This window comes from Bos mutus, chromosome 12 (assembly GCF_027580195.1).
Source record: "Bos mutus isolate GX-2022 chromosome 12, NWIPB_WYAK_1.1, whole genome shotgun sequence".
NCBI lineage: Eukaryota > Metazoa > Chordata > Mammalia > Artiodactyla > Bovidae > Bos > Bos mutus.
In genome coordinates this window covers 78,150,286-78,274,147 of record NC_091628.1, presented here as the reverse complement: position 1 = coordinate 78,274,147, position 123,862 = coordinate 78,150,286, and the positions used below count along the sequence as shown (strand labels likewise).

At 42.7% G+C, this 123,862-nt stretch overlaps 4 protein-coding genes and 1 pseudogene across 8 annotated transcripts; 3 read left to right on the top strand and 2 right to left on the bottom strand.

Annotated features, from left to right (window-relative positions):
• Positions 1-3,698: 3,698 nt before the first annotated feature.
• Positions 3,699-12,103, bottom strand: TEX30 (testis expressed 30). Of its 2 annotated transcripts, XM_014483012.2 has the most exons (7): positions 10,473-12,103; positions 7,907-8,064; positions 7,238-7,311; positions 6,528-6,758; positions 5,712-5,760; positions 5,007-5,212; positions 3,699-4,355 (listed from the first exon to the last, which is right to left on the bottom strand). In XM_014483012.2, the coding sequence occupies exons 2-7, from the start codon at positions 8,031-8,033 to the stop codon at positions 4,182-4,184; spliced, it is 861 nt and encodes a 286-aa protein (XP_014338498.1). In that variant the 5' UTR covers positions 8,034-8,064; positions 10,473-12,103; the 3' UTR covers positions 3,699-4,181. The 2 variants fall into 2 exon arrangements, with proteins under 2 accessions (XP_014338498.1, XP_005909986.1); XM_005909924.2 differs by lacking the exon at positions 7,907-8,064 and having other exon boundaries at positions 3,700-4,355.
• Positions 12,104-12,218: 115 nt separating this feature from the next.
• Positions 12,219-25,456, bottom strand: POGLUT2 (protein O-glucosyltransferase 2). Its single transcript, XM_005909925.3, has 10 exons — positions 24,991-25,456; positions 23,208-23,413; positions 21,210-21,415; positions 20,962-21,039; positions 20,434-20,606; positions 20,077-20,314; positions 17,472-17,681; positions 16,702-16,791; positions 15,194-15,301; positions 12,219-12,451 (listed from the first exon to the last, which is right to left on the bottom strand). The coding sequence occupies exons 1-10, from the start codon at positions 25,170-25,172 to the stop codon at positions 12,434-12,436; spliced, it is 1,509 nt and encodes a 502-aa protein (XP_005909987.2). The 5' UTR covers positions 25,173-25,456; the 3' UTR covers positions 12,219-12,433.
• Positions 25,457-25,713: 257 nt separating this feature from the next.
• On the top strand, positions 25,714-95,500 carry BIVM (basic, immunoglobulin-like variable motif containing). Of its 2 annotated transcripts, XM_070380763.1 has the most exons (24): positions 25,714-26,051; positions 35,677-36,274; positions 40,025-40,151; positions 43,836-43,931; positions 44,429-44,533; positions 44,747-44,841; positions 58,932-59,064; positions 59,683-59,769; positions 60,716-60,812; positions 62,277-62,508; positions 73,376-73,551; positions 74,470-74,585; positions 74,974-75,060; positions 76,110-76,170; positions 79,778-79,921; positions 82,286-82,493; positions 82,820-83,938; positions 86,052-86,299; positions 86,650-86,769; positions 87,097-87,310; positions 88,963-89,107; positions 91,568-91,768; positions 92,880-92,964; positions 94,825-95,500. In XM_070380763.1, exons 2-24 carry the CDS (start codon positions 35,800-35,802, stop codon positions 95,416-95,418), a joined length of 4,965 nt encoding a protein of 1,654 aa, XP_070236864.1. In that variant the 5' UTR covers positions 25,714-26,051; positions 35,677-35,799; the 3' UTR covers positions 95,419-95,500. The 2 variants fall into 2 exon arrangements, with proteins under 2 accessions (XP_070236864.1, XP_070236863.1); XM_070380762.1 differs by lacking the exons at positions 35,677-36,274; positions 73,376-73,551; positions 74,470-74,585; ... (10 more) ...; positions 92,880-92,964; positions 94,825-95,500 and having other exon boundaries at positions 62,277-64,214.
• On the top strand, positions 55,998-58,479 carry LOC102288109 (serine/threonine-protein kinase 24 pseudogene; annotated as a pseudogene).
• A 5,383-nt stretch (positions 95,501-100,883) lies between the features above and the next one.
• LOC102287829 (protein-lysine methyltransferase METTL21E) lies at positions 100,884-117,014 on the top strand. Of its 3 annotated transcripts, none has more exons than XM_005901392.3 (5): positions 100,884-101,210; positions 102,193-102,272; positions 111,694-111,860; positions 113,028-113,145; positions 116,165-117,014. In XM_005901392.3, the coding sequence occupies exons 1-5, from the start codon at positions 101,164-101,166 to the stop codon at positions 116,623-116,625; spliced, it is 873 nt and encodes a 290-aa protein (XP_005901454.2). In that variant the 5' UTR covers positions 100,884-101,163; the 3' UTR covers positions 116,626-117,014. The 3 variants fall into 3 exon arrangements, with proteins under 3 accessions (XP_005901454.2, XP_070236862.1, XP_070236861.1); XM_070380761.1 differs by lacking the exons at positions 100,884-101,210; positions 102,193-102,272 and adding exons at positions 105,893-109,703; positions 110,386-110,591; XM_070380760.1 differs by lacking the exons at positions 100,884-101,210; positions 102,193-102,272 and adding an exon at positions 105,893-110,591.
• The last annotated feature ends 6,848 nt before the right edge of the window (positions 117,015-123,862 follow it).

The following is a 123,862-nucleotide window of genomic DNA, read 5'->3' as shown; positions in this document are numbered from 1 at the left end:
GGGTTTGTCTTTGCAAAGTATGTCTCACTGGGATGCATGGTATAGGAATTCCTTAGTTCTAGAACAAACAATTCCTCTAGGCATTTCTAGGGTAAAATACACCGTCCTCTCTGACTCCCCTTCCATATATACAAACGGTGATTTTATTCTGCTGGGTTTTTCCATATTTAATGCAGCTAATGAAATACTCATTCTTTTGACCAATGGCAAGAGAAATTAAATTCATTTAATGTTTACTACCTTAAAGGGGATTCAACATTTTAACATGAAGAAACTCTCTAGTTCGTTCCTAAGATCTTTTAAGTGATGACACTGAACCCATTAATTAGTATACCGCTAATATCTACCACTCCTATTAATGCTTAAGTTTGCATAGAGGTAAAGAAGAGTCTCTGCTTTCAGGGCTTTGTTGTTCAGTTCAGTTCAGTTCAGTTGCTCAGTCGTGTCTGACTCTTTGTGTCCATCATGAACTCCCGGAGTCCACCCAAACCATGTCCATTGAGTCGGTGATGCCATCCAACCATCTCATCCTCTGTCATCCCCTTCTCCTCCTGCCTTCAACCTTTCCCAGCATCAGGGTCTTTTCCAGTGAGTCAGTTCTTCGCATCAGGTGGCCGAAGTATTGGAGTTTCAGTTTCAGCATCAGTCCTTCCAATGAATATTCAGGACTGATTTCCTTTAGGATTGACTGGTTGGATCTCCTGGGAGTCCAAGGGACTCTCAAGAGTCTTCTCCAACAACACAGTTCAAAAGCATCAATTCTTCAGCACTCAGCTTTCCTTATAGTCCAATTCTCACATCCATACATGACTATTGGAAAAACCATAGCTTTGACTAGACAGACTTTGTTGGCAAAGTAATGTCTCTGCTTTTTAATATGCTCTCTAGGTTGATCACAGCTTTTCTTCCAAGGAGCAAGCATTTTTTAATTTCATGGCTGCAGTCACCATCTGCAGTGATTTTGGAGCCCCCAAAATAAAGTCTGCCACTGTTTCCATTGTTTCCCCATCTATTTGCCATGAAGTGATTGGACCAGATGCCATGATCTTAATTTTCTGAATGTTGAGTTTTAAGCCAACTTTTTTCCTCTCCTCTTTCACTTTCAGCAAGAGGCTCTTTAGTTCTTCTTCGCTTTCTGCTGTAAGGGTGGTGTCATCTGTATATCAGAGGTTATTAATATTTCTCCCAGCAATCTTGATTCCAGCTTGTGCTTCATCCAGCCCAGCATTTTGCATGATGTACTCTGCATATAAGCTAACTAAACAGGGTGACAATATACAGCCTTGACATACTCCTTTCCCTGTTTGGAACCAGTCTGTTGTTCCATTTCCGGTTTTAACTGTTGCTTCTTGCCCTGTATACAGACTTTTCAGGAGGCCGATCAGGTGATCTGGTATTCCCGTCTCTTTAAGATTTTTCCACAGTTTGTTGTGATCCACACAAAGGCTTTGGTGTAGTCAATAAAGCAGATGTTTTTCTGGAACTCTCTTGCTTTTTCAATTATCCAATAGATGTTGGCAATTTGATCTCTGGTTCCTCTGCCTTTTCTAAATCCAGTTTGAGCATCTGGAAGTTCATGGTTCATGTACTGTTGAAGCCTTGCTTGGAGAATTTTGAGCATTACTTCTTGAGAGAAGATATGTGGCTTTCAAGGAGATACTTGGTTGGGGTAATTCAAGAAAAGCTGTGAAGTGGTAAAGAGAACTTAAGGGCCTTAAAGGATGAGAATGATTGGTAGCAGACAAAGACTAACAAAAGTTTCAGGAAGAAAAGGCAGACAGACTTTGTTCCAAAACTTTGTGCAGTGAATTTAGCTGGAGTACTACGTATAGGTTGTGAGTATGGGGGGAAGAAAATAAGGTTAAAATGTTGGTACAGCCTATTGTGGAGGACCTTGAACTAAGGTCTTTAACCTTAACAATCACCTTTGGAGATCCACCAACAGTTTCTGAGTTAAAGGTGACAAATGGTTTACTAGTACAAGGAGACAATAGTAAAATGAATTAGGCTGCTGTAACTATACAGATGTGAATTGATGAGGGCCTGGCTTGTAAACCAGGCAGTGTAAACAAAATGGGGGTAGAATCAGACTTTGATACTGAAAACATAGGATTTGGTAACTAAAAGGAAAGCAAATGGATTCAGGGGTGGTGTAGAAAAGCTGACGTGAAGGAGAAAGGACTTAAAGATAAATCTCAAAGCTGGTTTGTCAAGGACAAGGTTCTCAACTTAGGAATTACTGACATTTTGGACCAGGAACTTCTTTGTAGTGGTTGGTTGTCCTGTGTATGGCAGGATGCTAGTAGATAGAATCCCTTTCTTGTGAGGTGCCAGGAGCACTCCACCCCAGTCATGACAACCAAAAATGCAGTTATGTGATCCCCACCCATGGCTTGGTACACAGTTCTCCAATGACAAGCTATTTCATCAATCAGTAGTTTCTTATGGGTAACTCAGGGAAAGCTGAGTTGTGCTGTCATGTCTGACTCATTGCGACCCTATGGACCATAATCCACCAGGCTCCTCTGTCCATGGGATTCTCCAGGCAAGAATACTGGAGTGGGTTGACATTTCCTTCTCCAGGGGATCTTCCCAACCCAGGGATCGAACATGCATCTCCTGCACTGGCAGGTGAATTCTTCACTGCTGAACCACCTGGGAAGCCCAACTCAGGTCAGGGAAAAACCAACTTTAAATGAACTTCTACGTTATCCTTATATTTGCAGTAGTATCTTTGAATGGTCATCCATATTATGCCTATAGTTTAGTGTGAAACTTGAATATTATGACTACAAAGCCTGGTTAGTAACCTTTCAAATCTATTTCTTCATTGTACTTTTATACTGTAGTCTGCATTCTAGTAAGTTTTCCTTTGTATTTTCCCTGGTTTATATTATTTGCCAATTGATTTACATGTAATAGATCATTATTATATTTGTTAGCTCTGGTTAAGTATTTTTTATGTTAATATTTTGATCAGTCTTGTTTTAAAAGTTAAGTATTAATTATACACTATTTTTAAAAATTAAGGCATCATTCAAGAAATTCAGTCAAAAAATAACTATTATACACTGAGTGACATGGAAATTTTGATTTTGTAATAGTACATTTGATTCTAATATTCACATTATATCTAGTATACACATTAGTTATCTAGATTTTTGTTCTTTATGCACTATTTAGAAAAATTAAAATCCATTGACTTCATCAGGGCAGGAGAAACAAGGGACCTGAAAACTCTGAAAGCTTCCTAGGCTGCCCTGGCTGTCGGAACAGCCTAACCTGAGGTCAGTAGGGTACTCAGGGAGTTAATTTCCTACTGTAGAGAACCACTGCTCACTACAAACTTATACTATATATCATCAGCCTCATCACATTTTTTGCATTCTTTACAGGAAATATAGAAACTAAGTTTTTCATATCTAACTCAATACCCTGAAGTCTAGTCCAAGTGATACCTGCACTTCTCAAAGCAAAATTAAGAGCCCTAACTCTGTCTAGATACAACACAGATATTAGTTCCACTATTTACTCATTTCATTCTCTCCTTAATCAGAGAGCTTTAGACATCAAGTTCCCCTACTATATTAAACTCCACGTTTAATCACTGTTGTAAACCTAATGAAGCTTTGCCTGTAACAGACCTTCAGTAAGCATTTATTCAATAAAAGTTGTTACTTTATTCTAAAAACAATGTTCAGAGTCCCCATATATGAAAATGTATCTTCATCTATCCCTTGAGATTTAATAAAACATTAGGTGACTTAGATGTACACATTCTATAAAACTGACTAAATTTACTAAAGCATTGTTCTTCCTTCATAAAGATGACACTGCTCTGCACAATTAAGAGCACTGTTTGAGTTGCACAGCAATGAGACAAAAGTTCTGTTGTAACAAAATTCAACGTTTAATTTTTCAAAACTTATTAAAGAAAATAAATTATATTTGGACCACCTTCAATATTTGTACATCATCTTTATACAACTATGACAGTACTCTCAAGAGACATTTTATAAAGAACATTAATTTCACTATTAAAATGTGTTTTAAAAACGGGGTAACATGAAAGGACATTAAATTAGTCTGAAATATATCTCATAATGCTGAGAAGTATGCTCTTCTTTAACAAATTAACTGTACTTGTATTCAAAATAACATAGCCTTTAACTTATAGACAATTATTTCTTGTCCGTTTCAGTGATTTCCTGGATCCAAAACAAAATCTGTGTATTTATTTCTTTGAAAACATCATTTGTTGATCGTCCTTTCACTGCCATGGAATGATTTGCCTTCTCAATCCAGTGTATTTTATGAGGAGCTTGCATTTTCTGTGCCACTTTCTCCAACAAGTTCTAAAAGGAAAAAAGAAGATGATACTAGACTAATACCCTATTGGTGTTTCATAAAGATTTACTCTCTCCTACCCCACCTATACTTGGCATCCATTCACTAAATATTAAAACCTACTCTAAAGATAACTTCTGAGGCAATGGATTGTGCAAGAAGTGACAATACAGACTTCTTACATATAGCAACACCACAGAACAGATCAAGCATTCATTCTTGACAAGTCAAAAAATTCTTCTAAAAAATATTTTTCCCAAGAAAATTATATATTCTGGGAAAGACACTAAAATTTAGTAATATGTACAAGTTACTTTTCTTCAAGGGTCAATTTTATAACAAATTTGAAGAATGTGATTAAATGCTGAAATGATAAAACAAATATACAGTCTAGTAATCCCAAATTCACAAGATTCAGATATTAATCCTTCATTTGCTAAGTAAGAGTTAATTCATTTATCACCTAATTACAAGGGGTTGAATATTGTCAGTATGCTCATAGTTTTTAGATTCCCCTCAGTAACAGGGTACCAAAGACATAAAAGGAGCATAGTAAAATCAGCATCTTTTTAAAGAGACTGAATGTTGCAGGTAGCATCTTGTTCCCAAGATGTTTCTTTCATTCTCTTTCATTCACACAAACAGCAAGTCATAATCACCTTTTCACACATTTCATCTGCTGAGCCTGACACAAACAGTACAGGATCTTTTATACGAAAGAGATCTTCATCTCTAAGTTTATGCTGCTGTTTTGGATGGTGCAGTGGATAGGAAATACAAATGAGACCTCGAACAAAATCATCAGCATCATCAGGCTCAATATGACACAGTACAGAAGCAGCTGCTCTTGAGCCCATTGAACGACCTAAAATCAATTAAAATCAAGTTCAGTTTGAAATACAGACATTCACATAAAGTAGTAGTGATGATAATGGCAGATTTAATTTACTATGCATCCATCATATTACTTATCTATACTTAACAGAAGGTGGCAATTAACAAGCCTCAATACCCACAGACTTGTGAAGAGCTAAAAACTGATCCTAAATCAAATCTAAAAAAAAAGAATAATTATTTACTGAAAGAATACTTGAAGAGGTAAAGACAAACCTTGTGAAGGGATCAGTTCAGAGGATGATTCAAGAATATAATAAAAGGAGACGTCTTTGGGTTGTAATACATATGTATATGGCTTAAATTCGATTTAAATATTAAAGTACCTTGATGTTATTATACCTGGACGTGACTTACCAAAACAAAACAAAAAATCCTTAACTCTATTCCTGTCATTAATTCTTTATTACCTATTCCTGTATTAATGTGAGTAGATTTTAAAACAAGTATTCACAAGTACTGCAACTTACCTCCAAGGAAAACACCTGCAAGTTTGTATTCTGAGGTCTTTAGGTAATTCTAGAAAAATCAACCAAAAAACCATCAATTCTTCTCCTATATTCCACTGGAAAAACCAACACATATTTCTCATCATTACTAGAGTGTATAAAACTTTTACAAAGACAACCACAAAATTTTAAGGGATTTTACTTGGAAGAGGTAACCAGTTCTTTGCTCTTCTGGTCATGCCTTCACTATCAAGTCATATATTGGGTAATACACGCAAATATGTGAAAAAAAACACTGTCTAAAATATTCAAGTACTAAAACATTTTTAAAGAAAAAAATTTGGAGGGGAAAAAAAGAGCCAGTTAAAAGCTTCCAACTAAGGCAAAATCTGATAATGCTACAACTAACATCTGATTTAAAGCTCTGAAAAACTTAGCACGCTTGAAGTAATTTGGATTAAAAGAAATTTCGGTTTTCATCCAGGGATTTTAGTTTCCAACATGGAAATCATGCTATTTGTACACTCACAGCATATGAGGCTAACTGTCTAGAACTGTATATGCTTAAGTTATATAATTCCAAGAAGGAAATTACATCATAAGTAGATGCCTTGGCAGTATCATGGAGAAACATCTATGATGTGAGCACTCATCCCTATAGAAACTGATGGCAAAAAAGAGCAATCTGACCACTACCCAGCCTTCACACACTGTTGAGTTTCTAAGAATATTCATTAGGGTTTTTAAAATTAAACCAAATGACTAATAAAATTTGTCAATTTACTGTGCATTTAAAAAATAGAATTATTGTAAGTAAATATAAAGAAATTTTCTTACCAAAACTGATTTATATGCCTTAATTCTATGTACAATATTAAGGCCTTTACAGGTAAATCTCAGGCAAAAAAACCCATGAGAGGCAAGATGGGATGCCAGTGATGTCAAATGAGGGAGATTCATATCTCCTGATGCTCCATGTGTAAGAATGACTCCATATGTTAAGCTCTTGTTAGGTACCAAACAAACAGCATCTAGCAATTTATTTCCAAAAGGTACTTTTAACTTTACCTGGAATTCAAGAGAATAAAGGGATCAAAAATTAACTTCCCTGACTATTTAGACAAATGAATAACTATATAGGTTTGTTCTGTAATACAAATGACTCAAATCACAGCCTCAAAATAAAAAGCAATATTAATAATAATTTATATTTAAGTACTTATTGTGTCAGGTACTATCATAACTGCTCTTTATGTATTAACTCATTTAAACTTTCTAAGAATTCTGTGGTAAGTACTGTTACAATTTCCATTTTAGAGATGAGAAAACTGAGGCACAGTACGTTATATCATGTGCCCAAGGTTATATATCCACTAGCCAAGATGCAAATTCAGGCAGTCTGCTCCAAAGTTCTCACTCCTAACCACTAATGCTATACTGTCTCTCACAGTACAAGCTGAAAATAAGAAAATTATTCTGGAGCCATATGACTACAAAAAAAAAAAAAGGAACCCTGAAGATGCAGAATATATGAAAATATGTATTACCTCTGTATGACTCATTTTCACTGTTGAATAACAATCTTTAAGTGCCTTACATCTGAGAAGCAAAGGACATCTCCCTGAAAAGAAGATTCTATTGTGAAAGGTAGGTTGGTAGACATGGATATGATACAAGAACTATGAATGAATACATTTAGTAGCTAAAATAAAGACATTTATATATAACTACTTTAGGAACTGATATCTTTACATCTACATTATTTTCATTCCAATGGTCATTCAGAATTGGTTATAGGGCCGGCCAGGTGTGGGGCTGGCAGATGTTATCTAAGTCAATGTGATACCATAATACGCATTCTGTAAGAAAACTCATATCAAAGTAGGATGCTATATCTTGGTACATATAAATATGTATTTTTCCTAAGCATCTTTGTTCTCAACCAACTATCTTCAACCTAATTTCACAGCATCTTTCTATTAACCCATTTCCTTCGTCTTTACTGGTCCCAACTCTTCCTTCTACCCTGCAGTGGAAGCAGACATCCACATCCTTTGTCCTGAGACTGCAGAAACCTCCCACTAGACAGAATGTAAATCTCCACACTATTGCCTTTGGGCTTGACTATGTGACTTGCTTTAACCAAAAGATGTTTCAGTGTGCCACTTCTGAGCTGAAGCATGGCAAATTTTCCAGAAGGGCTCTTAAACTCTCACCTTCAGCCCCAAGAAAAGTACGCTCCACGTATTTTTGCTTTTTCAGCCCGGGTTCCACAATGAAGATACATGGAGCAGATCTGAACTCAAAACTGAAGTCTGGAGTCCAGCCTAGTCCAATCAACATCTAAACCACTGAAGAACCATGAAATGTCTACCTGAAGAATCAAGGGCATGAAATGCTGTGAGCCACTAAGATTTCAGGGTTGTTACACAGTATTCTTTCCCGTAGTGTAAGAGATCTTTTATTGTTCAGGATATGCTTAACATCAGGATCATTAATTTTTTTCCTATTAACATTTACTAATTTATTCACTGAATAACATGTTCAAAATGTACAAAAGTATACAGTGAAAAGTCTCTCCCTAATTCCACTTTTGCTTTACCATCCAGATCTCCTCTTCAAAGGCAATCAGTATTCTGCTTATCTTTCAGGTATTTTATATACATATATACATACATACATCTTTTTATAAAACTAGTGATATATTTTTTCTGAACCCCCTCCCCAACATATATCTTTGTGATTACTTTTTTATACAATGAGCTTATTTCATTGTTTTTTTATGACTACAAAATATTCCAAAGGAGGGTTGTACAAAATTTATTTTACCAACCATCTATTAATGAAAATTGAGACTGTTTCCAATCTTTTGCTAAAGCAATATTGCAATGAGTGGCAATATTGCAATGGTTTACCAATCTATTAATGAAAATTGAGACTGTTTCCAATCTTTTGCTAAAGCAATATTGCAATGAGTGGCAATACATGTGTGTAGACATATCTATAAATTCCTGTGTCAAAGGGTGTATTCATTTGCATTTAAGAAATACATTTCATTTTTGAATAGGCAATATATGCACATGGTACACTATTTTAAAAGAATAAAAATGTCTGAATAGTGAAGTCTCTTCACATTTTTCCCCCAGCCACAAAGTTTCTTTCCCTTCCAAGAAGCCATCACTGTGACTAATTTATTGTACAGATCCTTCCCTTTACATGTTATGTGTGTGTAGAATTCTCATACAGAGCCTGAAAGGTATTAGACCGGCTGCAAAAAGTTCTGGGATTTAAACTGGAGGAGGAGGATGAAGGGCTTCAGCCTTCACTGTCTGTTTTCATAAATGTAGACTCATAATTGTGCCTGGGGTCCCCAGCTTCAAAGATCCCATTTTATGTTCTCAAGAGAAGAGCCTCCAGTCTCCTGGTGGGAGAGAAGCAGTATCCTACCAGTATGAAACGGGGAAGGAGAGCTTGCTATCTAATTACTTCTCAGACAGACCTCACCTAAGTGGTCTTTATTTGAGCCATGCACATCCATCCCCAGCACCATTCCTTTCATTGCCAGCTCCCAAAGTGTCCCGTGCTGCCAGTTTCTGCACATTTTGAAGATTTTGTTTCTTATATATATATATATAATTGTACGACACTTGCTTTCTGGAGCCCAGTATTTTACTGCTATTGTTTCTTTCCCATTTTCTTCATCTCTGTGGGTTTGTGTCTTTTTGAAAATCCCTTTACTGTACTTTCAGTGAGATTTCAGGGAGTAAAATTAGATACACGTCCTCAACCCACTCTCTTAACCTAGAATGCTCTATTCCTCAACAAGTGGGGTGCTCGTGGTTCTTTTTTTCTGGCAAACGCCACTCTTGCGTGATGGACAGTCCGTCCTTGCCAACAGTGCACACACCTGCTGTTTTTTTTTTTTTTTTTTCTGGCAAACGCCACACTCTTGCGTGATGGACAGCCTGTCCTTGCCAACAGTGCAACACGTGTTGGACTTATAAGGGCAATAGTGAGCCGGCTCTAGCTAATAAATCTCGGGTTTAGCGGGTCAGAAGGGGCGGCGGGGTTGGAGCCTGGCTCCGCCTCGGTGTCTTCAAAGGCAGCAAACGCCACCAACTTCGGAGAGAGGCTGCGACGGTTCACCGTCTGGACCCGCGTGCCCACGCTTGTGGGCGTTTTCAAGAGTGATTTGTGTGACTACTGTCGTCAGGATGCGACAGAGACCACATCCGAAGCCGGATGATCGGATGCCACCACCCCTTAACTTTCAGTTGGAAAAAAAAAATTCTTGCGTCATCCGCCTCGTCCGGGCGGAACGTTGGAAATCGCGAGGAAAACGCAACGGCAACTGTCAGACTTCAAGTCCTTGAGGGGAGTCGCGGGTCCGGGCCGCCTCGACAACAAGCGGAACAAGGCAGAAACTCGAGGTCAGGCTTCCCGGGGTTGGGGACCCAAAGGCGCCCGAGGACCGTCCGATTCCGCCCGTCGGGGCTGCACGGTGGCCGGCGCGCGGGAGATTCTCCTCGCTCGGAGGCCGGCTCGCCCCGCTCTCACCGTCCCTTCTAGGAGCCTCCCGACCGGCCGGCCGAAGCCCCAGCTGCCGCGGCCCGCGGGACCTAACCGACGCCTCACGCCTCACGGAGCCGCCCAACAGCCCCTGAGGGACGACGGCCACGAGGCCGAAACGCCGCTGGAGGGACCGCGGAAAGCCCTCGGAAGCCGTTCCCAAGTAGCAGCCCCGACCACTGCCGCCGCCGCCGCCACAGCCGCCGCACTTACCAGGGACGGGAAAGTGACCGGCAGCACCTAACCGTCCTCACTCCCTTCAGGGAGCGAACTACCACACTCGAAGGGACCGCCTCGCCGCGCCCGCCAGCGCGTCCCGCTACAGCGCAGGCGCGCGCAGGCCCCGCCCCCCAGGCGCGCGAGCTGGCGCGCGGAGCACGCTGGGAGCGGGAGTTTTCCCGCCCCTGCCGCCGGTGCTGTGGCGGTGTCTGCTGCCCAGCCCGAGGGGGCGCTGTCGGGCCGCCTCCCCTCGCTGCCTCACCCCCGACTTCCTCTTTCAGGATCCTTCGGAGTCCCAGCCATTCCCTTCCAGCAGGTGCACCGGCCATAAGGCTAAGACACCGCTTGCTGCCTCAGAAAAAGAAGATTCCATCCATATTGTATCATATCTAATAGTACTTTGTTCCTTATAACTCGTTTCTTTTCATTGCTGAGTAGTATTCAGTTTTACGGATAAACCACATTTTGTTTATCCATTCACTGGTGGATGGCTATTTGGATGGTTTCCACTGTTTGACTTCTTATAAATAACAGTGCTGCAACATTCAGAGAGAGAAGGCAGTGTGATGACAAACAGATTTGAAGATGCTGAGCTGCTGGCTGGGAAAATGAAGGGGCCACAAGACAAGAACCACAAGAAACACACCCCTAGGAGCCAGAAAAGGCATTCTGCCCTCAGAGCCTCAGGAAGAAACCAGCCCTCCAAATACATCGCCATTGTCCCAGAAACACTGATTCCTGACTCTCAAATCCAGAACCCTAAGAGATTGAATTCCTCTTGTTTGGTATTAATACTTTGTCATAGCAGCCATAGGAAACTAATACAAAACTATGGACACCAAAACTTCAATTTCAGATAAATTTTACATGTTATTACTATTCTTTTCTTGATTTTTTTCAACCATTTAAAAATTTTAAAATCATCCTTAACTTTCAGGCTGTCCAAAAATAAGTGGTGGGCCAGATTTAGCTAAATATTAGCATGATTACATCCATGCATTAAAATAATACATAATTGGATGTACTAGAGTTTTTATAATGGAGGTTCTATAATGTTTCGAAATGAGAATAGTATTAATGTAGTTCATCATGGATTAATGGAACAGAATAAATCACCATTAAACATGAATATGTAAATAGATGCCTGAAAAGCATTTAATAAAATTTTAATGTGCTTCCTTTTTAATAATTGGAAATTTCATATTTTAGTAGTCGTTGTTTATCATTAACCATAACAAATATTTTGCTTAACAGTGAGAAGTCAGTAGCATCTTTGATCTCTAGCCACCACCACTAAGCCCACTTTCTCTCTGTAATAACTGTTTTAATCAATCCATAATTGCCCTGCTTATTTATTTTTACTTGTTTATTTCACTCTTCTTTCAGAAGAGATAGTGGCTGTTCACTATTGTATCTGTAGAACCTAATACAATGCCTGGCACATATTAGGTGCTTAATAAATACTTGTTAAATAAAATACATTTGTGATGGATACAGGAAGAGGCCAGATTACAAAAAACCTTGGAAGGTGTATTAATTAGTATTAAGGGAGTGACTGATTATCTAAAATAATAGTGTAAACAAGTCAGAAGTTTACTGCTTTGTCATGTAAACTGTATCTAGGTAGGTGATGGCTTTTGACATGCTTCAGACTGAGTTCAGGACTCAGACACCCATTTTTTTTTTTTTTTTTACTGCTCCATGGTCCAAACACAGCTAATGATGAGCACAACACAGGCCTTTAAAATAAAAGTGATTTTATTATAAAATTCTAAAAATGTACTTCCAATGACTGTCGTGGGAATACTGCATAAGAAGAAACAGATCTTCATAATTCAGACAATCATAGAGCAGATTTTATACTGTCCATGGAATTAGTATTTAGAAGACATTCTTCTTTTCACTTAAGAAGAGTCTTCAGAGCACCACTATTTGAAGGAAAGGTATTTTGCATATCACAGTTCATCTTTGGTCTGCAATTAAGAAACAAATATTTAGAGCCATCAAGAAGTTTTCCATGAATAAGAAGGCTTACATTTAGTCTATTAATTACTTTCCCCTAAAGACAAAGAGGTTTCCCTGGTGGCTCAGATTGCCTGCCAATGCAGGAGATGCGGGTTTGATCCCTGGGTGGGGAAGATGCCCTGGAGGAGGAAATGGCAACCCATTCCAGTATTCTTGCTTGGAAAATCCCATGGACAGAGGAGCCTGGTGGGCTACAGTCCACAGGGTCACAAAGAGTCGGACACAATTTAGCGACTGAGCACACAAGCACACAAAGATGAAAAAAGGGATAAACAAAGCCGAGTCATCACTAGAGGATTTTAGGACTTTATTATTTGAATTTTAGGATTCAAATAAAATTTTAGGATTTTATTATTTGAAATCATTGTTTATTATTTGAAATCATCTAAGGGTAAAGTCTGGAGAAGGCAATGGCACCCCACTCCAGCACTCCTGCCTGGAAAATCCCATGGATGGAGGAGCCTGGTGGGCTGCAGTCCATGGGGTCGCTAGGAGTCGGACACGACTGAGCGACTTCACTTTCACTTTTCACTCTCATGCATTGGAGAAGGAAATGGCGACCCACTCCAGTGTTCTTGCCTGGAGAATCCCAGGGACGGGGAGCCTGGTGGGCTGCTGTCTATGGGGTCGCACAGAGTTGGACACGACTGAAGTGACTCAGCAGCAGCAGCAGCAAGGGTAAAGTCTCATTGGTGGGAACCTGAACATCTAGGGGTCTGTATTATGGTAAAGGCTTGTGTTCTGAACGGTATCAGTGAATGGCCAGAGTAGACACTGCGGGTGGGAAAATCAATAAAGCTATCATTCTAGCCATAAGTTCTACCAATCAGGGGAATCATTTGGCACTCCTCAAATTCACTTATGAGATAAAAATAAATTTAAAAAAAGAGGAGTGGAGTAAGGCAGCCACCCAGTTTCATTTGGAGCCAACAGACTCATTCTGATACCAAATCAAACTCCATGTGGGAGTACCTTCCAATTTTGGCCATTTCTGTTTTGAAACTGGTTTTCAGTGATTCTGTGGCCTTGCAGCACTTGAGAGGGGTGACCACTGATGCTGTACCACTTCTGAAGGCTAGCTAGAGGCAAATCCAAAACAAAAGCAAATGAAGCAAAATAAAACTAATTTCAGCAGGTGCTGTTTTCATGGTGTAAATACTGCAACCAGGTGTATTCCAAGCTACCAAAGGTTAACCGCTGTGCAGAATTCCTAAATATTTAACAATCAGTGAGCTTGTATGTGACTTGTCTGGTGGCTCAGCGGTAAAGAATCCACCTGCAATGCAGGAGACACAGGAGATGCAGGTCTGAACCCTGGGTTGGGAAGATGCCCTGGAGGAGGGCATGGCAACCCACTCCAGTATTCTTGCCTGGAGAATCCCATGGACTGGACCTGGGCCATAGGGTCACAAAGAGTTGGACATGACTAAAGCAACTGATCACGCACACATGAGCCTGTATGAGCTGGTTCCATCACACCACCAGAGCTGGCAGTCACCTTATTCTTTTTTATACCCCCTTGGGAGGCAGAAATGGTTAACTGCAAAATCTGCTTCTCAACTCTGGTTCCAACGCACAATGTTGAGTCTGTCCATTCACAGACATGGTGATGTTGTTTAAAAGAATGCCAAGCCATTATATAATAATTTTCATACAATATACATTCCTTTAGATGGAAAACAACTAAAATTGCAACAACCCTCCCCTGCCACAGTGTCTTTACACACAAACACGCACACAGTTTGAAGAAGGCACACTGGTTTTTCGTGCTTGTTTTGCTATAATCCAGATAGATGGTTCTGAGCTAAATTCCTCTCTAGGCTTGGTTTTGTTACCTATAAAATGCCTAAATTCCTCTCTGGGCTTGGTTTTGTCAACTATAAAATGAAGGCATTTACTGGGTGACGGCTAAGGTCCTCTTTAGCCTGCCAAGTCCATATCCTCTTTAGCCTGCCAAGTCCATACTCGAGCCTGCCTTTTATAAACGAAATGAGTGAAAGTGAGAAAGTGAAGTCGCTCAGTCGTGTCTGACTCTTTGTGACTCCATGGACTGTAGCCTACCAGGCTCCTCCATCCATGGAATCTTCCAGGCAAGAGTACTGGAGTGGGTTGCCATTTCCTTCTCCAGGGGATCTTCCCGACCCAAGGATCGAACCCGGGTCTCCCGCATTAGAGGCAGACGCTTTACCATCTGAGCCACCAGGGAAGCCCAGTAATGTAGTGGTATTAACAGAGATCACTTTTAAATGAATAATCCGTTAACATGAATAATCATGGTTATATATTTTTCCATCTCTAAACTGGGATGATAAACTTTGCAGAAACTATCTCATAGGGAGATGAGGCTATTAGATGATACATGTGAAAATGCTTTGCAAACCGCAAATATCTATTCAAATGCTACATGATCTGTAATTCTCACAATAAAAAAGGCCTCCCTCCACTTTGCTGGGAGCTCCTATGTCTCTTCACTTCACTGCATCTTAGCACCTGTTTTTTGTTTTTTTTTTTTTCCTTTTTTGCCTTTTGTTGGTAACTGTTTTTTCTGCCTCTGCTAAAGTGAGTTGCTTAGAGGCTCCAGGAGGAATTTGGGTAGTTGCTGCCTGACTGGATGAGTAAAGGGGAGAATGAGGACTCGGATCATAGTTAGTTCTTCCTGTGACATTGGATAGGAAGTCAGTTCCGGTTACCTTCTTCCTGTGGCACGTGCAGGGAAAGAGGTCATCCTCAGTCTCTGGTTCTACCCTCATCATGCCCTCTCGGATCTGGGGCTCACTCACTTGTAAACTGGCATATTCCTGTATAGGCAACAATACAAAGGCATGTTTTATTTAGCACTTAATATGCTGAAGCAGAAGCTCCAATACTCTGGCCACCTGATGCAAAAAGCTGACTCACTGCAAAAGACCCTGATGCTGGGAAAGATTGAGGGCAGGAGGGAAAGGGGGTGACAGGGGATGAGATGGTTGGATGGCACCACTGACTCAATGGACGTGAGTTTGAGCAAACTCTGGGAGACAGTGAAGGACAGGGAAGCCTGGCATGCTGCGTTCACGGGGTCGCAAAGAGTCAGACACGATTCAGTGACTGAACAACAACATAAGGTGCACTTACCAAATGAGATACACTGGAGTGTGCTAGAACTCGGTCCATTTAAGTCACGTGTGTCAAGTTATGAAGTGCAAGGCCCTCCTTAAAACCCCACGACAGAGCTTCTGAGAGGTGACTGTCCCCACTCCTAAGTCTACTCTTCATTTATATGACTCTTTCATGGTATTTCTTTTCATCTTCTGCCACATAGTGAAAATGCCTGTGTTCCCATCTTCCCTAAACTGAGAATCTGAGGACAGACTATTTCTGCCTGACCCACCACAGCTGGTACAGCCTCAGTCACGTCTTCATTCATCATGGGCTTCCCTGTCCTAAGTTCTGGGCGAGGAGCTTATGCTCTAGTACATGTGAGTTGAATGAATGAACTCTAATAACCTGTGGCTCTTTAGGAATTCAGATTAGCAAATGCCCCCAGTTCTTTCTTTAGTTTACATAATTCATCACTCTTTAGGAAAGGTTACAAAGCGGGAGCGGAACAGCAACGACCAACTTTGTTCTGTAGCAGAGCCTGAGACATTGGACTCAATATCTAGAATTCTGCAACTCTGAGATTAAAACAATCTGACTTAGATCTAGAACTATTTATTAGCAAATTACATGCTTACGACTGCATTTTTAAAAAAAGAACCTTTCAAATTGTCAGATAGGCTTTGACTACAATCCCTAAATGGGTAGGTCCATAAAGGCAAATTGCAAGAAAAGTTATGGCCCAATGGGGTCAGCACAACAGGTCCAAACATACCTTGCACTGTATAGAAAAAGAAACAGCAACAAAATAGCAGTTTTGTACAAAGAACAAATAAGAATCCATGCACAGTAACTTTGTAGGCTCAGAGGCCAATTTTCTAACCACATGCCACACAGTTCTAACATTAACACCTTTCCCTTAAGGTTGTAGCATTCTCCATTAGCTATTCTTTAGCATCCTTCATTTTCACTCTAATTTAATATTTATCCCTGACTTTCACTTACAGAGGTATATATGTATCTCCTTAATGAAAATACTTTTCGAAATTGTTCAGTGAAACATTACTTGCTACTAACATGAACAATTACAAATATTTCTATTTTCTTAGAAAATACTGACCTGGAAAAGTTTAAAATAATAACAGAATATGTCATCACCCATGAGATTATTTCTTGCAAATTCTTGTCCTGTTTTGGCTATCTTCTTTGCCTATAGGAGCAAGAATAATATCCTTTAATGAGACATATTTTTCCCCATGCAGACATGTGCTAAGTGATCTTCCAAGTACATTTTGGTGGGAAAATAGTGGCTACAGTATCTTTGAAGTCTTGTGTGTAAAGGGAACATTAGAGGATGTGTGTTCAAATCAAAGTGAGATTTTTAAGACTTGATAGTTTAAGAAGTCATATTGGGCCTTCTAGAATGGGCCTCTCCGGGACAGAAAAGGGAGACAAAATGAAGTAACAATGACTTTGCAAAGTCAATGCAAGATGAAGCTTAATGCACTGCCTGAATAATTTTTAGCAGACAATTCGTTTGAAGCTTCTCTCATGCAATCCTTCATTTTAATCCGTGGCACAGTTAGTTCTTCCCCTGCCAGGCTGACCATCTTTATCTTCATGTTGCTAGGGGAGGGGAGGCGGTGCTTGGAGCTCAGATCTAACTGAGTGAGACCAAAATCGAGGCCAAGGGTTAGGTTTTCGTGTCATGTGCAGAGTGGGCAGTTAATCCAAGCCACTGTGCCTGGCTTTACCCTGAAGGGATCTGTGCTATGCATGCGGATGTGGCTTCCCATTTACGGGAAGGGTCTCCATGTAAGCATCTTGAATGCTTTCCAGGCACAAGACATGGAAATGACCCTGTGATATCTGGAAAGAGACTGACCTTACCTCTTCATCGTGATCTTTTGCCCATTGAAGTTTCTCTAGGAGATCACTCAGGTTGCTTTTAACTGGAATGTAGTGTTTCCAGGGCTGCAGTTCATTATAAAAGTGTTCATAGTAGATGGAGTCCTGCTTCAGCACCACGCTGTCACCAACCAGCAGATACGGCAGGCGGTAGGCTGCCACGGTGCCATCCACGTTGATCTGGTATTTATGCTGCAAACCGCAGGACAGCAGAAGAACCTCCATTAAACTCCCTTTTCCCCACTCTTCTTTATTCTCCTCCTCTTTCCACACATCAAACCTCACCATCCTCAGATACAAACTGGCTAGATTTTGTCCTTGGCTCCTGCCACTTAGTAAGTGCTATTAATTATTTATATGTATACATAACACACTGACCTAGATGTAGGGCCTATTTTGATGTTCCCCCAAATTTCAAGAAGGGGCCCCAAGTCTAACGCTGGAGCAACCAATAAAATTATAAAACTGTTGTCCAAAGCCTACCAGTGAAGGAAATTAGATTTATTACGACTACTTCCCAGGTGGCAGTAGTGGTAAAGAATCCAGCTGCTAATGCAGGAGGTGTAAGAGACATGGATTTGATCCCTAGGTTGGGGAGATCTCCGGAGGAGGAAATGGCAACCCACTCCAGTATTCTTGCCTGGAGAATCCCCATAGACAGAGGAGCCTGGTGGGCTACAGTCCACAGGGTCACAGAGTGGGACACAATTAAAGTGACTTAGTACGCATGTGACTACTTTATCGATGGCATGATAGTACCTACTGATGGCACATTTTAAACTGTGTTAACCATACCTTTGAAACATCCGGTGGGCACACCCAGCTCTTAAAGAAATTAACAAGCTCTGGGGCAAGAACATCTATGAATCAAAGTATTTCTAGCACAGCAGAGGTCAATAAATATTTATCTGTTTATTTAACTGGGTCTTGGTTGAGGCACATGTGATTTTCATGCAGGCTGTCTAGTTGGGGCACATGGGCTTAGCTGCTCCACAGCATATGGGATCCCAGAGAAGGGATCGAAACTGCATCCCCTACATTGCAAGGCAGACTCTTAACCACTGGACCACCAGGGATGTCCTAGTCAATAGTTTTAAGCTGCAACAAATTCAACAGGTACAACAGAAAGAAAGCAAAGGTCTGACAGGACACTCTCGGAGGAGGAATGGCTGGAATCAGCTCTCTTTGGTTGTAACCATTTCTTTCCAAAATTTCTGTGACATGCATATGGAAGAAAAACTGATTATTCAGCTTATGGCCATCTTTCTTGTGCTCTGTGCAGTAAGTCGCTTCAGTCACATCTGCCTCTTGCGACCCTGTGGACTGTAGCCCACGAGGCTCCTCTGTGCAGAGCTCATCAATCACTGACCTTCCCACCTGCAGGAGATGGCTGACTACCCTTCACCACATGGGGCTTCAAAATCCCTTGGGGGTCTAGAGATCAGGGTGGTATACCTCACTGCTTGAGAAAGGAGAGTTGTCAGAAAAAGGATCAACCCTGGGAAAACAGGAATAGCCCACATTCTAGACAGAGAGAGAGTGTAGAATACCCAGAGTTTTTGAGCAGAACAGCTGGTTGGATTCCAAGTCATTTCCCTACCAGAAGGAAAGAGACACCTGCTTTATATTCCTTCTTTAGTCTATTGTGATTCTATGGCTCAGGGGAGAAATATTTATAAAATCACTAACACGTATTTTTTAATAAAAAAAGGGTTTGGGGTGAAAATGTGCTTCTCTTGAAGGTCAGATGGAGGAAAAATTACCCAGATCCCAAACTCCCTTGGTGCATATTTCATGTCAGGTCTAGATACTGAGTCAGGACTTCCCTGGTGGCTTAGACGGTGAAGAATCTGCCTGCATTATGGGAGACCCACATTTGATCCCTGGGTCAGGAAGATCTCCTGGAGAAGGGAATGGCAACCCATTCCAGTATTCTTGCCTGGAGAATCCCAAGGACAGAGGAGCCTGCAGGCTACGGTCCATCAGATCACAGAGAGTTGGACAGGACTGAGCAACTAACACTTTCACTTTTCTAGGTACTGAGTACAATCCAGGTTGCCTGCTAGGGGCTGGTTAGTCCCTGGCGCCCCATGCCTGGATGTTCCTAAAATTTTGTGCTCACCTCTCATCTTCTGTTGGAGAAGGAAATGGCAACCCACTCCAGTATTCCTGCCTGGAGAATTCTATAAACTGAGGAGCCTGGTGGGCTCCAGTCCATGGGGTTGCAAAGAGTCGGACATGACTGAGCAATGATTATCACTCACTCACTCACTCAATCTCCTGTAATTTAATTTCCCACCCATCAAATGCAGGTGGGACTTCCCAGGCGGCACTAGTGGTAAAGAACCCGCCTGCCAACGCAGGAGACATAAAAGACATGGGTTTGATCCCTGGGTCGGGAAGATCCCCTGGAGAAGGAAATGGCAACCCATTCCAGTATTCTTGCCTGGAGAATTCCTGTGGACAGAGGAGCCTGGTGGGTTATAGTCCATAGGGTCAGGAAGAGTCCGACACGACTGAAGTGACCTAGCACTCAAATGCAGGTATTTGGAAAATCACAAAGCATTGGCTCTGGACGATGTCATACCTTGAAGAAATCGAAAAATGAAATGTGTTTCACGATGGGACCATATAGGCTTTCGTCGTGTTTAAAGAAGAAGAAGTTGGTGAAAGCAGCGTCTATGAGCTCTGGGTGCTTCCTGCTCAGCTTAACCAGCTCGAGTCTCTCTCTCCGGCTGTCTCGCCCTCTCCAGACAGCGGTAGAGTTTTTGCTTTCCCAGGGAGGACCCGTGTTGGCCTGCACGGACATCATATCCAGACTGACTCTGGAAGACAGACAGTGCAACAGGTTTCCCCCAAACCATCGCCTCGCAAGGGGTGTCGGGCAAAAACTCATCAAGGAAAGAAAACCAAGGCTCTGGGTCATCTGCGACCCATCTCTCACCGGCCCATGGTTTCCAGGACAGAGTCTGTCAAGTCGTAGGTGGGCATCACAATATCCCTGGAGTCCGTGGAGCCACACCAGGAAAAGATCGGATGGATGTGGGGACTGGATTTCTTTTTTTCCAAAGGCCAGTCTCCCAAATTAACAAAAAACTCCACATCAGGCATCTTCACCTAGGACAAGGAAGCCAGAGTGTTAAAATGATGGTATCGTTTTTCACATCAGCCGTGTCACTATCACTCCAAACTCCACTGCTGTTGTTACTGTTTAGTTGCTCAGTCCTGTCTGACTCTTTAGCGACCCCACGGACTATAGTCCGCCAGGCTCCTCTGTCCATGGAATTCTCCGTGGCAAGAATATTGGTGTGGGTTGTCATTTCCTTCTCCGGGAGATCTTCCCAACCAAGGGATTGAACCCAGGTCTCCTGCACTGCAGGCAGATTCTTTACCACTGTGCCGGCTGGGAAGACTATGATGTAAAACCTGGATTTAAATGGTCCATTATACACAAGAGAAAAGAAATACTTACTTTTCTAGTCAAAGAAAGTAGTATGGCATCCATGAAAATTCTAAAACCTACATGTTCACCGTGAGTCTTGATATAAACCTGGAAGACAATTCCATGTTTATTCCGTTAGTCTAAAAGTACGCTTTGGCTTCACTGAGATCAAGCTTATCACAATGATCGGCAGAATGATTTTAATAAAACTATGTAGCTAAGTTGTAGCCACATGGCCAAAATAAAAATACATCACCAAGACAAACAAGCAACTGCACCTTGTTATCCTTCAAGGAGTAATGACACAAGCTCTGTCTTTGTCCAAATCTTTTTGGGATTTCCGTTGCAATCTTTTCCGGGTCAACGGTAGGGAAATGCACCAGATCTCTGTGAATCTGAGCAAAGGTTTCTGGGCAGTTCATCTCCCGCAGCCAGGCTGCACTGTCTTCCAAGGGACAGTCACAGCTCTCATGGTACACCGGCCCTGATGACACAGGGAGCAAAGGGTACAGGCACGATCTCACTCAGCGTGTGAAACGGGTAACAGATATTTGTAGAATGACTTCAGTTCCTGCCTAGTCAGATGGGGAGGGCAATTTGATGGAAAACCTATTTTAAAAAGAGAAACCTTTCTACTACACTGGGGAATAGCGAGTACATCTGTTCTGACAGCTTTTTACGGTTGGGTCTTAAGATCTTTTCACAGTAAAGTCCACTTGGCATGACTTCAAAAGAAAGCTAATGGTACTACATTTTTCTCTAAGTGGCTTCCACAGTCCCTCCATTACTCTTTTTTTTTTTTTCCCACATGGCATGTAGGGTCTTAGTTGCTCAACCAGGGATGGAAGCCATGTGAGTCTTAACCACTGGACGGCCAGGGAAGTCCCCATAGTTCATTATTCTTTTTTTTTAAATTAATTTTTATTAGAGTATAGTTGATTTACAATGTTGTGTTAGTTTCTGTTGTACCACAAAGCATTACTCTTTATGTTTTGTGTACTTAAGAATAACCAAACATTGGTAAAAGGATATCAGAGGCATATCCCTGTTTTAATGAAAGACAGAAGTGATAAGGAATTAATATTTCAATGGTCTGTTATACAAGCAAGTCCTTAAAATGTCTAAGATACTTTTCTCAATGGGTAAATCATCCTAAGGATCAATACAAGTGGGAATTCCCTGATGGTCCAGTGGTTAGGATTCCGTGCTTCTGATGCTGGGGCCTGGGTTTGATCCCTGGTGGGGAAACTAAGATACTGCAAGCCTTGAGGTGAGGCCAAAAAAAAAAAAAAAAAAATACAAGTAAATAAAGCACCCCTACTATGGTTAGTAGTTTTTTTTAAAAAAATATAAAGAAGCAAAGTAATCTTCAAACCACCCATTTCACTAATACTATGAATTAATTACATGTGTCTAGAAATAATACTAACATAACATAGAATCTGCATTGAGATTTCACTGTCATTTATTTCTATAATTCTCAGATTGTCACCTGACCCAGGCAGTAGGAGACAATGGGACATCTTTTTAAGGTTTAGCAGGTTATATGGTACCGTGTGGTCCTAGTGGAGTGAGGGGAAGGAACCTAGACACTTTCTACAAAAACATTTGCCTTTCTTGGAGCAGTGGGTCAAGAAAGATTTGTGTGTCTGTATTCTCCTTGCTTCTCTAATATTTTAGGATATATGTCTGCTGATATGGAATGATATGGCTTTAGGGAAGAAAGCTGTACACTTATCCTATATAAGAAAACATTGGAGAATTTCTCTGGAAAAATAGCATTGAAACAAAACCAAAAAAACTACAGTCAACTTTCACTATCTCTATCAAGCCCTTTCTTCCTGAAGTGATTGATCAAATTTCAGTGACACTCATCAGTTACTTAAGTCACATGTCTCTAACTAAGAAAGTGCCATCTATGACCATATAGCTTGATTGTTCTTGCTAATGTTGCATCTTCCAGAAGCAAATTCTTTATTACTAGAACTTAATACTATTAAGTTCATATTAAAGAATATATTAAGTTCTTTCCTCTTTAGTGAATTACAATTTCCATTCAAATCTTGCATTTCTTTCTTCTACCAGGATTCTCAACTTAGCTTTCAACTTCAGTCCATAGGGTCACTAAGAGTCTGACCTGATTTAGCAACTGAAAAACAATAACAAAATTTCTTTTCTTCCAGTGAAAAAATATCAGGCTAACCTGCTTTTACTGACTGAATGACAGGTAATATTGTATTCAAACACTGTTGTTTTGAAATTATATTCCACATTACCTTTTAAAATATATGGAGATTTGGCCACATGTTGACCTTGGAATTTGACTTCTATCTTCAGGTTTTTGTAGCTGGCGTACATTCTGTATCTTACTATGTAGGACCCATCTTTTCGGTCTAAAACCTGGACCCCGACTCTAGTGAATTGCTCATCTGGGGCTGAGATTTTAATCTGGAACACTTTTTCACCCGGAGAAGATGTGAATCTGCGATGGGAAGAACAGAGAAACATAAAGCTTATTTTAAGAAACAAACGTACAAAGACTATGGTCTCCAGTCTGTGAACCTGACTATTCTCTATATCCTCCCCCTAATATGTGCTTGCTTCCTTTTCCTTATGCTTTCAGTACCAGAATTAATAGGATGGATTGGAGATGAAAAGGAAAAGAGGATGACAATGGTCAAGATAAGTTAAATCAGTTTTATTACAAAATTACAAGGAGGTATTTTAAGACTACTAATCTCTGTAAACACAGAACATCCTTATGCATTTCATATATAAAAACAGTCCTATTAACCTACTATTTATTTCGTGTCCATCACATCTGGAAGTCTGTGATCAAATGATGCCTCTAATGGTTTTCTGAAACATCGCTCTCAATGATTCTTTAAAAAAAATCACTATTATAAATCGTACTCAGCCATGGAAAAAGCTAGTAGCTAGCATATTATCCAAGTGATGTTGTATAAAAGGTTTTTTTCTTTTGAGGGCATGCTCTTGGTGTTAAGATTAAGATGGTACTCAGTTTCCCAACCATACTATTTATAACCAAGCGACAAAATTTATAACGTTCCTTTTCTTTGGAAAACTTCTTATTCCCAAGATCTTTTGCCAACAAAATATACACAGACAGCTTCAATATAAAAAGACAATCATGTCAGAGGTATGTGAACTCTACAAATAAGTTTCAAGCACAAGTGGGATAGTTGAATGCAGTGGGATGAAATAAAGTTGTAACAAACACAGGAGATTCATATTTTGATACTTTCTGCCTCAACCATAAAATTATGAATAGTGTTTTATTTTTCATTTTGAGTTTCAAAACACACTTAGTGCAGAGGTCTACCTGAAAACACAGCAGCACCAGAAAAAGGTGAAGCCAACTACTTTCTAACAACTGAGTTCAAATTCCTTATAACAATTTATGCAAAAATTAGAAAAGAGTTCCTTGTGCTAGGTTTTCATTAGTTATCTATTTTATACCTACCGGTATTGGGATTGACTGTATCTATGTCAACCCCAATCTATTCAGTGCTCTGTGGTGACCTAAATGGGAAGGAAATCCAAAAAAGAGGGGATATAAGTCTATGTATAGCTGATTCACTTTGCTGTACTAGCAGAAACACACAACATCGTAAAGCAACTATACTCCAATAAAACTTAATAAAAAAGAATGTATAGATCTAACTGAACCACTTTGTTGTACAGCCGAAATGAACACATTGTAAATCTACTATACTTCCACAAAATAAATAAATAATAAATTAAATAGAAAAAAATTTAGAATACCTTAAGCAAAGTACAGGGGTTTGTTTGTTCAGCACTCACGTAGGACTCCCCTTCAAAAGGGCCAGGAGAAGAGCTAATTCGAAATGATTTCTAAAGCTACAGAGAAAAATTGAGTAGGATGGGGATAAATTCCAAAGACATGTGAATAGCCCCCAAGTGTCCTGGATTTTAAACTGCTGTGGAGAAACGAGTTCTGGGAGGACAGAACGCGAGGAGAGAAGCAGAAAGCTTGATCTGCCTTCCAAAATCGTCATGAAGCCATTGCGGACTTACTTCTTGCCGGATGTGTCCACCGCCTGAATGTAGAAATAGCGCGCGGGAAGGACCACGGCTGCCTTGAGTCCGGGACCCCATACTTCGCTTTTCTCGGGGCTCAGTCGCCTCTCTCCGCCGCTCTCGGGCAGTGCTGGAACGGTCGCCAGAAAGAAGCAGTAAAGCAGCAAAATGCTAAACATTTACAAGCTCGACTCAAGATGATCCACGGATAAATGAAGTGGAAGAGGTGGACGCAGCCAGCCGCGGCTCGGGCAGGGGCGCGTCGGCCGATCTCAACAGCAGGCGAGATTCCCTGAGGGGGTCTCTGGCTGTGCTGTTCGCGCGCGGGGGTCTCCCCCAGAAGGTCACAACCTGGACGCAAGCTTGTCCAGCTGAAGGATGCCAGCAGTTCTGCTGAAACGGACAAGAAGCACGCCGCTCCTCTTTCTTGGGACAATGACAAACCGGCGTTGCTTCTGTAACTGTAGCATCATTGGGGGCGAGCCCGTCTCAGGTTCCAGCCCAAGGTGCAGGGCGAGGGGATTGGCCCGCGCGTCGGCCGGGACTCAGTAAGGCCTCCTCCGAGTGGATGGCCGAGTGGACACGCGTCCTGGCGCCGGAGCTTCCTGGGACGTGTAGTTCGCGGCTGGGCTAGCGGAAATCCTGCCAGTTTTGTTTTTTTTTTTTTAACCTTCTCTAGCTCGTTTATTTACTTCGCGGTAGCCGCTTTCAGGGGACAGATAAACAGTAGATGCCCAATTAAGGGGCACGCGCGTCTTGGAGGAGCAGCTAAGATTAAAAAAAACAAACCCAAAACAAAAACTGCCACCATATCCTCCGCACGTGCAGAGGACAGGTGTAAAACCCGATGAAAGGAAGGTGTTGCCCATGACATCGGACGATCGGTCGCCCGGCACGGCCGTCTGGGCGCTGTCCCCGCGCGCTCCGATGGGACGCGAGACGCCGGCCCCAGGGTAACCCGAGGCGCATCGCGGGCCGCGCGCTGGAAGCTGTGATCCCGGACCCGGGCCGGGCTCCGCCGCGACCGCCGCGGCCGGATTCCGCCGGACAGGCCAGAGGTACCTCGGGCGGTGGGCGGGGGTCGAGGTGGCCGCCGACGACCTTGCGCCTTGCGCGCTGGGCCCGGGGCGGGGGGGAGGTGGGCAACTGAGCGCCGCTGGGCCAGGCCTGCCGCCTCCCACCTGCTCTCCGCGGGGCCCGGTGGTCATCCGAGTGGACGCCCCTGCATGGGGACCGGTCCTCCGGGGAAGAAGTGGGCGAAGACCCGGGCCGCAGGGTGGAGGGAAGCGTCCGGGAGAGAAAGGACGTGTCTTCTCGGGAACAAAGCCCGGTTTGGAGGCGCGGCGGGGACACCGATGGCCCCCCGGCCTGCGCGGCGCGAGCCTCCGCTCAATGCTCGGCTGGGCCCGGGCCCGGAGAGCGCGGTGGCCGGGACCCCACCCCGCACGGCCCGCGCGGTCGCCGGAGGGGTCCCGGCCAGCTCCGACCTCGTACCGGGAGCCTCCTCCTCTCCCCCTTCCGCCCTTCTCTCGGCCTTGTCGAGTGCCCCACAAACTCTGATGAGCCGGTGGCCCCGCCAGCCAAAGCCAGGGCCCGGGCAGGGGTCAAGGCGAGGGTTTTCTGTACTGTTTTCTTCGGGGGGCAGTTAACATTAGTACTCATATCAACTTGTGCATTCAGAAACGCCAATCGGGGGCTTTCTCTTAGACCGGGGACGGGACTGCCTTGCGCCCCAACCCGCCCCGCGCCCCCGGGCCCCCGCGCGGGCTGGAGGCGGAGAGCGCGCGGGTGAAGGGCGGGAGGAGGGCGCGGAGGCCCCGCTGCTCGGCCCGGGGGCGCGCGGCGCCTGGATGCGCGGGGATGTCCGGCGGCGCGGGCTGGGGTCGCCCCGCTCTATTTCCTGCGGGCTGGCGCCGCCTCCGCCTCCGCTGGCGGCGGCTGCAAGCGGTAGGCCTGCGTCACTTTCGTCTTCATCCCGGGGGCCTCCGAGCCCGGCGGCGCCGCCAGCTTCGCAGAGAAGGGCGGTGGGGCCTCCGATCGCCTGCCCCGGAGCCGGGGCTAGCCGCTGGCCGGAGCGCGCGTAGACACCCCCCCCCCACCCCGGCATCCTTCGGAGGCGGGCGCCTCTGCTCAGGTCTGAGCGAGGAAGGGGCCTGGAGGGCGTGCGGAGGGGGCTGGCGGAGGGAGGGGGGCAGACGGAGATCGGACCCCGTGGGCTTAGCGCGTCTGGCCCTCTGGCGTCTATTCATTCCATCCTTCTTAAGTCCTTCGCTGCCCTTGGTCTCAGCGGCCTTGGGCAGAATATATAGATCACAATAGTGGTCCTACGTGGAAGCCTTTATTGGAAGACTTTAAAGATACTTCGTTCTCTAAGCAAACCTAACGCTTAAAAACAAGGATTTAAAATACAACCAGAAAAAAGTGTAACTGAGGCCATGAATAGTGTATTTCCAAATGTTTATTTTACCTAGCAGTTCCTTCCAGTGACAAAAATCTTTCCTCCAGCTGTGCATTTGAAGCTGGCCATTTGATGAGATTTCTTCTACACGGAGCTAAAGAGTACTTCTGTTGCTTCTCATAGGATTTTATGACTAAATCATTAAGTCCTGAAGCTTAGGCCCTACATTCAGTCTTACTAGTAAATCATCATAGAGCATGGCCTCCTTTACTGGATGAGGGAACCTCAGTTCTCACCAATGAGAGCCTGGGAGGAGAAGGAGTCCCCTTGCCTAGAACTCCAGGTCCTGGTTGCCAAGGCCACTTCTGGTAAGCCCTCCTGGAATCTGGGCTCCTAATCCCCGGCTTACAATAATGCCTAGGATGCTGCAGGAGCTTAAATATATATCTATTGATGAGACTTTTACAAATCACCCTGGGGATAAAGTAGTCAGGAAAACCAGATTTGCAGGAGACAGACATTCATCATATAAACACACGATCTAGAATTGCACCCTGGTAAGACCTGTGAGGAGAAGGAAATGGCAACCCACTCCAGTGTTCTTGCCTGGAGAATCCCAGGGATGGGGGAGTCTTGTGGACTGCCATCTCTGGGGTCGCACAGAGCCGGACATGACTGAAGTGACTGAGCAGCAGCAGCAGCAGCAGGCAAGACCTGTGAAGTCTCAGGGTACAAATCTGCCTGCCATCGCAGGAGACTCCTGTTCCATCCCTGGGTGGGGAAGATTCCCTAGAGAAGGAAATGGCCACCCACTCCAGTATTCTTGCCTGGAAAATCCCATGGACAGAGGAGTCTCATGGGCTACAGTCCATGGGGTTGCAACTTAGCAACAAAAGACCTGTGAAGGGGAGGTACTGAGTTTGTGCAGGGTCGCCTGGTCTCACTGAAGGAAGGAAGCATCTGGCAGAAAGTGACATTTGACTGACATCCAAATGTGGCCTTCCCAGGTGGCTCTAGTGGTGAAGAACCCACCTGCTAATGCAGAGGACCTAAGAGACTCAGGTTCGGTCCCAGGCTTGGGAAGATCCCCTGGAGCAGGAAAGGGCCACCCACTCCAGTATTGCCTGAAGAACCCATGGACAGAGGAGCCTGCAGGGCTACAGTCCATGGGGTCGCAAAGCGGTGGATACCACTGAAGCAACTTAGCACCCAGCACACGAAGGATAAGGGGAATTAAGTAAATAAAGGAGAAGAGGGAGGAGAAAGCATTCAGAGAAAGGAAAAATGGTCCATGGGGAGAGGAGAGTGAGGTGGAGGTAAAGAGAGAGAGAAAGCCAGGTTGGCTCTTTGTTTTCATAGCAGAGGGTTTTAGACAGGGGAGTCACATGATCACATATGTGTACACGATTTACTTTCCATTATCTCTGCACAGGTCAGGTTAGAAATGTCAATGCATGGGCATGGGCAGGGACCTAGGAGCAGAAAGAAATGGTTTATAAAAATAAGGGCAAAAGAAGATGCGATAATATCATGAGAGGTGAAGGCCATTGAGTGGAGGGACAGCCTGCCCCTCAGTACCTAGGCATTTCCTGAGGCTGTGATTACAATCTAATATATTAATTGACCTCCGTCATGAGTCTCTAATGAGTAATAATTTGTGTTTAGTTCATGTCTAAGAAACTCCGAGGATGCAGTAACACCAGCACCCTGGGCTTTGTGGAGCTGGCACTGTCATGGGGAGAAGAGACATGGGTCAGACAGAGAAGCCGGGTGGGCTGAAGTTCATGGGGTCCCAAAGAGTCAGACGTGACTGAGTGACTAAGCACGCAAGTACAGGTAAATAATGAGGAAATCAACAGCAGCAGGGTTTTGGTCATGGGGTTTGGATAATCTTCCTCTTCGGTGTGACATCTTTTGGTAGTTTGCAACATTTTTCTCTAATTTGTTTTACTTAGGTGATAAAATTTATAAATATGACAACGTTTCAAAGAGAAATTTCTTTCTTTTTGTAAAAAATGATATTTATTTGGCTCTTCCGAGTGTTAGTTATGCCATGTGGGATCTAGTTCCCTGGCCAGGGATTGAACCTGAAACCTGGGCCTCCTGCCTTGGTAGCGTGGAGTCTTACACTGGACCGCCAGGGAAGCCCCTTAAAGAGAAATTTCCATCAATAGTGGCTCAGGTGAGAAAGTTTTCATACCACTCCCAAGTTTTACTCTTGGCTTGGTTGACAATCAATAGAAAAACATGTCCTTTTGTTGATGATCTTTGTTTTGTTTTTTTTGTTTTTTTGGGGTGAAAGTGCAACTAAAAAGATCATTCTTGTCAGTGACCATTATTTAAAAGCAAACAAACTCCAAACACAAAACAAACCAGATTGTTACACTTTTATTAATCAAGTGCTACTTTCTTTCTTGTCTTTAGCTTCCAGGAAGCTCAGCTCTACCTTTTATATACAAATGCAGTGATTTCCCTTTCTCTGTGTTTCTTGTTTTTAAATAAATTTTTATTAGAGTATGATTGCTTTACAATGTTGTGTTAGTTTCTAATGTACAGCAAAGTGAATCACCCATACATAAACATATGTGCTCAGTCGTGCCCAGCTCTTCGTCACCCCATGGACTGTAGCCCCCCAGATTCCTCTGCCTGTGGAATTTATTTTCCAGGCAATAATACTGGACTGGAATGCCATTTCCTACACCAGAAGGTCTTCCTGACCCAGGGAGAACCCAAGTCTCTTGTGTCTCCTGCATTGGCAGGTGGATTCTTTACCACTAGCACCACCTGGGAAGCCCATCAGTCAGTTCAGTTCAGTCGCTCAGTCGTGTCCGACTCTGTGACCCCATGAATCACAGCAGGCCCTCCTCCCTGTCCACCACCAACTACTGGAGTTCACCCAAACTCACGTCCATCGAGTCAGTGATGCCATCCAGCCATCTCATCCTCTGTCATCCCCTTCTCCTCCTGCCCCCAATCCCTCCCAGCATCAGGGTCTTTTCCAATGAGTTAACTCTTAGCATGAAGTGGCCAAAGTATTGGAATTTCATCTTCAGCATCAGTCCTTCTAATGAACACACAGGACTGATCTCCTTTAGGATGGACTGGTTGGATCTCCTTGCAGTCCAAGGGACTCTCAAGAGTCTTGTCCAACACCACAGTTCAAAAGCATCAATTCTTTGGCGCTCAGCTTTCTTCACAGTCCAACTCTCACATCCATACATGACCACTGGAAAAACCATAGCCTTGACTAGACGGAGTTTTGTTGGCAAAGTAATGTCTCTGCTTTTCAATATGCTATCTAGGTTGGTCATAACTTTCCTTCCAAGGAGTAAGCGTCATGGGAAGCCCATACATAGACATAAATCCCCTCCCTTTTAAACTTCATTCCCATTCATCCTGATGTTTCTGATGAGAATATTCTCCTATTCTGTTGCTGTTCAGCCGCTGTTGTGTCTGATTCTTTGTGACCTCATGGACTGCAGCACACATATATATTCTCTTATATATGTTCCAGATTAGCTTTGTTCAGACATCCCAGAGAGCTGGTCCCATAGGCAAAATTCCATTTAATCTGAGGAAGGAAGCTCTGTCAAAGCAGAAGCTAAGTCTGAGATGAAGAGATAACAGGACAAGGCCTGGAACATTTCTGTCTACCCTGACCCACCTGGCCAGCCCCCTAAACCTTTGTTCACTGACCCGCACCATGGCCGCATGCTCTGTTTCATGGCCCCCCTCCTGCAACCTCACCATGGCCGCATGCTCTGTTTCATGGCCCCCCTCCTGCAACCTCACCATGGCCGCATGCTCTGTTTCATGGCCCCCTCCTGCAACCTCACCATGGCCGCCTCTGTTTCATGGCCCCCTCCTGCAACCTCACCATGGCCGCATGCTCTGTTTCATGGCCCCCCTCCTGCAACCTCACCATGGCCGCATGCTCTGTTTCATGGCCCCCCTCCTGCAACCTCACCATGGCCGCATGCTCTGTTTCATGGCCCCCCTCCTGCAACCTCACCATGGCCGCATGCTCTGTTTCATGGCCCCCCTCCTGCAACCCACCCACCCAAGCCCAACCCAAAATAAGACCTCCTTCTATTCCCCACTGTGGCTTTTAGTGAAAGGCATGAGAAAAACAGGAAAGGAGTAGGAAGTACTTTGCTCGCAGGGAGCTATATTCAATATCTTGTGATAAACCATACTGGAAAAGGACGTGAAAAAGGATGTGAGTGTGTATATATGTGTGTGTGTGCAAACGTATATGTGTATATATATGTGTGTGTGTCTGTGTGTGTGCGAGCATAGCTGAGTCACTTTTCTGTACAGCAGAAATTAACACAAAGATGTAGATCAACTGTACTTCAACAAAACTTTTTACAAAAGAAAATGCTTTGCTAGGGCATCTGCTAAGAGAGTAGCTTAGAGTTTGGCCTGTACAACCTCAGATACACAGAGCTTCTTCTCTCTCTCTTTTTTTTTCTTTTTTTTTTCCATTAATTTTATTTATTTATTTTACTTCTGACTGTGCTGGGTCTTCATTGCTGCGTGAGCTTTTCTCTGGTTGTGGAGAGTAGGGCTGTTCTTTAGTTGCGGTGCACGGCCTTCTCGTTGCGGTGGCATCTCTTGTTGCAGAGCAACGGCTCTCAGTGTGAGGGCTCCAGGAGCTGTGGCTCGCGGGCTCTAGAGCGCAGGCTCAGTACTTGTGGCTCACAGGCTTAGTTGCTCCCCGGCCTGTGGGATCTCTCCGGTTCAGAGATCGAACCCATGTCTCCTGCAGGCAGCTTCTTTACCGCTGAGCCACCAGGGAAGCCCTACCCAGAGCTTCTTTTTGAATCTTCCTCTACTGTCACATCCGGAGAAGGCAATGGCACCCCACTCCAGTACTCTTGCCTGGAAAAATCCCATGGACGGAGGAGCCTGGTAGGCTGTAGTCCATGGGGTCACTAAGAGTCAGACTCGACTGGGCGACTTCACTTTCACTTTTCAGTTTCATGCATTGGAGAAGGAAATGGCGACCCTTTCCAGTGTTCTTGCCTGGAGAATCCCAGGGACAGGGGAGCCTGGTGGGCTGCCGTCTATGGGGTCGCACAGAGTCGGACACGACTGAAACGACTTAGCAGCAGCAGCAGCTACCATCACATCAGGAGATGAGGAAGAAGGAAAAACCGGCAAAGCTTCCTGTCGAGAGATCCGCTACTCTTAGGATTTCTTGACCAAAAAGCAAAAAACCCGTGGAGGTTCCGCCTTTGGCAATGAAGCTCCCGCCAAACCAGCCCTCCTCCTGCAAATAACTGAACTCTGCATAAAGTACTAAAAAAAATCACTGTCCGAAAGGTATGACTATGGAGGAAGCATTCCTTCAAAAGAAAGAAAATAAAATCTTCCCTAGGATATGTGGGGGCTTTCCTGGTGGCCCAGACAGTAAAGAATCCGCCTGCAATGCGGGAGACCTGGGTTCGAGCCCTGGGTTGGGAAGATCTGCTGGAGGAGGGCATGGCAACCCACTCCAGTATTCTTGCCTGGAGAATCCCGTGGACAGAGGAGCCTGGTGTGCTACAGTCCATGGAGTTGCAAAGAGCTGGACAGGACTGAGCGACTACGCACAGCACACAGGATGTGTGGGGTCCTCCTTGTGTGGAGCTCTGTTTCATAAATTCCATGAGGGACATGCAGTAGCTGTGCTGGTTTCTTCTCAGAGACTCCAGGGCTCTTGTGGGAACCATCTTCTATGATTGCTTGTCGCTTCTGTTGTTCAGTTGCTCAGTCGTGTTCGATTCTTTGCGACCCCATGGACTGCAGCACGCCAGGCTTCCCTGTCCTTCACTATCTACCAGAGTTTGCTCAAAGTCATGTCCATTGAGTCGGTGATGCCATCCAACCATCTCATCTTCTGTTGCCCCCTTCTCCTCCTGCCTTCAATCTTTCCCAGCATCAGGTCCTTTCCAATGAATAGTTTTAATTTATTTTTTAATTGAAGGATAATTGCTTTACAGACTCCAGTGTCTTAATCATCGGTTTTTGTTATTCAGTATTTGAGGATGGGTTTTATTATAATCATTTTCCTGTAACCTGGGAAAACTATTCTCATTTCTAGTTTTTCAAGTAAGTGAAGGGGCAGAGACGATAACTGGTCACATTCCAACTGGTAACCCAGGGTGGGTTTTATCTGTGACGTGGTCCCCAGGAAGGTGGGCTCACTCTGCTCCGGCACTTGCTTCAGGGCATCTCCCATACCACCTGGAATGGTTTGATTCACCAAGGTCTTCCTTTTGTTTAAATCTTCAACTTCCTCAGATAACCTCGGTTGTTATTAAAGTTTGTTTTCTTCGCCAAAGGCTAGGTGTATGCCTGAAACTCAGTTTTTCCTGAGACTGATCAGAAGTTAGTTACTACGGGCTATAATTCATTGTGGTGATGCATGTAGAGTTTTGAGATGTGACACGACTGAGTGACTGAACTGGACTGAACTGAACTGATACACCATGAGTGTGTGCGTGCTAAGTTGCTTCAGTCGTGTCTGACTCTATGTGACCCTATAGAGTGTAGCCCTCCAGGCTCCTCTGTCCATGGGATTCTCCAGGCAAGAATACTGGAGTGGGTTGCTGTGCCTTCCTCCAGGGGATCTTCCTGACCCGGGGATCCAATCCCAATCTTCTACGGCTCCTGCCTTACAGGCAGATTCTTTACCACTGAGCCACCAGGGAAGCTTATATACCATACAATTCACTTACTTATTTATATCTATCTATTTATGTTCATTTCTTTATTACTTATTTTGGGAGAGCACACAGAGAAACAGTTTAAGACAGAAACAAGGCAGTGATACACACCCAGAGAGAAAAGGGTGTGGGCGTCTTCTCTAATGAGGAGGAGCCCGGTGCACCTGTTTAAAGTGTACAATTCAGTGGCTCTTACTCCATTCACAAAGTTGTGCATTCATCATCACAATCAGGGAATATTTTCATTCCTCCAGGAAGAAACCCCATCACTGCCAATCCCCTTTCACCTCACAAGCCCTTGCTGCTGCTGCTGCTGCTAAGTTGCTTCAGTTGTGTCCAACTCTGTGCGACCCCATAGATGGCAGCCCACCAGGCTCCCCTGTCCCTGGGATTCTCCAGGGAAGAACACTGGAGTGGGTTGCCATTTCCTTCTCCAATGCATGAAAGTGAAAAGTGAAAGTGAAGTTGCTCAGTCATGCCCGACTCTTAGCGACCCCATGGACTGCAGTCCACCAGGATTTTCCAGGCAAGAGTACTGGAGTGGGTTGCCATTGCCTTCTTAGGTAATCCCTAATCTAATTTCTGTCAGTGTAGCTTTTCCCAGTCTGAGCATTTCATGTAAAAGGAGTTACACACTCTCTGGTCCTTTGTCACTGGTCTTTACTCAGCATAATGCTTTCAAGGTTCACCCATGTTGTAGCATGGATCAGTATTTGGTTTCTTCTTATTGTCCAATAGTATTTCATCATATGGATAGACTACATCTTATTTATCCAATCATCAATTGATGAGAATTGGGTAGTTTCCTTTTTTTTTTTTTTTAAGCTATTATGAGTAGTACTGCTCTGGACGTTTGTGTGGACAGACGTCTCCAGTTCTCTTAGATATATTCCGAGGAGTGAAATTGCTGGATCATATGCTAACTTCATGTATAACGTTTAAGGAGCTGTTTTCCAAAGTCATTGGAGCATTTTGCATTTCCACCAGCATTGTATGAGGGTTCCAGTTTCTCCGCTTCCTCCTCGATCCTTATGATTATCTGTCTTTTTGATTCAAGCCGCCTGGATCAGTATGAGGTAGTATCTTACTGTGGCTTTGATCTGCATTTCCATGAAGGCTAGTGATGCATATATTTTTATGTGCTTATTGATCATTGCTACATCATCTTTGGAGAAATGACTGTGCAGATATTTTGCCCATCTTTAAATGGAGTCATTGGTCTTTTTATTATCCTATTTGTTGTTCAGTCGCTAAGTCATCTCCGACTCTTTGCGACCCCATGGACTGCAACCTGCCAGGCCTCCTTGTTCCTTACTATCTCCTAGAGCTTTCCCAAGTTCATGTCCACTGAATCAGTGATACTATCCAACCATCTCATCCTTTATTATCCTAAAGCATCATTTAAAAATAATTTTTAACCAGACAGATGGTCAGTGACCACAACTTAAGTGCACAGTAGTTGTGAAATAAATATTTATCGAATGAAGGCCTGTGAAACACTTAGAATATGTGTTTGCATTTTGCAGTGTCTAGTGGGTTGTTGATCTTTCTGTCTCCTCCCTCTTTCCTTAGGAGCCCATTTTTGCAGCTCTCACGTTTTTGCAGAATGCTGTAAACAATTGTCACAGCTGTTTCTCAAGAAATAGAAAGCGTGGCACCCTCTTCCTCACAACAGAACTTTCATAGTTGCGTTCAATGCCTAACGTTGCAGAAGCAGAAGGGGCAGATGATTCTGGAAATGGTGAGCACAAATCCGAGAGAAGGTCTCCTGAAGAAAGCCTGCAAGGTGCTGTTCAATCTTTCTGCACCCGTGCCTCCGGAGAACCCCTGGGTCCCAGAGGAGATGGTCATTATCCGTGGAGCTGTCCAGTGACCCACACTCGGGAGAAGATTTATGCCATCTGCTCAGACTATGCCTTTCTCAACCAGGCCACCTCAATCTATAAAACTCCAAATCCAGCCCGTTCTTGCCAATCCGATAGTACCTCTTTATCTGTGGCAAATAATTCCTCAAGGTACATTGGCATCTCGGCCAGTACGTCGGACATCATCTACAATGAAGAAAACAGCTTGGAGAACTTATCCAACAGCCTGGGCAAGCTACCTCTCGCATGGGAAATTGATAAATCTGAATTTGATGGAGTGACCACGAATTTGAAACACAAATCAGGTGAGGAAGGAGCCTGGATGTTCCCAAGTGAAAATAAGGAGAAAACAAGCAATATCACTTGTTTAAACTTGCAATTAGGCATATTTTCTTGCAGTACAGGAGACCCAGTTCAGGAAGATCCCCTGGAGAACGGAATGGCAACCCAGATCCCCTGGAGAACAGAATGGCAACCCACTCCAGTATTCTTGCCTGGAGAATCCCCATGGACGGAGAAGCCTGGTGGGCTACAGTCTGTGGAGTCACAAAAAGATGGGCACGACTGAGTGACTAACACTTTCATTGTGTTGTTTTTCATTATCAACTCAGGTCAGTCGCTCAGTCGTGTCCAGCTTTTTGCAGCCCCGTGGACTGCAGCATGCCAGGCTTCCCTGTCCATCACCAGCTCCCGGAGCTTGTGCAAACTCATGGCCACTGAGTTGGTATTTCATTATAGTTTTTAAAAATAACCTTGGGGGTAAGACACTTAGTTCATTAATGTGTTGCCATTGGAAATTTCAAACTTAACCCTTGTGTTTTGAGAGCTTGGGCCAAATCTAAGAGTGCTGTTAAACAGAAGTATTACAGATTAAGTACGCAGTAGTTTAGAAATGGGTAATGAGGTGGCTAGAATAACATAGTATTTCTGTTTCACAGCGATGTGAATTCATATTTCCCAATTAAGCATCTAGTTTTCTTTGTGACTATATAACAGTCTGACTTTTGTGTTGTTAAAAAGTTTTGAGCACTCAGCGGGGTGTCCAGGTGCCACGGAGTAGGTTATGCACTGCACAATGTGAGGGGGTGCAGAGTAGTCTTCACTTTAGCAATGTGGTAGGTCTGGAGCACATCCTAATGCCCTTCCTGTCTTTCTTTGGAACTCACAGTAAGACTGGAATTTTTTGAGGTAGGTCCTGTTATCTTCATTTTATAGGTGAAGGAATGGAGGCATAGAGGGGATAAATTTTGGGATACACTTGCACAGCTAGAAAGAGGCAGTAGTCAAGTTCGTATTATTTCTTGGCTTTTCGGATCATTTTGTAACATCTCTGTCGATCTGCTCGTTCATTGACAAAATCAACTTGTTTCACAGAATGTTTTGTAAATTTGTAATTCTTGGGGAGTCATCAGAATTTTACTTTGTGTCTCTATTTGTGGGTGATTGGTCTATAATTTTTTTTTTTGGTGATATCTGTTCAGGTCTCCTAAGCCGTGTTGGGAAGTGCTCTTTCTTCCTGTTTTCTGAGGGGTTTTCAGAGGGCTGATTGCAATCTCTAAGCACGATTGTAGAGCTGTCTTGCGTGTGCTGTGTGTGCTAAGTCGCTTCAGTTTGTGTCTGTCTCTTTGTGAGCTTATGGACTGTAGCCCGTCAGGCTCCTCTGTCCATGGGATTCTCCAGGCAAGAATACTGGAGTGGGTTGCCATGCCCTCCTCCAGGAGACCTTCCTGACCCAGGGATCACACCCACATCTCATGTCTCCTGCATTGGCAGGCAGATTCTTTGCCACTAGTGCCATTGGGAAGTGTTCTTGCATCCTGTTTTCTGAGGGGTTTTCAGAGGGGTAATAACAATCTCTAAATACAGTTATGGAGTTGTCTTGATTCCCATAGATTCTGTCAGTTTAATCTGTGCATTTCATCTACATTGCAAAGGTGTTCACATAAAGCTGTTCTAACAGTTCCTTGTCTCCCTCTAACACCTGTCGGGTCTTCAGTGATAACTCCTTTTCCATCCCTGATGCTGGTAGTTTATGTTCTTTTTTTTTTTTTTCTAGAGGTGGGTGTATCAGCTTTGTTTGTCTTTTCAAATAACCAGCTTTTAGCTTTACTAATTTTCTGAATTGTCTGTTTTTGTTTCATCAATTTATGCTCTTTACTATTTTGTTCCTCTTATTTTGGGTTTACTTTCTTCTTTATTTTCTATCCTCTTGATGCAAAACTTTTGTGTGTAAGTATTAAATGCTCTAAAATTGCTCACCAAGTACTGTTTTGGGGCTTCCCTGGTGGCTCTGATGGAAAAGAATCTGCTTGCAATGTGGAAGACTCAGGTTCGATTACTGGGTCTGGAAGATCCTCTGGGGGAGGAAATTGCATATCACTCCAGTATCTTGCCTGGAGAATCCCATGGACAGAGGAGCCTGGTGGGCTACAGTCCCTGGGGTCACAGAGAGTCAGACACCACCGAGCAACTAACACTTTTACTTCGAGTGCTATTTTTGCTGCAGACCATAGATTTTAATACACTTTATTTTTAACTGTTATTTAATTTGAAATATTTTCCAATTTCCCTTATTATTTCTTCCTTGATAAATACCTTATTTAGAAGTACGCTATGCTATTTCCATATATTTAGGGTTTTTCTAAGTACCAATGTCTAATTTAGTTCCATTAGGGATGGAGGACATATGACCTGTCTTTTTAAATTTTATTAAAGTATAGTTGATTAACAGTGTCTTGCTGTTTCAGATGTACAGCTCAGTGGTTGGGTTATACATATACATATATATTTTTCAGATTCTTTCCCCTTACAAGTTATTACAAATTATTGAGTATAGTTCCCTGTGCTATACAGTAGGTCTTTATGGTTCCAGCTGGTTTTGGGTGCCAGATGGTTTCATTGTAGAGCATCTTGAATGAAGAAAAAGGATCTTTTTCCACGTTTGTTTTCTAAACATGTATCTCTATAATCTCTATTGTCTAATTTATGACTGACTCATGAAAATGAAATATTAGCTTTTATTTAATTTTTATAGCAGATTGATTTTGTTTAAAATGTAATACGTGTGAGAGGTTTTAAACTGCACCTAGCTAGGACTTTCCTGGTGATCCGGTGGTTAAGACTTTGCGCTTCCCATGCAGAGGGCGCGGGTTGGATACCTGGTCAGGGAACTAAGATCCCACATGCGGTGAGATTGAAAATAAAAATAAAGATATAAAGTGCACATAGCTATGTGAAATGTCCATGGTGTTTTAGTGAAACGAGGCTTGGATGTTAATTAATAATATTTTAATTTTTATTATTTTTTGACTGGGTGATCCACTAAATGGAAACAAAAAAGTATAAAAATCAAAGAGTGTAAAAATTCACTTTTGTCTCCCTTTGGTGAGGCTCCCCATTTTCCCTTCCCCTCCGTAGCTAACCACTGTGTTGTCTTTTGTGTCTTTTGGAGAATGTGTGTGGTGTCTGGGTGTCTGTCTGTGCACACATATATCTACTTGCACAGAAAGGAGACTTTGTTTCCCATTCTGGCTCCTGGTGCTAAAGTTGCATTTTAATAATGTACTTGTATGCATCATTCTTAATCCACTTTGTGGTCTCTGGAGGCCTGGAGCTATTTTTAAACATCACATCATCAGATTATTGGATCTGCTGCTTTTACTTTCTCAGCAGAGTAACGTTAATGTGGTTTTATTGTTTTATAGAAAGGATTCATTTTCTGGAAATTGGTCTCGTTAAATATTTTACCGTTGCTAATTTGGTTTTCTAAATGTGGCTAAGCATTTTGTGATTGATTCTTTTGCTAGCTAAGTGACTAGCCCAAGGATTAAAACATAACAACCTGATAGGAAATAACATTCATGGTTCTTTAAATGTATTTTTATTCTCTATCCCTTTCTTTAAGGCAGAGGGTATTCTTGAAGATACATACAGTTTTGAATATGTTTGTGAATAGCATTTTTAGACCTAGCTACTTTGATATTTGTTGCATAATTAGTTGTATTGTTTTGGGAGCTTACTTCATCTTACCTCATTTTTATACTCTTGTGTTCCAGGCAATGGAAAGAAGCAAGTTTCTAAGAAAAAAACTTCAGATAAGAAAGGAAGACATCAAAGGGAGTGGCCTCAGTATTCTCCTCTTGAAGATATTAAGCAGCGGAAAGTATTAGACCTCAGACGATGGTAACTGCTAAAAATTGACCTTTTTTGCCTAATCACAGTACCACTGTCATACCTAATGTAGTTAACAAATATTTCCTTAGTATCTCATTTTTGGGCTTCCCTGGTAAAGTGGTAAAGAATCCACGTGCCAACATAGGAGATGCGCATCAGGAAGATCCCCTGGACAAGGAAATGGTAACCCAGTCCAGAATTCTTCCCTGGAAAATACCATGGACAGAGGAGCCTGGAGGGCTCCAGTTCACGGGGTCCTAAAGAGTCGGACACGACTGAGCTACTGAGCACACACAGCGGTCCTTGTAAACTGGAAGTTAGATGTAAAGACATGATTAGATTCTGGTTGAATACTTGGGGGCAAGAACACTGTCTTGGTGACCTTGTGTCCTTCATACTGTATCCGATCAGAAAGTATGTGGAGTCTGCTCATTCGGGATTCGAGCTTCTAAGAGTGATCCCTGGAATAAGGGGGCCACAGCCTCAGCCACACTGTCAGGTCCCTTTCTTCCCTTTGCCGCCATCAGGTCATTACACTGTTGACAGTGGCTTTGAGCTAACATCTAGACAGCCATCAACTTTTCACCTAGTGGTTTTAACCAAACCCACTGATGACCCCTGCCTGAATCCTGTTATAAAATGGTGATTTTTCAAAATTCTCTCATTTCTTCTGCCTTTACTAACTGCTGCTGCTGCTAAGTCACTTCAGTCGTGTCCAACTCTGTGTGACCCCATAGACGGCATCCCACCAGGCTCCCCCGTCTCTGGGATTCTCCAGGCAAGAACACTGGAGTGGGTTGCCATTTCCTTCTCCAATGCGTGAAAGTGAAAAGGGAAAGTGAAGTCGCTCAGTCGAGTCGACTCTTAGCAACCCCATGGACGGCAGCCTACCAGGCTCCTCCGCCCATGGGATTTTCCAGGAAAGAGTACTGGAGTGGGGTGCCATTGCCTTCTCCGGCCTTTACTAACTGGCATTCCTTTAATGAGAACATCTTCCACTTAGCAGCTGGGACTATTTGGCGGCCATAACATAGAGTTCCTATTCTAAAGAAAAGGGTGTTTAAGTCATGATAGTTTTTAGGTACTGCTAACCTGTGATTTGAGGTTTTAAAAATTCTTTTGTGTGATGTTTTAGAAATATTAGATTTCTTTCTCTTATTCTATAAATATTTCTATAAATATTAGATGCTTTGCTGTGGGCTGAGTACAGAGAGGCAGAAAACAGGGCTTTATTCTCCAATCTAGTTGAGAAGAGACAAAAATGTAAAATATCTCAGGAACTTGGTCAGATGGTAGGTGGGAATAAACAACCAACCTGAGAGGAGGTGATGATCACTGAAATGCTTCACTGAGAAGCTGGGGCTTAAGAAAGGAAAACGAGGGGGTAGAGGGTCTAAAGGTCTTTGAATGGATGGTAGGAAAGTGTCTGGCAGGTTGGTAATGAGGAGTAGACTGGTCTGTCTGAAGTGAGGTTCAGAGCAGCTAAGAAACTTACCCAAGATCACATGGCAAATACATGATTGAAACTGAAGAGAATTGGACTCCAGAGTCTTTGTTCTTTCTTTATAACACCTTTCAAAGTCTATTGCCTGGATGTCAGGTTAAGGATTTCGAACTTTTTTCCGGGGTAGAGATAATCCACTGATGCTTTCTTAACAAAAGCATATTTTACAAAGCTAAACTGGTAGACTGTATTGAAGAAGTGACACAGATAAAAAACATTAATTTTAGTTTCTTTGGAGTGAGGTTTTATGCATTTTGTTCTGAATCCTTTTGACTTAGGATTTGTTATAACCACATATATGAGTAATTATTCTTAATAGTGTAACATGTAAGGCCATAAAGATTTGGATGAGGAAAGATAGATGTGAGAAATAATCTAAGGGGAAAAATTACCTGGATGACAAGTGTATTTCCTGGAGAATGTTACAAGGTTAGAGATGGAATGGAAAGACCCACAGAATGTCAGTAAAAGTTTTAAGCTGGTCATGAACAAGACTGGTAAACAAGTTTGGACTGATGAAGAAGTATGAAAAATCTTAACAGTCCCTAAGCTTGATCTTAAGGATTTAGTGTATAAGATGGAGGAGGGAGATTGAACCATGAGAGTAAGGTCTTTTTACTCCACTCCTTCCCTCAAACCCATGAAAACAATAACAAGAAAATGAAAAACAGGAAATCCTCTATCTTCCCTGAAACAAAGAAATAGCAACATCCCCAAACCATCAGCTCTAATACATAGTCATCAGATCCCATACATTCTGTATTAACAGAGAGGAGATACTGAGACCTCATAGACTACTGCTGGCCTCGAACAATGCAGGTTGCTCTACATTTCAGGTGACAGCCCCGAACCATTTGGTGACTCTGTTAAATCTAGGGTTATGAGCCGTGGATTGAGAGGGGAAGAATCTGAGTTCTTTCAGGAGGTCCAGGTCAGCACTACAGAAATGCAGGGAGGATTGCAGGGGAAGACACTGTGCTGATTACTACCTGATTATCTTACCCCCTGTATGCCAGCTGAGGACACTGCCTCTAGGGATTTACAGGAAAGGTGGTGCTTACAGGAGGGCAGCACAGGCCACACACTTCCTAATTTCAAAACTTATTACAGAGCTACAATAACCAAGATGGTGTGGTACCAGCATAAACACAGACATAGATCAATGGAACAGAATTGAGCTTAGAAATAAACATTCACACAAATAGGCAAATAATCTTCTGCAAAGGTGTCGAGACCACAAGATGGGGAAAGGACAGTCTCTTTGGAAAAGAGTGCTGTGATATCCATGTGAAAAAGAATGAAACTGGACCCTTACTTCACATCATACACAAAAATTAACTCAAAATTGGTTAAAGACCTAAATGTAAGACCTAAAGCTATAAGATCCTAGAACATAGGGGACGATCTTCATGACTTTGGATTTGGCAGTGATTTCTGGAGTATGACACGAAAAGCACAGGTAGCAAAAGCAAAAATAGACAAATGGGACTACGTCAAACTTAAACATTGCTGTGCACCAAAGGAAACAATCAACAAAGTGAAAAGGGAGCCTACAAGCTGGGGGAAGACGTTTGCAGATCATGTATCTGATAGGGGATTGATATCCAGACAATATAAAGAATTCTTACAGCTAAAGTTGCTAACAGTCATACACGTAGCTCAACTAGGAGTTTGCATTGAAATTTTAGGAGCTGGCATCTAAATTTATATATCTGTAATTTTTTCCATTCATTTGGGTAACATTCAGTTTAACTAGTCATACTTAGCCATCATTCTTAAAAAGCATGATTTATTGTTATGCATTTACAATGCATGCATGCTCAGTCATGTCGCACTCTTTGCAACTCTATGGACTAAAGCCCTTCAGGCCTCTCTGTCCATGCGATTTTCCAGGCAAGGATACTGGAGCGGGTTACCATTTCCTCTGCCAGATCTTCCCGACCCAGGGACTGAACGTGCATCTCCTGAGCTGCTGCACTGCCCGGAGTGTTCTTTACCATTTGAGCCAGTTATGCATTTATAATGTGTTTAACAAATATGAAAATACTTTAAATGAATGAATATTTAACATTGGTTTGAATGATCAAAGTTTTCATTATGCTCACATGCTCAGTTGCCATGAGTGTTCTGTTTTTATATGCGTATTTTGTGTTTATTCAAGTGAAGAAAACAGTCTTTTACTTTTTCAGGTACTGCATAAGCCGACCGCAATATAAGACTTCTTGTGGCATCTCCTCATTAGTTTCTTGTTGGAATTTCTTGTATAGCACAATGGGAGCTGGAAAGTAAGTTTGATAAGCTATCTCTAAACTCCAAATTCAGAAGTTCTTTGGTGTTGCTTTTGCTATGATGGAAGATTTTGAAATATGGAATAATGAAAGATTTTTAAAAATATTCTTTAAAAAATGTATTTATTGATTGATTGCATCGGGTCTTAGTTGCGATGCACAGACTTAGTTGTCCTGCAGAATGTGGGATCTTAGTTCCCTGACCAGGGATCGAACCCACATCCCCTGCATTGCAGGTGGATTCTTAACCACTGGACTGCCAGGGAAGTCCCTATAATGGGAGATTTTTAAGAACAGATTTTTTAGAAATTGGGGGAAAACTGCCATATTTTGTTGGAAACCTTTTAGCTAAAAATAAATGTAGGCATTGTTTTTGATAAGATAAAAATTTAAAATGTTAATAAAACTGTTTGCAAATGAGACAGTAACATTGAGACAGGTTGCATTTGCATATGATGGAAATTGTCAAATGAAAAGCCGTATTTCTTTTGTAGTCTTCCACCCATCAGCCAGGAAGAAGCTTTACATATTTTGGGCTTTCAGCCTCCATTTGAAGATATTAGGTTCGGCCCCTTCACTGGAAATACGACACTTATGAGGTATGAAACCTGTGTTTAGAGGAAGACCTTATTTCTAGTTCTGCAAAATAATAATTCTGTAGGTGTGCATTGATAGTAAACCATGTATCTGACTGTTCAAACCCAACTTCTGATAGATATGCCAGGCTTGGGCTCTGCCCGAGTTTTACTGAAATTGGAATAGCACTTTCTTTGGAATTGTTGCTATGAGTGAGTGTTCTTGTTATTTTTCAGGTGGTTTAGACAAATTAACGACCACTTCCGTGTAAAAGGATGCTCATATGTTCTATATAAGCCTCATGGGAAGAATAAAACAGCTGGAGAAACTGGTAAGTAAATACATAGAAGATTTACACACACACACACTAAGTAAATACATAGAAGATTTACACACACCCATACACACACACACACACACACACACACAGGTATATGCTTTAGGATTTATCTCAAAGATTGGTTTTGATTCATGGGATATGCTGTAAACTCAAAATACAGTCTATCACTCTATCTAAGAGGAAATCATAATAGATAATATTAATATAGGGTACTTTTCAATGTACAGCTTAATATTTTTTAGTTCTTTCCCTCTTTGAATGTAGAACTTTTAAAATTTTATGGCATGTCATAAACACTGCTTTAGCACGGTGTGTTTTTTGGGCCCATGGGGTGTGTGTGTGAGAGAGAGGGAGAGAGAGAGCTTGCTGCTACTAAAATCCTTTCAGGAAGCAGCATGGAATTTGCACTTCCTCTTTCTGAAAGGGAATGCAAGGATTTTAGAATATTTGTTGTTAGAGTGGCATAAAAATATATAACAACAGGACAATGAACTGTGAAAGTGACACAGTTCTGTTATAAAAGGATCTTGGTTGTTACAGAGAATAATGCAGCCGATTCGAAGGATTGTGTTAGTTATGTGCTAGTTAAATAATTTGAATTATTTGAACATTTCCATTTTTAAAATTTCACAATCACCTTTTGAATTTATGATCAGAAACCTGCAACACAGTGTTAGAGAAAATGTTCTTCCGACACTTGCCAAAAGGGTAAGGAAGACTATTGAAGACTGTTGTAATGGGGAACTGGGTCATGGAGAGCAATCGGGTTCAACCTGAAACAACAAACCAACTCTCAAAGCGAGGGTTCCATGGATGGAAGGTTATTAAGAAGAGACATCAAGGGTCCTTGCTGAACCAGTCTAACAGGTCTTATCTCAGGCAGTCTAAGGGTTGGGCTTTAAGAGTGAAGGATAAGGACCTTGATCTGGTATCCGGGTGGGGGATTCTCTCAAGTGACTTTGGCAGAATTTTCGCTAAAACTGGATTCAGCCAGAATGGACACAGAATCCCAAGGTCCAAGCCTAGCTGAGAAGGCTCAGTGATGCCTTACTTGAGGTAGGATATATGTGGGCTCCAAGTTGGGGAATTTACAGTCAGCCTCCTCTTTGCATTTCTTTTTTTTTCATTTTTAAATTTTATTTTATTTTTTAACTTTACAATATTGTATTGGTTTTGCCATATATCAACATGAATCCGCCACGGTATACATGTGTTCCCCATCCTGAACCCTCCTCCCTCCCCATACCATCCCTCTGGGTCGTCCCAGTGCACCAGCCCCAAGCATCCAGTATCGTGCATTGAACCTGGACTGGCGACTCATTTCATATATGATATTATACATGTTTCAATGCCATTCTCCCAAATCATCCCACCCTCTCCCTCTCCCACAGAGTCCAAAAGACTGTTCTATACCTCAGTGTCTCTTTTGCTGTCTCGCATACAGGATTATTGTTACCATCTTTCTAAATTCCATGTATATGCGTTAGTATACTGTATTTGTGTTTTTCTTTCTGGCTTACCTCACCCTGTATAATAGGCTCCAGTTTCATCCACCTCATTAGAACTGATTCAAATGTATTCTTTTTAATGGCTGAGTATTACTTCATTGTGTATATCTACCACAGCTTTCTTATCCATGCATCTGCTCTTGGACATCTAGGTTGCTTCCATGTCCTGGCTATTATAAACAGTGCTGCGATGAACATTGGGGTACACGTGTCTCTTTCAATTCTGGTTTCCTCAGTGTGTATGCCCAGCAGTGGGATTGCTGGATCATAAGGCAGTTCTATTTCCAGTTTTTTAAGGAATCTCCACACTGTTCTCCATAGTGGCTGTACTAGTTTGCATTCCCACCAACAGTGTAAGAGGGTTCCCTTTCCTCCACACCCTCTCCAGCATTTATTGCTTGTAGACTTTTGGATCGCAGCCATTCTGACTGGTGTGAAATGGTACCTCATAGTGGTTTTGATTTGCATTTCTCTGATAATGAGTGATGTTGAGCATCTTTTCATGTGTTTGTTAGCCATCTGTATGTCTTCTTTGGAGAAATGTCTATTTAGTTCTTTGGCCCATTTTTTTATTGGGTCATTTATTTTTCTGGAGTTGAGCTGTAGGAGTTGCTTGTATATTTTTGAGATTAGTTGTTTGTCAGTTGCTTCATTTGCTATTATTTTCTCCCATTCTGAAGGCTGTCTTTTGACCTTGCTTATAGTTTCCTTTGATGTGCAGAAGCTTTTAAGTTTAATTAGGTCCCATTTGTTTATTTTTGCTTTTATTTCCAGTATTCTGGGAGGCGGGTCATAGAGGATCCTGCTGTGATGTATGTCGGAGAGTGTTTTGCCTATGTTCTCCTCTAGGAGTTTTATAGTTTCTGGTCTTACGTTGAGATCTTTAATCCATTTTGAGTTTATTTTTGTGTATGGTGTTAGAAAGTGTTCTAGTTTCATTCTTTTACAAGTGGTTGACCAGTTTTCCCAGCACCACTTGTTAAAGAGATTGTCTTTAATCCATTGTATATTCTTGCCTCCTTTGTCAAAGATAAGGTGTCCATATGTGTGTGGATTTATCTCTGGGCTTTCTGTTTTGTTCCACTGATCTATATTTCTGTCTCTGTGCCAGTACCATACTGTCTTGATGACTGTGGCTTTGTAGTAGAGCCTGAAGTCAGGCAGGTTGATTCCTCCAGTTCCATTCTTCTTTCTCAAGATAGCTTTGGCTATTCGAGGTTTTTTGTATTTCCATACGAATTGTGAAATTATTTGTTCTAGCTCTGTGAAGAATACCATTGGTAGCTTGATAGGGATTGCATTGAATCTATAAATTGCTTTGGGTAGTATACTCATTTTCATTTCTTGACATCAGAGACAGCTGGGCGCCCGTTGAGGAGTTTACACCCAACAAGAAACAGGATAAACAGCCAGTCTTTGTCCCTTACCTCAAGGGCATAATCATGGCCAGGACAAAGAAAGGAAAAAACTCTGTCTGATAAGGGAGACACTACCCAGGCTTCAGCAATATGTGAACCATGAACTTCCTGGTGTTCAAGCTGGTTTTAGAAAAGGTAGAGGAACCAGAGATCAAATTGCCAACATCCGCTGGATCATGGAAAAAGCAAGAGAATTCCAGAAAAACATCTATTTCTGCTTTATTGACTATGCCAAAGCCTTTGACTGTGTGGATCACAATAAACTGTAGAAAATTCTGAAAGAGATGGGAATACCAGACCACCTGATCTGTCTTTTGAGAAATCTATATGCAGGTCAGGAAGCAACAGTTAGAACTGGACATGGAACAACAGACTGGTTCCAAATAGGAAAAGGAGTATGTCAAGGCTGTATATTGTCACCCTGCTTATTTAACTTCTATGCAGAGTACATCATGAGAAACGCTGGGCTGGAAGAAGCACAAGCTGGAATCAAGATTGCCGGGAGATAACCTCACGTATGCAGATGACACCACCCTTATGGCAGAAAGTGAAGAAGAACTAAAAAGCCTCTTGATGAAAGTGAAAGTGGAGAGTGAAAAAGTTGGCTTAAAGCTCAACATTCAGAAAACGAAGATCATGGCATCCGGTCACACCACTTCATGGCAAATAGATGGGGAAACAGTGGAAACAGTGTCAGACTTTATTTTTTTGGGCTCCAAAATCACTGCAGATTGTGATTGCAGCCATGAAATTAAAAGACGCTTACTCCTTGGAAGGAAAGTTATGACCAAGCTAGATAGCATATTCAAAAGCAGAAACATTACTTTGCCAACAAAGGTCCGTCTAGTCAAGGCTATGGTTTTTCTTGTGGTCATGTATGGATGTGAGAGTTGGACTGTGAAGAAGGCTGAGCGCCGAAGAATTGATGCTTTTGAACTGTGGTGTTGGAGAAGACTCTTGAGAGTCCCTTGGACTGCAAGGAGATCCAACCAGTCCATCTGAAGGAGATCAGCCTGGGATTTCTTTGAAAGGAATGATGCTAAAGCTGAAACTCCAGTACTTTGGCCACCTCATGTGAAGAGTTGACTCATTGGAAAAGGCTCTGATGCTGGGAGGGATTGGGGGCAGCAGGAGAAGGGGACGACAGAGGATGAGATGGCTGGATGGCATCACTGACTCGATGGACGTGAGTCTGAGTGAACTCCGGGAGTTGGTGATGGACAGGGAGGCCTGGCATGCTGCGATTCATGGGGTCGCAAAGAGTCGGACACGACTGAGCGACTGAACTGAACTGAACCCATGTGCAGAAAGCTCCTTGGAGTCAAAAGTCAGAAGATAATTCTAGGCCATAATGAGTTGTGCTCCTCCCAGAAGCCTTCTCTTCGAGATCTATCTTGGCTAAGGTGTGTGTGCACATCCCAGGGGATGGTCCTAAAACATATTAACCAGGGGGAGACAAAGCAAGGTGATTGGCCTGAAGTAAGGTCTAGATCTGGAAAACTGCTTCTTTCTAAAGGATTTAAACTTCCCAAAGGCACCACTGTCTCTCTGAGTTCGCCCATGTGCCTTTCCGCATGTACTTTTCCTTTCAATAAACTTTTTACTTTACTCTTTATCTTCTGCCTGGTCGCCTGAATTTGTTCCTGACGAGGCAGGCAAGGCTAGGAACCTTAGCCCTAACTGCTGGCTCCTGTGACCCAGTGGTTAGAGCCCCTGCTTCCAGCTAGCACTCGCTGCTGCTTGCTGCAAGCTGCCGCTTACTGCTGCGTGCATCCGAAATCAAACTGAAGTCTGCTCAAGCAGAGGCTTTGTCAGCAGAGAGAGTACCTGGTTTACCAAGCTCAAGGACTGAACACAGAGTAACGGTAAATAAACAGGGTCTATTTCTGTTGCCTTTTCGCAGGCGTATCCAGCTGCTTTTGAGGCAGGCAGACTTGGAGTCCGCATAGTGATTTCTGCACATACTGGTTCTGTGATCTGAACAAGGTGCTTAAACTCTCCCTCACTGAGCCAGTGTAGACTGTTATCTTACTGAGCCAGTGTGGACCTTGTCTCCATATTTTCACCCCACAGGGTCACTGTGAAGATAAAAGGAGACGTATTTGTAATATACTTAGCCCCTTGCCTGACAGAGTAAGGACTCAATCAATGTTAATTTTATTCTTACTGACTGAGCTCTGTGCAGTGGCAGGGGGCCTTTCTCCATGGAGCCTCCCTGGTCAGGCTCAGACGGTAAAGCATCTGCCTGCCATGCGGGCAACCCAGGTTTGATCCCTGGATCAGGAAGATGCCCTGGAAGAGGACATGGCAACCCACTCCAGTGTTCTTGCCTGGAAAATTCCATGGACAGAGGAGCCTGGTAGGCTGCAGTCCATGGGGTCACAAAAAAGTCGGACACAACTGAGCAACTTCGCTCTCCTTTCCTTACTCCATGGAAAGGGGAGCCTTAAATGTTAATAATTTTTTAATAATGTTAATAATTTTTCCTGTTTCCATGGTGGCTATCAACATAGCCTCTCTAAGTAATTGATCAGGCAATGAAAAACTAAGTGAGGATAGACTTTGCAACACACATCAGTGTTTTTCCTTCGAGGGATAGGCTCTTCTCTCCATCCCTCCTTTTTTTTTTTTTGATGGGAGGAGAGGAATTGTTGCTATAATTTCTTTAAATAAATTTCAATACTGTATTTTCCCAGTTTTGTTCTTGTTTTTACTTTCCCTATTACAAAACTTGAATTATCACTGTGTCTTTTTCTACATGTGTTTTCCTGAAGGATAACTGATCAACTTCCCCCTTGATCTTCCTCTTCAAAGCTCAGTGGTCCTTAGCAAGCCCTGCCTTATATCTGACACTTGGATTTCTCTTAATTTCTGTAATGCTGATCATTTTTGTCTGTTGTTTGGCATTTAGGACGTGCAGCCTCATATGATGTTGCATCTTTTTAATGTGTCTGCCCAGCTCCTTGGTCATAGGGACTTCCCTCACTAACCCTTTGATTCTATGTATGATGCCCTCTGACCTTACCCATGTGACCCTTGGGACTTCTGATTGTATTCCGAGTGGAGAGTGTTAACCTGTGTCGAGCAGAAGTCGTTCCTGTTCCATCTCATTGTAGAAGACAGAGTTGCAGAGATAGGCTTTTCTCGTTTGTCTCTGGAATATTCAGTAGTGAAAACCGTGGCCAGTTGTTAGTGTGCATTAAAAAAAATACTTTGAAATGTATCTTTTGTTTGTTTAGATTTTTTTTGTGGGGTGCCCTGTGGCACAGCATGTGGGATTCCAGTTCCCCAGTCAGAGATTGAGCCCACGCTCCCTGCAGCGCCAGCTCGGAGTCCTAACCACTGGACCACCACAGAAGTCCCATGCTTAGGTTATTTTTAAGGGCCTGTTTTCTTCAACAGGCTTTACATTTTCCTGGTGACTACACTTCTTAGATTTTGGAACTCCCTCTTCTCTGGCTGATTTGCTCATTTCCTATGGGCCTTCAGGAAATGTGAACTGAGCTTGTGCACGCTCAGTCATGTCCAACTCTTTGCAACCTCATGGACTGTGGCCCGCCAGGTTTCACTGTCCGTGGGATTTCTCAGGCAAGAATACTGGAGTGGGTTGCCATTTCCTTCTCCAGGGGAGCTTCCGGACCTGGGTATTGAACCTGTGTCTCTTGAATTGGAAGGCAGATTCTTTCCTACTGAACCACGTGGGAAGCCCTCACTCATGGAATAAAAGCAAAATCCAGGGATTTTAACAAAAATTAACAGATTTGACTGTGAATATGAGTTGAAGCATTTTTTAAGAGCTGTACTTAGTAATGACTCACAAAATTTTGTGCCATAAGTTGTCAACATTAATGTCAAACTATTGGTTCACTTATTATTATTCACTTCCTATTATTGTTACTTATTAGAGTAAAACGTCAAACTGTTGGTTCCCTTAGTTATCAGCTTTTGTGCCAGGAACATCTGGATTCATTTGTTTTTAACAGCTCGCTTGAAAATTACACTAATATTCCTGTATTTCGTTTTTATTCTTCTAATAGATACCTTTGCCCTATCCCGACATAACTACCAGTTAACTGTAGTGTCTCAGTGCATCTTGAGTGGACTGTGCATTTATATTCTGTTTTCCTCATCCTCTGGTTTTCTCCAGTTCTTATTAGACACAAGATCAAATAAATCTTTTCCGTGTGTGGCACTAATATATCCTTTCCTACTTTGGGGTCTCTGTGTAACTTGCTGAAAGCGTCAAGTCCTTTGCACCATCCCAGGCGAGAGCAGATTGGTCTTTTGATGCTGTCCTGCATGTACCAGTTGAATTTAGAAGACTCCAGGGTCTAAGAACCTTGCAGGATGATACTGTGTTGCTAGATTACAAAATCCAGTTCTTGTCTTTGAAGGTATAAAAATACATTTTGATAAGTTCTTTTAGAGTTCTCTGGAGTTCTGTTCTTATAGAATACTCTGACTCAGCAGGCTCACAGAATATCAGAATGCCAATATATTAACTGAGAGTGAGAAATACAGGATCAAAGGCACCAGCGTTTCCTCTACGGCTGCTCAGGACGCGCACTGCTCCTCGCGGGGCAGCGGGCCGGCACGTTCTGGTAGTTTTGCTCTGCTTTCTCTATATCATCCGCATCACGGCTCTGCATTTGGCAGTGGCTGCTGTGTCGCTGAAGTTTCAGATTCTTGATATCCTCTTGACTCCACATCCTGATGTGGTTTAGACCCCACATCAGTCTGAATTTAGTTTCCATCTGTAATGCATTCGTTTGTCTTCTGCTAGGTAGCATCACTGTCTAGGATGACTGCCTTAATGTACTAAGTGATGTGTTTTATTTCAGAAGGTGATCTTTTTCTGACCTTACACTGAATTTCTGGGGGTGTCCTACAAGAGGCCTATGTGCCCTCCATTCTGGACCAGATGATGTGCTCTTCCCTGACTATCTCCCTCCCATGCAGTAGTGTGGTTTTCTCCACATGCTCCTTCCTCTGCGTTGTCAGAATCCTGCCACTTGATTTTGTTCTGTCCTGAATGCCACCCCCTTCTTGATTCCTTAAACACAAGGTACTCTTTCTTCTTTGAATTACACCCCTTTTTTTTTTTTTTTTTGCATTTTTTCCACCCTATATCCAAGTCACCTCTTTTATCTTCTCTACGAGGGCAACTTGAGGTACTATGCATTCCTTGCCTTTTGTTTCCTTATGGTTCCTGATATATTGGGTTGGCCGAACAATTCAGGTTTTCCTGTTACAGAAAACGTCATGATACAGCTTACAGAAAGGCCTGAATGAACTTTTTGGCTAACCCAATAGTTGGTAGCTGTTCATTAATTTGCTTCCTGAATTGAGTGCAGTAAGAATTTCCTGTTAACCTTAGACCAGTGGCTCTCAAGATGTGACCCCTGGATGAATATCAGCATTGTCTGGTAATGTGTTAGACATGCAAATTGTCGGTCCCCACTCCAGACCTACTGGGTCAGTCACCGAGGGGTTAGGTATCAGCAGTCTGTTATTTAACAAGCCCTTCCTGCTCAGGTTTGAGAACTACTGCTGTGGCCTTTCTGGACTTCCCAGGTGGTGCTGGTGGTAAAGCTTGCCAGTGCAGGAGATGTAAGAGACATGGGTTTGATCCCTGGGTCAGGAAGATCCCTGGAGGAGGGCATGGCAACCCACTCCAGTATTCTTGCCTGGAGAATCCCATGGACAGAGGAGCCTGGCGGGCCGCAGTCCATGGGACCACAGAGAATCAGACACAAGTGAATGACTAAGCACAGCACAAATAGTAACCATGGGCTTCCCTGGTGGTGCTAGTGGTGAAGCATCTGTCAATGCAGGAGAGGTGGATTTGATCCCTGGGTCAAGAAGATTTCCTGGAGAAAGAAATGGCAACCCACTCCAGTATTCTTGCTTGGGCAATCACGTGGACAGAGGAGCCTGGCGGGCTACAGTCAATGGGGTCACAAAGAGTTGGACACAAATGAGGTGACTTAGCACGCACACATTGTTACCTTTCTAAAGAGGTGCTATCCCGCTTCTTTATCAGGAGTGTGGTCTTCCATTGATAGGAAGCTCAGTGATTTTTCATTCTGTGCTCAGTTGAGTCCTGGGAATTCTATGGTGGTGCTTCAGGGCTGGTGAGGGGAGAGGAGTGAGCCCGTAGATTCCCTACCTCCTTTTGGGCCACAGTAACAGCTTTGATCCTTTTTATGAACTGGCCAGACATGTAAACTTTCCTTGCAGAAGGTGTTCCATGTCAAAATAAATCTGAAAATTACTGATCTGAATTAGAGGTCAGCAAACAACAGCCCATGAGCACGCAGCAAACAACAGCCCACTTTATTTTATAAATAAAGTTTTATTGGCACATAGACATATCCATTTGCTTACACACGGCCCACGGCTGTTTCTGTCTGTGGCTGCTTTCAGCTACAGCGCCAGAGTTGAGTAGTAGCAAGGGTAATGCCCTGATCCAGGACTTCCCTGGTAGCTCAGATGGTAAAGAATCTGCTTGTCATGCCAGAGACCTGGGATTGATCCCTGGGTCAGGAAGATGCCCTGGAGTAGGAAATGGCAACCCACTCCATTATTCTTGCCTGGAAAATCCCATGGCCAGAGGAGCCTGGGGGGCTATAGTCCATGGAGTTGCAAAGAGTCGGACAAGACTTAGTGACTGAACAACAATAATCTAAGTCCATCAGAACGTTGTCATGTACTTTGAAATAATAACAAAAGATATACCTGAGTAGCATGATCATTACTTCATAGAAGAAAACCCACCTTGTGTCCTCTAGAAAACTAGGACATAGTCTAAGAGTATTTGTAGTAGGTGAAATAGTATGAATATTAATGATGGCAAACTTTCACTTCTATCTCATTTGCCCCTGAATATATTCCAGACATTAATGTGACTCCTATTCATAATCCCAATAAGGAAATCAGCTGTTTTGGATTATATTTGACTTAAGGAGGGAAGTGTGAAATAAAGATTTCCATTAAAAAGTTACAATAAAGTTCTTTCACAGGAAGTTTTAGTTATCTGGGGTAACTTTTTATATGGCATTTTCACAATCTGACAAAGATTTCAAGAGTTCTTCCTAAGCCAGTTATATGTGTAAGAATCTTTAGTATTTACTGGGTTTATGAAGAGTCCAAATCTATTTACATTTGCTTACTATTCTGGAATATATCTACAACCAAGTTCAGCTATGGAAATGAAATACTGATCATCTTCTTAATTTTAGTTCTTAGAATTCATTTAGAACTGTCCTTGGGTGTCGGTTTTTAGTTTGTCTGAGGAACTCAGCCCAAAACAGCAGAAAGATTTATTTATCATTATGAAATAGAGATTGTGGTAGAAAAGATTGCCTTGCATGCAGGAATGCACATAATGAAGTAAAAATCTATGGTGAATCTATGAGTAAAAATCTCCTAGCTGAAACCTTGGAGAAAGAGCTTGAGACAGAAATGTTATGGTCTCCATGGAACTCACAAATTGTGTGTATCTCTGGGGGTTGGGGGTGGGCTCCCACCTTCTTGGCTCTGTTACAGCCATTGACCAGCTGTTCTTGGGCTTCAGCTATTTCAGTGGCCAGAAAGTCCATCAGAAAAGCCATAACTTGGAAATTTTCGTCTACTTCAACAATTTTTAGGATTTCCTGTCTTAATGGGCTATTTGTTCATAAATAATTTAGCTTCTTCCAGGAGATGCAAGTTAATGAAACTTCAGTTAATGGCTTTAAGTATTGAGTGGTGGTTAAAAACTGGTTTCTTATGTAATACTTTTGAAATTACTTTGTAACTAATACAGGCAGCCACTGGAAAGAAACAAGGAGAAGCAGTTATAAGGGGATGCAGTGGTTCACCAGCCAGTTTCTATAAAGATGTTCTTACCACTTGGCTTGTGAAAACCGCTCCTCTAATTTGGGTGATTTTTGTAGAAAGGATTGTAATGTGTATTAATGGGAGAAAGTTTTCATCTTTGGAAATTGTTTGGAGTTTGTATTTGTCCATATACTTCAGTGGTTTCCAAATTGGGATGTTTGCATATGACAGCTTTACAGAGTGATCTCTGTGGTCTGGGAAGAATGAATTAGAATATCTACATTTTAATCTAATTAAAAATTCCTATTTTTGTTTATCTTTTAAATTAGTAGTCAATATACATAGTTTATAAACAAACATGCTTACTTAGAAATTTCTAGGGGCTCGGCCGGCGGTGCGCGCCCCACTCCAGCTCCAGGCGCCAGCGCGCGGGCCCAGGCCGCCGGGTTCCAGCCCAGCAGCAGCGGCGGTAGCAGCAGCAGCAGCGGCGGCCGCTCGCGGGGAGGCCCCGCGCTCCTCGCAGCCCCTCCCCGGCGCGGTGCATGGAGACGAGGTCCGCCGTCCGCCCCTGAGCCCGCCGCCCGGCCCAGGACCCACGGGGGGCTAGGGTGGCCTCGGGCTCCGGCCGGCCGGCCCCCCATCCCCCGCCCCCGGCCGCCCGAGGAGGGCTGCGCGTGGCCCGCGGGCCTCGTCGCCCGCGCGGATCGCCGCGGCCCGGCCGTCCAGTCCCAGGAAGTGGCCGTCCTGACCGCCATGGCTCACTCCCCGGTGCAGTCGGGCCTGCCCGGCATGCAGGACACTAAATTGTGGATAATAATGGAATATCTTGGCGGGGGCTCTGCACTGGATCTCTTAGAACCTGGCCCTTTAGATGAAACCCAGATTGCTACTATATTAAGAGAAATACTGAAAGGACTTGATTATTTGCATTCGGAGAAGAAAATTCACAGAGATATTAAAGCTGCCAACGTCCTGCTCTCTGAACACGGGGAGGTGAAGCTGGCGGACTTTGGAGTGGCGGGCAAGCTGACAGACACCCAGATAAAGAGAAACACCTTCGTGGGCACCCCTTTCTGGATGGCGCCTCAAGTCATCAAGCAGTCAGCCTACGACTCAAAGGCGGACATCTGGTCCCTGGGCATCATGGCCATCGAGCTTGCCAAGGGGGAGCCGCCGCATTCCGAGCTGCATCCCATGAAGGTCCTATTCCTTATCCCAAAGAACAACCCCCCGACGCTGGAAGGGAACTACAGCAAACCCCTCAAGGAGTTCGTGGAGGCCTGTTTGAACAAGGAGCCGAGCTTTAGACCCACCGCTAAGGAGTTACTGAAGCACAAGTTCATAATCCGCAACGCAAAGAAAACATCCTACTTGACCGAGCTCATCGACAGGTACAAGAGGTGGAAGGCCGAGCAGAGCCACGAAGACTCCAGCTCGGAAGACTCCGACACAGAGACGGACACAGACGGCCAGGCTTCCGGAGGCAGCGACTCGGGGGACTGGATCTTCATGATCCGGGAGAAGGATCCAAAGAGTCTGGAGAACGGAGCTCTCCAGCCGTCGGATCTGGAAAGAAACAAGATGAAAGACATCCCAAAGAGGCCTTTCTCCCAGTGTTTATCTACAATTATTTCTCCGCTCTTTGCAGAGCTGAAGGAGAAGAGCCAGGCGTGTGGAGGAAACCTGGGCTCCATCGAGGAGCTGCGCGGGGCCATCTACCTGGCGGAGGAGGCCTGCCCCGGCATCTCGGACACCATGGTGGCCCAGCTGGTGCAGCGGCTGCAGAGATATTCTCTAAGTGGTGGAGGAACTTCATCCCATTGAAATCCCTTTGGCATTTGGGGTTTTGTTTTTCCTTTTATTTTTTTCCTTCTTCACCCTCTTCCTTTTCAAAACTCAACGAGAGCCTTTGCTGACTCCGCTGAAGAGGCGCACCATCGGGGGGCCGTTCCCGCCGCAGGGTCGCCTGTCCAGGGCCCCACAGCCCTTCCCTGCTGGCCTGGGGCCTGATGGACTCCGGATGGGGTGGGGAAGGCCAGCTCCTCCAAGCGATTATTTTATTATTCTCGTTTTTAATTTTAACCATAGTGCACATATCAAGGAAAGTGTCTTTGAAAACAAAAATAAACCCTGAAATGTGTATCTGGGATTATGATAAGGCGACTGAAGAAATGAAACCTCAGGTATCCTGCTTTACGTTGATAAGCACCTCCCCCGCCCCGCCCACCCCCACCCCAGGAGATGGAGAAATCGCTCTGGTGGATCAGTGTACAGACTTGTAAATAGCGTCATTTTTACGGAAAACCCTCTCGGCGTGCATAGGAATCACTGTGCACACATTGGCCAAGTGCTTCTGTAGATACCGTCAGTGGAGTAAATATTTGACAGGCCATAACTTGAGTCTATTGCCTTGCCTTTATTACATGTAAATTTTGAATTATGTGACCAGTGATTTGGGTTTTATTTTGTATCTGCAGGGTTTGCCATTAATAATAATTAAATGCCCCTCTTCGGGAACACTCCCTCTGTTTGTACCTCAGCAAATGCAGATTTTTTTCCTCCTGAGTGCCCTACGACCCCTTCGGTACACTTAGAAGTTGATTTTCCTGTTTTCATCGATGGTACTATTTCTTAGTGTTTTAAATGGAAACATATCGCGCCTCATGAAGCTTTAAATTATTTCAAGTTTGTCCCCGATGAAGCGTCCTTGTCTCACTTTGGCTGGAGCCGCGCCCAGCCCGTGTCCCGCGCCCGCCGGCCCGTCCTCCCAGTAGGGTTTTCTGTTGCACCTTGTAGTGAAACCTGCATATCATCTTTCGAAACCTCAACGTGTCTGAATGCTTTCACGAATAAATTTTGTAACAGGATTTTTGCACAAAAAAAAAAAAAAGAAAGAAATTTCTAGTGACAGATGTATACAATCAGAGAACTTGAGACCCTTGCTATACATACCAAGTATTAACTTTTATAGACAAGCATATGTGTTATTTGAAGGTTTTGGTAATCAAGGACATATTTCAGTTATTTAGTTTGCTATTCAGTTTATCTGAATTTCAGTCTAAAGGGTAAGATTGAAATACATTAATTTTTTAAAAAAATCTATCAATAGTTATTCATTTTTTCCCCAGCAATGTCCATTTGTCCCAAGTAATGTCTTTTCTGCCTTTGAGTCCTTAACTGTTTGTATAATTACTTGTGTGTGTGTATATATATATATATATATATATATATAATTGTATATATAATATACAACATATGTATTGTATAATTGTTTGTATGAAGCATAGACAGTGTTTTATGGTCCCTCAGTTGGTTTGTTTTTGCTTTTTTGTAGCATCTGGGGCCTTGTCGAAGTTAACTCATGGATTGAAAGATGAATCGTTAGCTTATATCTATCATTGCCAAAATCATTATTTTTGTCCAATTGGCTTTGAAGCAACCCCTGTCAAGGCGAATAAAGCATATAGGTAAGCATTTTTATATTTTATGTGCATACTTCACCAGGAAAATATATTGTTGAAAGCATTTATGAAATATTTGGTTCATTAGACATTGGAAGACTTGATGATTTGCTTTCCTTACATCAAGTAAGACTATCCTTTTAAACATTGTAGCTTAATCTTTTGCAGAATTGTGTTTGGTTTATTAGGCTTTTCTCGGGATTCCCTGGTGGCTCCGTGGTAAAGTATCTGCCTGAAATGCAGGAGAGGCAGGTTCCATCCCTGGGTTGGGAAGATCCCCTGGAGAAGGAAGTGGCAACCCACTCTAGTATTCTTGCCTGGAGAATACCATGGACAGAGGAATCTGGTGGGGTACAGTCCATGGGGTCTCAAAAGAGTCAGACACGACTTAGCAAGTAAACAACAACATTTTGTAACAAGGGATCAAGCCCTACCTAATTTATGCTTCCTCTTTAATGGCCTCTGGAGTTTTGTTCAAACCTTAACTCCAGTTCTATTCTAGTACTAATGAATGCTATTTCTGCATAAACTTCAGTGTATGTTTTATCAGTATATAATTAAAGTAATATTTTCAAGAGAGTGAATGACTTTATGAAGCTTACTGTGAATGTATTTTATATCTAGCAGGGGTCCCCTCACACCACAGGAAGTAGAATATTGGATCTTAATTGGAGAATCAAGTAGAAAACATCCTGCTATTCACTGTAAAAAGTATGTTAACCCTTCCCTCTCCACTTTTTTCTCAATTTCTGCTAAAAAGCCTGTTGGAATTTTAATTAGAATAGAATCCATAGAATCCATAGTTTAATTTGGGGAGCATTACATCTGAATAATGTAGAGTTTTCTCTTTATAAACATAGACTGTATCTCCGCTTAATTAGAGCTTTAATTTCTCCTGGCAATGGTATTTCTCAGCATAGAATTATATATATATTTTGTTAAAAATTTTTCCTATATTTTTTGATGCTATTGTAAATTGATTTAGTTGAAGTAATAGTTGAGTTACAATGTTGTGTGAGTTTTAGGTGTACAGTAATGTGATTCAGTTATATATATACACATATATATTTTTAAATTATTTCCCATTATAGGTTATTACAATATTGAATATTGTTCCTATAAACTGATTTTTAAAACATTTTATCTCCCAATTATTTTCTGGTAGTGTACAAAAATACAATGGATTTTTCTATATAGGCCTTAAATCTTACACCTTTATCAAATTCAGTTGTTAGTTCTAGTAACAGATTTGCAATACAAAGCAATTTGTAATTGTTTTGGATTTTCTATACCATCAATCATGTTGTTTATGGATAAAGGCATACTAACTTAGAAAACTTTTGAAAATGTACTTGACTCCAATTAAAAAGAAAATATGGAATGTTTCCACACCAGCCTGCAGGATGTCACTTAACAGGTTGATATATATTTTTATTTCATGTGGAGAGTAACCATTTTTAACCTTGGCATTAGTTGGATAAAGAGAACTGTCATTTAAAAGAGGATTTATGAAAACCTAATAGATGAAGTAATCCTCTGATGGAAGAATTATTGCCATGGAACTGTTGTAGCAAATTGCTCATGTGAAAAGTTCCATTACTTTTTAAAAGTATTTTAAACCTAAAGAAAATTGTGCTTTATTCTTCCTTAACAATAGATGGGCAGATATTGTTACTGATCTAAACACTCAAAATCCAGAATATCTAGATATCCGGCACTTAGAGAGGGGGCTGCAGTACCGAAAGACAAAGAAGGTAAGAACCCCACTGTGTGTGGAAGTATTTCTCAACTGGCTGAAATGCAGTCATTTTCGTCAGCACTCTAGGTTGTAAATAACAGAAACCCAGTTCAGACCATTTTAGACAGAAAAGTGAAAACCAAGGACACGTGTCTTTAAAAGGAAATTTACAGTAGCTAGGACGGGGTAGCAATCTAGATGTCCATTGACAGATGAGTGGATAAAGAAGTTACGGTGCATATGCACAATGGAATATTACTCAGCTATAAAAAGAAACGCATTTGAGTCAGTTCTAATGAAGTAGATGAACCTAGAGCCTCTTATACAGAATAAAGTATGTCAGAAAGAGAAAAGACAAATATTGTATACTAACGCATATATATGGAGTATAGAAAGATAGTACTGATTCCACGTGCAAGGCCGCAAACACAGACATAAAGAAAAGACTTTTGGACGCAGTGGAGGAAGGAGAGGGTGGGATGAGTTGAGAGAATAGCACTGAAACACACACACTACCATATGTAAAATAGATAGCTCATGGGAATTTGCTGTATGATGCAGGGAACCCAAAGCCTGTGCTGCGTGACAACCTAGAGGGGTGGCACGTGGGTGGGAGGAGGGAGGGACGTTCAGAAGGGAGGGGACCAATGTATACCTGTGGCTGATTCATGATGATGTATGGCAGAAACCACTGCAATATTGTAAAGTAATTATCTTCTAATTTAAAATTTAAAAAAGGCAAGAAGTCCAGCCAGGTGCCAGGCAGAAATGTTATCGGGGCAGGGAGCTAGTCTATCTCGTTCTCAGCTGTCTTTCTCTTTGCTTCCTGAAGATCATCGTCTTTCAACTTAGGTCTCCCTTTCAGAAGAACAGTCTAGACTGAGACGGGCCTGCCTCCAGCCCAGTTCTGTAGTGGTGGCCCAGCTGGAGTCAGGTGCTGACTCCCGGGGCATTAACTGTGGCCTTGGGGCAGAGCCGTGTTTACCAACAAGGCCTCTGTGGGTGGTTCTCAGGGAATGGTATGTTCTGTGGGTTGAGGAGACAGCCCGTCGCTATAATCCCACTAACATGTGAAGAACACATAGTGGGGAGAGGAAGAGGAATGATCTTGGTGTTTGGATTAGGCAATGTGGGAGCACCGAGCGTGAGTGAGAGGTAGAGAGGCAAATGGGGGCGGGGAAGGGGTCTTGGCTCCTGTGGACATTGTTATATTTTTGTAAAGGCAGCTGGTCAGGAAAGATGCTGGGTAGTGTGATCTGATGATGTCGGAAAGGATAAATACTATTTAGATGCAGATGACGGCGGGGAAAAAATCCCATGGACAGAGGAGCCTGGTTGGCTACAGTCTATGGAGTTGCAAAGACAGCACAACTGAGCATGCATGCATGAAGGAGGGAAAATAAGAGAATTCATTGGAACCCACATAGTATAACTAGTTTCCTCTTGTTTTCTGAACCCAACATTTTTTTTTTCTTCTTAGGTTGGAGGAAACTTGCATTGCATCATAGCATTCCAGAGACTTAGCTGGCAAAGATTTGGCCTTTGGAACTTTCCGTTTGGAACTATTAGACAGGAATCACAGCCTCCAATGCATGCCCATGGAATTGCCAAATCTGAGAGTGAGGACAATATCTCCAAGAAGCAGCACGGGCGCCTGGGCCGGTCTTTTAGTACTGGTTTCCATCAGGACTCAACATGGAAAAAGATGTCCAGTATCCACGAGAGAAGGAACAGTGGCTACCATGGTTACAGTGATTACGAGGGGAATGACTGACCATGCTGGGTCCCTACGCTGGGGGTCACACACACAGCTGGTCGATGCAGGACTGCGTTAAGGCAGTACGAGATTTTAAGTCTATGTTAAATAGGAACAGATCTTGTGGGGCAAAACATAACCTTGTAGTTCCTCCAGTAAATAAGCTTGTATATGAATAGGATGGGTGATTTCAGACATATAAACAGATAAGCACAGATTTTTTTTTTGTCCTTTTAAAATTAAGAGTATATAAACATTCTGGACAGTTTTGCAAAGTCCAATAAAATTACATATAAACAAATCAGACACAATTTCATTCAATAACATCATGATTTGAAATACTTAAGCATGAAGGGACTTCTCATGACTTGACCCCCAGATATTTGTTGCAGTTTTATTCCTAAGCTCAAAATTTAAGGTACTCACTCTCTGTCCTTTAAAGAAAATTGGGGCTGTTGACTTCTAGTTTTTCTCTTGGGTTAAAGCTCATTTCAAATAACTTAGTGAGTCTAGAAATTCATTTTTACTTGTAGCAGTATCTTGCCTGCCTCGTATTTTTCCTGATTAACTTTCTCAGGATTCTCAATAAAGAGGCAAAAGAGAAAAGACTCCAGGCACTGATCTTTTCTGCTGGTGCAGATGGATGACTTCCTGCATCAACTCAGGTGTTCTGGACTTTCTTGGTATGTTGTTGTTACATATTGACAAGAACTTTAGGTCTTGAAAGACTTCTATAAGTCTACAATAAACCTTGGTTTAGGGATAGAGTAAACGAACAAGTGGGTTTCCCTGATGGCCCAGTGGTAAAGAACCCGCCTGCCAATGCAAGAGTCATGGGTTTGATCCCTGGGTTGGGAAGATCCCCTGGAGATGGAAATGGCAACCCACTCCAGTATTCTTGCCTGGGAAATCCCATGGACAGAGGAGCCTGGCGGCTACAGTCCATGGGGTCGAGAAGAGCCGGACATGACTTAGCAACTAAAACAACAAAATAACAAGTGACACCTGAAGTTTCTACACCCAAAGTAACCTTTGAGGTGAGATGTGATATGTGACTGGTCCCCCCATATGGAGTCATGTGTTGATAAAAAAAAGCATTAAGATGTGTTAGGACTGCCCATCACTCAGAGGGCAACTATCCATATTCCAGGCTCTGAGCTCTTTCCTTTTGTAAAACCATATAGACTATTAGCTGTTTGAAGAGAGTGTGTAATTGTTCAGAACGTGTGGATTTCATGTATTTGAGCTCCTGTCCAGTTGCTGTCAGTTTTTCTTCTTCTGCCAACCTGTGACTCATGAACAACTAGGATCTTTTGTCCTTTCATTCCAGGGGCTGTTCCAGGACTCCAGTCAGTAACTTGATTATTACAAGGTGCTGAATATGTTGGTAACCATATTGCAATACACCTCAAGGAAAGGGTTCAGATTTTTATTTTGAAAATATTTTCATTTCCTTCTCTTTTGAATTTTATATCCATGTATCCACTCAGATACTCCTAGCCTACAGATGGGGATATTATGAAATGGGCATTTTTCTGAAGAGAATATTTTGCTTGAAAGGTCAAGGACTGAAAGAGATTTGTAGGTCATTGATTTTGTTACTTCATACTGGAACTTTTAAGAAGTTTTCATCAATAAAGTTTTGTTTTCTACTTTTAATCATGTGAATGTTTTGAACTTTTAAGGATGGAGTGGCCTTATAATTTGAAGTATATGACAGAGGTACATGACAGAATTTGTCAATTCTGCCTGAGTAGTATAAGAAACATCTGACTTTTATAATTAGTGAGACTATAGGTATATGTCTGTAATTTTAGATTTTTGTAAGACTTTATAACAGGAAATAGAAAATGTAATTCTTTAGCTTGAACCAAATGAAAACTGTGATTTCTGGAGGTCAAATCTTGATTTCATATAGCTCAGCCAAATATTTCAGAGAAGAGGTTGGTAAAGAATGGAAATAAATGCAACATAAAACAAAGAACACAGTAACATCTAGGAAAAGAGGATGCATTTATATATATTGCTTATTGGCCATAATCAACTTTTATAAAACACTTAATATACATGATCACTTAATAACTTGGTTTACAAGTTTGGCAGTTATGAGGAGCACACTGAGGTTTATAGGGACTGCTTTTCCAGAATCTGTAAGCCAGTGACTGCACATTGCTCTTTGAAGATTAGTAACATTCCTGTCGTAACTTCTTGGTCAGTTTTTCTTAGGGGTCTCCATAGAAGCAATGAAAGTTCATATTACTGGCTCGCTACTAACTGGCTGTTATCATCTTGGGCAAGTTAAGATTGTTTTTCTTGTGCATAATTCCTCATTGGCTAAAATGGGGATAATAGTACTTATCTCACAAACTGTTTTGAAGAATAAGTAAGTTAATACGTGTCAAGTGTTTCACACAGTGCTTTCTAGAGAGCAATTGCTATTTAAATGCTTGTTATTATTATTAGCCTATATAATGTGTATTCTCCTGGCAGAATCTTGATAGAGAGCCCTTCGCTGCTGCTGTTGCTAAGTCACTTCAGTCATTTCTGACTCTTTGTGACCCTATGGACTGTAGCCCACCAGACTCCTCTGTCCTTGGGATTCTCCAGGCAAGAATACTGGAGTGGGTTGCTGTGCCTGCCTCCAGGGGATCTTCCCGACCCAGGACTGAACCCGCATCTCTCATGTCTTCTGCATTGGCAGCAGGTTCTTCACCACTAGTGCTGCCTGGGAAGCCCTTTAAACAGCAACCAAAGGAACCAACTCCTTATTAATCAAATGAACACTCCTCAGTTGATGTTCCTTCAAAAATACATTTTGTATCCAAGAAATGTTGCTCTGGTTTTACAAGCACTTACAGTACTCAAATGCTCACATTGACTACTTGTTTTTACAAACTTCAGAAGGCAATGGCACCCCACTTGAGTACTCTTGCCTGGAAAATCCTGTGGATGGAGCAGCCTGGTAGGCTGCAGTCCATGGGGTCGCTACGAGTCGGACACGACTGAGCGACTTCACTTTGACTTTTCACTTTCATGCATTGGAGAAGGCAATGGCAACCCACTCCAGTATGCTTGCCTGGAGAATCCCATGGACGGAGGAGCCTGGGAGGCTGCAGTCCATGGGGTTGCAAAGAGTCAGACACGACTGAGCGACTTGATTTTCCTTTCACTTTTCCAGTATTGTTGCCTGGGAAATCCCATGGACAGAGGAGCCTGGTGGGCTACAGTCCATGGGGTTACAGGGTCTGAGGTGACTGAGCAACTGAGTACACAGGTCAAGGAAACCTGGCTACTGGGAACCATCTGTTTGGGCAAAAAAATAGTTTCACTAAAAACTTATTTTCCAATCATTTCTTTTCACTGATTTTAATCTAATTTCAATAGTCCAAATCTGAACCAATATGTACGAAAAGGCTACCATTCATTGACCACTAGTGGTTAAGTACTTCACAAACATTACCTATGATCCTTGCTTGAAACAGTTTGCAAGACTGCTTCTATGCCCGCCTATTACAGATGAAGAAAGATGTTTTGAACAAACCTGATCTGAGCAATGCTAAACACCATAAGTGGTTTGGTGGCGGTTTGAATCTAGCCTGAGGGTCCAATCTACCACCTTTCCAGGAGCTACTTTGGCAATGAATTTCTTGTTATTTCTGACCTACAAGCCTCTTAAATGCTGAAGAAAAATGTACTTCAAGGGCTAAAATTTTAAACCATATTACTATCTGGTTACTACAAATTTTCAGATAACTACCTACTTATTAATGAAAAAAAATCAACCAAATCTTCCGCCTACTTCTGTTTTGACTATGCCAAGGCCTTTGATTATGTGGATCACAACAAACTGTGGAAAGTTCTTAAAGAGATAAGAATACCAGACCACTTGACCTGCCTCCTGAGAAATATGTATGTAGGTGAAGAAGCAACAGTTATACCTGGACATGGAACAACAGACTGGTTCCAAATCCGGAAAGGAGTATGTCAAGGCTGTATATTGTCACCCTGCTTATTTAACTTATATGCAGAGTACATCATGAGAAATGCCAGACTGGATGAAGCACAAGCTGGAATCAAGATTTCCATAAGTATCAATAACCTCAGATATGCAGATGACACAACACGCCTGGCAGAAAGCAGAGAACTAAAGAGCCTCTTGATGAAAGTGAAAGAGGAGAGTGAAAAAGTTGGCTTAAAGCTCAACATTCAGAAAACGAACATCATGGTATCTGGTCCCATCACTTCATGGGAAATAGATGGGGAAACAATGGAAACAGTGAGACTTTATTTTTTGGGGCTCCAAAATCACTGCAGCTGGTGACTGCAGCCATGAAATTAAAAAGTTGATTGCTCCTTAGAAGAAAAATTATGACCAACCTAGACAGCATATTAAAAAGCAGAGACATTACTTTGCCTATAGAGGTCCATCTAGTCAAGGGTATGGTTTTTCCAGCAGTCATGTATGGATGTGAGTTGGACTATTAGGAAAGCTGAGCGCAGAAGAATTGATGCTTTTGAACTATGGTGTTGGAGAAGACTCTTGAGAGTCCCTTGGACTGCAAGGAGGTCCAACCAGTCCATCCTAAAGGAAATTAGTCCTGAATATTCTTTAGAAGGACTGATGCTGAAACGCCAATACTTTGGCCACCTAACGCGAAGAATTGACTCACTAGAAAAGACCCTGATGCTGGGAAAGATTGAAGGCGGGAAGAGAAGGGGACGACAGAGGACCAGATGGTTGGATGGCATCACCAACTCAATGGACATGAGTTGAAATGGACAGGGAAGCCTGGCGTGCTGCGGTGCATGGGGTCACAAAGAGTCGGACACGACTAAGCGACTGAAATGAATTGAAAGCTTCCACCTTTCAGTTATTGCCTCCCGCGATACACAATACTTAGCATCAAGAATTTTCACAACTGGCGGCAGACTGGGAAGAAACCGACGCTAGAAGAGCACGTACAAATCCGTAACTTCTGAAAGAAAACGCTTTGGTATAGTTTCAACGTTTAACAGAAATAAGATGCCTCCGTGGAGGAGGTAAGGCGGCCAACAAGCCGTAAACACAGGGGCCGAACCACTCCCTCACTTCCGGAACGCATCGGCGCAGCGGATATACGTCATCGTGGGGAGCCAGGACTTCCGCCTTGCGAGACGCATTAAATAGCATCTGGGGCGCTCCGTTTCCCGTGCGTGTACGCCTGAACTTGAGGAGATTGGAGTTTTCGTAGGAAGTTTTTCTGGCTGTTAAATCTTGCCTGCGCCGGCCCCTCACCCTGGTCGTCCGTTAAGAGTGCTAAACGTTTGGGCCAGAGCGCTGGAGGAGACGAGGACTTGCCCCTCAGCGTCGCCAGTTTTCTCTGGTCCCGTTTTTCTTCCGCAAGGCCGTGTCAGTTTCTGGAAACTGCCCATTTCGACGGGGCCGGTTTTTCCTAGACAGCTGCGGGCTCTTAATTTTCCGTCTTTCCGAGTAGAAGCCGAGAGTGCTCTTCCTGGGCCCGGGACGGCGGTGCAGCCGGGCGGGGAAGACTTGGAGTGAAAAGCCGCCCGCGACGCCGAGGACGCAGCTCCCTCATGGGAGTTCAGGGGCTCTGGAAGCTGTTGGAATGCTCCGGGCGGCAGATCAGCCCTGAGACGCTGGAGGGGAAGATCCTTGCCGTGGGTATCCTTTACGCGGCGTCGGCGCTGGGGATGCTCGGTGGACGCCAGGGTTTGTTTGTTTTAATGGAAGGATAACTGCTTTACAGAACTGTGGTGTTTTCTGTCAGACATGAACGTGAGACGCCAGGGCTTTTTGCTCTCAGTTTTCCTGGGGCGCAGAGCGGCGTTGGAGGGGCAGCCCGGGGCAGTCTCACGCCGGGGGGAGTAGATATAGGATCTTCCTCTGGACGCTTCCTAAGTGTCTCATTTCCTCCCGCTTTGCAGTCACAGCTGCCTGGACTGGAGTCTTAGGCCCAGCGCTCTACGCCTCTCTACAGTTCTTTCATCTGGGAAGTGGAGGTGATAACAGTCTCTACACACACAGCTGGTGGGAGGAATAAAGGGAATATTTAAATGAAAGGAGTTTAGAAATAGTGTCTGGCCCTGTTAATATTGCAAATTCTGAAGGTGTTATTCTGGCTGGGAGATCAGCCTGGAGAAAACGAAGTCGACTTCCTACCAATAGTTTTGCCAGCTGTCCTGAGTCTTGCCCGTTTATATTTATGAGAGGAAGAAAAACGTGTGTGGACATGTGTTTTACGTTTTCTTTTTTTTAAAAGTAACTTACTTTTTTTTTGTTACGATTTTTGGAATAGGAAATTCGTACGTTACAACACCGCAAAGATTTCAAAAGGTGTACCGTGCGTTATTTTCCTCCCAACCTCTGTGATGGACTTGTTGGTGTGCGTGTTTGGCTGGTTTTGTCTTTAGAATTAGATGTTATTTCCTAATTACGGAAACAGGTGAAAGCTGTTTCTGAAATTTTAGTGTTTTTATTCGTTAGGCATTCTTCATTATCTGTTGGAGAAGGAAATGGCAACCCACTCCGGTGTACTTGCCTGGAGAATCCCAGGGACGGGAGCCTGGTGGGCTGCCGTCTATGGGGTCACACAGAGTCGGACACGACTGAAGTGACTTAGCAGCAGCAGCAGCTTCATTATCTTTCTGTTTTTATCTTTCTTTTTTTTTTTTTTTCCTGAATGTTCTGTTCCAGAAGCTGGTGGTACCTTCCACCAGTTCCCTAAGTTGGGACGTATGACTAGGGGCTCCATGCTCTGTGGAGAAGACAGTGCTGCAGTAGTTGCTGTGGTAAATGCACTGTCAGAGGGGGTGGGGATTCAGCAGGAGGAGCCATTCATTGACTTCATTGGAGACAATTCATATGTAATGGAAGAGTGATAATGTTTTTTTAAGTAAAGCAAGACGATGATAATTATATATTTTTTGCAATGTGGGTAATTTAAAACACATCCGTAATGAATGGTGGCTTAAAAGTTTTATGCCTGATAGCTTGTGGCAAAGGTTTGTGTTTTAAGTACACGTGCTGTGGCCGCCCTCTAGTGGTTCCTTAAACCATTGCTTCCTGAAGGTTTTCTCCGTGGAACTATTAGTATCTATCCATAGGAATGAAAGCGGTATTGTCAGGAACCCTTAAAACGTCAGCAGAAGTTTATATCAGTTTACATTCCAGCCCATGTGAGGAATTAATAGTTTGTAAAATGTATTCAGGTTTTTTGGTTTTATTTGTTAATGAAATTACCCTTGGCATACTAGGTTCATAATTTATTCTTGAATCCCTGAAATAAATTGTTTGGTCTTTTTACCATTTACAGCTGAGTGTCTTGTTTATTTATCCAATATAAATGTTTGTGTCAAATAATAAAGAATTAATAATTAAACTTTTGTCTCTTATGGACCTTAGCATTTGTAAAATACACTGAACTCTATTATTAACAAAGTATTACACTCTGTGTAGGCCCCACCTGCAATGTGGGGGGCCTGGGTTTGATTCCTGGGTTGGGAAGATCCTCTGGAGGAGGGCATGGCAACCCACTCCAGTATTCTTGCCTGGAAAATCCCTGTGGACAGAGGGGCCTGGTGGTCTTCAGTCCATGGGGTGGCACAGAGTCAGACATGACTGAGTGACTAAGCACAGCAGGTTTAGTAGCCTGTGTTTCAGAAGGTTCATGTCTAGTTCCAAAGGATAACAGAGTTGAGAGCCACCGATCTGAAATTAGATTTTCTCATTCCCTGGTAGCTCAGATGGCAAAGAATCTGCCTGCAGTGCTGGAGACTCAGGTTCAATTCCTGTGTTGGGAAGATCCCCTGAAGAAGGGAATGGCTACCCACTCCAGTATTCTTGCCTGGAGAATTCTATGGACAGAGGAGCCTGGTGGGCTACAGTCCATGAGGTGGCAAAGGGTCCGACACAACTGAGTGACTTAACACTTCATAAAATTGAATGAGTTAAGTAGAAACTTATTCCATCTAATACAGTGGTGTAGCAACCGGAACAAAGCATTTAGAAATCTTGACCCAGTACAATATAGAATTAAGCCAACACCAAATCATACTTCCAGGATGGACCCTTTAGCTGACGTCTTCTGGTCCTCACCACTGCATTCTGCTTTCACTCAGGCTACTGTAACTAGCTTAAAGCAGGTTTCCTTGTAATGATAGTTCATTCCTCACTTGGCCACTGGGGTGAGCCTTCAGTGACATCCTTCCAGTGACCGCAGATACATCTCGTCCTCTCCCTGCTCCTCTTGCACCCGCCACGTTGGCCTTGAACAGAACACATTTCTGGTCCAGGGCATTTGTGTTCGCTGTACCTCCAGCCTCACTGTCTTCTCTCATTTGCTCAGATCTGTGTTACTTCTTTGGACAGGCCTTCCCCATCTAATGTAGTCCCTGTTGACTCAGTAAAGAATCTGTTTGCAATGCAGGAGACCTGGATTTGATCCCTGGGTTGCAAAGATCCCTCTGGGGAAGGAAATGGCAACCCACTCCAGTATTCTTGCCTGGAGAATTCCATGGACAGAGGAGCCTGGTGGGCTACTGTCCATAGGGTCAAAAAGAGTAAGACATGACTGAGCAACTAACTTTCATTTTTTTCCCCCACCTAAGAGCCATTGACTCTCAATCATGTTTTTGCCCATTTACTCTGCTCTTAGTTTTTTCCTTGGCACTTACCAACAACCTAATGTATTCTATAGCTATACTTGATTTTTATTGTCTGTCTTCCCTATTAGAATTGCAAGTTTCTCAGGGGTCTGGACCCTGTCTGTTTTGTTCATGGCTTTATTTTTCACTCTTCTATCCTTAGGCTTTTGGGTATGCCTAGTAGCCCACAAATATAGGAGTGAATCTAGCTTGCTGTCCACTAGTTGGTTTATGTAGTGTTTATTCAGTTAATTGTTGATGGGCCTTGTCTTTTATGGTGGTAAGTTAGGTAATGTCATTCATACAAATATTTTAACTGCTCAGCTCATCTGATTGCAGATCTTTGTTGCCTCCTCTGTACGCTGAGAGGGAGAGCCGTGCCAGGCAGTGTGGTTTAGGCACATCACGGAGCTCACAGTCTGGACTGCTCCCCCACTAGATTGTAAACTCCATTAGCGCAAACGCTTTGTTTGGTCTAGTTATGTATCCCCGAGCGCATAGAAGCATTTCTGCTGTGAAGTCAGCAAGGTGTTTTTACACAAGTGTGGATCACTGGACGTCTTAATCTCGGCCCAAGGGCTCAGAGAGGGAGGAGCTTTTTCAGGCTGGGGAAGGAGCGTGAACACCTTGCAGGAAGGAAGGAGCTCAGTGACTCCAGGCTTCCAGAGAAGCCCAGTGGCTTGACACGAGCCAGGAGAAATGAGCAGAGGGCAGCTCATTGAGGGCTTCGCAGACCTGAATGAGCCTCAGATGATATCCTAAAGGCAAAGGGAAGCTTCCCAGGGGTTTTCACTATAGGTATGTTGGTGAACTCTAACGTAGACTTTCAAGATAGAAAGGGAGAACTGATGGGACCTGGCAGTGCTGGGTGAGGGGAAGGTATGGGGTGGCGCTCAGGGTTCTGGCTTGAGCGAATTGGACAGATGTCCACTGAAACGGGTGTGAGCAGCCTGGTGCGAAGACAGGGAGCTCTTTTTTTTTTTTAAATTTTTTTATGGATCTCAGGTTTTGCTTGTGTCAAGTCTGCAGTGACTGTGAAGCAGCAGGTAGAGATGTCAACTTGGTCATCCATTCTGGGGTCAGGAGAGCTCTGGGGCAGAGGTCCATGCCTGGAGTGCGGGGCTGTGGGGGCTGCAGTTGCAGGGGGCCAGAGGTAGCCTGGATGGACGCTGCAGACAGGAGGAAAGGAAAGGGCCTGAGAGCCACCACCGTGGAAGTGAGCACTCTGATGGTGGGCCAGGGGAGTGGGCAGAGATCCAGGGAATGCAGCAGAGGGCTGTGTCCTTCTCTTAGGAACAAATAGAAAGCAGTTAGTTAAAAAGCACTTTTTAGTGAAATTTAAAAATAGAAGATGACTCCAAGAAGAAAGCAATCAGTTGTAATCACAGCAGAAGATAACTACTCTTAACATTGTGTTGACCAAAAAGTTTGTTCCGGTTTTTGTGTAACATATTATGGAAAACCCTGAACCATCTTTTGTGTCAACCCAATATTTTGAGGTCTGAGCTTCAAGTATATTTAACATACTGCATATGTTACAAAATAGATTTATACTGTCCATACTTTTGTAACCTGTTTTATTTCTTCCTTTAATAATATTTTGTGACTGCTTTATGTGCTTAGCTTCTATTCTTAAGGGTCACTTGGATTGCAGCAAATCATGATATCATAATCTAATTTTAAAAAAAGACCAATTGGAAAACTTCCATTCTTCATATTTTCATTATTATAAACAAAACCACCTTATAAGTCACTCTGATTATAAGTCTGTGATGACTTCTTGAGGATAAGTGTGTGGAAGTGGAATTCTTACATAAAAGAGAATGTAGATTTTAAAGTGTTTTGCTATGAATTGCTAAATCGTTCTCCAAAAGAGTTGGTTAATTTACTAAAATTTCATATAGATCACTGGTTTCTTTTAAAGAAGTTCCTTTCAATTAGACTTTTTAAAGGAGACATGTGCCTGTGTAAGCTTTTACAGTTCAGGATGTAAACAGTGATGACAGGAGCCCAACTAAAGTGAACTTACTTTAGGGAGATTCCAGTAGGGCTGAACATTTTTCAGTTTCAAGTGAATTGGGATGAGTGCTCAGTTTTAATGTTTCAATAATATCAGGCATTGGGGATTTGTAAGGGGAGGGAAGGATTTGCAGAGTGTTTTCCATGAACAATTCTTCTAGATATTAGCATCTGGTTAAACCAGGCTCTTAAAGGAGTCCGCGATCGCCACGGGAACTCCATAGAAAACGCCCATCTTCTCACTTTGTTCCACCGACTCTGCAAACTCTTATTTTTCCGAATTCGTCCTATTTTTGTGTTTGATGGGGATGCTCCACTATTGAAGAAACAGACATTGGTAAGAGTTATATATATATATTTTTTTTTTCTTTCTGCATTCTTAGAATTTTAGTTCAAATTTTAATTGACCTAAAATTAAAATTTTCTTCTTAGAATTTTGGAAACCAAGACTTACTTTGACATATATCCAATTTAATTCAACTTTTAAAAATTTATCATAAACAGATAATTTCTTTTCAAAGAAAGTTACCTCTGAAAACATTGTATAACATGAGTGCAATAATATTTAATGTTTAATAAAACTATTAAAGTTAACAGTAGTTATAGTAAAGAGTTTTCCCTTTGGATTATCTTCTTAAGTGTTCTACAGTTAAACTTACACAGTATTGTATAGCAACTATATCAAAAAGAAAAAGAATGTTTTGATAGTCTTGCCTTATATTTAACTGTAAGCTCAGAGACTATTTCCTTTTCCCCTGTTTAGAAATTTCTTACAAGGTATATCTGTACATTTTAGGATTTCCTTTGACATCATTTTGGATATGGAAGGGCAGAGTTACATATAAGTAATGTGTTTTTATAAAAACTAATACCAGAAATTGGCTTTGACCTAACAGTAGCATTTTAAAGACTAGTTAATTGATGTAATAATCCCTTTAGGGAAGCATTTACTTAATTATATAGTATTAAGTTTAGGCTTCTTGGGAACATTAAAGGACATTTAAAAGAAACAAAGTAATGGTTTCCCAAATACATTGTATAATAATTCATTAAGTAATACTTAGAAACTCTGGCTGTCCTTTACACAACAAAAACCTGAAGCTATTCACTTGTACACTAATTAGGAGAAAACACTAAAACAGCTATAATCTGAAAACTCAGAAGACAAACCAAATTCCATGGAGAAAAAAGCCACAGAATTGTTTTTAATATACTAATACCCCAAAATAAAATCCTATATTCTTTCTTCTCACAGGCTAAGAGAAGGCATAAAAAGGACTTGGCCGCCAGTGACTCCAAAACAACTACAGAGAAGCTTTTGAAAACATTTTTGAAAAGACAGGTTATCAAAACCGCCTTAAAAAGCAAAAGGCAAGCAGAGAATTACATTCATTTCAAAGATGAGCATTTTTTATGTTTGCACTGAATTCTGTGATTCCCTTTCTCTAATAAGAGGACTCAATGGAATGTCCATTTGACTGAGTGAACTGAGGTGACAGTTCTCTGATCTTTGAGAATCAGCTTTGACAGTGAGAAGGAAAAGTTGCCAGGTTGCATGGCTTGTATGTTTTACTCTCCTAACAGTTTTCTTCATGCCAAGACCAGGTTCCCTCTTTCTGGAGGCAAGCAGGCCAGCAAGGCAGAACCCATACCCTGGTTTCCCCTTCTCAGCTGGGTTTGTGTGTTCAATGGGGAATATTACTGACTCTCAAAATACTGTTTCCTATCATCTCTGGTGAAGCCTCTGTGTACTTTTCAGGGAGGAAGCTCTTCCCAGTCTTACTCAAGTTCAGAGAGAAGATGACATCTATGCTTTGCCACCTTTACAAGAGAAAGAGAAAAACAGGTAAATGTTTTAACTATTTAAAAATGTCATTGCTGCATTCAGACAGATTTAAACCTTTATGTTTTACTTAAATGATAAGGTGTGTTGGATTAATGCATCTGCAATACACATTCTTGACACTTAGATTGGTTTTCAAAGGCTGCATCTTCTATTGACTCCCTTAGTGGTTTGTGGTGGTTTCCTTTCTTCATCCTCAGGAGCCTGTGTTAGCTTGTTCATTTAGAGTTTGTGGAGACGTGGATTCTGGTTTTTCTGACTCTTTGTTGACACCTACCGTCTCAACCTGCTTCTCAGCCTGGCATTTTCTCTCTCACCATCACTGAAGTCTGCACACACGATGTCCTCCCTGTTAAATCCAGTGGCTGCTTTGCAATTCTCAGGCTGATGTAGTGCCCATATGGTCCTGTTCTCTGGGGACCTCTCTGGTCGCTCTTCCTCCTGCTGGCTGATAATCCTCAGCGGCTTCTCTGGTTGAAGTGCAGGTGGAGGGCCGGTTTGTCCCCCCCGCCCCAACCCCGACCACCCCCATTCCTTTCCCAGGGCTCCTGTGAGGCCACACAGCTTTTGAATCCCCGCTGCCGCCATCACCGTGTTTCGAGGTTACTGGTCTGGCTTCCGCACTTCTGTCTCCATCTCTGATCTTACCCTTTTGGAGGAACTCCTATCAGGCCCAGTTTCTGATTTGTAGTGTAGAACCTGTTAAAACTCAAATCTGATACTGTAGTGTCCTTGCTTAAAACATGTTCTAGTTTCTTCTTTTTTCTCCAAGCAATGTAATTGCGAGAGAATTCAGAAAGCTCCTGCAGTGAGGTGACTCTTAATTGCCCCTTTGGCAACCTGCTCTGCTCTGGTGGTGGAAGATGTTAGATCTTGCTATGATCGCTCCCTTACAGGTGTCCCTACCATATGGTGAGACCAAAGATGGCGCAGTTCTTGCCATCTTATTCACCACTGTAGCTTCTGTAACTAGCAGTGCCTTGCACTCAAGAAATATTTTTGTGAGTCATCATTAAATCATAGGTATTATAAATGGTGTGTTTGACTTTCAGTTCAGAAGAGGAGGATGAAAAAGAATGGCAAGAAAGGATGAGTCAGAAACAGGCATTACAGGTATTTAAATAATTTTTGAATGCAGAATTTATTCTATTATTAGTATTTGAAATGAATAACATGAAAATGAATGCTTTTAATGAGTAGTATGGACTTATGAATGTTCTTGATAAGAAAGACAGATAGTACCTTATTTGTTGTGTGTATATATATATGTGTGCATCATATATAAAATATACACATGCTCACAAACATATATGGAATTATGCATATCTAGGTATCCAAAATAAGCCATCTTTCTTTTTTAACCAGCCAGTAAATGAATATAATAATTAATGCTCATATAACAATAAAGGAAAGCACGTCGCCCATGAATAACTTCTAGTAGCATTTTGCTGTATGTTAGTGCCCTCCCACCCTGTATGGTTGCGTATCTGTGTGTGTGTCTGGAAATGCGTGTGTGTTTCAAGGGTGCATGGGTACGTACGCATTTATGAAGATGTATGTTGCTGCACAGGCTGTAGCTATCTATTGCTGTATAACTTAGTGCTGTGACGACTGTCTTTTATTATCATCTTCTTCGCTGATCTGGGGGTTGATGAGCGCAGGGGGAAGTTCCCTTGAGCGTCTCCTGTGTGGGTGCAGTCAGGCTGGAGCTGGGACTGGAGTCCCTCCAGGCCTCCTTCCTGCATGCCCCGCTGTTGATGCTGGCAGTCCGTCAGAACCCCGCCTGTGTGTCCTGAGCTCGGGCACAGCGGCGCTGGGTTCCCAGGGCAGGAGCCCAGGAGGAAGTGACTGCTGGGCCTGTGCTGCCCTTTCTGACAGCCTTGGGGGATGTGCAGCCTCCTGTCCACGGTGTGCAGTTCACTGGCTGCCGGGTAAGGTCAGCACCTACTGGATGGGAGGGGAATTCATCCAGAAAAGAGAGTCAGAGAACCTGTGGACATGTTCTATCATCTAATGACTAGCATGCTTACAAATTGAACTTGTGCTGTGGATACATGTTTTTGAAATTTCCTGCAAGTTTCTCACAATAGCAGGTAACATTCTTTGATTCCCTTGTCTGTTTATAATAATATTTTAGTATGTCTGTTAGAAGACTTTTGATAAAATTGCAAGGTTCTTCAGCTCATGAAAATACTGCCTTATTAACACAGCAAGAAAGCACAGACTTGGTGAAGACCAGGGACCCTGTGGGCAGAGACCCCTGCAGTTAAGTCTGGGCTCCATTGCTCACTAGTTTTGAGATCTTAGATGCAACTTAGCTTCTCCATGGTGCTTTTTTTTTTTTTTTAATTTTTGATGCCTTCCCTGTAGGAGTGATGAGATCATTCTTGAGGGAGAACACTGGAAGCTCTGAATAAAATGACTGGCATGTTTTAAGTGCTTGCTGGTCTACAGACACATAGCACACATACATACAAGAAAGCAAACTATTATTTTGTCTCCTTTACTAATGAAGAGTTTTAAAGTACTTTCAGTAATCAAGTTAAATTTAGAAAAGTTTTATACTTTTGTGTGTCTGTGAAATTTCTCACGGTTAATTTCACTTTTGGTTTTAGAAAGTGAAAGTTGCACAGTTGTGTCCGACTGTTTGCGACCCCATGGACTGTAGCCTTCCTGGCTCCTCTGTGCTCTTGTCCTAGAATTCTCTAGGCAAGAATACTGGAGTGGGTTGCCATTTCCTTCTCCAGGGAATCTTCCCAACCCAGGGATCAAACCCAGGTAAAGAATTGCAGGCAGATTCTTTACAAACTGAGCCACTAGGTTAAAAGCAACACAAAATGTATCTAACTAAAGCAGTTATAAGTATTATTTAAATTCGTAAGGCTCATCTCTGCCTCAGGGACTTTGCACTTGCTGTCCCTTCAGCCTTGGATGCTCTTCCCTGAGTAGATTTCTGGTGTCTTTCATGTCTCTGCTCACAGGTCATTATTACTATTTTTTTACTTTTTATTTTGCACTGGGCTAGAGCCGATTAACATTGTTGTGATAGTGTCAGGCGAATACAGGTCGTTTTTTGTGGAGTCTTTCCTATTTATCAAATATTTTTTTCTCTTTCTATTCTTCTAATCAACTCTATCAGATTAACTTGCTTTGTTTTCTCATCATTATCTTGTTCATTTATTTGTTTATCATGTGTTTTCTTCTTCTAAGAATAGAAGTTTATCTGGCATGATCTCTAAAGTACTTTAAACACCTGGAACAGTACATGGTATATTAGAGATGCCTAGTAAGTATTTCTTTTTTCTTTTGAATTAATGAATGTTGTTGTTCATTCACTCAGTCCTGTCCGACTCTTTGTGACCCCATGGACTGCAGCACACCAGGCCTCCCTGTCCATCACCATCTCCCAGAGCTTGCTCAAACTCATGTCCATTGAGTCAGTAATGCCATCCAACCATCTCATCCTCTGTCGTCTCCTTCTTCTCCTACCTTCAGTCTTTCCCAGCATTAGGGTCTTTTCCAGTGAGTCGGTTCTTTGCATCAGGTGGCCAAAGTATTGGAGCTTCAGCCTCAGCATCAATCCCTCCAGTGGATATTTTGGATTGATTTCCTTTAGGATTGACTGGTTTGATCTCCTTGCAGTCCAAGGGACTCTCAAGAGTCTTCTCCAACACCACAGTTCAAAAGCATCAATTCTTGGTGCTCAGCCTTCTTTATGGCCCAACTCTCAGATCCATACATGACTACTGGAAAAACCATAGCTTTGACTAGATAGACCTTTGTCGGCAAAGTAATATCTCTGCTTTTTAATATTCTGTCTAGGTTTGTCATAGCTTTTCTTCCAAGGAGCAAGCATCTTTTAATTTCATGGTTGCAGTCACCATCTGCAGTGATTTTGGAGCCCAAGAAAATAGGCTCTCATTGTTTCCATTGTTTCTCCATCTATTTGCCATGAAGTGATGGGACCAGATGCCATGATCTTAGTTTTTGAATGTTGAGTTTTAAGCCAGGTTTTTCATTCTTTCAGCTTCATCAAGAAGCTCTTTACTTCCTCTTCGCTTTTTGCCTTAAGGGTAGTATCATCTGCATATCTGAGGTTATTGATATTTGTCCCAGCAATCTTAATTCCAGCTTGTGCTTCATCCACCCTGGCCTTTCATGTGATGTACTCTGCATATAAGTTAAATAAACAGGGCGACAGTATACAGCCTTGACACATTCCTTTCCCAATTTTGAACCAGTATGTTGTTCCACATAGGGTTCTAACTGATGCTTCTTGACCTGTATACAGGTTTCTCAGGAGGCAGGTATGGTGGTCTGATACTCCCATCTCTTTAAGAATTTTCCACAGTTCCTTGTTATCCACACAGTCAAAGGCTTTAGCATCAATGAAGCAAAAGTAGATACGTTTTTGGAATTCTCTTGCTTTTTCTATAATTCAACAGATGTTGGCAATTTGATCTCTGATTCGTCTGCCTTTTCTAAATCCAGCTTGAACATCTGGAAGTTCTCGGTTCATGTACTGTTGAATGAGTAAATGGATGTATTCCCTCACCTGTCCGTTCACTTTAATGCCTGTTGCAGATATGTATAACTGTATTTAGCCTACTGTAGATTATGTAGAACTCTGTATACAAGCACACACACAAAGTCTGGCATGGTGAGTAGAGTTAAGTGTATAAAATGTAAATGTCATGGTGTTATGTTTCACTCTTTACAGGAAGAGTTCTTTCAGAATCCTCATGCAGTTGACATTGAGTCTGAAGATTTCAACAGCCTGCCCCTTGAAGTAAAGCATGAAATCTTGACTGATATGAAGGAATTTACTAAGCGGAGAAGAACATTATTTGAAGCGATGCCAGAGGTGAAATATACAATAGCATGTTAATGTGTACAGTTAAGAGTGTCAGCAAAATTTTTTGTTAAAATAAGAGAATATTGATAAACATTACAGGATCTGTTGTTTTCAGTAAACAGTCTTTGCATATCTCTGTGATCCTGTGAAACATCATTTTGTATAAGTTGGCACTTACAGACACTTACCGAAGACCTCTTGACTTTCCACCAAGACCAAGTCTTGTCTCCTGCTCTGTGTTCTCACAGGTCCCTTTGGTATCTCTTTAGATTCTTAGCTCCCAGATGTGCCTACCTTGTGCACTTCTGTATTTTCAGCGCTTAGCTCAGTATTTTTCACATAGTAGGTGCTCAGTAGTTCAGTCCTTAAGTTAGTTCATGAAAATTATTTTAATCCATCATATACATTGTAGAATATTTGCAGTAATATAGAACCTAATCACAGTGGAGAAGTTTGTTCTAACTTGAAATTCCAGGTATCTGTTCCTCTGAAGGCTAGAAGTGTAGTCTTCCCTCTTCCTCTTTCCTCTTCCCTCTTCCTGGACCAGGAATTGAACCACTCCCGTCTTCCCTTTTCCTCTTTCTGGATGGTGGTAACAGGGAATTCAGTGGTAAATTCCTCAGCTTGGAGCCTCTGATGGTGGCTCTGCAGCTGCAGAAATGGGAAGTGGGGCAGCGCGTGGAATCGGGTTCTGTTGAGTGTGTTCCCTGGTCTCACTGCACCATCGTCACTGTGTTTAGCTGGTGAGTGAGTCTCGTTTTCCTTCCTACTGCTACAACCTGTTCTTTCTAATATCATTCTCCGTTAACTTTACCTATAAATTTTGTAATATTGCTAATGAATGGATGTGGGGCTTTATTTTTTTCTACAGACTTTGGAACGTTTCTTAGATTGATAAGAAAAATATGAAAAAGGCAGGAGCTGTTTCTTTTCCCATCATTCCTTTCTGCTTTTCCATGAAGCACATGAATGTAGGAAAATGCCAAGGTGTACAGAAATAATGTACAAAGGACAGAAGTAACTTTATTTTCACCTCTGGGGAGGGATGAATCCGTGCTCAGTTTATCAACCAAGCATTTTTAAAAAATAATTTTTATGTATTTATTTTTGGCTGCACTGGGTCTTGTTGCTTTGCATGGGTGTTTCTCTAGCTGTGGTGCGTGGAGAACTACTCTTTGTTGCAGTGCATGGGCTTCTCAATGCGGTGGCTTCTCTTGTTGGGAGCATGGGCTCTAGGGCGAGCAGGCTCAGTAGTTGTGGCTCCTGGGTGCTAGAGCACGGGCTCAGTAGTTGTGGGGCATGGGCTTAGTTGTTCCACAGGCTGTGGGATCTTCCTGGACCAGGGATTAAACCAGTCTCTCCTGCATTGGCAGGTGGCTTCTTGACTCCTGAGCCACCAGGGAAGCCTTCTGAAGCCCTCAGTCAAGCGTTCTATTTCTTGAGTGTGAAAGGACCTCTGGCTTGTCTTTGAGGAAATAGAATTTTGATTATGTAAACAACAGTGTATCAGATGGGAGAAAAAGAGTCAGTCCCAATGCCTTGCTCCATTTTTTCTCTTTCTGCCAACGTGGAGCCTCTGGGCTGGGTTGGCCAGGGTAGAATGGTGCACAGCCCATTGGATCTGTCATCCTGGTAGCTGAGGGAAGTCCTGAGTCACATAGGTTGGACCTTTGCACTGTCTGTACATTAGGCAAATGCAATATTGGTAATAGTAATGTTGGTGAGATATGAGTGATCATCATAATCTTGGTAATAAGCTAGTATAAGGCTTAGCAACCTGGCTTTGACCCAGATCTGCCATGTAACTAACCACACGGTTCTAGAGAGGTTATTTAAACTGTTTAACTCTCAGGTTGTTCATTTGTAGGATGGAGGTAATGACTCTGTCTCCTTGGTGATTGAGTATAAAATGGGATAATGTATGTTAAAACTCTTAGAAGAATGCCTTACTCAGGAGATGCGCTGTAAATGTTAAGTATTATTAATAACTGACTACAATGATTTATTGTGTGTCTTTTGTGGACCAGGGACCAGCAGTTCACTTGCATTTTAAAAAACTGTCTGTTAAGCCACAGTCAACATTTCAGACTCCCTGGTGTGCATCCCACGTTCGATAAATGTTTTTTGAGTAAATAACTGAATCATAAACAGGATTCATGATTTCTTTTCTTTTGCCCAGTTCTTTTTGTTTGAAAGATTACTCTTTAACAAGGCAATTATGGCTTTCCCCTACTGTTCACATTTTACTTTTCTAGTGTAAAAATAGCACCAATGGAAAAACTCAGTTTTCTCCTTTGGGGAAAAGGGTGGAAATATGGGAATACTATCTGTATTTAATGTATGAAATCATTCTGTTTATTTATTTTATTTTAGGAGTCCAATGACTTTTCACAGTACCAGCTAAAAGGCTTGCTTAAAAAAAACTATCTAAACCAACACATAGAAAACGTCGAGAAGGAAATGAATCAACAACATTCAGGGCAAATCCAAAGGCAGTATGAAGATGAAGGAGGCTTTCTGAAGGAGGTGGAGTCCAGGAGAGTGGTCTCTGAGGACACTTCCCACTACATCTTGATAAAAGGTACCACACACCATCACTTACTTGATGGTTAAAACCCAAAAGTATGTCGCGTCTCTGAATTCTATAAACTCCCACCTGCAGATAACATGAATGAAGGCCTACTTAATTTATTAACTATAAGTATTATTAATGTGATGATCTATACAACCATTAATGTATTAACTAGTACTGTACCAACCCACTGTAAAATTAATTAATCCCTAGTTTCTGGTTGAATGAGAATTTATAACTTCATCATGAGAACAAGTATATTTGTACTCGTCTAACTAGAAGCATGCTGTCGCCCTGTAGAACTACCTACTGACACTGTTTTAATTTTTCTCAAGGTGTTCAAGCTAAGAAAGCCACAGAAGCGGATTCAGAGCCCCTTCCTTCTTGCAGCGAAAAGCATAGTGGGGCTTTAGACACGAAGTCACCTCCGTGTGAAAAACTGAAGCCAAAGAAAGAGCCCGACGCCTCCCCTCCCTCCCCGCGAACCTTGCTGGCCATGCAGGCTGCCCTGCTGGGCAGTAGCTCAGAAGACGAGCTGGAGGGCAAGCATCGCAGGCCGTGCGATGTGAAGAGCCCACCTGCTCCCGCCCCTGAGGGTTCTGTGTCCCCGCTGACCCTCTTGGCCATTCAGAGAGCTCTCGATGACGACGATGAAGATCTGAAATTGCATGCTAGTGTGCAGACAGAGGGAGCAGGCAGGAGAAAACCAAGACCGCTGGTGAGCAGTTCTGATGAGGAAGCTGTGGAAGAACCTGAAGTAAGAGATGGAGACAGAGAGCTGTTGACAGAAGCGCCTCGTGCTGCCAGTGTGACCCTCACAGAGGAGCATGTGATGAAAAAGAGTGATGAAAAAGAGCAGACAGACTCAGCTCCTTTACTGCGGACTGTCTTTTGTCAAGGCAGCGAGTCTAGCTTTCCAAAAGAACAGATGCCATCTATGCATGCGTTGAAGGAACCCTTTCAACCCAGTGCTGAGTCTACAGCTCAGGATGGAAAAGATCTGGTTCCTTTAGAAAGCACCGTGGTGCCACACGGGGATGCGCCTGGGCTCCCGGGGGAACCAGAGCAGATACCAACACCTCCGACAAGTCCAAGTTCTGTGTCAAGGAGTGGGACATACACCAGAGTGCCCGAGCCACAGCAGGCTCTTCCACCCGAGAGTAAACGTGCCGCCTCTGTTCTCTCAAGTGATGACGAAACAGAACCTGAAAAAAATCCTGCCCCTGACGTCGTTGGCACCGCCAGTTTGCAAGAATCGAGTAACACCCTGAGTGTCGCTATAGACACAGTAAGTGACTTAGGAAATGAGGCACCTAGCAGTGCCCCAGAGCATGAGAATTTCTTGAAAACCATCCAAGAACATGAGTCCGTTGGATCTGCAGGCCAGGGTTTGATTTCGGTGCCAGAGTCCACGGAACCAACAGAAGTAGACTCCGAAGACAGTGAATCTGACGGTAGGTGCTCGCGCTTTCCTAAGAGATAAAGAAACGCAGGCTTTCACACCTGAGCATGGTCCAGGTCCACATTGTTCAGCTGATGAACTAGAGACCCAGAAAGGTCAAGTGGCTTTGCCACGGACACATAGCTCATAATGCAATCTTGACCTTTCCTGGTAGCTACTCTTTTTGTTGTATTTAGGTTAGGGAGGAAGTGCCCTAGTTGGAGAAGGTAAAGGTGAGTTTCCCTTTAATTTTTTAGTTTTTTGTTTTGAAATAATTAGAAAGTTGGAAATGTTGGAAAAACTTCAAAACCTTCTATTTCCCTCACCTAGAGCCTCATTACTGGCATTTTACCACATTGGTTTTTCATATCTCTCTATCTCTCTCTCTATATACATGTTCAGTTCAGTTCAGTTGTTCAGTCGTGTCTGACTCTTCACGACCCCATGGACTGCAGCCCACCAGGCTCCCCCATCCATGGGATTTTCCAGGCAAGAGTACTGGAGTGGGGTGCCATTGCCTTCTCCGCCAGGCCTCCCTGTCCATCACCAACTCCTGGAGTCCACCCAGACCCATGTCCATTGAGTTGGTGATGCCATCCAACCATCTCATCCTCTGTCGTCCCCTTCTCTTCCTGCCCTCAATCTTTCCCAGAATCAGGGTCTTTTCAAATGAGTCAGCTCTGCATCAGGTGGCCAAAGTACTGGAGTTTCAGCTTCAACATCAGTCCTTCCAATGAACACCCAGGACTGATCTCCTTTAGGGTGGACTGGTTGGATCTCCTTGCGGTCCAAGGGACTCTCAAGAGTCTTCTCCAACACCATAGTTCAAAAGCATCAATTCTTCGGCACTCAGCTTTCTTTATAGTCCAACTCTCACATCCATACATGACTACTGGAAAAACCATAGCCTTGACTAGACGGACCTTTGTTGACAAAGTAATGTCTCTGCTTTTTAGTATGTACACATGTATATTATATATCTATACACATTTATGTACATTCAAACCTTATTTTTCACAGATTTCATATTTGTGAAATTGCCTACTCACTAAAATTTATTTCTTAGCTCAGAATCTGTCCTCACAGTGGTGTCTTTGTAGTCATCTGCAGACATGCAGAATGACCAAAAACTTGAGTGACCACACTGTTCCAGCTGAGGTTGAGTGGGAGACACTCCGCCTTCTTGGTTCCGCTCCCCTGCAGAGGTGACCAGAGGGTGGAGACTGGTGCAGCGTAGACCAGGAAGCTCCAGCTCTGGGGCCATCAGATGGGACTGGAATCCCAACCCCCGCACCTGTTCATGGGGCCGTGCAAACGCCTTTGAACTCACACGCATGTCTGTACTTCCTCTCCAGCGTCACAGCTCTCACTCCATGCTCTGACCTCTTTGTAATCTCCCTGGCTGACAGTGAAGGACCTTCCCCTGTCTTCAGTGTATTTACGTATTGGCTCATTCTCCATAACCGCCTCCTGGTCTCCCTGGCCACCTCCTTGGAGGACGGCTGTCTCCTTGGCCCCAGGCCCCATCCCCCAGCCCTGAGAGCCTCAGGCCCTCTGTCTTGAGTATGTCCTCAGACCCAGCCTCCTCCACCTAAAGTGGAGGAAGGGAATTAATCCATAAATGCTTTTTAAAGAGAAGAAGAAATATTGAGAGAGGGAAGGGACGTGGAAGACAAACAGCTGTTTCTCCCGTCTTTCTCCAGGGCTCTTTTTCTAAGTCACAGCTTTTTTCTTTGCTGTGTTCATAGTGAAACAGCTTAAAAACGTTTTCAACAACCTCCATAATTGTGTACATACCCTGATAGTTCTTTTTTAATTTTAAAGCAATATTAGTTAACTTAGAGAACATTTTTGTATAAAGCAGATGTCTAAGTATTGAAATCTCAGTTCCTAATTTCAAAGACAGTGCCAGTATATCTAGTTGAAGAGGCTTATTTTGAAGTTACAGACACTTATTACTAAATCTAATAATAATATACTATGGTCATGTTATGTGTTTTCTGTTACTTTTAGGTCTTTCCTTTTTAGGGTAAAACACTTTTCAGGATTCTTTTGTAAAGCTCTTGATTTCAGGATAACTTTAATACTTCACTTGTAGACAAAATGACCACATTATTTTGATACAGGAAGTTTCATTGAAGTGCAGAGTATAAATAGCAATGATGAACTTCAAGCTGAGTTACAGGAAGCTTCTAGACCTCCCTCTGGACAAAGTGAGGAGGAACCGACAGGAACTGAGAAGGAAGAAGCCACTGGTGACTCCGAGGGCCTCCCAAGAGAGATTTCTGAGAGTGAGGCCGTGGCTACTGAAAAACACGGAGAGACTGAGAAAGATGCAGAGGATTCGCTCCATGAGTGGCAAGACATTGATCTGGTAATAACGTGATGTCGCGCTTTCACTCATTGCTAAGGAAGCCAAGTTAAGTAGCGTTCGAGTTTCCCATGAATTGCAGGTTGAATCCTCACTAGCTGCTCATATTCATCTTCTTGCTCCTCCTGACGGCTCCTTTCTCGCTAGGTTGCTGGCTGGGATAGTGCCCGTTCCCCGTGTGAGGTAGTGGGGGAACTCTAAAGGTTTTACAGACTTGCTCAGAAACCCAAGTGGAAAGCTTCGTAAGGAGAAACAGCTTATTGGTAACTTTAGACTAAATGCAGACTTTTTTAGAACCAGTGAACTTAACTGGGTTATTAGTGTAATTGTCTACAAATGAAATTATTTTACAGGATGAGCTGGAAGCTCTGGAGAGCAACCTCTTAACCCAGCAGAATACACTGAAAGCTCAAAAACAGCAGCAAGAGCGGGTGGCCGCTACTGTGACGGGGCAGATGTTCTTGGAAAGCCAGGTGGGTGAACAGCCGGGGCCTCCTTGAAAAATACCTGCCATGCCTCTACTGAATCAGACCTCCCGAGGGAACGTGCACGGAATGACACGTTTAGGCACGGCCTCCACTTTAAGGGCATGGCTCCCACTTCCGGGTGATGGCCCCCACCTCTGGGGCACGGCCCTCACTTCCAGGGGATGGCTCCCACTTCGGGGTGACGGCCTCCACTTCCGGGGCATGGCCTCCACTTTTAGGGCATGGCTCCCACTTCCGGGGGACGGCCTCCATTTCCGGGGGGAGGCCGGGTACCGCTCCTCCGCAGGGCTCATGGAGTGTCTCACTCTTCAGGAACTGCTCCGCCTCTTCGGCATCCCCTACATCGAGGCTCCCATGGAAGCAGAGGCTCAGTGCGCCATCCTGGATCTGACCGACCAGACTTCCGGAACCATCACCGACGACAGTGATATTTGGCTGTTCGGGGCACGGCACGTCTACAAAAACTTTTTCAATAAAAACAAGTTTGTAGAATATTACCAGTATGTGGACTTTCACAACCAATTAGGTAAGACTTCAGACTACGATTAGTTTTTGAAATTTACCTTAGGAATTTATATTATGAATTCTTTCTTTCCAAGGGACTAGTTGGTGTATTGATAGAAATGGTAGGGGGAGACCAGATTCGATCCCTGGGTTGGAAAGATCCCCTGGAGAGGGAAATGGCAACCCACTCCAGTGTTCTTGCCTGGAGTATGCCATAAACAGGAACCCGGAGGGCTACAGTCCATGGAGTTGCAAAGAGTTGGACACGAGTGAGTGGCCAACGCTTTCACCTACATGTTTTCCTATGATGATCATTTGCTTCTGTAGAATAGGATTTTATTGCTTTATTTTAGTTGCACAGGGTCTTTGCAGAAAGCTAAGTGCAGGCTTTCTCTAGTTAAGGTGACTGGGGGCTACTGTTCACTGTAGTGCGTGGGCTTCTCATTGCGGTGGCTTCTCTTACTTCAGAGCACAGGCTCTAAATGCACGGGCTTCAGAGTTGTGGCTTCTGGGCTTAGTTGCTGTGCAGCATGTGAGATCTTCCCAGACCAGGGATCAAACTCATGTCCCCTGCATTGGCAGACAGGTTCTTATCCACCATACTACCAGGGAAGTCCAGAATAGGATTGTAAATTCAGAATGAAGAAATTAAAGCCCTTGTCGTGTTTAGATGTTTTCTGCAGTTTCAGTCATCAGACCTGGTTACACTTGATTAGTTACCTGCACTCTCCAGAGTAAACCGGAGGTGGCAGAGAGGGGAGGCAGGTACGAGTCACTCCCTCCGGAATCATGAGCCTCAGGGTCCTGTGTTATTTCTGGCAGTGATCCCTTATCCTCCCATCCCTTCAGCAAATACACACTGAGTGATTCCTATATGCCAGTTGTTGTTCTCGGCATTGGGAAGTGGGGAAACAGCAGAGAATAAAACAGTCCAGCAGAAGACACAGATGATTAAAAAACACATAAATCATAATTTGACAGTGGTGTGAGCCAAATAGAAAAATAAAGCCACCAAAGAGAGGCAAGAGTGTTCTCCAGTCACACTTGTTTGTGGTCAAACAAGGCTTTACTAATCGTACCTTTGTGGCTGGAGCTAAAGGAGAAAGGAAGCAGGAGCTATAGGGACCTTGGGGTGAGCATGTCAGACAGAGGGGCTGGCATGTGCAAAGGCCTGGAGGCAGAAAGAAGCCTGCTTGGCATGTTCTAAAGATGCATGGAGGTGGTTTCAGGCTAAATTTTGTCTCCCTAGAATTCATGCATATAGAGTGGACTTGCCTTGTATGAGGAGGCGGAACAGTAAGGAGCAGGTTGGGGGACAGTGAAGATCTGGGCCTGACTGTGTTGTTTCTGAGATGCCCATGTGACGTCCTGATGGACACTTGATTATGTGTGGCTGTGGTTTAGAGGAGAGGTCTCGGAGAGAGCTGCATTTGGGGGTCACAGGTTATGGGGCATTGAGAATTGTGAGGATGAATGAAACTTTAAAAATCCTAATGCAATGTCGTTTACAAAAAAGAATCCTATTTCAAATAATGAAACATATCTTTGGACATTGGATGAGGATATACACACACGTATATTATCATTATAAGAAAATAGTTATAAATCTTATGTAGTAAATGTTTATAAAACAAAAGATGTAAAAATATGTAATAATAATTTTTACTCTTACAGGATTGGACCGGAACAAATTAATAAATTTGGCCTATTTACTTGGAAGTGATTATACAGAAGGAATACCAACTGTGGGTTGTGTTACCGCCATGGAAATTCTCAACGAATTCCCTGGACACGGCCTGGAACCACTCCGAAAATTCTCGTAAGTCCTTTTTTAATTTCTTTACTTCCGGTGTTTATATATAAACACCCAAATTAAACAGGACTATTACTTACATCATGAACTGTCACAGTTCATTCTTCATTGGAAAAGAAGGAGGAGGTAATGGTTGGGGTTCTAAAGTTTGTTTTCCCTTTTCTAGAGTTTGAGGAAATCAGAGAAGATTCTGTTTAGATTATGTTTTTTATCTGAGCTAAAGGATACGTAGCTAGTCCTGTAGGATTTCCTGGGAGCGTAGAAGTTACCATTTCATTCCTTCACGTATTTTTTGAGTAGCCATTATGTGCCAGTGTGCTGGGCTGGAATAGAAAGATGGCCGAGTCACAGGCTGTGCACTTAGGAGCTGCCGCACGCTGGGGCCAGGGGAAGCGTGCGTGTACTGGTGCTTCTGTGTCTGAGCGTGCAGAGGGAGATCGGCCAGACCGGAGAGTGGGAATATATGTCTTAGCTCGTCAATGGCAGATAGAAAAGGGCATGGAAAGGGTGAAGCGCAGGAAGACAGAGTGTCTCCTTGCTTTTTTCTCTGCTTTCCCTTCTACCCAGACCCTGATCGATCACTCCCCACTAAAGCAGAGCTACTCCGAGTCTACGGGCTGAATTCAGCCCAGCTGTGTATGGTTTGACCTACATAGTATGTTCTTCTTTCATTTGGAGTTGGCTACCTGCATTGAAATTGGGGGAGAATTCACAGAAAATTTTGGAGGAAGGGAAACGAGACCAGAAAGTGCCGAGTCCAGATTCCCAAGTAGTCCTAAAACACAGAAGAGCAATTCCACTCCACTGGGTTGGTCAGGGCACGAACCCTTCGGTTTTATATCACAGTCACTGCCACTTGCTGTTGTCCCCCTGGAGCTCAGCTGGTGGGCAGGTCATCATGTTTGTGTTCAGTGCCTGGGCCGCTTGCTTTAAGGAGGGGTGATCCTTTTGGCTTGATGGGTTTGCTGTGCTGCTGTTCCTAGTGGCAGTCATGATTACTGTGTCGAAGGTGAAAATTCACAGCCAGTAGGAGAGACATAGCGGTATTCTCCCGTTGCCCTCTTGGACAGTATTATAGAACTGATGAAGATGGATCTTTTGTTTTTTTTTCCTTTTCACATTTTGATCCTGCACAAAGACTGCGGTTGGCCTTTCTTAGCACTAGAGGGCGCTGCTGCCTTGGTGAGGGGCCGCACTGACGGAGACCGAGTCTGTCAGTTCCTAGGACTCAGTATTGAAGCAGTGATTATGAGTTTTTTAGGTTCCATTGAATATATTGGAAAGGGTTATATTTATGTTTTTTTTTAATTTTCATGCTACTTATTTATCCTAACTATATAAAATTTTCTGGCTGTTGGCTGCATTACAAACTACCTTAAGTCTCAGTGACTTCATGCAGCAGTAGTCACAGATTTTGCTCATGAATCTGCAGTTTAATCAGGCTACATGGGGATATCTTGGCTGATTCCAGGTGTGTCAGGGGCACCTGAGCTGGGCCACTTGAGATGGCCCGCTCCTAGCTGGTGAGTGGAGCTGTCAGCAGAGCTCAGCCAGCAGTGTGGACCGGGGGCCTGGACCCTCTCCATTGGACCCCCTCACAGCATGTCGGCAGCTTTCAAGGTAAACAGTCTAGAGACAAAAGAGACAGAAAGTGGAGACTGCAGTCTCTGAAGGCCCGGCAGAGTCACTTCCTTGGCCACAGAGCTTGCCTGGCTCAAGGGGAGGAACATGGAACCCTACTTCTTGTTGGGCGGAGGGGCCAACATGGGCTGTAACCCACCACAATGATTTGTACTCACAATGGAAAAATTGAATAAGGAATAAAACATAAAAAAAATTGATAGCTGTATCCTCACTTAGGACATTGCCTAGCACAGAATAAAGAAATAGCTGTTAGTGTTTTATTATTGTAAATACCACCCCCCCCATGAACTTTTTCTCTCTTTCTCCACAGATGTGTATTTTTCCCAGTACTGGGATCATATTTGATGTAGAGTTGTATTCTGCATTTTTAAAATTTGACAGTCTTCATGGTATTTTTACATTTTATTAAATATTTTTGGGTTCCTTATTGTAGTTGACTTGAAGTAAATAATACAGATACATTACTTCAACTTGGGCTTTCCTGGTGGCTCAGCTCGTAAAGAATCCACCTGCCAATGATGGAGATGCAAGAGACGCAGGTTCGAACCCTGGGTTGGGAAGATCCCCTGGAGAAGGAAATGGCGACCCACTCCAGTATTCCTGCCTGGAAAATTCCATGGATAGAGGAGCCTGGTAGGCTCAGATCATGGGATTGCAGAGTCTGACACGACCAAGTGCACGCATGTGCATACATTATTTCATTTTACCACTGGGAAAGACACAGAGGAGTTGTGGCTAAACTTTAAGTTTAGCTCTTTGTCTGTGGTTCATCAGCTACAAGGTCTCACTGCTTCATGAAGACTGGTTTCCTTTGCCTTGTAGAGAGTGGTGGCATGAAGCCCAGGAGAATAAGAAGATAAGGCCGAATCCATATGACACCAAAGTGAAAAAAAAGTTGCGCAAGTTGCAACTCACACCTGGCTTCCCTAACCCGGCCGTGGCGGACGCTTACCTCAAGCCTGTGGTGGACGAGTCCAAGGGGTCGTTTCTGTGGGGCAAACCCGACCTCGACAAGATCAGAGAGTATCCTTTCTCTTCCTCAGACACAGGGAACATCAAGGCAAATGTGTGTGTTGGTTTAAAACCTACGAAACATGAACTTGGATCACTTTTTTCTTAATATTGCTTGAGCTAAGATGCTCCTTTCCATTCCTTTCTCTCCATTTTTTTTTTTTTTGTGGTTAAGTACACATAACATAAAACGTTACCATTTTAATGATCTTAAGTGTACTGTTCAGCGATTATGACATACTTTCCCATTATTGTGTAACCGTTATCACCATTCACCCCCATATTAGTCTTCTCATCTTCTGAAACTAAAGCTCTGTACCTAGTAAACACGAGCCCCCATCAACCTCCCGACCCTGGCCACCGCCATCTGCTTTCTGTTTCTGTGGCTTTGACCACTCCATGTATGTTCATCACGTAAGTTACACCATACTGTATAGATCTCCTCATGACTGGCTTATTTCATTTGCATAATATCCTCAAGGTTCATCTAACTGTAGTATGTGGCAGACTCTCCTTCCTTTTTAAGACTGAATACTGTTCCATTGTATGTAATATCACATTCTGTTTATCCATTCATCTGTCGACGGACACTTGGGTCCCTTCCATATTTTAGTTATTGTAAATCATCTCTTTAGTTTTAAGGAAGATCTTTATTTGAAATAAATAGTGATACGCAATCATATTTAAGTGTTTATTCTGAAAGAATAGAAAAGATGATTAGGTTTGTTCTTTTTATTACTGTTCTTTTCTGCATATTTAAATAATCACCTGGATAGATATTTTAAAGTTTGCAGTAGTATTAATCTAACTACATCTTTTTCTCTCAAAGAAATATATGTATATCAGAAGTTTGTTTTTATCCTAGATTAGCCTTTTTTTTCATAGTCACTAGTCTTGGGTGTCCTAAAATGAGAGTTGGATATCTTTTATCTTAGAGAATATTTATAAGAACATACTGCCATTATGTTGGAGTAATTTGTTATCTTCTTTTACCATTTTAATCTTTATAAATATGAAAATCTTTGGAGATATGTGAAGTGGAGTCAAGGGTGGGTTTTTTGGACCTTTTTACTTATCACTTGTAAATATCTTTAAAAACAGTATAAGCCTTAACTGCCTGCATATTTTGTCAGCGGTATTTTGGCTGGAACAGGACGAAGACAGATGAATCTCTGTTTCCTGTGTTAAAGCAACTGAATGTCCATCAGGTAATTGTGACAGCTCTTTTCCTAAGTTCAGGATAGTGAGTAAAATTAGGAAGGCTGTGATGGCCAGCTGTTAAAGGCCTGTTACTTTTACTTTGTGGGGCTTCCCTGGTGGCTCAGACAGTAAGGAATCTGCCTGCAATGCAAGAGACCTGGGTTCGATCCCTAGGTCAGGAAGATCCCCTGGTGAGGAGAACGGCTACCCGTTCCAGCATTCTTGCCATGGACAGAGGAGCCTGGCAGGCTACAGTCCATGGGGTCGCAAAGAGTCAGACAGGACAAAGCGACTGTAGAAAGAGGCCTCTGTATGGCCCTCAGTTCCCTTGGGCAGGGAACAGCATCTTGTTTCATCCACGAGTGTGTTCCTGCCCACACAAGAACCTCCGCTCACCCAAGAGACAGCCCACGAAATGTACATACAGGTAAATCATTCTGCAGATTTCAGGCCAAATCCTGCAAGATACATGTTCAGATTAAATCCTTTTCAGTTAGGTCGGGTTAACCTTGAAAAAAAGAAAACGCAAAGCTGAAGTAGACCGCCTTTCCAGAAAGTTTCGTGTTGTTTGGTGACTTTCTGTGCTGATCGCCTTGTATGCCCACCACCAAGAAAGCTAGTTGGCTTAGTAACTGATTACTGCTTAATTTCAGATAAATTTTGTTGTAATACTGTTCTCCGTTTTCATTGTAGAAGTTAATATAAGTTTATTTCTACGAAATTAGAAAGTGGAAAAAATGAATTAAAATTACTCGTTGTTTGCTTCCTCCACCATAGAGGTTAATATTTAGGTCTGTTTTCTCTTATTTTTCTCCTCCTTCCCACATATATTTGTCACCAGACATAATTGCAATTTGATACAAATAATACCTCCACTCATTGGTTAGGGTAAGTTTTTTTGTGCGTGTGTTTTGCATAGCTTTCATTTTGAATGACCAGATTACATCATTTCATCAAAGAGATTTAACTTAATTGGCTCACTTCCCATCAGATCAGATCAGATCAGTCGCTCAGTCGTGTCTGACTCTTTGCGACCCCATGAATCGCAGCACGCCAGGCCTCCCTGTCCATCACCAACTCCCGGAGTTCACTCAGACTCACGTCCATCGAGTCAGTGACGCCATCCAGCCATCTCATCCTCTGTCATCCCCTTCTCCTCCTGCCCCCAATGCCTCCCAGCATCAGAGTCTTTTCACTTCCCATAGTGGACCTTAAATTTTCAGATTTTCGCATGGAATGCTGTGATGGACATCAGGCATATAACTTTTCTCAAACAACTATTTTTAAGGAATGACTTCCTGAAAGTGGAGTTTTAGAACAAAAGTCAAGAATATTTCTTACGACTTTTAATATATAATACTGTGAAGTTGCTTCCTAAAGGTATCATGGTGACAGTGTTTTTAAAAGGAAAGAATAGAATTTAGAAACAGACTCCATGATATCGAGTTGCTATAAAAGAAGATGATTTTGTCCCTAAAAATATTTAACTCTCTTTGAATGCTGACAAAGGGATTTCTTACTTGATATGTGGGCAGAAGGATTAGTTGACAGAGCTGGCACTTTCAAGTATGATGTTGAAAGAAGAATGTACTGCCAGCATTCATTTGGGAGAGATGGACTTTTTGTTTTTGCATTCTCTCCCCTTTTAAAAAAATGTATTTATTTTTAATTGGAGGATAATTGCTTTACAGTGTTATGTTGGGTTTTTGCCATACATCAACATGAATCAGCTGTAGGCTTACCCTTTTGAAAAAGGATGAATTAGTATTTTCTGAAAGAGTCATCCAGTGCCACTAATAATAAGGTGGAATTCTTTGCTTTGTAAAGTTTACTTCCTTGTCTGATCGAATATTATTTCATTTTTTTAGACACAGCTCCGAATTGATTCTTTCTTTAGATTAGCCCAACAGGAGAAACAGGAGGCTAAGGGTATTAAGAGCCAGAGACTTAACAGAGCTGTGACATGTATGCTGAGAAAAGAAAGAGAAGAAGCAGCCAGTGAAGTAGAAGCAGCTTCTGTTGCCATGGAGAAAGAGTCTGAGTTCCTTGATGAGGCGAAAGGAAAAACCCAGAAGAGAGGCACAGCAAATAGATGGAAAGAGCCATCCAGCCCGAAAAGAAAGAGGCTTTCGGATTCTAAAGGAGGGAACGAAAGTGGTGGGTTTTTGGGGGAGGCCTACCTCTCGCAGTCATCCGAGGCCTCTTCAGGTGAGGATGCGGAGTACTTCCCTTCGATGGGCGTGCAAAGGGCGAAAGCGCCTGGGGCGTCCAGAGCCCGCTCGTCAGCTGCACAGAGCGCAGCACAGCCTGCTTCCCGGAGGGACGGTGGGACCACCACGAGCAGCTCCAGCGACGACGATGATGGGGAGAGGGCGAAGCCCGTGCTGGTGACCGCCAGGCCTGTGTTTGGGAAGAAAAAGGGGAGGCGCAGAAGCACGAGAGGAAGGAAGTGGAAAACCTAACCCATGCAGCCTCTGTGATTGGGCACAGCTTAATGTTTTGTGATGAATTGGTTGTGGGGAAATAATAAAATTCACAGTATTTGCACAGTCTTTGTTGTGTGGCTTTTAAAAATATGGACGTTGAACTGGACAGTTACTTGTTTTCTTTAATATGTTACCGTTTTCTAGTGTTTTCCACTTCACTGAATATTTCTTTATATACAGGCCTCATCTGTTCACGTTTCTAGTATTACACAGTGTCGATGCTTTCTAACGTTAGAAAGGGAAAAGTCCCTCTGACTTTCCAACCTAGAGGAGAATAAAATATATTTATCTTTATATCCATTTCATTTATGTAAGCATTATGTATGTGCATGCATGCTAAGTCGCCTGAGTCATGTCTGACTCTTTGCGACCCTGGACCATAGCCCAGGCCCCCCCATGCATGGGATTCTCCAGGCAAGAATACTGGAGTGGGTTGCCATGCCCTCCTCCAGAAGATCTTCCCCATCCAGGGATGGAACCTGCGTCTCTTACGTCTCTTGCACTGGGAGGTGGGTTCTTTACCACTAGCACCACCTGGAAACCCCTTATGTAAGTATTTTTATGTTTATATTTGCATTCATTTATGTTTACATTCCAGTGCAGCTTCTCAGGTACTTGGACTATAGCTGCTGCATTTCTTTGCTCATTAGTTCTTTCTTCCTAATTTGAAATACATCTTCTGCTTCAGCCTTCTCTAAAAGCTTTCTTCTAAAATCAACACTGACTTCTACATAAACAAAGTAAAATCTTTTCTTCTTTTGTGTGTGATTTTTTTAAACTTATTTTTTTTATTAAAGGATAATTGCTTTACAGAATTTTGTTGTTTTCTGTAGAACCTCAGCATGAATGAGCCATATACATATATCTTCTCCCTTTTGAACCTCCCTCCCATCTCCCTCCCCATCCCACTTCTCTAGGTTGATACAGAGCCCCTATTTGAGTTTCCTGAGCCATACAGCAAATTCCCATTGCCTATCTATTTTACAAATGGTAATGTGAATTTCAATGTTACTTTTTCCATACATCTCACCCTCTCCTCCCCTCTTCCCATGGCCATAAGTCTATTCTCTCTGTCTGTTTCTCCACTGCTGCCCTGTAAGTAAATTCTTCAGTATCATTTTTCTAGATTCCAAAATAAAATCTTTCCTTAATGCTTCTTTTCTCTGGAGATATTTTAAATAGAACAGTTTTGGGGAAGGGTTGGGAAGAGAGACATTAACTTTTTCATGTTATTCTCTAATTTCTCCAAGCTACTTAAAATTGAGAGTGTTCTGCATATGTGTTTGTAGGTAGAATAGCAGTAGTTTTGCTAAAATGTAATTTTGTTGCTAAAATGTAATTTTGTTGCCTTAATAACTTATATTTATCCTGCACTGCAGTAGCTGGAGTGAAGGCTAAGCTGCTGTAACCAAGACGTGTTCCTAAACCGTGTGAACCACTTTCCCTGGTGGCTCAGATGGTAATTCCTAAACCGTGTGAACCACTGTTTCCCTGGTGGCTCAGATGGTAAAAGAACCCACCTGCAATGCAGGAGACCCAGGTTCGATCCCTGGGTCGGGAACATACCCTGGAGAAGGAAATGGCAGCCCACTCCAGTATTCTTGCCTGGAGAATCTCATGGACTGAGGAGCCTGCTGGGCTACAGTCCATGGGGTCTCCAAGAGTTGGACACAACTGAGCGACAGACACTTGTACTTTCAAGTAAGCTGAGACACCACGTCTTCCTCAGCAGTCAGGCCAGTCTGGGCTCGTGAGGCAGGTGAGCACCTTGAGGTCATGCAAGGTCCAGGTTCAGCCATCCCCTGGGTACTGTACCTCTTCAGCTGTCTATACTGGTCATGGCTGTATCTGCAGTTGAACCTCCTCAAAGAGGAAAGAACCATAGTCCTGGGTGAGCAGGATGTCTTATGTTAAAGGTGACTAGAGGAATCACACCCTGTTCCCATCCTGTTGAACTGAACTGACCATATTCAGTGTATACTCAATATACTCAGAAATGTAATCTCTACCTGGACTGTGTATCCAGAAGGAGGAAAAATAGATATTCAGAACTATTAATTCAGTTCAGTTCGGTTCAGTTGCTCAGTCGTGTCTGACTCTTTGCGACCCCATGAATCGCAGCTTGCCAGGCCTCCCTGTCCATCACCAGCTCCCAGAGTTCACCCAAACTTAGGTGCACTGAGTTGGTGATGTCATCCAGCCATCTCATCCTCTGTCGTCCCCTTCTCCTCCTGCCCCCAACCCCTCCCAGCATCAGAGTCTTTTCCAGTGAGTCAATTCTTTGCATGAGGTGGCCAAAGTACTGGAGTTTCAGCCTCAGCATCAGTGCTTCCAGTGAACACCCAGGACTGGTCTCCTTTAGGATGGACTGGTTGGATCTCCTTGCAGTCCAAGGGACTCTCAAGAGTCTTCTCCAACACCACAGTTCAAAAGCATCAATTCTTCGGCGCTCAGCTTTCTTCACAGTCCAACTCTCACATCCATACATGACTACTGGAAAAACCATGGCCTTGACTAGACAGACCTTTGTTGGCAAAGTCATGTCTCTGCTTTTTAATACACTATCTAGGTTGGTTATAACTTTCCTTCCAAGGAGTAAGCGTCTTTTAATTTCATGGCTGCAGTCACCATCTGCAGTGATTTTGGAGCCCAAAAAAATAAAGTCTGACACTGTTTCCACTGTTTCCCCATCTATTTCCCATGAAGTGATGGGACCAGATGCCATGATCTTAGTTTTCTGAATGTTGAGCTTTAAGCCAACTTTTTCACTCTCCTCTTTCACTTTCATCAAGAGGCTTTTTAGTTCCTCTTCACTTTATGCCATTAGTAGACGACTTAAATATGTTTGCAAAAAGCCTGTTTACTCAGTCCAAATGCTAATTAAGATGTGTGTATGCTCAGTTTGTACTTGACTGTGACCTCCATGGACTGTAGCCCATCAGACTCCTCTGTTAATGGGATTCTCCCGGCAAGAATACTGGAGTGGGTTGCCATTTCCTTCTCCAGGGGATCTTCCTGACCCAGGGATTGAACCCATGTCTTGTGAGTCTCCTGTATTGGCAGGCAGATTCTTTACTACTGAGCCCCTGGGAAGCCCCATACCAATAAAGATAGAAGTCTGGGGAAAAAAAAAAAAAAGACTAAAAACCAAACACCATTATTATGCCATAAGTACAGTATTTACAGGACAATTTGAGATTATATCCTTTTTTCCCTCTAAACCCTGTAACCAAGGTAGATCCTTTATAAGGGAAGAAGCAAGTTTCAAGATGTTATTATAACCGACTTTACCAAATTCATCCATCTAATTGGAACACATTGTGACCTGAACCCAAATCTTCTAATTCAGAATTCAGGGTGCTCTTCTACCTATAAAAAAAAGGTTACCCGTTTAAGACAAACAACAACATAGCAAATTTATTATTTTTCAAAGCAAGTTGGGATACCTGTAACTTATTTAGCCTGGCGACCATCCTATACATTTTCTGTAAATTTATATTTCAACTTATCTTTCACTTTCTCTACATTTGCTGTTAAAACTGCTATAGAGCTTTTTATTTCATTTATTCTATTTGATTCATTTTTGTAGATTTAAGTTATCTGGTGTAATTCTTTTCGTCTGTTTTTTGTAATATCTTGATCACAGTTACTTTGAAGTCTGTATCAAACAATCCTGGTATCTAGGTTACCTGTGGGTTTGTTGTCTGTTTCTTGGTATGACTAGTAAACTTTGAGTGAATGCTGGACATTATGTATAAAAAATTGTAGATGTTGTGAGTCCTCCTCTGGAGAGGTTTCCAGAATGTATTCTGGCGGGAAGCAGAGGGGAAGGTCACCTCACTTTAACCAGGACTGAGTGGGTTCAGAGCTGGTTTGCACTTTGTCAGACTCCATCTCTTAGTTTTCCTCCATCCCTAAAAAGTAGTTTTCCACAGGTACCAAGTGGGATATTTCTTCTTTTGAATTTTGTTCTGTTTTTAGCCACTTTATGCTTGGAAAGTTAGCCTCTTGCCCTAAACATCTTCCTAAGCAAATAATCTTGAGTAAAGAGTCAGTGCTGTGTTGCTATAAGCTACTTAGAGCTGGAGGCAGAAGTCTCTCTGTACTTCTTTTTTCCAAAACAGTTCAATATAATCAAAATAATCATTGTCGTCGTGTCTCTTCAGATGATTTAGACATTCTGCCTGTCTAAACTGAGGTTCCTTGATCTTTTAAATAACTTGTGGGAATGGAGTATTACTCAGCCAAAAAAGGAACACATTTGAGTCAGTTCTAATAAGGTAGATGAACCTAGAGTCTATTATACAGAGTGAAGTAAGTCAGAAAGAGAAAGATAAATATTATGTACTAACATATGTATGGAATCTAGATGACACTGATGAATTTATTTGCAAGGCAGCAATGGAGAAACAGACATAGAGAATAGACTTATGGACATGGGGAGAGGGAAGGAGAGGGTGAGATGTGTGGAGAGAGTAACATGGAAACTCACATTACCATCTGTAAAATAGCCAACAAGAATTTGCTGTATGTCTCAGGGAACTCAGACAGGTGCTGTGTATCAACCTAGGGTGGGATGGGGCGGGAGATGGGAGGGAGGGGACATATGTACACCTATGGCTGATTCATGTTGATGTCTGATAGAAAACAACAAAATTCTGTAATTATCCTTCAATTAAAAAATTAAAAAATTGTGGGAAAAGACAGGTGGTTTTTATTCACTGAATAATTCTTCATTCTTGTTTTAAAAAGATCCATAAAAAAGAGCGTGTCCTCTGCCCAGGATTAACCTCCTGTGGATAATTGTTTTCATCATTTAAGATTTTGCAGTTTCCAGAATGTTTTTTTGTCTATCATATTCATCTCATAGATACTATGTGCCTTTTATATCTCTATTTTACATATGAGGAAGCCAAGAAACACGCTAAGTCAGTGCCTAAAATCACAGGCCGATTATTGACAGGAGTGATTAAAATCAGGCTCCCAGACCAGTAGTCCTGTCCTATCCACTGTCGTGAGCTTCATCCATCATAATATGTGAAGTATTTCTTAGAGGCTGTACCCGCACTCCTAAGTTTAACTTTACAATATTGCTGGGTTTCATTACCTGTTAATAACTTCTTATTCAGGCTATTTCCAGTGGTCGCGGGAGTTAATACAAACTCTGAGTTGCAGCCCTACATGCACGTGAGCAGGTGTACAGGCTACAGATACCCTCTGCCTGCCTCTTTACTCCCAGTAGGAAGGAACTGCGGTAACCTAATCCCTGCGGTCAGAGTGCTGCAGCACACACTCTCCCAAGCCTTCTGGGGCAGTTGTCTGAGGCTAAAAATGGCCTTTGCACCCAGACAAGGTGACATGGAAAGCATGTGGCCTCCGTCTCACAGGACGTCAGAGCTGGGGAGGCTTAAATAACGCTTGGCATCCGAGTGAAAAGTTATCACTTGGCCCAAATCGCCTTCACTCATTTGCAGGAGGAGTTGAAACCTTCCCGCTGGCTCTCGCTCTGGGCACGAGACGCCCACATGGAATATGCCTACTTACTTTCTCCGACCCCTTATTTATGGGCGTCCCAGCCTCGCTGCTGAATCTCAGAGGCTGTGCAGACGCAGCTGTCAGGCTTAGACCTGCTGCCAGCGCGTACAGTAGTCAACTGCCGAGCTTGGGCGCTCGCCTTTCAGGCACCATCAGAGGGTCTCAGCAGCAAAGACAAAGTTGTGGATGATCCTTTTTAACCTTCTAGAAACTCAGCTAACTCGTGTACATAGGTATGTCCAGACTTCACGTTTAATACATGTTGACTTGCTGGCGGACAGGTGTTGTAAAGACCGCGTCCCTTTAATGGAAGAGAAACTAAATTGGGAACAAACCGGGTGACCACTTTCGCTATTGTTCAGCCCTGCGACCTCAGGGCCGTAATATAACCTTTGATTTTCCTCCTTTGTAAACTGTAAGGAAAACAATCTGTCTCCTAATTTACTGAGGCATAGTTTAAAGAAAGATGTGGTGGCTGTGACATGTGTTTTAGGAGCCAGGTGTAGGAAAGGAGTGAATATTAATTCATGGTAGTACAGTGATTATTAAAGGATTCAAAAACTGATGCTTAAAACATCAAATCGTTGTTTTCCAAAGTTGGAACTACAACTTACTTAAGCTCATTCATTCACAAGATATGCTTTGTTTGAGAGGCATACAAAGCTTGAATTCCTTTCCTTTTAAATATCTTTGCTGAGATGGTATGGGTTTTTTTTTTTTTTTTTTTTAAAGAAGCTACTCAAAAAAGAAAGTGTTTGGTGGTTGGGCTATTTGACCTTGGGTACAGGCTGATGGCCATGGGTGACAGCTTCTTTGCATCTGTGCTATGTAGGGAGGTTCGTTTTGGATTAATGCTATGGCGTTCACTACACTGAGTGGAACCGTTTCTCTCCCAATGTTTTAATCACCTCTTAAGTTTTAGGATTGCTCTCTGACTAGTTAGTATGAAGATGATGGCTTTCTTTGTGATAGCTGAGGTGGCTCTGGTGAAGAATGTTTTCTTCTTCCAAGAACTTCTAAAATTTCTGACTCTGAATTTTAGTTGGTACTAGATAGATTGTGTTTTAATGGTCTTTTTAAAAATCATAATTTTTAATCAGATATTTTAATATAATTTTCTCTACTGTATTTGGTGTTAAATTTTATTCGGTAACTATGAGAGCACATTTTGAATTAATTATTACCATTTGATATCTTAATGTATTATTTGTCTAGTTTTCAAGAAATGATCAAGAAAGCATCAGTATATCGCCATCCATTAGCTAATCACTTAATGGATCCAGAAGTTCAAAAAGGTAAATTATTTTTTGTTTCTTTATGTAATTTGACCAATTCTAAGAAGACAAAGCAACTAACAATGTACATGCCAACCTTTACGGCGTTCACTGATGTCCTAAAGAGAGCTGGGGCTTTTTATCAATTGCATATACACGTGTGCTTGTGTTTGCTAACCTGTAACTATCTCTAACAATGTTTATTGTCTCCTGCTATACCTGATGATACGTTAGAGATAATTCTGACAGGTAATAAATCAAGTATATAGACTTGCTAGGTATTAATAGAGTTTTTTTTTTTAATCTGCAAAAGTGGAATAAAAATTTTCCCCAGATGCTACATGCTAAATACATGATTGTGATTTCTTAGTTATTTCTTTTCAGATAGGAAGATTGCAAGAGAGATAAAAATAGTCTTATGGTTTTTACAATTGCTTCCATGAAAGTTGATTTTAGACTGTAAAATTTGTCTAGCCTGTGTGTATGGTCCTTCTGGTGTATTAATTAGAGGCAAACACAGTGTAATTTGACCTCTTTTGACCTCTTGTGGTAAGGAGAATTTAAGGTCAAATTCCATTACCAGTGGAGTTATTTGGATTTGAGCCACTGTTTTTTTTAATATCATCCTAAATATCAAGAATGACTTTTCATAGACTCTGTAATATATAACTGTTCCCATTGCCTTGAGATAAAAAGTGCAGATAGGGACTTCCCTGGTGGTCCGGTGTTAAGACTCCGCACTATCAATGCAGGGCCCCAGGTTCGATCCCTGGTCAGGGAACTAGATCCCACGTGCTGCCACTAAAGATGCCACATGCCGCAGCTAGAAGCTCCTGCCCGCTGCAACTAAAGACCCTGCATGCTGCAATGAGAATCGAAGATCCTGCATGCAGCAACTGAGACCCAGTGCAGTCAGAAATAAATAAAAATTAAAACGTGCAGACATATGCTCTTGTCATAGACTAGAAGGATTACTACCATATTTTTGTAGAACAGTTGTACAAACTTAATTGTCTAGATTTCTTTCTCTCTCTGTTTTATCTGCACACTTTGGATATTTTCTAACGACTGTAGTCCTGTTTTTTTTCCTCCCTTTTTTTAGGCGTACCAGGTGGCCTCTGCCTGGGTGAGCATCGTTAGGCCAAGAGAGCTGGGTGTATGCCCAGTGTTGGCAGCCTACATGGCTTAAACGTGAATGGTTTAACTGTAGTAATTTTCGCAAATCTAAACACTTAAAGTCATAATCACTTTAGAGAATCCAACCATTTAGATGATTTGAATGAAGATGCGATTTCTCTGCAGTTTAGGAATAAAATCTCATCACTGTCATTACCATTAGTACAAAGCCTGGTTTCCACTGTGCATATGGTAATTTGGCGAATTACAAAAGATATGGAAGAAGTTCAAGGTAAGGTGCAGACAGAACTATTATGAAAGTATTTTACAACGTGAACAAACACAGCCCATAATAATCATCCACGTAGCCGACTGAAGCTTTCAAAATACATTCACAGGCATGGTGCTGAGGGGATTAAGAGTGTGCGGAGGGGGCAGAGTCACATGGCGTTTTGTTGGAAAAGCTTTCAGTAACCAGTAGAACACTCAGTTCTCAAGTACTGAAGGGTATTGGCTCTTCCCGATCTAGCTCTTCTGTACTTGGTTATCTTGTGCTTGGAAAGGATGGAGCAAGCCCATAGCCCAGTGCTTCTAACTCAACACTGGCCTGAATATCCAAGAATTATAGGGTAACACTTGTTATGCACAAAGTTAGGACTATAGTGAATGCTGAAAATTCCTCTGTCTTTGGTTTCTAAGGAGACGTGGTTTTGATCCCTGGGTCAGGAAAATCCCCCAGAGAAAGAAATGGTAACCGACCTGGGAAATCCCATGGACAGAGGAGCCTGGTGAATTGCAGTCCATGGGGTCACAAGGGTCAGACATGACTTAGTGACTGAACAACAATGAACGGTTTCTAACGCTGCATTATAATCTAAACCGTCTAAAACCACATCCACGTCAACTGTGCCAAATCTCAGGTTGCCTACCCTTGTCAACAGCTGCTCTCCAGCTGTTAGCACAAGTAGCCACGTGCTATAAAGGCTGCTCTCAGGGTGCTCAGCCTTGGATCAGGTCCATCCTAACCCAAGGCTCCGTGATGCCTGCTCACAGTGACTCCCAAACCTGGCCGTCCAGCTGCCTGCCTGATGGCCTCTGTTCTGCCTTGCGTTGGTTTGGTCCCTTCAAGAGGCGGGTGCCAGGATGGGACTAAACGCGCCCGAGATCTACAGGGGGATGTTTGCGGAGAGACATCCCGGGTGGCACTGGTGGTAACGAATCCCACCTGCCAAGGCAGGAGACAGGAGGTGTGGGTTCATTCCCCAGGTTGGAAAGATCCCCTGGAGAAGGAAATGGCCACCCACTCCAGTATTCTTGCTTTGAGAATCCCACCAACAGAGGAGCCTGGCTGGCTATAGTCACGGGGTGGCAAAGAGTTGGACACAGCTGAGCGCAGTTCCCATCATAAGCAATACTGCCTTAATATAGGAAGAAGAAATTTTGAGTAATTCTATTGCTGTTTAAGAAACATACCAAACTGTAGTCTGAGTTAACGTTAATATACTAATTGGAGTACCAGAGTACACAAAGTTACTAATGGGAGAATCATCTATCAACACATTTTACATGTTTAAAAAGTAATCTGGATAAATATCTGCTAGATAAGACTGTAATCAACGTTTCACATATTGAATAATAACCCTTAAACATGGTAATCTGCCTCAGATAGCTTCAAAACTCAGGGTTGAATGTCAAGTTTGAACATCACTTGTTTCCCTCCAGGGAGGAGTCTACCACTGCCTCGGGAGCCCACAAAGTCACACGTGGCTCCTAGACCCAAGGCTTGCTGCCTCACTGCAGACTCGTGCGTCTTTTGTCTAGATGATTACGGCTTCCGATTCGCTTCTAATGTAGCCTCCGCTGCTACCACCAGAAGGAAATTCTCAAATATCAAATTCGACGGGGTAATTCTTGTCCTCATGATAGTCATTGGCTCCTGCTCACCCTGTAGAAGAAAGGTCAGCACTGCCCTAGGGTCATTCCCGCCTGCCTCTTCCGGCTCGTTTTCGACACCAGCCTGTACACCAGCTCGCGGTCCTCCCGGTTCGCCAAGCCTGCCTCCACGCCCCGGCGGGGGCTGCGTCTGTCTCTCCTGACCTCCCGTCCTCCCTTCCCTGCCTGGCAGCCCTCATCTTCCCTCTGCCGCAACTCAGATGTCTCCTCCTGAGGATGCTTCTCCTGATTCAGCCAAGCAGTGGGGCTTCCCATTGCTCGTCTGAAGTATTTCTTTTATCCCACATTGGTACTATTCCAGCAGCCGGCTCTGAGTACAACTAAATTTGGTTCTTTTTTATTTTTTAACCCCTGACTTGCAACCCGAGCAGTCTCAGTAAAAAGTGAATTTTATTTCTTTGGCAAATGTATTGATAGTTATCATTTGAGCCACTTAATGAAAGTTACAGCCTCTTGAATAACACAGGGAGTTCAGCCCGGTGCTCTGTGATGACCCAGCTGGGTGGGATGTAGGGTGGGAGGGAGGCTCAAGAGGGAGGGGACATATATGTGTATATACACACGTGTGTGCTAAGGTCCTCAGTTGTGTCCGACTCTTTGTGACCCAATGAACTGTAGCCTGCCAGACTCCTCTGTCCATGGGATTCTCCAGGCAAGAATTGGAGTGGGTTGCCATTCTCTTCTCCAGGGGATTTTCCCGACCCAGGGATTGAACCCACATCTCTTAGGTCTCTTGCATTGGCAGGAGGGTTCTTTACCACTAGCGCCACCTGGGAAGCCCCCCCACCCACCACACACACACACACACATACATATAAAGGTTTACACACACACACACACACACACACACATATATACTTACAACTGATTCACATTGCTGTACAGCAAAAACTAACACAGCATTGTAAAGTAATTATCCTCCAATTAAAAAATACATTCTGGCAAAAAAATTATAGCCTCTATATATTCTTGAAACTAAGCAGACGTCCAGACAAAAAAATAAAAAAAACATTTGTGAAAACAGCATAAGGGAATCAGGTTTAACATAAGGGCCTGAGAACTTGACATTGCTAAGCCTTTCAGAATTCTAGTTTTCAGGTTTGCCTGTGACCATTCACTAATCTGAAAATATCTTTAACATCTTTAAAAAAAAACTCTCTAGGTATTTCTAAGAAGCACATGACATTCATCTTTGAACAGAAGATTCTATTGAATGACAGTCTCTTTCATTTAGTTGAAGGGTTTTTACTTTAAATTTTGCTGACAGGTCTTCATGACAGCCCTCAAATGGAAGCTTAAATTCACTTGTCATAGCTGTTAAAGAATTTTCTTTCCCATGTATTTCTGTGATCTGACCCTTCCATCTATTATTGCTGTTATTGACTTTAAAAGTATAAAAGAGAAGAATGCAGACAGAACCTGTGTTTTTGAAGGCTTGTTGCAATCCAGCCTTGAAAGTCAATTCACTGTTGGATTTTCCTCTTAAGAAAATCATCATTGTAACATGGCAGAATCTTGCTAATTTTTACTTTGTAACTGAAATCACTTTAGTTCTCTAGAGGACAAGAGCACCTGGTAGATATTATTCACAATCAGCAAAGATTTAATAGCAGGAAAATGGTGTTAAGCCTTTATAGTATCAAAAGCATTAAGACAGATAAGCCTAAAATTGCAACATAATTGTTACGGTTTCTTGATTATGTTTTATTTACAATTTGTTTTAATATTTGTTTCAATATCAAATTCATTAATAATAATACTCTTAAGATTAAGGTAGATAGCTTTATCTACAGGTATAGCACTTCCCTGGGGGCTCAGATGGTAAGGAATCCGCCTGCAATGTAGGAGACCTGGGTTCGATTCCTGTGTTGGGAAGATCCCCTGGAGAAGGAAATGGCAACCCACTCCACTATTCTTGCCTGGAGAATCCCATGGACAGAGTAGCCTGCTGGTCTACAGTCCATGGAGTTGCAAAGAGTTGGATGCGACTGAGCGACTAACACACACAGGTATAGATATCAGAAGTTTTCTACTTTTCATGTAGGGAAGCCAAAATTCTACATATTGCATAACATTTCCTGGTTTTAGTTATTTGTCCTGGGGCTGAGTGCTAGATTACAAGGAAGGAATATGTGTAGAAAATTGTTCTTTGGAAGTGTAAATTAGAATTCCATTGTATGATAAGGCTATTAACTTTTGGAGAAAAGTGCTCTTCACATCTTTCCTAAAAACCAAAGAATATCCACGAATTCATTGACCTTCTCAAGATTCAGTCCCATAATCAACAAATAGCCAAACATACTCTTTGGGGACCTGTTGTTTGCATATTGTGTTTGGAGCATAGGTTTCCCCCTTTTGTTACAACAAGGCGATGTTAGGGACGCCCTGTAAAAGTGCAGCTTTTCTGTTAGATTGCTGCCCAGTGGCTCTTGGCATCAACCTTGAAATGGGTGGTGATATTGCTGAAACACTGAGTGCGTGCTAGTCCATGCTAAACTGATGCAGTCTTATCCGACTCTGCGACCCTGTGGACTGTAGCCCGCCAGGCTCCTCTGTCCATGAAATTCTCCAGGCAAGAACACTGGAGTGGGTTGTCATTTCCTTCTCCAGTGGATCTTCCCCACCCAGAGATAGAACCTGTGTCTCTTATGTCTCCTGCTTTGGCAGGTAGGTTCTTTACCACTAGTGCCACTTGGGAATCTCCTGTCTTTTAATTTAAATAAATAATTGTTCTTAAGTTATTAACCCTGGGGGTTCCCTGGTGGTCCAGTGTTTAAGGCTTGGTGATTTCACTGCCACGGGCTGGGTTCAATCCCTTGTCAGGAAACTAAAACCCTGCAAGTCTCAAGGTGAGGCCAAAAAAAATTTTTTTTAACCTCAAAATCTTTAATGCTAAAAAACAGTAAAGTCTTTTTTTTTTTTTTTTTTAAATTTATTTGGCTAGGCCATGTCCAAGTCGCTGCTTGTGAGACCTAGCTCCCTGACCAGGGATGGAACCCAGGCTAGGGATCAAACTCCTGCACTAGGAGCCCAGAATCGGAACCACTGGACCACCAGGGAAGTCCCTGAAGTTTTAAGCTGGATGTAATTGTGTGTGTGTATTTGCTCTTAAAATCCCATGTATTACATCTGGACAAATAATTTTAAGTACCCAAATTCAGTATATTTTGATTTCCTGCTATCAATTAAGGAATACTTTTTATGAGTGTCCCTTTCTATGGAAATGACTGATATTTATATAGTCTTTAAATTCCAAGGAGAATGCTATTATAAAACACTGTCAGTTAAATTTTCTTCAGCCTGACAGTGTTTGCTATAGGATATGTGATCAGCCTAGGTGCATAACTCATTTCAAATGACCGTGTGCAATCATAGAATTGTGTTCTTTTAGGGTGTATGTGCAATTAATCCCTGGGTAAAGGATCTGCCTGCAATGCAGGAGACCCAAGAGTCTTGGGTTCAATCCCTGGGTTGGGAAGATCCTTGGAGAGGAAATGGCAACCCACTGCAGTATTTCTGCCTGGGAAATCCCATGGACAGAGGAGCCTGGCGGGCTACATATAGTTCATGGGTCACAAAGGGTCAGACACGACTGAACACCTAAACAACCACCACCACCACAACATGCGATTAATAGTGGTTGTTGTTTCATGAAATTTTTTGGAAATTTCATGAAATTCCAATCTCTTGGAAGATCCTTTAATTTGGGGGGTGTAAGTCATTTTAAAAATTACATAATATATTTACATATGTATTTTAAATCTCCGTTCCTTATAGAAGTAAAAATGTCATTCTTGAAAAAAAAAGACTAGCTCTATTTATTTACATTTGTTATTGCACTGTAGTTGTTAGGACAGCAGCACTGATCTGGTCAACTAAGCTTTCTTTTAGGAAAGCGCAAAGTCAGAGATGTCGGTATGGTAGCGGTAAATACTCACCGGCAAAGTTTTTATATCAAAGGCTGGAATCTTAGCGGTGCTCCTGCGATTTCGTGTGCTCTAAGGTCTATTAATCCCCGATACCTTAGGTGACTTGTCAAAGAAGTGCTGCATTTATAAGGAGTTCGCAAGGAGGCCCAAGCGGGCACATTCAACTAAAGGTCAAGGAAGCAATTAAAGTTCTCAGCTTTCCCCTAAAGAACTTCCGCAGCCCTCTGCTGTCCCCCCAGCCTCCCATCTTAGCAAGGCAAGTGAATCTAGCAAAATGAAAGTTAAAGTTCAAAGGCAACGTTATTACCAATATTACTGGCTTCCTGGAGCTCTTCCTGAATGTGAGAGCCTGCTGTTGTTTCAGGAGAAATACAGTGAAATATGTTAGAAGAGGTGTCTCTTGCTTAGGACTCTCCATTTTTCACCGGTTCGTTTTCTCTGCATCTCTGCCAAGGTCAGTGTGAGGGCTGGTGGAGGGGGTTGTGGGGGTGGCCCCCCACTGTGGAATGCGGTGAGGTTAGAGTCCTTTGGAGAACGCTTGGTTCTGTCTGGGTCTGTTCAGGGATCACAGAATTTAGGACAGGAAATCGTCTTGGCTCAAGTTCCTGCTGGATTGTGGCCCCTGAGGGAATCTTCCAACAGGGACAAACTTCATCTTCTTGCCACTGTGCTCCCAGAATGCTACGGAATGATGTTCCTGGAGCTCACAGGACAGAGTTTGGCAACTATTGGGTGGTTTATTTAGAACAAACTTTCTGTTTGTTCTAGTTTTTCAATAAGATGTTATGGAAAAACCTTTTGGCCAATTCAGTACGTCTTCTCTTAGGACTCAAGAACTTAGGGCAACCTCTCTCTCAGCCCTGTTTTTGCCTCAATGCATGGAGAAGCTGCAAAATCTCCTGGGGCCTTGAGTCCAGAAATTTTAAGACTGGTGCCAAACTCCTCATTTTTTTTTTTAAACCTTTGCACATTCCCCTTTCCTAAAATTTTGGGACTTGTTTTAATGATAAAAGTTTGCTCGTTTTTGAGGGAAATTGCTTCCTTACTTTTAGGAAGAATAGATTTAAAAATTGCTGGTGTCAGATTTTGGTTTAGAGTTAGGGAGAATTGTGAATCATCAAATTTTCTAATTGCAGAATGGGCCGCTTGTGAAGGAACAACTTCACCCTCAATGGAAATATTCAAAGAGGCTGAACAAGCTGGGCATGTTGTTCATCCCCAGAGGAACTTGAGTTTCCTGGATGAGGTGCAAGCTGAGACCAGGAGGCAGCCGCGGTGTTTTCCATCTGACGTTCAAGGATCAGATGACATTTGACTTTGGAGTGTCATATCTGTTTTGAAAGTATGAATGATGGCAAGGTTGCAAAGTGTGAAGGTTTTAACTTTTGAGATTTGGGAAATAAATTTCCCAAGAGAAACTTGTCTTCTTCTATGAAGACCAGAATGAGAAGTTTTTGTACTTCCTCCAAATTTCTAGGAAATGTTTTTGTTTTCTGTTTGTTTACTTACTTGTTTTTGGGTCTCAGGGCAGAGGTGTGAGCGAGTCATACCCTTCACGTCATGGTACATGGCATCATCTCAACAAGACCCCCTGTTGTATGTGTATCTGTCTGTATCTTGTTTCATTCATCCTTTTTACCCATTTCATACTTCCTTTCCTTTTCCAGCTTCTTCCTGACAACCTTTCTAGTGTGTTTGATGTAGGTCTTTGACAAATATTTTCACACATATCCACTTAAGGACTTGTGTAAAAATTTAGAAGAGGGAGCAGGATTGCTGGCTTGTAGGATATTTATATATAAATTAACAAAATACCATAAGATTGCTCTCCAGAAAGCAACATTTTGTATTCTTATCAGTGAAACTTATCCGATATTGTCAATGTTAAGATGTCATGAGTTGCCCCCAAACAATAATATACAAATAAGTAATAATAATATAATACAAGTGTAATTGATGGATGGTATCACATGTCTTTTGCTTGGATTAAGGCAGATCACAAAGGATCTGCTACGTTGAAATAACTGGAATTGCACTGTGAAGCTAATAAGAATAGTAGAAATCTTAGACTCTATCATCAGTCTTTCTTTTGTTCTAGATGAATAGATTGGTAGTCTTTATTTATTTATTTTTTGGTTGCTAGCCTTTAAAATATGTTGTTTTTTAAAAAGTCTTTCAATTGTTTATTTCACATAGCGTTGCAGAAAGGACTAGCAGTTGACTTCAACCTCAGTAAAAATCAGAAAGATGTTGTCCCAATGTGTGAAATGTCAGCTTCTGTTAAGAGCTGTTTTCAAATAGTTATACCTTACTACCATTATGTTGCAGCTAACGTCAATGACTGGTCAGAAGCAACTTAGATTAGGTGGAAATGCTGCATTTCCAGTAGATTCTTCTCCTTTACTGCTGCAACCACAACCACTGGCTTTTTCTTTTCCTTTCAGAGAGTGGAGAAGACGGCGATGACAGGACAGTGGTTGCAGAGATCATGCGGAGGTGTTTTGTTCCAGCGTTTGTAACAACCATCCCCTGGGAAGGGTTTCATTTCGCTGGCCATGAGATCCGCATCAATGAAGCCACGGATTGTTACGGCGCTGTTGTTTGGCCATCGGTATAATTTAAATTATTTTTCATCCAATTTTGTCTATTATTATATACCATTTGGAAAGAGAAGAGAGATTCCATAGTTCTATTTTGTGACCTCAAGCAACAGTAAAATTTAGAAATCAAGAAATTGGGAAAATGCTTCCACCAATTCTATTTCTGACTTGTAGGGTTAATAAAGACTGTTGTTTACACATTCAGTTTTTGGTTACTATAGGTCAGAAAAGTTTAGAATTGTACACATTTTTATTTCCCATTTAACTGGGCTTTATTTGAGTTAAATAATTAAAATGAAATCTGTATCAGTCTCAACATGCAGAATATTCTAAAAGGCCACACTCATTTATCAATTGTCCTACGAAGGCTGCAGCCCCCTCTACTGTCTGCCCTAATCTTGAACATATATTTCTTTAAAATGACTCTTATTATTAGAAAGTGAAACTGAAGTCGCTCAGTCGTGTCCAACTCTTTGCGACCCTGTGGACTGTAGCCTACCAGGCTCCTCCATCCATGGGATTCTCCAGGCAAGAACACTGGAGTGGGTTGCCATTTCCTTCATCAGGGGATCTTCCCGAACTACGGATCGAACCCAAGTCTCCTGAATTGCAGGCAGATGCTTTACCCTCTGAGCCACCAGGGAAGCCCTATTAGAAGTTGCTTCCTTTAAAGATAATCAAGCCTAAGTAACTGAACTCTATATTCTTAGTTTTCTTCTCTCCTCAATAATCCCCAAAGACTTTTTCTATCCTAAATGTTGAACCTATTGGAGAATGTACTTCTGTGGATAATTTTCTGTAGAGATGTGTATATACACACACATACACTCACATGTGCATGCCTGCTCAGTCGCTCAGTTGTATCTGACTGTCTGCGACCCCGTGGACTGTAGCCCACCAGGCTTCTCTGTCCATGGGATTTCCAAGGCAAGAATACTGGAGTGAGTTACCATTTCCTCCTCCAAGGGATCTTCCCAATCCAGGGATCAAACCCGCATCTCCTATGTCTCCTGCATTGGCAGGCAGATTCTTTACCACTGTGCCACCTGGGAAGCCCATTCTCACATGTGCTTATACATGTATTATAGCATTAGTGGGGTATTTGTCTAATGGAGTTTAATATTGCTTTCTGTGATTACTTACTAAGCACTGTTTTTTCTTTTTTTGCATTTTCATAGGCCCTTGTTCTGTGCTATTTTCTGGAAACTAACGTAAAGCAATATAACCTGGTCGACAAAAATGTGATTGAAATTGGAGCTGGAACGGGGCTCGTCTCCATTGTGGCGAGTTTACTTGGTAAGTAGCTGCTTTAGATCAAGTGGGATCAGAGAATCCAATGATCTGATAGCATTAGTTGCTTTTGGTATCCATTTGCTATGCCTGGAGAATTCCATGGACTGTATAGTCCATGAGGTCGCAAAGAGTTGGACACGACTGAGCAACTTTCACTTTCATTTTACTATAACCTGGGCCTATTTTTTTTATATATATATAAATGATAGTTTATTTTGAAATTCTCCTCCTGATAGAAAGTTGGTCCTAGTTTCTCATAATTGAGTCTTTTTACATATTTTTTTTTTTTGTGCATGTATTCCTCACCGCCCCCACCCCCCCCAATCCCCCCCACCCCACTTTTTTCCTTGGGCTTGTTTGCCTTCTTATTCCTGATATTAAGGAATATCTTTTAGTTTTTTCCTATTTTTATTTATTTATTTCTAGTTTTATTTTGAAAAATTTTATGTATTTTCAATTGAAGGATAATTGCTTTACAATACTGTGTTGGTTTCTGCTCTTCATCAACATGAATCAGGGCCTGTTTTCAACCCTTCAAACCCTTTCAAGCTTTGAATGGGCTTCATTAAGAAACTTAACGATGTTAAAGTCACCTAACTGGTTTCCTTCCGAATTTTCTGGGAAGCTGTATTAGTTCTTCTCCTGGGGTGTAGGTCACAAGTGCATTCTAGCCGGCATGTATATCCTGGCATTCTGGCTGCTGGAGGACGTGGGAAATATGAGGCATAGGCAGAGCCGACTGCTGCGGACTCTCTCTTCTTTATTTAAATTTCAGCCCATTTCAACGTCCCCGTGTACTTGGTATATTCCTTTTGGATTTTGAAGTCATTTTCTTTTATGAAAAAGCACCTGTTGGAATAGAGAAAGACTGTCAGGAGTCACGTCTGCTTCTAAGTTTAGGCGCGCGTCCTTGAATTTATTTTCTCAGTTATTTCCATTCTTCTTTTGCGATCGCCTGTTCTTTCACCAGCATCTTCTTTTCCAACTAAATGTGCGATGGTCTCTACGTGTGTTTGAGCCTGCTTCAATCTTTTCTGTTGTTGTTATCTATTTCACAGCCTTAATTTATCTGCCTTCTCTGATGTGCGCGGCCCAAATCCGTCTTGATTTTCTTGATCTTCAGAAGTGCACACCTGCCACTCTAAAATCTTGAGAGCAGTTCAAGATTTAGCAATTCACAACTTTCTAAAACACTGGAGAAATATAGGACCCATGAAACCCTCCCCAAATATTTTATTTTTATAAATTGCTCTGTCTTGACATTGCTTTGAAAGTCACCATCCCACTTAGTATGGCTAGTGTCAGAGGTCCTGTTGGATTTATACCTGAAAGCGTCCTCGTCTAAGAGCAGAATTTGTGTTTGGGGAAGTTGTCCATTCATTAAAAAGAATCAGTCCCTTTGGTGCTTGTATGACTTGATGCAAGCATCAGAAGAGGGAAGCTTTGTTTGGTCAGTGGTGGTGTTTACCTCTAGACACGAAGCTCTTCATAGTCAGCCCCAGCGCCTCAGTTCAGTCGCTCAGTCATGTCCGACTCTTTGCAACCCCATGGACTGCAGCACGCCAGGCCTCCCTGTCCATCACCAACTCCCGGAGTTTACTCAAACTCATGTTCATTGAGTTGGTGACACCATCCAACCATCTCATCCTCTTTCAACCCCTTCAGATAGTTTATATTCCTATGGGTGAAGGGCAGTGGAGGGAGGAGTCATTCCTTATCTTGAGATTTTAAAAAGATTTGTTGAACTTGATAGACCTCCCACCCTATACACACACACTAGAATGCAGAGATTTTTATCTCTGTGATTCTACTAATTAAATGTTTATTTCCCTCCCGTTTTAATAGTTTTCAGAAATAGAGTCAATAGCCAGAGAAATTTGCCATCATGGGTGAGAAATGGGTTCTAAACTGGTCTGGGGTGAACTGGATTCCCCTCAGATCTGTTCTCTCATCCCTTACCCGAGCCTGTCCTTGTCTGATGTAGATTTCAGACAATTGTAGACTTATTTACACATTGTTTTCAGGTTCTCCTGCTGCCTAAAGTTCATGTTAGGGGACAGACTTTATTGAGTTTTGGTGTATAATTTTCTCCTGAAAAGGACTGCCAGTGTTCAGTTTTAACTGTGGGCTTCTTTGATGTTTTCATCCGAGCATTCTGTCCTGTGTGTGACCTTTGGCTGCATGAGCTGTCTGTGCAGGTTGTGTGTGCACGCGTGCTCAGTCGCTCAGTCCTTGCAACCCCATGGACTGCCGCCTGCCAGGCCCCTCTGTCCATGGGGTTTCCCAGGCAAACATACTGGAGTGGGCTGCCATTTCCTCCTCCAGGGGTCTTCCTGACCCAGGAATGGGATCTACGTCTCCTGCATTGGCAGGTGGATTCTTTATCTGCTGAGCCACCTGGGAAGCCCCAAATGCAGGTTGTAAGCGTCAGGCTTATAATGGGGTCAAGCTGAAACCACGGGCATGAACCTGGGTATCACGATACTTTCAGTGTAGTGACACTGAGAAGTCATCTCTCCTGCCTCCACTTCTCACACTCAAGCACTTCCTGGTCAATGATGGGGTGCTCAGTGTTACATATACTCATTTGGTCTCACATGACTGGAGCTCAGGTTTCTTTTAGGGAAGATCCCGTTTATCTTTCAACAGTGACATCTGATTGTTCCAATCCAATGAGGATACCAAAATCCTTTGAATTTCCCTGCCTTTTAATGTTTTAAGTAGATAAATAGAAAATAACAGCAAGAATAACAAAACAAAAGTGACCAAAAAAAAAAAAACCCAGGAGAACAGAAAAGTGCAACAGATGTAAAAGCATCAATACCTGGAGAACCTAATTGTGTGTAAGGGGAGGCGCGAGGCTACCTTAGCATCCATTCTGAAGGCATTTCCCTCTTGTGTGTACTGTCTTTGACATGGGGCCAGCCTTCGTGCCGAATTGCAAAGTGCATGGTGGCTCACAAACCGGTGGCTTCACCTCGTCCCATGAAGGTTTCTCTCCCTGCTGTCCTTTGTCTCCCAGGCGCACACGTGACTGCCACAGATTTACCCGAGTTACTTGGAAACCTGCAGTATAATATTTCTCGAAACACCAAAACGAAAGCTAAGCATCTGCCTCAGGTCAAAGAGCTCTCCTGGGGTGTAGCTCTAGACAAGAACTTCCCCAGGGCTTCCATCAACTTTGACTACATCCTGGCGGCCGACGTGGTCTATGCTCATCCATTTCTCGAAGAACTCCTCGTTACCTTCGACCATCTGTGCAAAGAAACCACCGTCATCCTCTGGGTCATGAAATTCAGGCTGGAGAAGGAAAATAAATTTGTGGATAGATTTGAGCAGTTGTTTGACCTGGAGGAGATTTCTAGTTTCCCTAGCCTGAATATTAAGTTGTATAAAGCGATGAAGAAAAATCAGAAGAGTGCATGTTATCCTCAAAGGAGGATGTGGAAAGCGAAGCCAATTTCTGGTAGATTATTGCTTTAGCAAAGACCCTAGATAATCTGATGTAGCACTGAATTTCAATGGGAAACACACACACACACACACACACACACACACGTGCGTGCGCCTCACCCCAGGCAGGGATGTTCCCAGATGTAGCATGTGGATCTAGAGAACCGCACAGCCATTGTGTGCTAATTGATTAGGACAAGGTCTGCTTTCCTTATCTTTTTATAGCACCATCTTTAATTATTATCATCTTAATACATGGTGCAGTCATTGTTAAGGTATAACTGTTGAACAATGGTTTTTAATGAACAATGGTTTTTAATAATGGTGTCTTTCACATAAGCTTACGTGATTCTCTCTTTAGAAATAAAGAAATGGACTCTAGTGAGCTCACAAATAAATCGGAAAAGATGAACATAGGGTGTGATGGTCGGTGTGAAATTACTGTGGCTTCGTTAGTGCCAGCTTACAGGTGGTCTGTCTTCTCTGCTCGGCAGGGTGGGTCTCCAACACAACCCCTGAAATCAATCAAGCTGGTGGATTTGAGGTTATGGGCAAGGACATTTCACAGTTCACTCTAGTAAATGAAAAATGAATGGAAGAACACGTAAAAACAGCTGAGATTTTGGGGGGAGTTATTGTTTTATTTTTAAGCCAAGTACAGATACTCTGTATCACAAGAACAGAAATAAATATAAAAGTTTGAGTTGAAGATACACATGAAAAGATTTCAGTCTCTAATCTCAAATAACCAGACATATGGCTGTTATTAACATTTAAAGCTTTTCTGATGAACATACAGAGACCTAGATATTTGAAATCCTATGTGCTTTCTTCCCACCCCACACCCCCTGCCAGGTCCTTAGAGATTAGAATAAAGTCTGAAGTAATTAGAGTCAGTGCAAGAAGAGCAAAATATTAGGGTTTTGTACCACGTAACAAGACTAGTGGTCATAACCCTTCTGGGTTCTCGGTGATGTTTGCTGGGCCAGCTCTGTGCCCTGGGAATGCTATCGTCCAGCCCTTTCTACTTCACTGGAAGTTCTCAGTCTATTCATGGTTGAGTAGAGCCAAAAAGCCACTTCCTAGGACTCTGACCTTAAGCCAGGATGCAAGTGTACTCCCGGTGGGTTTTTTTGGTATGTGAGGTTCATGGGGTCATCTCCAGAATTACCAGGATTTACGTGCCCTTTGTTTTCACAGCCTGTTAACATACAAGAAATCAACTAACTCTCAGGGGCCATTCTAAGAGGCTCTGTGAAATCAGTCTCTCCACCAAAAGGGGGCCTAGGCTGCCAGAGGTGTGGTCCCTTCCCCAAAGCCACACAGCTGCAGGGGGCCAGTGCTGGGCACTGGGGCTCAGGGTGGAGTCCAGAACCCCTGAGTTTTTTGGTTGTTGTTTTGTTTGTTTTCCATTACTCGGCCTTCATGTATTTAAAAAAGTCATTTTCACACTCTTTTGTAAGTGAAGTCATTTCTTCCAAGTGAAATCAACAGGCAGACAGGTAAGCAAATGCATGCACATGTTTAAGGTGATACTTAAGCAGAGCTGGAAGGAGGTGAAGGAACAGCTGCGCCAAGACCTTCATGCAGGAGCTCACTGGTCCTCAGGAGGAAACACCAAACCAAGGCCAGTGAGCTTGGAGCGGGGTGAACTGGGGAGACCAGGAAGATTGGGGATCGGAGACGCTGGCAGGGCTGGATCGTGTGGGACCTTCGTGGCAGGCTGGGGTCTCGGGAGGCAGGCCCGGAGGTGGTGTGAAGGGGCAGGTCACTTTTCAGGATGGGATAAAGACATGTGGAAGGAGCAGAAGGAAGCAGGGCAGTGGCAGAGGTCAAGCTGCTGTGCAGGCCCAGCCGTTCCCCCCACTCCCTGGGGCCTCTGGACCTGGTGACTGTCCTTGGATGTAGGTGGCCCTGGAGGCTGTGGTTTGGGGAGGTGACAGCAGGGTTAGGTGGTGCTGGAGGGCCCAGGGCATTGCCAGCCCAGGCCCTCTGCCAGCAGCGCCTGTGAGGCGATGAGTCGCTGTGAGAGGTCGGGGAGCATGTCAGGGTGGCTACCACCTCAAGGCCACTGTGGAAGCTGGGCTTCTCCTCCAGGCAAGTGGAGGATCAGGGGATAGTTTGGAGAAGAGTGAAACAGTCAACCCTCCGTGTAAGGACCACTCTGGTTGATCACTAGTGTGAGTGATCACTGGAAACTAGAGTTTCTAGATCACTGAGTAGGACCCAGGGGCCAGCGGGCAGGCATCAGGGTCCCTGGGCAAGAGGGTGGCCACCTGCTCACAGCGGGGACTGTGCCTGGAGGTGGCGAGAGGGGTCGTTTCTGGAGGAGTCTGGAGAGAATCCTCCTGCAATGAGGGAGACACAGGTTCGATCCCTGGGTTGGGAAGATCCCCTGGAGGAGGATGTGGCCCCCCACTCCAGGATTCTTGCCTGGAGAATCCCATGCACAGAGCAGCCTGGTGGGTACAGTCCATGGGGACACGGAGAGTCGGATGACAGTGTTAGAGCACACACTGGAGTCTGAAGCCAGCCGGCCTTCTCCCCACGCTAGATAGGATGCGATGCTGACTCTGGCGTTTTTGGTCTGGGTTGGTGGACAGAATGTCCGAGCTGTGGGCTGGGAGGTGCTTTGTGATGCTCACACAGGGAATGACAGTGAACCCAGGGTGAAAGAAGGGCCCAGCCCTGAGGCGGCCGGGCTGAAATCAGACACAGCTGCATTTGATGTAGTTTTTTTAAAAGGTTCTGTCCTTCCTCCCGATTGTATTAGATCTGTTGACTCCGAAAGAATTTGCTGCCACTGTGGCCCTTGCACTGGTCAGCAGAGTTCCAAGGTTCCTAGAAGCTGTCTCAGAGGCTTCGAGGGAGGTTTTAGGTGCCACAGCATGCATCTTGGGGTAGCAGGTGAAAAAAAGGTTCTTCTGCTCAAAAAAATGTTTGTATATCACTGCTAAGCTATTTTTAGATAGAATAGATAAAATGTCCTTTCAAAGACTGTTAGAACCCAACCTACCATATGGCTCCAAACAGTTCTTTTTTCTTTAAGTGTCAATCTGTCAAACACAATGCTGAATATCCATTGTTTTATTCTGTTTATAGCACTCACTTGCAAATTTTAACACCCACCCACGTGCCCTGCCGCTCTTGCTTCACTCCATTCTGCGTGTTTGTCTACTTTTATCTTTTTGCTGTTGTTTCTCCACACTTTTCTAGATTCAATTTTATAATAATTGAATTCCAAAAGATGTAATTTGAGTGGGTTTTTTTCTATCTTACGGTTTTTTTTTTTTTCTGTCTAGGAACTAATTTGTTAATTTTAATCCAAGGGAGTTTACTGTGAATTTTGCCTTTACTTCCCTTTGTTCTGTTTTTCTCTCTTTCTCTCTCTCTCCTTTTTGACATGTTAAACTATGTTACTTAAAACCTTTAGCCTAATGCTTGCAGTAACTTTCCGGGTTTCTAATAGGAGGAGAATGCTGTCAAGGTTTTAATAGAGGTTATCAGAGAATCAGTATTGCTTCACAGTAGACATACGAACTTGCTGGTAGTACTCTGCAGCTTAAAATTTCTGTTATATGCATGTAACCAGAAAAGTTCTTGTCCCCAGACTGTACCAGCTGACTTTAGCAAACTAAATACTGTACTCAAATCTCTGTCTTAGAATTTACTGATCCACCTTCTTTCATTTGTACTAGTTTTTGTCCACCAGGATGTTTTAAATGTTGGTTTTCAATTTGTATTAATATTTTGTTCTCTTTTGTGGATAAAGAATTGTGGCATTGGGTAACTTCCTAGGAGAGCTGGAGCCACAGCAGAAAGAAAAAAGATGAGGAAACACAAAGATGAGGAAACACAATTTCCCCCTCTTTAAATCCTCAGATTCCAGGAGCTTGGTGTTCTCTGTGAATGCCTGGCCTCTACAAAGACCATGTCCAACTTGCTTTAAGCAATGCAGATAAGTAATTTCTGAATAGCCTTTGGTAGTAAAGTATGTCCGCTGGGTAAGATTTTGATACAAGAAAAGATTTATATGTAGTAATTTTGAAAACAATCTGGGGACCTTGGGTTCTAGATATAAAAGAATTAAAGTCAAATTGAAGTAGATCAGATAAGTAAGCTTAATGAAAAGTTCGGAAGAAAATTAATCACATTGTGCCTCTTTTCTTAACTCCATTTTAACTTAGTTCATGTGGAAGGAGTAAAATATTGTCAAATATGTACATTTTTTCCCAGCAAATTATAAGGCAATACTAAACAAAACTGGGAGTGCGGCAGGTAAATGCTTTCACAAAATGTATGGGCAAAGCGAAATGTAAAAGTGTCATAAATATTTACGAGTGTGTTTGTGAGTGGACTCAGTTCTCTATGCCTTCTTTATGGAGGCCAGAAATAGTTCACACATGATTTCCTCGTCTTGGTTTTGGCTTTTTGGAGTTTGTGATGTGGAATTAAGTCTAGAATACTTACCTGCAAGTCCAGTGTCAGTATGTGCTCTGCTTCCAAGTTTCATGCATAATCCAAGTCCGTGTTCTGTACGATTTTGTGGTCGTATTAATGTGTGTCTTAGGGGCCTTAGTTAGCATCAGTTAGTTCTGTAGTCATATTAACTCCTTTTACTAGGAGTTCCTGGGCTGGACAGGAGTGTTTACTCAGCCTGGGTATAGCTGTGTTATGGTTAGATTGCTGTGCTCACTCCACTGACTGCCTGTGCTATTGACCTAACCTTTGGCCTCTATCATCAACAGTGCTTATACCGAGAAGGCTCAAAGGCAGGAATTTTTCTTCTCAATTATCTCAGTTTCTTTGTTTCTAAGGCAGTTGTCTTTCCTTGAAATCCAATCAAGTTTTAGAATTGGTGCTCAACCATCAAGGAGCTTAAAAGCATCACTAAAAATGAAAACAGATGTCCAGGTCAATTTTTTTTTGATAAATGGCATTAATGGGGAGAAAAAAAGGAAAATATTGGCTATCTGCTGCTAATTGCTAACATTTTACCATAACAAAATATATTGTTAGGCTTTCTAAACAACAACACAAGCTGAGTAAGATTAAAATAAGGCATATAAAATATTTTAGTGGGTAGGCATTAGTTCCGGAGAAGGCAATGGCACCCCACTCCAGTACTCTTGCCTGGAAAATCCCATGGATGGAGGAGCCTGGTAGGCTGCAGTCCATGGGGTCGCTAGAGTTGGACACGACTGAGCGACTTCACTTTCACTTTTCACTTTCATGCATTGGAGGAGGAAATGGCAACCCACTCCAGTGTTCTTGCCTGGAGAATCCCAGGGACGGGGGAGCCTGGTGGGCTGCAGTCCATGGGGTCGCACAGAGTCGGACACGACTGAAGTGACTTGGCAGCAGCAGCAGCAGGCATTAGTTCATAATGTCACAAATGCAGGACATAAGGCATCTGAAAACTTTTATTTGGTAAGTGCTAGATTTTGTAGCTTAGGTTTTTGAAATTTTCCTATTTTCTTTGTCCACAGTCGTCTGTACTCCTCTTTGTTTTGATTTAAAAATTTCAGCCCCTTACCTTCATGTTTTTTTTTTTTCTTTAGTGTCATGATTTAATTTGGATTTCTTATCTCTTTCTGTGTTTCCTTTGTTGGAAGAATATAAATCATAATGGCAAAGGTTGTCTCTTTGTCCCAAACCATCATAAATAAGCCCAAAGAACAGGCCATAAAAATGTAAGAAATTTGTAGATTAAAAAACATGAGCAATGTTTTTTGTACCCACCTGGTGTTTGGAGGTAAAAGTACAGTTTGCAACTAGTAAATTATTAACACTTTTCTACCAAGGATTTCCTTCTTCCTTAGGGTCTCTGTAACTAATACATAGTCAATTTAAGAATTAGAAAGGTGTCAAACATGATAAACACATTTTATAATCATGTATTCAAAAGAGGAATTGGGAATAATGAATATGATTATAATTAGTTGGAATAATTATACAATTATTCTAATAAATATATGTTAATAATAAAAATGTGCACATTCTTATAGCGAGGGGAGGAAAAGGCTAGAGCTATTGGAAGCTCAGATTTCATATATTTTGAAGGCAATTCAAGGAGGCTTAAAGGCAATTATAAGAATGCAAAACTTTTACTTTCCTGATATTTTTTCTTCTCTAGGTAGCCATCTAATGGCTGTCATTCATTCACTCATTTATTCATTCATTTATTCTGTATTTACGGAAATCCCATAATATGCTGAGCAGGGGCTGGAGACGCATAGTGAACAAGGTAGATGCCCAGCCCTCCTGGAAGCTTCAAGTTCGGTGCAGACAGGCGGATGCCGAGAAGTCCACGGGTGGCGGGAAACGGACACACTTTCAGAGCAGTGTCGCGCGTGCTGATAGGAGGAGAGCCAAACGACCAGCAGGGCGTCAGGGAGGGCTTCCTGGAGGAATAACTTGCAGCTGGGAAAGGAGTCGGAGGCAGGGGGGTTTTCTGGGCAGCTGACAGTGACCCCTTTGAACTACTTGCTGGAAAAATTGTAGCTTCGAGTAACCCGTGCTGAAACAACTCCGTTTGTGGCACCCTCATGCTCTGGGCTCTGGTGTTAGGTGTTTTAGGCAGAGCCTCTCATTGATTACCTCCAGTAAATACCCTGGTGGCATTAGCCCATCTTACACAGGAGGAAACTGAGGCTTGCTGAGAGTGGGCTGTCTCTCCAAGGGTACTCACCTGTGTCTGGTTGGGATAGGGACCTTGGTTTCTAAGGCACTGAAGTTTGTGCTCTTTTTGGGCACTGCCCTGTGTTCATCTTCCATTCTGAGATGGGCACAGAAATCCTGCATTTGAATTTTAACCTGCCTAGTTCAGAGCAATCTAGTTTATTGAATATTGTCTTTATTTGCCTCCTGAGCAAATTAGTGTAAGTGGGGTACTACTGAGATGTATCTGCATTGTGAACTCCTTTTCACAGTACCTCACAAAGAATGCTTTTACAAATGTATGTATATATATACTCAGTAAAGGCTTAAATTTTTCTTTGCAAGGAATATCATACAAATGTTAGATCAATTAATTTAAACATGGGTAGAGCTTACTTCTTGGAAGAAAATTTATGACCAACCTAAATAGCATTTTGAAAAGCAAAGACATTACTTTGCCAACAAAGGTCAGTCTAGTCAAGGCTATGGTTTTTCCAGTGGTCATGTATGGATGTGAGAGTTGGACTGTGAAGAAAGCTGAGCGCCGAAGAATTGATGCTTTTGAACTGTGGTGTTGGAGAAGACACTTGAGAGTCCCTTGGACTGC

Excerpts from the sequence above, each read along its gene's own strand:
- TEX30 (XM_014483012.2), bottom strand. The coding sequence starts at position 8,033 with ATGTTGATTGGACTAGGCTGGACTCCAGACTTCAGTTTTGAGTTCAGA. Across the intron at positions 5,761-6,527 it reads AGGCATATAAATCAGTTTTG|AATTACCTAAAGACCTCAGA; the intron begins GTAAGAAAATTT and ends TGATTTTTCTAG. Across the intron at positions 5,213-5,711 it reads TGCAGGTGTTTTCCTTGGAG|GTCGTTCAATGGGCTCAAGA; the intron begins GTAAGTTGCAGT and ends AATTGATTTTAG.
- BIVM (XM_070380763.1), top strand. The coding sequence starts at position 35,800 with ATGCCTAACGTTGCAGAAGCAGAAGGGGCAGATGATTCTGGAAATGGT. Across the intron at positions 59,770-60,715 it reads CCTGCTATTCACTGTAAAAA|ATGGGCAGATATTGTTACTG; the intron begins GTATGTTAACCC and ends CCTTAACAATAG. Across the intron at positions 76,171-79,777 it reads GTCAGAAACAGGCATTACAG|GAAGAGTTCTTTCAGAATCC; the intron begins GTATTTAAATAA and ends CACTCTTTACAG.
- POGLUT2 (XM_005909925.3), bottom strand. The coding sequence starts at position 25,172 with ATGTTTAGCATTTTGCTGCTTTACTGCTTCTTTCTGGCGACCGTTCCA. Across the intron at positions 20,607-20,961 it reads TACTTTCTTTGACTAGAAAA|GTGAAGATGCCTGATGTGGA; the intron begins GTAAGTATTTCT and ends TCCTTGTCCTAG. Across the intron at positions 17,682-20,076 it reads CATTTTTCGATTTCTTCAAG|CATAAATACCAGATCAACGT; the intron begins GTATGACATCGT and ends TGCGGTTTGCAG.
- LOC102287829 (XM_005901392.3), top strand. The coding sequence starts at position 101,164 with ATGATCCTTTTTAACCTTCTAGAAACTCAGCTAACTCGTGTACATAG. Across the intron at positions 101,211-102,192 it reads CAGCTAACTCGTGTACATAG|TTTTCAAGAAATGATCAAGA; the intron begins GTATGTCCAGAC and ends TTATTTGTCTAG. Across the intron at positions 102,273-111,693 it reads GGATCCAGAAGTTCAAAAAG|AGAGTGGAGAAGACGGCGAT; the intron begins GTAAATTATTTT and ends TTTTCCTTTCAG.